At 37.5% G+C, this 144,179-nt stretch overlaps 5 protein-coding genes and 1 non-coding gene across 10 annotated transcripts in view; 4 read left to right on the top strand and 2 right to left on the bottom strand.

The window, feature by feature from the left end:
- mipol1 (mirror-image polydactyly 1) overlaps positions 1-42,084 on the top strand; it is a 90,785-nt gene extending 48,701 nt beyond the window's left edge. For 4 of the 5 annotated variants that reach the window (XM_007893357.2, XM_042338248.1, XM_007893359.2 and 1 more), the window contains 4 exons: positions 6,483-6,590; positions 20,043-20,137; positions 35,664-35,894; positions 41,301-42,084. In XM_007893357.2, the coding sequence (XP_007891548.2) occupies positions 6,483-6,590; positions 20,043-20,137; positions 35,664-35,894; positions 41,301-41,367 (501 nt within the window). In that variant the 3' untranslated portion in view covers positions 41,368-42,084. The remainder of the gene's footprint in view (positions 1-6,482; positions 6,591-20,042; positions 20,138-35,663; positions 35,895-41,300) is intronic. The other variant, XM_042338249.1, reaches the window with a different exon arrangement.
- An 11,285-nt stretch (positions 42,085-53,369) lies between these two features.
- On the bottom strand, positions 53,370-56,976 carry foxa1 (forkhead box A1). The gene is made up of 2 exons (XM_007893363.2): positions 56,766-56,976; positions 53,370-55,775 (listed from the first exon to the last, which is right to left on the bottom strand). Exons 1-2 carry the CDS (start codon positions 56,838-56,840, stop codon positions 54,423-54,425), a joined length of 1,428 nt encoding a protein of 475 aa, XP_007891554.2. The 5' UTR covers positions 56,841-56,976; the 3' UTR covers positions 53,370-54,422.
- A 15,267-nt stretch (positions 56,977-72,243) lies between these two features.
- Positions 72,244-87,040, top strand: LOC121849705. The gene is made up of 8 exons (XM_042338287.1): positions 72,244-73,078; positions 78,190-78,282; positions 79,017-79,244; positions 80,297-80,436; positions 82,519-82,722; positions 84,439-84,598; positions 85,666-85,770; positions 86,934-87,040. The coding sequence occupies exons 1-8, from the start codon at positions 72,260-72,262 to the stop codon at positions 86,961-86,963; spliced, it is 1,779 nt and encodes a 592-aa protein (XP_042194221.1). The 5' UTR covers positions 72,244-72,259; the 3' UTR covers positions 86,964-87,040.
- LOC103178545 lies at positions 86,981-117,037 on the top strand. The gene is made up of 24 exons (XM_007893366.2): positions 86,981-87,040; positions 87,369-87,464; positions 87,846-88,504; positions 89,285-89,837; positions 90,773-90,902; positions 91,194-91,366; positions 91,761-91,897; positions 92,352-92,521; positions 92,765-92,885; positions 93,594-93,744; positions 94,162-94,244; positions 96,603-96,679; positions 97,306-97,454; positions 97,924-98,058; positions 98,157-98,306; positions 98,755-98,895; positions 100,851-100,964; positions 102,446-102,565; positions 103,371-103,444; positions 104,273-104,483; positions 105,258-105,410; positions 105,781-105,951; positions 110,496-110,721; positions 116,392-117,037. Exons 2-24 carry the CDS (start codon positions 87,399-87,401, stop codon positions 116,526-116,528), a joined length of 4,101 nt encoding a protein of 1,366 aa, XP_007891557.2. The 5' UTR covers positions 86,981-87,040; positions 87,369-87,398; the 3' UTR covers positions 116,529-117,037.
- Positions 96,192-96,265, bottom strand: trnav-uac. The gene has a single exon. It is a non-coding gene; the product is annotated as a tRNA-Val (tRNA).
- A 27,044-nt stretch (positions 117,038-144,081) lies between the features above and the next one.
- Positions 144,082-144,179, top strand: part of sstr1a (somatostatin receptor 1a) — a 1,257-nt gene continuing 1,159 nt past the window's right edge. Inside the window, exon 1 of the mRNA XM_007893367.2 lies at positions 144,082-144,179. This exon is cut by the window's right edge and continues 1,159 nt beyond it. The gene's annotated coding sequence lies outside the window, so the exon portion shown is untranslated.

The raw sequence follows: 144,179 nt of genomic DNA, 5'->3' as shown, positions 1-144,179 counted from the left end.
GTTAACTGCAACCGCTGAAAAGATTTCTAGCCAGGTAACTGGATTTTAGCCAGCCAATACTATTTAAGATTCTAGCTTGAGGGTTTAATACACTTCAATATTCTATACAGCTATTGTCTGTAAATGTACAAAGACATTATGTATTGGCTTTAGGGGGTTATTAAGTCCCTGGGGTGGCTAGGTACTGATTCGAAAACTTGACTTTGTGTATCAATGGTCTAAAACTGCTTCTGCTTTCCTGCTGAGGTCATTAGCCTTGTGTTGCCAAATGTGAAAACATAAAGGCTCAGTGTTTTAACTTTGTTTAAATGTTGTAAAATGTAAACTCGGGTTGTTAAAATGACAACATGAGAATGCAGCTCATAAACGATTCAGTCTTTTCAGTGTCTTTCATGCATTTCAAATATAAGAAGAGTTCTAAGGAGAAAAATTGATAGTTTGTTTAAAAAAAGGCCTTTTTGCTAGAGACATTTTAAATTAAGTTATTTACATTTAATAATTGGTCACTTGCTGAAACCACGGTGACAGCCTTAGGATCCCTGCCTGATCTGTCTTGTCATTCACTCCAGGTCTATTTGTTGGACATTGCTGTGCACAAATTGGCTAACGAGTTCTTTTACAAAACACATGGTCACCCACTTTATAATATATTCTGTGTAGTACTTTGGGATGTCCTCCTGACATGAAAACGCTATACCAAATGTAAAAAAATTTTTTGTAAAGGTGTATTTGATAGTCATTAGAAATTGTCCAAGAATATATCTTGTGTAAGTTACTTAACGTAATAAATAAAAATGTACAGAACAATAATTTCAAATATGCTGAGGCACCAGGACAAGAATTCAAGGATGTGAAAATAATTTTGAGAATAGACATAGGGAAGTATTTATTTGCACAGAGAGTAAATAGCTCACATAAAAGGTTACCAGAAAGGGTAGTTGAAGCCAGTTCACTAGACACATTTAAGAAATTGCTTAATAATGTAATGTGAAAAAAGAGATTTTGTTATTGTGGGGGATAAGATTGAAAGAGAGAATTACTCTTAAGTCACTCATGATGGTAGTTCAAAGAGTGCCTTAAACAACATTTTCATTCCTTGTTTACTTTTTTTCAGAATTATGTATGTAGATGATGAAATACAATTGATTTGCTTTGGAACCATTCATTGTTGCTGAAGGATATCCTTTTAGGGATCCTGATTGATAATAAATTGAAGCTTTCACAACAGTGCTCAGTAGCAGTGAGTAAGGCAAACCAGATGCTGGTCTGTATTAAAAGGGCAATATTGAGCCAAGATAGTGGAGTAATCCTGTCACTTTATAAATCACTGGTTCGACCGCACATGGGATACTGTGTGCAGTTCTGGTCTCCGCAATATAAAAAGGATATTGCAACAATTGAGAGGATACAGAGGAGGACAACCAAAATGACTGAGGAGATGGAGGGACTGGACTACAAGGAGCAATTAGATAAACTGGGCATGTTCACACTGGAGAAGAGACGGTTGAGGGGCGATGTGATTACGGTCTCTAAGATTCTGAAGGGAATAGATAATGTAGATCATGTTGAGCTGTTTTATCTTCTACTGAGAAGTCTAGAAGACATGAAAAACGCTATATCAAATGCAAGGATTATTATTATTACTGAACAGTAGAATTAGAGGGCACAATTGAAGGTGGGTAAATTGAGAACAAATCTCCGGAAACACTACTTCAGTGAGTGAGTAGTAAATTTATGGAACTGGCTCCCTAGGGAGTCAGTGAAAGCAGAAAACATTGTTTTCTTCATAGATAGATTTCTGCTAGAAAGTAATATTTTGAGATACAATATATAGTTTGGGACATGACCTGTCAAGCGACTGCCAGGATGGTGGAAGGTGAACTAGGTGGTGTTGATCTTCTTTCGCCTAACAATTTCTTATTTTCTAATATGTCATTGATGTATCAAATGCTGGTCAAGTCTCAAAAATGGTCCTGTCTGATCAGAGCCAATTATTTTTGTTGCATTTTCACTGTCATCTTGAATGGCAGCACTTCATTTTTTTAAAAAAGCAAGAATTCCCAATGATACTCAAGTCAAGATTTCTGAAATCATTTGCAGAGGCAAAAGGAAAAATATATACTAATGCAGGAGTTCTAATATGCATGATATATGGGTCTGTATCCAAGCTAGGCACCAAACCTTGTTTTGAATCTTGTCTGGAAGAGATTGGTAGTGTTTGTGTCTACCCAGGAAGAGCTTGTGATGTTTCATAGAGGATGGATGTCTGTGAAATGGTACATGCTTTCCTGAATTAATCATTAGAATCTAGATTTATTTTTGGAGTTTAGAGTTGGCACAGAACATTCCATCTGAAATTTATTGTGTTAATGATACGCAAATTTCTAATTGTTTCGGTTTCTAATGATTTCCAGACCACAGGTATTGCGGTAGTATTTTTGAGGCTGAAGACGACCCCTTTGGAATGACAGTGTTTGTAGAACTGAAATTTTGACTTGTTCTTTTGGTTCTATGAGTATTAAAGAACAAGGGGAGGAGAAACAAATTGCAATGACTATACATATAGAACCATGGTGTGATCATTTCTTATTTGACAAGAAAAATGCTTAACTTTATGTAGGATTACAGATATTGTGTTTAATGATACATATTGCGACTTCAATAAATGTCATTACTGGGAGGAATTTGTTCTTAAACAATTATATTTATTAACAGTACAACAATAGGGCAGAGTTCATAACCATTTTTATGTATAATCTGCATCTCAAAGTAGAGATTTGGCAGCCTCTTTTCATCTAGTAGGATTTATCACATTCCAATGTGATTTAGTTTATTGTTTTGTGTCATAAACATTGTGAACTGAGTAGTTAATCCTTCTCTCAGTACAACTGTTAACTTGCCATATTAATGTGTTTTACAGGAGTAAGTCCAGACTTGCAAACTGCATAGGAGACTTTGTTTCCACATAAGTTTATATTTTTATCAGGTTGAAACTGTTAACCTGTTCATTCCCTAACTACCTCCTGCAAGTAATACTGCTGAGGCTATGCCAGTACTTTAAATTCCATTTGGTGAATTTTGAAGATGGTAGAAAATGTTACACTCCAAAGTCCATCAATATTTCTGGCTGGGTGATATAACTGATGTAAGAAAATTAAATTACCCTTTATGCTTCTCATAACAACAGCAAAATTACATTTGTATAGCGCCTTTCATGTCGGGAGGATGTCCCAAGGCACTGGACAGACAGAGTTTCGGACCCAAGCTGGGAGTTGGGATCAGGGAGGGGGAGAGCAGGGGGGTAACAGGGAGATCGAAAACACGATCGAAGATGAGGGTGTTGAGATGGTAAGGGAGAGGCGAGCGGAGGGACTGCGGGATGGAGTTCAAGAGGCAGAGTGGCAGAAGGCCCACTAGCTAATAGTGGGACGAGCGAGGCGGGGGACATGAAGCAGGCCTTAGCCCACTGAGCGGAGGGAGTAAGCAGGATTCGTAGGGGTTTAGGAGGTTGCAGAGGTAGGGGGAGCAAGACCATGAAGGGCTTTGAAGGTGAGGACCAAGATCTTGAACTATTGTAATAAGCTTTCCTCTATTGAAAATAAGAGATTTGAAATAAATCATCCTGTATAAACAAAACACCAATGCACAGGTTCTCCATCCACAAGAGGCAGCATATGTTACAAGTCACAAAAGCAAGAATCATTTTTGTTTTAAAATCTGTCTCTTGTACATGCTCCAAAAATTATGCCTTGTTTTTGTTTAAGGTCTTTTGCCCGTCCTTTTTCCAGTGATTCATTCTTTCACCAATTAGTGGTTAGAGTCTAAATATAATTGTTTAACCACTTGCAAGCAAGAGCACCCGGGTTCAATTCCCAGGCAGGATGAAACCTTAGGCAAGATTCCTAACTCCACACGTCGCTGTATGCCTAGCAGTAAGTAGGAACCTGGCTATTAGTTGATTGACAGATCATTTTCTGGGGGTAATAATCCCTTCAATAAATAAATAAATTCGTCACTCAATCTACCACTCTTTATGGGACACAGCTGTGCGCAATTGGTTGCCATGTTTCGCCCACAAAATATACAGTCAATTCACATTACAGTGTATTCTGTGAAATGCTTTGAGTCGTCTCACTGACGTGATAAGGCATGATATCAAATGAAAAGATTATTATTATAATTCAGGCTAAGAGACTCAACAGATGTCTCCAAAATATGCTTCTATCAGATGTGTGACAGCTGCACAAGTTAATTTATTTTTATATCCTTCACTAGGAAGTGGCTTGCTTCTGTTTGACCCCTTTTCAACAATAGTGTAGCTGAAATCATTAACCATTATGTGATGGGTTGTAGGAATGAGTCTATGCCCTACCACTCCCTGACATATCCTGTTGGAGCTTCGCCATCTTGTCCCATAAAATACAATTTTTACTTTATGAAATGGATGGCTCTGCAATTTCCATCATGAAGAGATCCAACCTCAATTTGGTTGTTGAGAGAAGTCCAAACATTTCTTCATAGTAAAACAAATCTAGTGAGATAATTATACCAGGACACTCTTATGGTTCATGATAGTAGATAGCAGTTTTATGTCTGGCACCTAAAAGTTAGGGAATTTTTTTTTCTTTAGTATTGTAGTACAGTTCCAAGATAAATCTGCAATTTGCTTTATCATTAGTTATATTTCACAACCTAAAATGGAGAATGACACTTAAAAATGGAAATGCAGTACTGTACTGCAGTATATTTATGGTAGGAACAGAGGGGCACAGAGCACAAACCGATTCTAATATCGTACAGAAGCTGTGTTTTTTGTATGGAAACCTGTCTTCAACAATCACTGGGCCAAAGTGGCTTTTATAGAAGTGTGGCCTCTGAATAAGGGTTCGTTGGTGCGCCAGTTGTTCCAGGGTGGTTGTTAACAGGCGGGTGGTTGCTGAATGGAGGTGGCTACTTGAACAGGTTTGACTGTACATCAAGATGCACTGAGATGGTATCAAATTCAGGACTGTTTATCTTTGTTTTATAAATAGCTTGATTTAAGTAATAATTGAAAGACTCTCCAGACCAAACAGGAGGCAACATGTTCTGGTATTTCAAGTTGTACGTTTTGCTTGAAACAGGCAGTATACTTTACAAGAAGGTTTGTAATCCTGTGACTCATTGTTCTGTGTAACTCAATTGGAATGCACCTGAATGTTATTAAGAGATTCCGTTGGTGACCAAACCAAGATCAAGCATTTTATGGCTGGAGACGTTGGTTTCCGTTAATCCATGAAGTGTGTTCAATTGCTCCTTCTAGGTTCCTTCACATTGTATATAATGACAATGTATTTTGTAGGCAAACATAAGTAGGTTTTAATTTCAACAATCATGACATTTCAGCCCTGTTATTAACTCAGTGGGTGAACCACATCCCAGGTAGATCTTGTTTATAAATTCTTCTTGCTGTTAAACGTAGTGATTTTGATGATGATTGATTTCATGTGGTTTTCTAAGCAAAACATCAGCATAGTTGCCTCTTTTAGCGATAGGAGCAATTTCATTCCCTTTGTCAACAAATTGTACATATTTATTAAACAAACTTCCAATGCTTTCCAATATTGGAGAATATGTAAGAATATCCAGGCCAACAATCCCCGGATAAAATTGATCACTCACTTTGTGGGGCATCGCTGTGTGCAAATTGGCAGCCATGTTTGCCAATAAATAGTCAATACACTTCACAGTAAAATCCTGTTCGGCGCTTTGAGATGCCTCCACATTGTGACAAGGATTATTATTATAATTCACAGTATCTTAAGCTACAATAGACAGTCTTACTGTTGAGTGCAACAACAAGATAACTACTGAAAGCTGTTACAAGATATAACATTCAAATTTACAATAATTTCATCACATAAGTGAGCTGCGACTCCCTGTCCACCCATGTCCTATCAGCTTGTTTGACAGACATCAAGGCCTGGATGAGCGCAAATTTCCTGCAGCTGAATGACGGAAGATGGCATGTCCCTCATGCTTTCCACTCCACCATCGGTGGATATGCCTTTAGCCACTGCACTCTGGAGCTCTCTCCCTCAATCCATCTGCCTTGCTACCTCCCTCCCCACTTTCAAATCCCACCTGAAGATCTTTCTTTTTGATTGCGCTTATGGTTACCTCCCTCTCCCCCTGGCTCTGCCATTGTCAAGCACTCCAAAACCCTACCCTGCATGAACTTGTAAATGCAAGTTGTTGTTGAGGTACAGAATTTATTATTCATGTAAAAATATAAATACATATGAAGTCTACTGAATAGGCTGTGTTAAAATTGTATGTTTGATTAGCAACAATACAGATATTTCCACAGTAAGAGAGAAACCTTCTTTGTGGTTTATCAATAGGATTTTGGTAACTGAGCTGCAGTTAATAATTAAAATATTTTAAACTCTCTGCTATTCAAAATATTGCACTACTTATTAGCTCATATTATTTGGTCGCAGTGTAAATGGCTGGAACAGGATCTTCATCATCTGAAAGAGCAGAATCAGACAATGGCAAACAACACGAGACAGCTGACTGCTGAAAACAATCAGGAACGTGCCCTGAAGGTAAATCTCATTCACTCTCTGAGTCAAATTAGGATTGTAAACCATGGATGCCATCAATGTGCAACCGATATCTGTTGTGTACATTTCAGCACCAGTATGTTATGGTATTTGCCAACAATCCCTTCTTTAAACATAGATGCAGTTCTGTTCTGATGGGGTTTTATGTATATATGCATTTCTTTTTGTTGAACATAAAGAAGGAAGGTAGGCACACTAAAAGTATATACTCACTACAGTAACTATCTTCTTACCCACTCTATATTGATTCTCGCTCCTTTCTTACCCTTCCATTACTAATTCCAATTTTTTTGTCATTATTTGAAATTAAGCTCATATCTTGATTTCAGAGAATTGACAATACATACTGTATTTGAAGTAGCTTTGGCATTTTATGTTGTGCTACAGTGGGTAAAAGGCAATTGAGGAAGACAAGTTATATTATTTAAAGTATTTTTTGTACAATAAATCTAGTTTTACAACAGGGATCGTTTGACATGGTAATGTATATTGCTGAGTAAAAATGCATGCATTTATAGTGCAAGCACAAGAGCTAAAGACTGGAGTTATTTAAGATAAAAATATGCCTCTGTCGCTACAGTTCATATTTTGGATTGAATTTAAATAATATAAGCAAATTCATGAAGTGTCCATGATATTGACTAACTGAGGACCAAGTGATTTTTGAGAGGGAATTTTGGATGAATGTTGCTAATGGGACTTAACTGCATGTTCAGAATTAGCTACCAACTAAAGGTTGTCCTTGTTCAGCATTTGGTGGCATATTATGGACTGTCATTGCAGTTCTGCCTTGTGCCACATTTAATGGCAATGAATGTATACCTGTTTCAATTGTTCTGGTATTTCATGTGAAAAGAGTTTTGGGATGACGATGATAAAACCAAATGATCTTGGTCTCTGAGATACTGAATTATGTTGAATTAGCAGCACAAGATTCCTGTAGCTCAGTGGTTAGAGCGCTCTCCTCGCAAACGAGAGACTGGGGTTCGATTCCCAGCAGGGCAAAACTTTGGGCAAGTTTCCTTACTCCACACTCCTGATAATAATCCCTCAAGAAAAAAATACAATAATAAAAACTGATCACTGCAATCTACAACTGTTTGTGGGACACTGCTGTGCACAATCGGCTGCCATGTTTCGCCCATACCTATCCAGTCAATTCACTTTACAGTATATTCTGTGAAGCACTTTGAGACATGAAAAGCCCTATATCAAATGCAAGGATTATTATTATAGGATACACAAGGAAATTCAATCTAGGTTAAGGCAAAACTACTCGGAACTTAATCCAATAAATTGGATTACTATCCTGTAAGCACTCTCACCATTCACTCCCACCATCTCCTGTTTGTACTGTTTGTTCGCTTTAACAGTGTCAATTAGGATTGCGTTAGTTCTATTGCCTATTTCCTTGGGATGTCCTTCCGACGTGAAAGGAGATATGTAAATATGTTGCTGTTGTATTTCATATTCTTAGAATTTGAAGTCCAGTTCCCAGGGAAATATTTGCCTGAATTTGAACCAAACCCCATAAAAAAATATAGTGAACCATTAAATCCAGCCAGGGTTCTCTTGATATAAGGGCACTGCATTTTGAAGACCAGTGGGACCTTAAGGAAATGGTCTCACACTGGTTGAGTTTCAAATGATTGCAGGATATCTATATGACTTCTGTATGCTGTGTAACTCATACTGTATCCTGTAGCTCAATGGTTAGAACGCTCGCCTCGCAAGCGAGAGACCCGGGTTCGATTCCCTGCAGGGTGAAATGTTGGGCAAGTTTCCTTACTTCACAACGCCTCTGTTGCTTAGCAGTAAGTAGGAACCCGGTTGTTAGTTGATTGTCGGATCACTTTTCCGGCGGTAATAATTCCTTTTTAAAAAAATAAATAATTCCTTTTACAAAAATAGAATTATTGGTCACTTCAATCCATGACTGTTTGTGGGACACTGCTGTGCGCAATTGGCTGCCCCATTTCACAGAGAAAATATACAGTCAATTCACTTCACAGTAGATTCTGAAGCACTTTGAGTTGTCTCAATGACCTGATAAGGCGCTATATCAAATGCAAGGATTATTATTTTATTACTATCAAGAAAAACTTTGAAATCCATGTCATGCTTGAGGGATTCCTATTATCAATATCCACTTTAGAGTATGGAATGTCTAGCCACTCAGAAAGGAAACAGAAATCTTTGCAAAATTTACGAATATACACAACATGTAATCCTCACTAACACAGCTAGTGTTATTACACAGTGTTCTTTATTAATAGCTTATGAATGCATTTGTTAATGAGTGGCACAACATCTTGATTCTCCATCATAGGGTGGTGGGACGTGGTTGTGTAAATACTCATACAGAAAGTTCCTGATCTTGACTATGCTATCACAGAAAGGGCCAAACCCTTCCGGACGGTAAAAATCAAAGGGTGACTCATTGCAGGCTTTTTGCACACATCTGCTAGGTGCCGGAAGCCAAGAGCACGTCACCTCTCACACAGTCAATTTGAAGGGTTCTTGTGTTTGATGGCTTAGAGAAATATTAAGGAAGGGACAACACATTAATAAAAGCAAGGAGAAAAAGAAACTTGTAAATAATTAAAGCTCCCCTCCCCTCATTATCAGAGAGACAATCTGCTACTTCAAATCACAACTGATTCTGGGCTAAATGGGTGAAACAAATTACCATCTTTTCTTGAAGTGTCAGGATTAAATTAGGAAATAGAAGCAGTAAAGAGAGAGGAGACAAGACTTTGAGATACCATAGTTTGGGGTATTTGTGGTTGTCCCTGACAGCGGCTCCAGTTCCAAAGCACCTGTGTTTGCTCTCCAGCTTTTCTCAATCTGCTTGAAAGTGGCCTGAGAATGTCACATGCCTGCATGATAGCTTGGGTGCCACTGCTATACAAAACCCAGAGCTTTTAGAGCAGTTAATAATTAATGTTACTTTTCTTTGTGACTGACTGCAAGCTATGAGAGCACTTGAATTTGTGTTACTTTTTAGATTTCATGTAAGGTTTGATCATAGCTGTGTACCAGTTGGCACTGAGGTTCATAGTTTTTTTAACTTTGTGTTGGTTAGTCTCTGCTAATGCTTTTATTAGCTTGCTTATTGAAGTTTAACCCTTTTGATGAGAGGAGCGGTCTTTCTCACATTGATTTCAACAGTATCATGCTGCTGTATATCAGTGTTGTAACAACCGGAAAATCTGCACTGTAAATAAGATTGTGGAAGTGACAACAATAACCCAAGGTGAATATACTCTGTTTCCGCTGGTACTGTGGGGTTCTGTTCTACAACATAAGCAGTTCCAAATGCACATATATATATATCAAAATAAATGGAATGCGGTTTCAAAAAATCTCAAAATGGGAGAGCATTAATAACGACTTCGTACATTTCAGCTATTCCTTTATAGTTCTCAATAGGTTGAACAGTTTTTCTGATCACAGATAATTTAAACGGTGCATTTGCTAGTTTTGTTGTATGTGCATCCTTAGTTTGATGTTCTTAAAAACAAACACGAGCAAATGCACCTTCTGTTCTGGAAATCTAGCTGAAATCCTTAATATCGCTATAATGGTGATGAGGAATTAAAAATGAACTATTTTAAATGGATGTGCACATGAAAAGATTAATGCTCTTAAGCAATAAAAATGTACTTGTTTCCTTCTATTCACAGTTCAAAGACACGCGAAGTAACGGTGTCTTGTACTTTCAAATTTGAAAGTTGTCTGTTGCTTTAAGTGTCTGGACCTAAAGGACTTGCTGTAATATATGGCCATACAACAGCCATAAGAGCTTTTCGTTTTTCATTTTTTTGCGGGGGGCTGAGGCTATTTGGTGTGTTTCTACTTTTCTGAACAGTAATATGGGAAATGTTGATTATTACAAGTGTTGAGGTATAGTGCCCTATATTAAGGTAGGTTCAATTATTTATGAATGCAAAAGCAATACAAATTATTTTACAATTAAGAACAGTAAGCAGTCCGAGATGCTATCCCAGGTGACAGGCGCTATATAATGCCAATTGTTGTAATGTTCAGAAATCTAACAAGCTAAAAATGGTTCAAATAATTCATAAATCATTTAAATTGACTAAATTACCAAGTGTATTTCAGCATTCTTAACGTCTGTTAAATCTATCAGTCTTTTATTTAGATTGATTGATTACTCTGTGTATTTTGCTTTAGGGAAGGTTTGTATCGAACTCTTTTGTCCATTTTATTTCAGTTTACCTCCCTATTCTCTTAAGTGTTTAATCATTAACACAATGACGTCTCCTGTTACTCCAGTAACTTTGTGTTGCGAGCAGCAGTTGCCAGGTGATATATTTCTATTGCAAGTTCATATGGAGCAATACCTGGAACTTTATGACATACCAAAAAGATCTCTTATCATACTGTCACCTGTGTGGCATTTTACAAGTACTTTAGTGCTTGGTCCTTGTACAGTTTTCCTCTCCTTCTGTTGTATGAAAATGCGTTTAGTACAAAACCTCACATGAAGGCACATAATCACAGATCATGATAGAGTTCTGTTTGACGTTTCAAGTAAAAAAAATTCACCACTAAACTGCGCTCAAATAATTTTGGTAGCCTAAAAAACTAGTAGGCTCAACTAGTAGGCTCCTTCACTTAAAAGGGAACAAAATATAAAATTTCAATTATTTTCATTGCATTGTCAGATCAACCAGTAGTGATGATGTGAACGATTTGATCCCCATATGCAGGGGGAGGCATTTTATGATTTTAATTTTCTTAAAATTACAGCATCTGTTCAGTATGCATAGCTTTGCCAAGCTCTGCTTGATACTCAGTTCTAAACTGCCCTCATTTTACTGTCTGAGAATCCATTTTTAGGTATATTGGCTTTAAAGAATGTTTTATAATGTTTTATTAATTGGCCACTTATGGCCCACAGTTACTTAATCAGAACATCCAAAAGTGTTTACAACTTATGACTGTAATGGATTGCTTTAGTGCATACTTATTTAAATTGAAAGCTATGGACTACTTGTAACCTGCCTCCCTTCAAATGCAACCGTCAAGCTAGTTATTACTTCAAGTGTGGAATTAAGATGGAATGATTTTGTGCTTGTTGGTATAAAATCCCCTCATTTCTTGCTACCTTAATAATAATAATAATCCTTGCATTTGATATAGCGCTTTTCACGTCGGGAGGATGTCCCAAAGCGCTTCACAGAAAACACTGTAAAGTGAATTGACTGTATATTTGTGGGCGAACGCGGCAGCCAATTGCGCACAGCAATGTCCCACAAACAGTCGTGGATTGAAAATGACCAATTTATTATTGTTTTTGGTTTTGGAGGGATTATTATTAGGTGTGTGGATAGTCGCAGGACATTTGGGGGTTTTCTGTTAAAGGAACACAGGGAAGTGACTATCTAACTCCTGTCAAATTTACCTTATTTAGATTCCAGAGAAAGCCTGATGGCAATTGTGGATGAAGCTTATAGATACATGTCTGCTTTGAGTCAGACTCTGAATATTAGTTTTCATGCAATTTTCTTACTTATGGGGAAAATCATTCAGATCAGTCGTATGAAATTTCATTGATGGACTGTATAGGTGGGCAACATAAACACATATTCCAACAGAGGTAACTGAATAATGATCAAAAGCCGGAACCCTGGCCAATTTTCACCTCTTAAGTCCCAGATAATGAGTGCAATTATTGAACCTCTACCTCTGCTCACCTAACTCAGCATACATTGAGATAGAATCTCAAACCTTCCAGTTCTAGATGGCTTACTTCAGCACTGAGCAGTGTTCTCACCAAATGAGCCATCTGGGATCCCCTATTTAGTTTTTAGAAAGAAACTTGACTGTTTCTTGATGTGACTTGTGATTTAGATATGATTGGCAAAATAGTGCATGGCATTTTCTAATGTTTAAAACAATAAAATACACAATATGCTAGTTGCAGAATTGTGCCAAGACAAAAATAGTTTGATTATAGATATGTAGAGTATTATCAGGCGTTGTTAGGTGTCTTAATACCATTACATAGAAATAACCTTTTAAGCATGTATTGTTGCTAATGAAAAGCTGCTGAAACTTGGATTGTCTGTAACGACAACATTTCTGATGGTCATAAAACTGAAGTGTTCAGATCCGGGATTGCAAATTGTTCTCTGCCAGTTCTTTACCAGTTCCAAACATAGCTCTGAATTATTTACAGGAAGTTGCAATGTGAACTTTGACTTTGATGAATCATTGTTACCCTTATCAGTTATTTTTATTATTACAATCAGTAAATTACTAGTCTTCTACTACACCCATGTGAAAAGTCACAAAATGTACTAGCAGCACTATTAAAATCATATTTAATGCATTTCATTTGATATTAATTTTAGCTGGTTTAAACAATTTACTGCATTGATAGATTAATACAAATCACACTCTTACTATCTGTCCAGTTAATTTTACAACTGAACATGGTTAGTGCAGGTTGCAACATTTGTAGAGCATTTCCTGTAATGGATAAACTGTACTTAATTATTATGTTTGTTCCTCTGTGAACACTTATATATTGAACTCACAGAAATTCATACATTTCTTCCGGTCATCTGTTTTTTGTTCCTCTGGAAGTCTTGGGAAATATTGTATTTGGTTGAACATTAATAAAGATGGATGTGATTGCTGCAGTAGTTGGCCATTTCACTCATTTTTAAATTGGTTATTGAACTTAATTGGTTCTGAACCTATTATAGGAACTAACTGATACCTGGTAATCATTGAAGTGTCAGTCTTGTTATCTAATCATTGTTAATAAAAAATACAATAGTATTTTTAATTCCAATAAAACACATACTTTAATTACAACATTTACAAAAAACATTATGTATTTATATGATTGAGTCATTTTAAACATTTTTACCTGCTTTTGACTCTTTCATAGTTATCTTTGTTTTATTAATTACCTTAAATCAGTTCTGTGCTGATCCATTATTATTACTAGATAGGTTATAACACAAATTAGTTTGATTATTAAAATATATTTAAAGAATATAACCAGCATTCTAGTGAGAGAATAGTAATAATTCAGAACAGTAATATTGTAGAATCTAAACACCATAACATGTCTCAATATGTATTTTACAATAGCTATCTAGTATTATTACAACAGAAGTCTTACAAGTGATTACAATCTAATTGAAGGAGTTTGGATGACGTTAAAACTCCAGGAATGACTGTCAAATGGTTTATTTGCATCTTCTGAACTACCAGATTAAACGCATCCATGAAATTGCTCCCTGGTGTCTTATTTTTAATATCCTATTAAAATGTTACATGGAAAGGGGTTTATGCTGCTTGGGTCCATTTTCGTGTTGAAGTGGATGTTAGCGCATTCTATGTTGCAGATACATGATGTTCACTCAGCAAATTTATCATTTCCTCACAATTTTTCAGGGGTCAACTGCAGTTGTATATTGCGAGATCAATGACTTATTATTCTGCAATATAGAACATACAACTTTTTTTTAAAATCACAAGTAAGTAAATCCTGTAAATGTTATAAACATAGACCTTCTATGTAAGTTACTGCTGAAAGTGTAAAAAAACATTACCGTAATGCTAAGTTGCTCTTCTTACACTTGTACACTACTTTATTTGATCAATGGACAAAGTTTAAAAACAGAAAAATGTAATCAATAATTGTCAGTCGAAATCTAAAAGTTTACTCTAAGTGTTTAACAGTAGCTTTCACTGAACTGAGGCTAAATTTCTTACTATTATAAATGCTTTTGTAAATGTCCAATGCAAGTCCTTTGATAATTACATTTTGCATTCTTCCTCCTTTTTTGAAGTGATGATTCATGCATAGCTAGGGTGTGGTTACTCAGGCACTGGCTGCTTTCCAGCACCTTGCTCAAATGGCTGTTGTTATTTTTAGTGGTGAGTTAAGACACTAAATGTCAACTGGCTCTTTGGGCATGGTGGTACCTCAACCAAGTGCAATCCTGTCATCTTGTGAAAAACTTGCATGCTTTCCAATCACTAAGATTTATATTTCATTTTAACATATTTATATCATTTTCATGTTGCATTGAAATGAAAAAACACAGAAAAAAGAGGGCAATGCTTGCATTTTACAACTCAGGGTCAGTTCTATACTGTTCATTTAGATATCTGAAAAATGGTGATTTAAGTGGGGTTACTGGAGTGTGGTTATCGAGCTGTACCCAGGATAAGTCAACATCTCCAAGAGAGGTGAAGAGAAAACTGCCCAGGAAAAAAATACCGTTGATGGTTACCAAGCTCTCATCAACCCTTGGAGGGGGAAACATAAATGCTATTTCCCTCTGTTACTCAAAAATGACAAATAGTTTAATAAATAAACATATGATTCTCTGGTAACAGATACTGACAAGACATTCACAGCTTCAAATGTGCCTTATGTCACGATTCATCAACTCTTTACATGTGCTTTCAGTCTTGTCCAGCCTTGCTAAGGGTGTGCTCAGAATACCTTTTGTTTGGTTTTAAGTAATCTCCTGCAATAACGTTTCATTTAGGAGCAAATGTTAATACACTGTAGTTAAACCAGTTTACACTAGCTTAATGTGACAATTTCAAATCAACCAGGATATATTTCCTGTTCTATGTTTACGCATAAAATACCAAATCAAGCTGTCTGAATATTGCAGTAAGAATCAAGAAAACCCTGATGTACAAATAATAAATGCATTGAGGGTTGACTTAACTTGCAACTTCAATGTTCTATGAGTATATGAAATGCTTTTTAAAACCTAGCTTACAATATTTTTTCATATTGTAATAATCATTCTAAATCTGCTTTATATATCTAAACTTTGATTCAGTTTTATTTAAATTCACTTTTCTTATATATTATTATTTCTGTTTGTTTGTACAGTCCGACCTTATTAAAATACCCTTTGGCGTAGTGCGGTTACACTGAGGTTCATTGGTATACTAGAAGTGTGGTACCCTTCTGGTTGCCAGTGTATAGAATGCATGTGCAGCGTGCAGAAAGTGATGTCAGCAAATACCGACAACCTGGAAGTGCTAACCGGTGGTCGTTTTAGAGTGTGCCTACTTATAACATGGACTGAGTTAATGGACCCAAATAAAACTTAAAACATGCAGTTAAAGAAATGGCTACACATAACGCCTATTGGATTTTTAAAAATTAAAAACAATGTAACTTAGCAAATAGGAACTGGAAATGTGGAAAAACAGGATTTCATATTTACATATAATAAGATATGATGACACTTCAACTGTAGTCTTTTTTTTATTTTAAAACAATATATCTTAGCGCCTTGGGACGTCCTCCTGACGTGAAAGGCGCTTTATAAATGGAATCTTGTTGTTGTTGTCTTGTTGTTAGAGGCCAATATTAGGTTACATTCCAACCTCTCTTTGTAAAATTAGAATAAGAAGAGAATATACTTTTGCTTTCTATATCTCTGCTTTTCTTCTCCCAAACACATTCTACAGTATGCACATTGGTAAGGCTGTCCTTATCCTGAGAGATGGTTTGAAGTGCTCACTGTACACAACCAGAAGCCATGAATGAACTGGGTTAAGTTGATCTGGCCATTATTCGTAAAACATGCCTTCTGTGAGATTAATTATGTGAATGTGGACTGAAACTGCCCATTTGAACTTCTATCAAACAATGCAGAGATCAAATGCTTAGAGGAGCAATTCTTATAATGTAAATTACACCACTGCATGTTAGTAATAGCTACACTAACAAAGTATAGACTCTAATCTTGGTTTCATTTTGAAAATAATACAAGTTAATGGAATTTCATTCTATCTGTGCGTGTCTTTTTTAAACAAAGCCTTCAAGAGATATTTTTCAACAAACATAATTTAAACAAACATTTATGTTAGAAATACTCATCTATTGTTCTCCTACACAGCAGTCTTGAAATGCTCATTTTGGTATGCTGAAAATCTGTAGCAAATATCTTCAAATAAAAATGAAGATATGGAAAGATTAGGAAAGAAATTAAACTATAATGTACTTTAAAACAATTCTCAGCAAAGTAGTGAATCATTTGCTGACTTTCAGAAGGTGTGATGGAAGTATATTTTAAAATCAGTTGAAACAAACTGCAGAACACTTGTTAAAAAAATGCTTCAGGTGGATACCACACCCTAAAATAAAACAGTTTCTATAAGCAGTTATTTTGTGCATACATTCTTTTCTGCCTGGGAATGGTAGAAGACAATAGCTGGGGTGTGAGGGATGAATAAACTCAAGTGACAGATTAGGGGATTTTTTTCACCAAGAAACAAGTTGCACTCCATTCCAGGACTGTTTGTTAATAACTGTCAACTGCATGAAATAGAATCTCCAGCCTATAAATGGATTGCATGTGGTTTTGGTTTAATGTCTCATCCGAAGGACTGCACCTCCAAAAATGCAATACCCCCAGCACTGCATTGAAGTGTCAGCTTAGACTATGTGATTCTAAGTCCCAACAACCTTCTAACTCCGAGGCAAGAGTGCTACTACTGAGCCAGATGGGTGAAAGTTCCTGGAATATTCTTGCCACAGAAGCTTATTTGACCTTTGCAGTTTGATCTTTCACTTTATTCGATGCAATCAAACCAGGCTTCCAAAATAAAGTGATTTTGATTTATTTTTTCTATGGTTAATTTCTAAAATTAATGATATTTCTTTGTTATTGCTGATAGTTTGGGAAACAATTGTAACAATTACAGAATTTACACTAAGAGTGAATTTACTAAAAAAAAGGGACGGCTGAGTAATGTCAGGTGTGCAACTCGAGCTTGAATTGTGAGGAAGTTCTATAGCTCCATATCTTGCTGTTATGTATAGTGTTTACCAAATGTTTAAAGCAGGTGTGTAAAACATATTGAGGGGAAAAGAGTAAGCAAATACTGCTGATAGAAAGAAGATTTAACGCAGCGGAAGACTTGAGCAGCAGTGGCGTGATGTGGTTGACCATTGCTACTTGTGGGTGTTGCTATAGTGATGGGGAGCAAGAGATTAGTGCAGTTGTGCTGGTTTTTACGTTGAGCACACATAAGTTTCAAAGGCTGTCATTGTCTGTTGATGTATGTCAGCTGACGTGTCACAGTACTTCAGAGGTCAAAAAGTAGTGCCAGTTCAACGTTTACATACATTCTGCAAATTACTGTTCACAAGCAGTTTATTTTTCAGGAAAGGATCTTTTTACAAAAAATGTAAAAAATGCATAATACTCTGGTACTGTAATTTCAATTCCAGTGAAATGTTCGGTAAATAATAAAAAGAGTCGGTACACTTTCGAAGTGTTAGATGTTTTATATCTTGGCACTGGACTGACTAATGAGAGAAATGATTGGCATATTGCAGATGGCCTAAAGAATGCAATAAGTTGTAAGATGATAGTTGATTGTTCAATTTCCTCATAAAATTATTCAATACTCGTAGTTTTATCACCCTGTAGCTTCAGTCGTTGCACAGTGTTGACCTGTCTCTTTTGCCCTCATCACTTGTGCTGTATAATGTAGGTAATTACTGCAAGGCAGCTGACTGTTGGTTCAGTGAAGCTGTTGTTCTCCCAGCCCAGCCATTGGTTAATAAGAGTAGTTAAACACATCTGTTTCAACAGCTGGCAATTAGATGGATCTCTTTTACAACCATTTTTTAAACCACCCAATCCATGAAATGTGCTGGAGGGGTGGAATTACACTGTTTACTTTTTTTTTACTTTCTGTGACTGCTTAATTGCCTTTAGATGCTGCTCCTTTTAAGCCCGTTTTTAAAATAAAGCTTTTTTTTGAACAGTTAGTTACCTTCTGAGTATAACAGTTTGCAAATACAATTGGGAATTTATATATAGGACAGTGTTTAGTAACGCACTGAATAATAATACTTACATTTAATATAGTTCACTTTCTCATTAAAGCGTGACAAAATCATTCACAGGATTTTACTGTAAAGTGTATAGGTGAAACCAGCAGCCAATTTGTGCAAACCAATGTCCCACAAACAGCCATGAAATGAATAATCAATTTAATTTGGGGGATTGTTGTCAAGACACCAGGAGAAACAAACAGCATTCTCTTTTTGATTAGTGCAATTGGATCTTTAATGTCCAACTAAACAAATTAACATCTTATCCAAAAGATGGACCTCTGACAATGCAGAACTCTCCCATTACTGTACTGGAGTGCTGACTTGGACAATGAGCTCAAAGTCCTGTCATGGGGCTTGAACCGATAACTTTCTGACTTAGAGGCAAAAGTTTTTCAGATGAATATGTAAACAGCAAGATATCATTTTATTGACATTGTCTCATCTTTTAGATGTTTTGCAGCCTTGGAAAATGTTGCAGTTGTTCATCTGTATAATGTATAAATATAATGTTTCTGACAGTAATTATTTTTCACCAGTGGAGGTCATGGCACACAGTGGAGGAAAGTAAGCTCCTTTAAGCAAATCACATGATTTGAAAGGAGTGGTACAGTAATTTGAATTATGTTACTGGCAGAGAGAAATAACTTAGTTTCTCTAATACATCTGTATATTTACAGGATTTCAGAATTATTCCTGTTTCAGGTGCTGGTGTTGAACACCCGACCACCAAAGAGGAAATCATTGAAATTATTACGATTCTGTAATGTACCTTTATAAGGAAATCACTTCTGCTATAAAAATATTCTGACTCTGAATAAAAAATTCAGATTTTGCTAAAATAAATGTTATTTTGTGTCTGTGCATTTCTGATTCCTAAAGCAGTTATATGCTGGAAGCTGTTATGATTTTCTTTTGTTTCAAATAGATAGTCACGTCATCATATTTTGCATTGTATTCTATCTTTGCTATACTGTTGGCTATTAAGTAATAATAATAAGACTTCCATTTGATACAGCGCCTTATCACGTATTCAAGGAGTCTCAAAGCGCTTCATAGAATATACTATATTATTATACTGTAAAGTGAATTAACTGTATATTTTGTGGGCAAAATGCACAGCAGTGTCCCACAAACAGTCATGGATTGAGTGACCAAATTATCTTTTTTTAATGGGTTTATTACTCCCGGAAAACCGATCCGCCAATCGACTAATAACTGGATTCCTACTTAGTGCTAGGTAAATAGAGGCGTGTAGAGTAAGGAAACCTGCCTAACGTTTTGCCCTGCCCGGGAATCAAACCCATGTCCTCTCGCTTGTGAGACGAGCGCTCTAACCACTAAGCTACAGCACTCATTACTTACTCAAGTAAGTAATGAGTAAGTAAGACCGATGTTTGAGCTAGCGAACAATGAATGCTTTCTTCAGTGTAAATTAATGCATTGGGCCGACTGTTTACAGTGCTTTTCAATGTGCAGTTCTTTGGATTTAAGAAAACAATAAATATGCAATATAAATACATATTGTAGTGAAATTAGACAAACATGTTTTTAATTTGCAGACCCAACTTCTAGCAACACAGAGAGAAAGAGATGCTGCATTGCAGCGGTGTAAGAAGCAAGAAGAAGAAATTCAAATGCTCCAGGTTTATTACAGGTAAACTGCATCTCTTCATTTTTTAAAAGAATATTGGGCACTAATGCAACCAGGTCCATATTCTGGTTTCATAGTTTCTGGAAATGTATCCATTTCATTTTGGAAGTATCTCACAAACAGTCGTTGATTGAGTGACCAAATTATTAGAATGTGATTGCTTTCTCCTCCTCTGACTTGATGGACCATATCCTCCTTCTGTGCTCCAAATTAATGAATTTTCATGGGACAATAATGAAAACGGTCAGATAATTAGCAGGTTAGGAATCATAATCCATGTTGATGTGATTTGATTGATGAGGAAAATAATTGTGATTTACTTCTCCCAATTTAGAAAAATATTTGTCCATAACATTTGTTAATCCACAAAACTTTTGATCTTAATATCCTTGAACACAAGAAAAATAAAAACATGTCACAAACATTAGAATCCAATCATTATTACAGATGTGCCTTACACCAGACAACTGGGGAAAGAAACGCCTGAGCCTATAGGAGCCCAACTGTCTCTCATAGGGATGTTTTTTCTCTCTATAAACAAAGCTTTGCTGTTGAGTTCTATTATTGTTGTGAATACAAGGACTGTTGAGTATACATAATTGTCTCATGATCCTCATGGAAATGACATTTACAAAGATTATGGTTATATATTTTGCAGAAATATGGAAAGTACACTGTGTAGACATTGTGTTTGAGGTTATCAAGGTGATTGATACCAGTATAACATATTCCCAGGCCAGGTCTAATATGAGACAGAAATACTCTACTTTGCCCCAGCAATGTGCCTTTATCCAAATTTTAGAAGACCATTTCTGTTTCTCTTGAAAGATATCCTTTTCAAACTGTCAATTAATACCAAAATACATGAGCTACCCTGTGCCTGCTAGGATTAAAACAAACCTTGCATAGATCTCAAAAATGAGAATGTTTTGATCCTTCAGTCTCTGCACGATTCTAATCTGATTCCCAAAGTTGAATAGCACCACTGCCCCAGCCAATCTCTCTGGGGGAAGAGGCTTCATTAGTGGTGAATCTGCAATCCATCATCATGCATACTTTTATTATCCTATGGCTAATGTTGCCTAGGGACAAACCTGTTGCATAACTCTTTAAGTGTAAATAGAAAATTAACAATGAAAGAAGACCAGAAAATATATTTAAAAATTCTGGGAGAACACCTGGTATCAGTTTATGGTTGAAGTGTTGGATTGTTGGTTGCTAAGAATAAAGGATTTACTTAATACACCAGTGTTTTGGATTAAGAATCATTGGAAAACGCACAAAAATGTTTGAATAAGAAATGTAGGGAAAAAAATAAAAAAGGATAGAGTGTTTCAGTAGTTCAACATGTAGATACAGACAGGGCTTTATTATTTATCATTTTCATTCCCCCCCTCCCCAAAGGCGACAAGCTACAGAATCCACAGTGTGAATGGCATTGTGAAGATTCCTGCTGATATTACAGATCACATGCTCTTATGCCAGAAAGAAGTAGACAAGCTCTGGTTAATATTTGTCAGAGCTCCATAAATATGGGAACTATACCTGAGCTCTGGAAAATAGCAAATGTGATCCATTTATTCAAAACCGGTGTGAAACCTGAATTTAGGAATTATAAACCATCTAGATTTGTGATGGAAAATGTTTAAGAGCATTATGTTTGAAGCTATCAATATTCATCTAAAGAACACAGAGGCCTTAAGCATTACTCAGCATAGATTTAGAAGCAATAGGTCATGTCTCACTAATCTGCTGGAATTCTTTGAGGAGGTAAGTAAACTGGAGGGCGTGGATGCAGACTACCCACTTTTAGAAGGCATTTAATAAAGTTCCGCATGTGAGACTTTCAACAAATTTTACAAAATCATAATATATACCATCTCTTTAAAGCCAAAGATTGAAAACTGTTGGTAATACCAAGCAGCCATAAATGCCTATAAGGAGAGTGTATATCTTATGATATTGTAAAATTTGTTGATTATACTAAATTGAGAGATAAAGTGGCAAATATAAAGGACGTACACAGCGTTCAAAAGATATGGACCTAAAGACTGGCAAATCAATTTTAATATAATTAAATTTAAAATATGAGACCAAAATGATGGAAGTTCACAGGATTGAATTTCAAAGAAAAAAATGAGTATACTTTTAGTTTGAATTACATTGAATTTTTTTATTAATTTATTTAAATAATTTGAGCCTATGCCTATTGGAACCTGAAACATAGAATCCGTGCTCCTTAACGGGGTGACCATTGGCAAAGGTAAAAATGGAAAAGAATTTGGAATTGATTATTGATTGACAATTCCCAAAATTTGATACAGAATAGACTCCCAGGAAAACCAGTTGATATACGTGTTCAATAACTTTTCCAAAATAAAGACCTGGATAAATATCTGGTTCAAAATAAATTGTATGTTTTTGTAATAGATATAGAATGGCATAATCAAATGCAACCTTGGAATTGTGGACAACTTTGAACGAAAAGTAAAATGCACATGCCTATGATGCAGATTCATATCTTTATGCACATTTTTCAAATGATAAACAGTACAACTGACCCTTAATAATCTTCATAACACAGCTTTGCTAATAATGCCTATCTGCCAATATGCAATGGACATATGAGTTTGTAGACTAAACAATTCATACCTCTAAATAGTAGAGGGATGAGGTTTGGATGTGTGTAGTTCACTCAGCAGCAGGGCTTCAAAAAGATGATGGGAAGTTAATAGTTTCTCACCAGTATCTCTCATTACTGAAACACTTCAAAGTTATAAGATCAGCATCAATTTAAATTGGCCTCCACCTCCATTTACACCTCCTAACAATGTAACACTCACACCCTTATGTGAATGGAATGTTTTATTGCAATAAAACGAGAAAGGAAAAAGAACAGTCAGAGTTAGACTTTCATTCTTAGTTAGCACGTAAACATAGTAATTAAAAGTGTTTATTCTGTGGCATGTTTAGTAATTTCATTTCCCACAGAATTAACGTATCACACGTGTGAAGTAACACTATGCTGGGATGGATCTGCCTTATTTATATTGCCATACAGATTCCACAGCAACCAGAACAGAATTGCTACTTTTGTTCTAAAGTTATTCCCTTTGACTTTATTTCTGTCACTGTACCTTACCCAGTGAACGGACAAGATTCACAAATGCCAGCAAGTTTAAAAAAAAACTTGGCGTGTGTGTGTGTGTGTGTGGGTGGCCAAAGTCCTTGCAGAGTCATTGATGAAACCATGTCTTTAGGTAGATCTCAGCCTCCACACGAAGCAGCACTATCTCATTTACAACATTGATGATATTGCTGAATTAATTTAAACGTGTTATACAAACAGGCCCAGTGCCAAAGGAGTAAACAGTATTTAACCAGTTACTAAGAGTTCCTGCCACCACTCACCACTCACGCAAAATATCTTCATAAATCTATTGACTCGACAGAGCTTGTGAATTATGGGTCTGTCACACTTGTGCACCAACTGCTAGAGCTCACATCAGTGATGAGATATCTTCCATTTGGGTTAACTCTCACTCTTCAGCTACAAGTTCACATATCCTATAATCACTATTTATGCATTATAGATGGCCTCCTCCTCGTCCCCTGAGTCCTCCACTGCCTTCAGCCACTATGCCCCGAGACTCTGGAACTGCCTTCTTCACTACCTTCGTCTCGTTCCCTCCCTTCCCATTTTCAGGTCTCTGCTGAAGACCTTTCTTTTCAACCGCGCCATCACCTTGTCCCCCCTTCCCCTGGCTCGGTCCCGGGATCCGTTACTGCAAACGCTCTGAGACGCCGTCTGGCGTGGAGGGCGCTATATAAATCCAAGTTGTTGTTGTTTTGCTCCAGTTTCAGTTTTAGTGCAGGCCATCAGATTCCTTCTACTTTTGCCAACTTTGAGGTAGTTTAACGTCAATCATGTTAGTGTAAAAGCCTAATTCCATTCGCTGCTAATACCCTGTAATTATAATGGATTTCCTCAGAGACTAATTTAATACATTTCAAAGAGGATGAAATGAGAATGAGGTATGTGACTTGAGATCTGAAAGGTTTGAATTTTTATGGTAGATATGCTCTGGAGCTTGTACTGGTTTGATGCGATTATTTTTTGTCAAACCAGTACCAGCTGTGCAGCGCATTGAGTACAGTATCATTTGGGGGTAAGTTTTGTGAGACCACCTTGAAAACATTGTCTCACACCATTTGAGCCTGGCACAGGCTACAGGTTGTGCAAAGCAAGCTTTTTAAACATACATTTTAAGTGAAACATTTTTAAGATTTCAACAATAGTAAAGTGCCTACAGGACTACTAACTCGTTAATAATTGACCAACATTCGTGTGCTGGTTTAGAGGATGTGGACACATGCGCATTGGTGTACATGTGCATAGCTCCAACTGACTTTTGCTTGCCTCAGGGAGAAAGCAATGTGGAGTTGGCAATAGAGTACCAGTCTGTCGGCTCGTTCCACTGCACTACAGACTCCATACTAGATCTGTGCTTGTAATATAAGAGAAGCATTAGTAAGGCTATAAGCACATCGGTAAAAAAAAGGATTCTATTTGGCCTAATTTCACCTGCTTATACCATAACTGCACATCTGTGTTACCTGTGAGTTTGTACCCGATTAACACCTAAATCACCTCTCTATATCAAGTTAACAAAGTTTCCTTCCTCCCTACGCTAGGCATTCAACCTTTCCACAACAATTTAATTTGCTCTCTGCCAATGAAACCTTTCCATATTTTGGAGATAATATTAAGTATGTCCATTTCATTGTTGATATAGAGTGCTGGGGAAAGATAGGTAACTGTGGGCAAAAACAGGTAGGATCTGGCAAAGAGGAGAATGTTGTGATAATGAGGTCTTTTAGCATTTTGGGGCAGGTTAGTTATGATACATTTTATGGTAAAGTAGCAGAATGGAAAGTATCTAAATAATCAATCGTTTTTCTTTTCTTCAGCACACAATTCGTTTTAAAAAGACATGGAATGCTTCAATGCCCCATAAAAACACAGTTTACTTGTTTAGATTGCAGTGGAAACTTCTAATGGGACTTAAACTGATTTTTCAAGGCACATCAGTGAAATTAATAATTCTATTCAGTACAGTTAAAAGAACAGACTACTAAGTGAAAATTCTTGCAAGTCAATGGTACTGCTTGGTTCCAGTCAGGATTTAGTTTGCCCATCATTGATAAGACTGGATTGGATTTCAGTCTGAACTAATGGACCACTTCAAATTTCCAAGCATTATTTGAATCAAGTTCAACATTATATTGTTAACAGATTGATTGAGACCTGCAGAAACATTGTGCTAAACTTGCCTGCTTTTAGTTTTGCTACAATTATTGTGAATCATGCAGGAAAAAATATAATCCTGGCAAAAGAGTCACATGGAAAGAAAAAATTAACTGAGAGGTATTTGCATATTTGAACAAAGAAAACCAGAAGCATTGTTATTTGGACAGTTGACTGTGAATGCTGTAGTGGAAAAGATTAACTCATTCACTGCATTCTCCCATTGTAATTTCACTTGGTATCCCTGTTGCTGCAATAATGATACCATCTGGTATATCCTTGACTCAAGCAAGAAGCAGATCAAATTGTGCTTTTGGTTTGTGAAAGTGGTTAATAAAGCTTTATACCTAAATAGGACATTTGCTTGCTTACTATTTTGAAATAAAAACATTAGGTATTATCAAAATTCATTTAATTTAATTCATTGTAACTAAATTAAATAAATTTAGATTGATTAAGATCGATTAGATTGATTAACCCTAACTTGAGTGTGTTCATATTTTTGTTGTTGCACAAACTTAACCTGATCCCCACCCCCGCCTATTCATTTGCAACAGCATTGTCTTTCAGTAAGGGGTTGCCTATAACTTCAATAAATCGGAAAGGTGATATACTTCAGGGATTTGAATTTATTTTTTATATTGCACCCAATGTTTCCTCTTGTTTACCAATATTTACCAGCTTCAGACAAGAGGGAAGAATTATTGGGGTATTGAGACTCTCCATAGCCAGTGTCACTCATCAGCAAGTTGATAAAAGATGTGCTTCATCACAGTTGGACTGGCCCAGATAGTTTTTCCTTGTCATTTAGTACACTACTGCTGTACAATGCTCTCATTTAACATTCAAGCTAAAACATGTCAGATTCATGAAATGAATACAATGGAGCTTGAATTTCAGTTGAAGTGAAATTGAAATTCAGATACCTAGGCTGAGGTATCTGTTGGTAAACTAGTACTGAATTCTGGACCATCATAAGTATGTTTAATTTTACAATCCCCACATATTATTCTCCACAAAATTTATGTTTAATTCATGACTTTTTTTATTTTATGTGTCCTGTTAACACTCACATCTTTGTAGAGTCATGTTTAAGTCTGGAAAGTTGCTCACCATCGTATTCACAGCCACAATTGAGGTGTGCTTCAGTTGTGATGCTGGGTAGAAGCTCAATAAAATGCTGACCTTGTCTGTGTCTCCTAATGATATATGTTCCTCAAATTAATTGATTAGAGAGACAAGTAGTAATGAATTTGAACAAATCTGGCTAGTCCACTCAGCTTGGAAGATGCAGAGAATAGAATTGGAGGGGTGGAAAAAGAATCAACAGGGCATAAGGAATTTCCATTAATGCTTACAATCTGAATTATAAAATAATTTGAATACTATAATTTAGAATGATGTGAAAGAGAGTATGTATAGCTTCTGGTGATTAGATGACCTGCTTTTGTGTAATTTAGAGAGTGTATTTTTTAATCAAATGTTATTTGTTAAATTGTTGCAACAGAAATTTAATTTGCAAATAAATATGCTGTAGAAATTTGCTCAGAGCTTGTGAAAATAGGGATTTCGTACAAATATACCTTAAAATATCAATTATCTGGTGGGGATTTTTAAACACAGCATAAATACTGCTCTTATTAAAGAGAAAAAAATGTTTGGAGCATTCAGTTCCGTACTTTGTGAGCATTCATGCAGTTATTTCCTCCACCCTGTGATCCTCACTCTCTTTTAAACAATAAAGGCACTAGAGCGCATACTGTTGGTTTTGAGATTTTATCATATCTGGTTTTAAAAAATTAAAAATCTCTTGTATCCATACTTTTTTCCAACGAGTTAATTCCATGGTATAGCTTAATATAAATTGTTTATTCTATAGAAATAGGTTATTTTAGTGAATATCACTTTTTAAAAACCCTGGGTAACTATACCAAAAATGTAATTTTGATGCGTATTGAGTGAGGTCACATAAACAACTGTAGTGAAAGTAATTGCACCACTATTTTGAAAACGTTTTCAACAATTATAGGTTCTATCATTATATACCTCACGTTAGTGCTTGTTTAAAGCTGAGATCAACATATAATTGGATTATGTTTGGATAGTTATGGAAGTGTAGAAACATATCGAGCCATTATAACAATAATGCTTTGGGGACACATTTTCAGCCATAAGATCTACAGCCAGACTATCAAAACTTTCTTCTAATCAGCGGGGGCAATGTAATATTAATTGAATGATCAAGTAGTGGAAAAAAGCACACAAAATGAAAAATATACAATTTAGGTTTAATATAATAATAAATAATAATCCTTGCATTTGATATAGTGCCTTAATCATGTCACTGAGATGGGTCAAAGCATTTCACAGAATATATTGTAAAGAGGATTGACTATATTTTGTGGAAATTAAAGGTTAAGGGTTTGATTCAATATTTTGCCTTAAGCATAGGTGCCCCTTTGCAAATAAATGTATTTCTATAATATATGTGTACTACAAGTAGAAGTGGTTCTCATTGAACTAAATTGATTGAAAATCTCAAATGTACACAATGGCCTGATAAATAGTGAAGGTTTATGATTGAAATATTTTAAAAGGACATTTGTGTTGGTTGCTAGCATATCTTTAGGTGATGTGCAAGTATGGCATTTTCAAATAGCATACAGATGTGTTGAAGTCAAATTAAGTCAGTATAGCAGCACTTGCTGTGAGTGTACCTGTAGCAATCGTCTTCAGATGAAATGACAGCAACTGGCACAAGGTAGCATTCTCGCTTCTGAGTCAGAAGGTTATGGGTTAAAGACCAATGTTGGGATTTGGAATCACATCATCTAAGAAGACTGTGTTGTCCATGATCAAAATGTAACGACAGATAGACAAGTTTTTGTAATGTTTATTAACTGCTTCATGATGATTTACAACATTAATGTTGTACTGGTGTCAGCCTGACGGCTCAGTTGGTAGCACTTTCGCCTCTGAGTCAAAACATTGTGGGTTAAAGCCCCACGTTGGGACTTTGAACTCACAATGTAGGCCGACACTCAAATGCAACACTCTCTGTATTGGAGATGCTGTCCTTTGGATGAGAAGTTAAACACATGTCTCGTCTGCCTATTTGGGTGATGTTAAAGATTCCATAGCACTATTTGAAAAGAGAAGGGAGTGTCTCCCAGTGTCCTGGCCAATAATCCCCCTGATACAATTGTTTATTCACCTTATTCCTGTTTGTGGGATATTGCTCTGTGCAAATTTGCTGCTGTTTGCCTACAAAATTCAATTTTACAGTACATCTTGTGAAGCACTTTGAAACGTTCTCCCAACATGAAAGAAGCTATATAAAATCCAATAGTTATTTTATTTTTTATTATTAGTAGTGCAGTAGACTTGTCAATTGGGAACTATTCTTGAAGGGATAGATTATTCATAGTATTGCAATTCAATATTAACAGACAACAGAGCAGGTCTGTGTTCCTCTTTTCTCAATTTAATTTCATTTTATGTTTTAAGTCGGATTAGGAAAGGTTCATTTGCATTTTATCAAACATTTAACTAGAACATGCACACAGTATAGGAACATCTACAAAAATAATTTTAACTAAATGCATGAAGTTAACTGATAAAAGTGCTGCCATTGAATATAACCAAAACCTTTTAGTTCTGAACCGTAATTTAAATATTTTTAGCCAACAAGCCATATGGCCAAGTCTAATTATAATATTGTTTTATGGAAAATTGCTATCTCTATGTTCTCCTGTTTACTCTACAGAACAGACTATATTACATACTACTGGGTTTCCAGGACACTTCTGTTGTAAACACAAAATATGAGCCCAACAGAACACTAATTGTATAGTCCTCGAGAACTATATTGCAAAACTCTGTCATTATGAATAATGGTGGTAGTCATGTATAATATAAATTGGAAGTAAAACATTTTATAGTTTACATGCATATGTGCCTTTTGACAATTTACAAAATGCCAGTCTTTTATTTTGGATGTTTAACGTACCTTCTTTTAAAACAAAAGGCATGTTTAACCTCCCTTTGATTCTTCAGTGCAAGAATGGGTCAGAAGTTCACTTGTAGGTAGGGCAGACCAAGTACGATCGCGAGCATATTTTGTAGAAACACTTGATTAATTAGACCACATGTTTTTATCGCATTTTTAACAAGAGCTTGCTTAGCAGGTTTATCCAGTCATGATTTTTTTTTAAAAACTAAAAATGATGACTGACTGTGGGACATTATTGGAATCTCATTTTATTTTAATCTATATTAATTATATTTTTAGGGTTACCCATTCATTTTTCCTGTCAATGGCTTACAGAGAAGCCACTCCTCTTCTCCACATCCCCTGCTCCGCTCCCCCCCCCCACCCCCACCATGCAGCATTGTCTGTCTCCAGTCGCTTCAGATTTCTAATCTGATTTATTTTAATTATATATTAAACCAAATTTTCCTAATTAACAGTTTATTGGAGGTTATTGACAATATTTGGTGTTAGTATATAAAAGAAACCAGTTCTTATTAAATTTGTTTAGAAAGTTTTTTTTGGCAATGACAACACTGCAGTATGATACAGTATTAATGTGATCTTTTATGTACTGTGGTGTGATTCATTTACCTTGCTTAATTCCACGTTAAATAAGGTATAAATGGGTATAGAGAAAAGTCGGGGAAATAGAATTAAAAGATCTTTTGCGATCGAATAATAAACTGGTGGAACAAGCTTGGTGGTTCAATGATCTTCTGTTCCTATTGCCCTATCCCTAACATCTTAATAGTTTACCTACACAAATTACATAACTTCAAATGATATCAACATGACAGAAACATGAAACTATCTAATATAATCAGTATCCCCTTAAAAATAAACCACAGAAATCATAATTACAATTTTTTTTCATTGTTTTACTTGATTTCAAAATAATGTATTTTAAAAAATTTAGTGCAAATTGTGTTGTTGGAAAAGACAACAATAAGATATTAAAGTGCATAATACTCGGGAACATATGCAAGACGCAGTTCAGGAAAAGGGACATTAGTGCCTGAAGACGTTAAGGCATGGAATAGGTGAACATACGGGGGATTTACCAAGAGAACATGAATAAGATTATCTATTTTTAGCTTCAGTTTGAGGATGAAACAGGTTGAAATTCAACTGATTAAAATGTAGAATACTTATTTTTGCAATTTTTTACAGAATGTCGAATTCGCAAAGTATTATTACCATTTATATGATTAGAATGTAAATCTTAAAAAGATTAAATAAATTAAATTTAACATTTTCAAACTGTGTACATTTAGAATATATGAATTAGCACATATAATTTAGCAGAAGCCGTGTATTGAAAGCATGTACTGCAAGATTTAGCAAATAATGAAACATAATAGAAATGTAATTGCAGCATTGCAGTTCCTATAGTCTGATAGAAATTATTTGATTTTAATCAATTTTTAAAATGTATTATGAGCTGAATACTGTAATACATACCAAAAGTCAATCAGAAAAAGAGATTTGATGAGGAGTAGTTGGCAAGCAACAGCTATTTATGATCACACCACTGCTTGCATCTCAAGAGTTAAAGTATGGTTTGTTATTTTTCTCTTTCAACTTTTATATTATATTAACAAAGCTTACTTACCATTTACTTTTCCCAGGACAGTTGCATGCTGGCGCCCATTTCTAATTGTTGAAAATTAAAGAATGTTGGAAATGTGTTCTTTCTGTAAGATTTGGTTGCTGTATGATAAAAATGAACCTTATTTTGTTTAACTTACTACTATTACCCAGATTTGTGTGAGCAATTTATTTTAAATGCATGAATTGTATGCTGCATTTACACTGCCCGTTTTGGCATAGAATCGTAACCGTGCAGTGCAAATCATTGCTTTCTCTGAGAGCTGGTGCAGACTCGATGGGCCGAATGGCCTCCTTCTGTGCTATAAATTGCTATGTTTTTGTGATATTCTGGAGCCCTGCTCAGTATAGGAACTGATGCAAATCAATCTTGGCATGGGACAAATTGCTTTAAATTGTAGATCAATTTTAAAGGAGTGTAAGTTTGTTAGGTTATAAATATAAGTTTCCTTCATTTAAGAAATAGTATAAAACCTGCATTTGTGTTTTACGGCATAAAATAAAACTTACATTTGTGGATTTTACTGCAGTTTATAGATGTATTTTGCTGGAAATTGGCAGCTCAACTCCAATCAACTATAGTATAAATATACCAACGTACTTAATATATTGTAGTTTATTGTTTTGATTTGTATCTAAATGTAACATTAAGTTTATGTGTACTTAATTCGCCACAATAGAATACATAATAAACAGAACAATTTAAGTCTGTTTTCTATTGGTTCCTGGACAGTTAAAAATACATCAGCGTCAGATAGCCATATGGTTGTGTTTTCCTTAGCCACTTACATATCGTTACTAAATGTCAGTATCAATTGTATTTAGAGAAAAAAGGAACAAAGTTATTTTTTAAGTGTCCTTTTACATACCATCTTGATAAAGGGTAAAAGCCCTGTGCTTCTATTAAATATTTACCAACTCATGGCTTTTAGGAGAAGGGTCAGTTCAACATGGAGTGTTGGTCTCCATGTTCTGCCATTGATTAGCTATCAGATAGAAATGTTAATCAGTAACCTCAAGTTTTACTGACCAGTTAGAATGCATTTAGCCTTTCCCATAGTTGATCTCAAGTGAGGTCATGCCTGATTCTTTGCCTTTCTGTCAGAGATTGCACAGTTTGTGCAGAAAGGAAAATCTGTTGATCCATGGTTAAGCAATTCTGTTTAAACCTTGCTGTTGTCATCATCACTGGACTCTCATACTGCACATGTTTGCATTTAATTAGGCCGAATACACAGCTTACGTCACAGCATAGTTATCAATATCAAATAAGAATTGATTTCCTCTTGGTCACAATTGCAGCCTATTTCAGCTAATTAAAAAGCCACAGAACAGAGTGACTACATGAAGGTAAACACTATTCCTTGGAAACCGAAGCTATAAATAATCTATAATACACTCAGCAAATGGTTGGAGCTTCTCAGTGTAACACTTCAGAATATAACATGCACTGTGGTACAAAATATATAGAAATTATGGCTGAATTCATGATTAAGAGAAAATGAATATATTGATTTTCAAAAATAAGGAATATATATTTCTTGGAATCTAGTTGAAATGTATTTTCAATAGCATAAGTGATTATTTGAGTAGTTTGAACACACATTTCTGTACACTGTTTTACTGCTGCAATTCTTTTTTCTGCTTTTAAAGCTTCCATTCATCCATAATGCTGCACTTGGTTGTCAATATGGATTGACATTTTCCTTTGTAAAGACAGGCATTATTCCCAAATGGCTTAATGTTGCTGGATAATGTGATGCTGAGTCTTGCTGTCCAGCAATGTGCTGGTTTGATTGCTAGTCTATATTGAGTTAGCTAAGTTGAAGCAGGGCATTGGTTGAGGCAGTACATTTGGCCTCTGTTGCCCCCCTCCCAGTTTGAGAGATGAAAAATTAGCCTGAGTTTTATACTGTACACAGGTACATATATCACTGCTAAGTATACTTGGTATGTGAATACCAGGTGAAGGCAAGATGGTGCTTGGCACCTCATCTTCCCCATGATCAAATTTTCTGATTTATCTTACAGTCTAGGCTCATGTACATAGAATTAAACATTTGAATAAGGCATTCAAGAGCTTAATATACATAATTCGTCAAGGACACAGAAATTTCATGACAGTATTAATTACTGAGAGACTTGTTGAAAAAAATGTAGAAGTAGGGTCATTTTTCAAGTTATTTTATTGACTCACCCTTTTGTTTGACTTGAGCATGTTTTGTATAAATCCACATATTTCATCATTTTGATCTTAGGGGTTCCCCTCTCCTTGAAATTAAAATAAATCTTGAACTCCACACTGTTATGTCAAGCGAGTCACAATGTATGTAAACTGCATTGGATTTAATGTATTTGCTTCAATCTGAACACCAGTTTTTCACTTTTTCATCCCCAAGCATGAATCTCCACAGTTCTCTAAGGTTTCTCTTTGAGTAACAATGGTGTTAAACGGTGCTTGGCCTTGTCATTTGTATCATTCCTAGTACCACAGGGAAATGGAAATTGTAAGTAAATCCAGTAGCACAGCTAATTGGCATTGATAGTTTCAAATTAAGAAGATGTCTAAGTTATTTCCTAGTAATCAACTATGAAACATCATTAATAGATTAATAATTGTCACAATTCATAAACCTTCAGTATAGAAATGTGACATATCAACTACTTGTAGCCTACTGGTTATATTCACCATTTCACTGCTACTGGTCAAAAGAGGTTAAAATTGAATAAAACCCTGCCATGATCTTCATTGAATACATTACATATGAACGATCAGTTCAGTGATTTCCAGTTTAGAATCGAACCTTGGGATTCTAATGACTGTTATAAACCACTTAAGCTTCCTTCTTGTGTTTATGATGTTTTATACAACATAGGTTTAGTCTACAATAACAACAACAACAAGATTCCATTTATTGTGCGCCTTTCATGTCGGGAGGACATCCCAAGACGCTGTACAGTTGGGTCAGGACCCGAGCAAGGGGGAAATGGTCAGGGTGAGGGAAGGGAGGGAGCGAGGAGGGGGTAGAGAGTCGAGAGGGGAGCTGAAGGCTCGGTCAAAGAGAAAGGTCTTGAGACTGGCCTTGAAGGAGGAAAGGGAGGAGGCAAGGCGAAGGCACTGGGGGATAGAGTTCCAGAGCCTAGGGGCTGAGAGGCTGAAGGCCCGGCCACCGATGGTAGGGCGGTTGTGGCGGGGGGTGTGGAGCAGACCGGAGCCAGAGGAACGGAGGGTACGGGCGGGTAGGTAGGGGGATAGTAGGTCGGAGAGGTAGGAGGGAGCAAGGCCGTGAATGGCCTTCTCGGTGAGGGTGAGGATCTTGAATTCGATCCTCTGGGGGATGGGGAGCCAGTGGAGGCGAGCGAGGGTGGGAGTGATGTGGTCCCGAAGCCTGGTGCGGGATAATACACGAGCTGCAGAGTTCTGAATGACCTGCAGCTTGTGGAGAGAGGTGCCGGGAAGGCCGGCGAGGAGAGAGTTCCCATAGTCCAGCCTTGAGGTGATAAAGGCGTGGACCAGAGTTTCAGCAGCGTGAGGGGTGAGGTAGTGCCGTAGTCTGGCGATATTCCGGAGGTGATGGAAGGTGGTGCCAGTTGTGGCGCGGATATGAGGGAGAAAGGACAGCTCAGGGTCGAACAGAACCCCGAGGTTCCTGACTGGCTTTGAGAGGTGGAGAGTGCAGCCTTGGATGCTGATGTTGTCAGCGCCTGAGGTGCGGAGGCGCTGACGCGAGCCAATCAGGAGGGCCTCAGTTTTGCGCACGTTGAGCTGGAGAAAGTTATCTCTCGTCCAGGACTCGATGTCGCTTTAGTCTAGTGCTTTATGTCTTCATTGGGACCACTGGTTAACTCTAAATTCCTTCTACCATTCCTATTATTTAGCATATGCAGTCTTTCTTTTACATAAATGCTGCTGTTTAAATACGTGTGTTAATCTTCTGTAAATATTTTTAACAGACACCATGAATCTAATACCTTTTTTATTTTACATTTAAAATGCAATTGGCAGATTAAAAAGGCAATTATCGAATGCTTCAGTTCAGACACAGAGTATTTTTTTCAAAGTGTGATCCAGAAAACTGAAAAAATAGTGCCAGATTGGTGTCCTCATGAAGAGGGAATGAATGCAGGCATCAGTCCAGGTAGATCTGCAAAGTGCCAATAACTCAGATCCTTAGGGACCTTGATATTTTGCAAGCCTTGCTTCCAATTTTGACTATCTACTGATTCAATGAATCAAACTCTTATTTGTTGTCACTCATTCAGTGTAAGGATCGACCTGCCAGGACATGTCATCTTATCATCAGTCGCACCCTCATAGCAACAAAATATAACTACAGCATGTGTGCCAGAAGATAGCTCAGATTTACACCAACAGAAGTCAAAGCTGACATTTACTGCATTAAGAGAACTATACTTGCTTCACAAAAACAAGTGGAAGATACTCACAGATATATGGATTATTGGCAAAATGTCACATAGTTTGAGTAATGATGTATGATAAATATGGGTAACAGTCTTTTTTCTACTTATGATACAGTTAAATTATACAAAGAAAATCTCATTCATTCCCTTTTTTTCAGTTTACACAAGTCTTTATCTCAAGAGGCAAGTCTAACAGAGCAGTTCAACTTTACTGTAAACAGTTACGAAGATGCTTTACGTGCCAGTGAGGGCATAACATCAGTTGCACATCGCCAAACTGAAGATCTGGCAGGCCAGCTGCAATTGGCCATTGCTGAACGAGCAGACTTGGAGAATAAACTACAAAAAGCCTTGGAAGCCAAAACTGAAGTCAACGAAAGAGTTCAGAAGTAAGTCAGGTGCTTTGCAGTCTTTTAACAAATGAAAGTTTGTTTCCTTTCATCCTTTACTCTCCATTCTGTTGGTTATACTGAATTCATTTGCTTTCTTTTCTCTGATAGTTACACCTGCACAATAGGACCTCAATAATAATAATCCTTGTATTTGTATTAGCGCCTTTTAACTCAAGAGGATATCAGGATTATGGTATACATTGGTTTTGCATTATTCAAAGTAAATATTTCATTTGCCATTTAATAACTGGAAGTAGAAAAATATTATTTTGTGTTGTGGTGGGGGTATAGTAAAATCTCAAGTATTTTTCTTACTTTCTTACTGCTGTGTACAGAAAGCAATGGTAGTAAAAATATTACACCAAAAGTAATGTTTCAAGTGCTTTGCACCACAAGTTGGAAAGAAAACAAGATGTGGCAAGAAGTAGTAGTACATTAGTTGGGTCAGTTTGATTGTTTCAGAGATGATATTTTACAAACAATATGGCATTGAAGAAACGGTGGGTTTTGACGCCGTGTTATTTGAAACCTTCTTTAAATTTAAAACACAAATTGAATTTCAAAAGATTTTTTCAAACACAAGTTAATTAATACATGTGATGTTTTTGAAAGTTGTAGTATTTTGAGCAACTATTTTGCTTCTCTTCATATTCTGTTTGCTCTACCTTGAGCTTTGCTCATTTACATATGATTCACTTCACAATATATTCGGTGAAGTGCTTTGAGACATCTCAACGATGTGATAAGGCGCCACATCAAATGCAAGGATTATTATTACTATTATGTTATGTAAATAAATATCGCAGTGCCCTGCCAATCCCCCAAATAAAAATTGTCCTTTCACTTTATGGCTGTTTGTGGACATTGCTGTGCGCATCCGACTGCTGCCTTTTGCCCACAAAACATCAAACCACTTTACAATATATTCTGTGAAGTGCTTTGAGATGTCTCAACGATGTGATATATCAAATGCAATAATTATTATTGTCTGACCATAAACTCTGCAAAACAATGTGAAAAGTCTGACAAGTTTCTACAGTCAGCCTGCAAACTAATGCCAGGGTTTGGAATTAGTGCTTAGTATTGATTACCCACAATCCATCACATTTCACACAAATGCTATTGGCATAAGTGCCATGGAGTCAGAAAATTTCTATTCATAATCACGTCTACAGCTTAGAGCTGGGACGACCAGTGCTGTAATCTTTTAGGGGTACCTAGGGAGATTTCCTCCGATAGTGTGCTTTTTCTTTGATGTCATGCATATGTAATCCTTTTTTTTTATTCGTGCATGTGTATGACTACGATGTGTTGTGTACTATATATATATATAATATATAATCTTTAAATGGATGATATACAGTCAGGAAACAGACTACAATAAAATAAGCTTAGAATTCTGAGAAAATTGCAATGCTGATAATGATTAAGCAGAGTCTCTGCAGTTCTCCCAGAGGTGTCAGTTGAATCTGTGAAGCGTCACATAAGGGTTCTTAGCACAGAGCAAACAGACTTTCTACAAACTCAGCTGCTTGATCTGTTTGTCGGTTGAATTATAAGGTGGGGGTGGATAGATATGGGTTCTGGGAAAAAGCAGAGACTTTTACAGTTCTTGTGTAAAACAGCAGTAAAATTATTCAGGTCAAAATTTATTTAGGTTTTATTTCTACTAATATTCACTTCAGTTTACAGTAAAATCTTAGCAACAGGATTATAGTAAAGATGCAGTGGCCAGAATGAATATGCTTTTGTGTGTCCTTTTGATTTTGGTTTCAAAAAGTCTAAACTTTTTTTAAAAAACTTATTATTAGAAAAGGTTGTATCTGGTTTAATTTTTATGCTCTTAGTCCACAATATTTCACCTGTTATATTGAAAGCATAATTCAGTCCTACTATTTTATGAATACTTGCAAATGATTTTGAATAGATTTAGAGCTCGGTTTGTTCCAAAGAAACTCATGCTAAATAGTAGGCAGCACAAAATCAGGTTATATTTTTAAGATAATAACCATAAATACTAGGTTGATCCCTGAACTTTGCAAACTTTATTAATGTATTTTGATCGGGAGCGACAACTGATCTAGTAAGAGGAAAAGGTATAGGATGTGATTCCTCTTCTGATTGCTAACCAGTGACTGCGTGAAGTGCACCGATGTGGATGCCAGGTAAGAGGACAGGGTTGGGCTTCTACGTGTATGAACAAATAAGCAGCTTACAGTCATTGTCCTGCCTCACACATAGAGAATATCTTAGTTGAGGTACTAAAGACCAACAACCGCCCATTGAATCAGTCTTCAGTCAGAGCAAAAACATGGTTTGTCCTTAGTTACCCAAAAAATGGCCAAGTCAATGACATTGTCAATAGCAACCATTTTTTTTCTTTGAAGCTATGGACAGCTTTTTAAAAAGAATTGAAGTAGTAAACAGTCCAGTTAAAGGAAACCAGACTTTTGCCACTTGGGTTCACAGAAACTGGATTGCAATCAGAAGAAATCCTGTCATATATATTATCCTTTCTTTAGCCCAGTTACAGTCCTGCCCCCCCATCAGCTCAAATAAAATTGATTTGTATCTGAGATGAATAATAATCTTGCATTTTGATATTTGAATGGCCTTCTATTGTATAACACTCATTTTGAGAAAGCTGTTTCATAAAATAATCTCCAAACTAGAGAAATATATATCAGCACAAAACAAGCATTTTGTAATGTAATGAATCCAGTTAATTATTTTATCTTTTGATACTGGACAAGGTTACTCAAACCAAACAGGATATAAGTGTTATTTGCCTACTTAAACTGGAAGAACTCTGCCTATTTTACAGTAACATTTGATTAGTGCTGGAGTTGCTCTTTTTGATATCTTTGAAACTTGACTTCAATCAAAACTGCCCAAAGTAGAATGTATAGGCAATCAGATTCACGACTCTAGTTTTGTATTATTTTAAGCTTATTCCCTTATTCCACCAATTTTTCTCACTCATCTCCTGACTCATACTAGTATACATTGACAAGGGCAATACCTTTCCATGTGTCAAGAAGCTTTTTGGATGGGAAGGGGTGTCCTCACCCAGCATCCACTCTTTCCAGTAGATTTCACTGGATATTAATTAAGAGTGGAAGACGTTGCTGAAATTGTCTTCTCCTTACCAGCATGGGGAGCAGAACTAAATTGATTGCATTTCTGTTACGCTGGCCGAGTTAACAGACTTAGCTTGATGATCAAACCTGTAACCTCCCAGGTCTGTATGTCTCAGTTTTATTCTAAGCATTGGCTTTACTAACTCAGAAGAGCTTTAATGATGAAAAAATTACAGATACGTAAAAATAATTAACTAAAATAATATTTTTAATTCTAGTTTAATGTTTTGGTTGGTCAGGCTATTCTTTTAAAGAATGAACAAATATTTTGTGATAATGTCTGAAAAGTCTAAACATTCATCATTAACTAGTGGCAGGCCTAATCCATCACAATGAAACTAAGCATGCAGCTTCAGAACACGAATGAATTTGCAATAATCACACCTCGGTGTGATCTGACGCTCAGCCTTGAAATCCATGAGAGATTATCTGGGTTGTCGGGAGAAAATTCTGGTGTTCTTTCTAGCACAGCTGTGAGAAAAATGTGGGTTGAACCAAGTGCTCCTTATGTGGTGTGGCTGGTAAAAGAAACCATAATAAGCAGAGAATTTAACACATTGGTGTAGAGGTTGTTTCATTGATGGAAGCTGATGAGAATGTAAAATGGCTGGAAGAGACAAGTTTAGCAAAGAAAATAGAGCTCCTTATATGAATTCTAATGTGAACATTGAAGCTAAAGTTACAGCTGGTCTCCCGAAGAGCTGAGTATCCAGTCTGAAGGAGTTGTGATTTTGTTTCATTTTTAAATGTGAAGAAGAAGGACATTTTAATATTGATTGACTTAACAATTAACAATTAAAAATTGTTCTGTGCAAAAAACATAAGCACTGTTCTAGTTAATTGTAGAAATTCACATCCTGGAAGTTCTGGAATGTCTGATGGTTTCTGTTGTTTGTCTTATTAAATATTGGTTGTTGCTATTCATGCATTGGTTAAATTATATCATTAATCTTTCATTGGTGGTTTTGCGATTGACCTGTTAAAAGTATTCCACAACAAGATGATGTTATGTTACTAGTACTAGACACAGCCTTTCTGGTGGAGAATGTATGCACAGTATGCAGTATTATGTTACTGATAAATCAATATAGATGTGTAATAATGTACAAACTTCCATCTTCTGTCTAAGAGTTTTAGGCAAACTGTAAATGAACACACAGGTCAGAGAATCACTATAAACGACTATGACAGCTTTAAGCAATAGCAGCCCTACAGCTAACTTTACAATATCTGCCACCACTTGCCAAAGCTTTGGACATTAGCACAAGCTGCAGCAAACAAAATTAAGGACCATAAAGATTCAATACTAGAGAATTAAACATTTTCACCTTGCTATTAAATAGTTATTCCCTATTATAATTCAATTATTAATACCTATCCTGCAATAATTTAATTACCTGTACAGTATATTTATATATGTATGTGTTCTGTATACAATATTAAACGTGTAAATCTTTGTGTAAATTTCAAAAGTAATCTACTGAGTGAAAAGTATGAAAATCAATCTGTTTAGCAGTGATTATTGATTATCATATTTAATAATAATAATCCTTGCATTTGATATAACGCTTTTCACGTCGGGAGGACGTCCCAAAGCACTTCACAGAATATACTGTAAAGTGAATTGACTGTATATTTGAGGGCGAACGCGGCAGCCAATTGCGCACAGCAATGTCCCACAAACAGTCGTAGATTGAAAATGACCAATTTATTATTGTTTTTGGTTTTGGAGGGATTATTATTAGGCGTGTGGAGTAAGGAAACTTGCCCAAGGTTTCGCCCTGCCTGGAATTGAACTCAGGTCTCTCACTTGCAAAAGGAGTGCTCTAACCACTGAGCTACAGGACTCCATTTGTAAACAGATTTAGAATTGTTTTAACATAACTAGCAAACAACTCCAATTGCTGAATGCTGATGTTTTTAACATAATTTTGGATGAAGTATTTAGATGCATTAAGTTACAATTTGTCAATTTTGAATATAATGCTGCTGTTACACAGCAATTTGATTTGAAAGTGGTCAAGCATACAATACCAAGTTATACTGCCTATTCTGACAAAGCAGTTTTGCACATCAAACTAAGTTTCTACCCTACTGTGAGAGTGCTGGGAAGCCTAGATATAAACTCAAGAGATGAATCAGCATTCTGTACCAGTGTCTGTGCTGCACAGTAGAGCTTTGTTTTCTAATGGCCACCAAGAAAGGCTTACTACAATGCAAACACAGTGCATTCCTATTATTAGCTCCTCTTTTCTTCATGCAGGTTGGAACGGCTGGTGGACGTCCTGAGGAAGAAGGTTGGAGCAGGGAACATCAGGACGGTGACCTGATTGAGCGGCAGAGTCTGGAAATGTAGTCACATCTGGTGACCAGGCCACTCTATTCATCACTGTACAAATAAAAAGCTTCATCTTAACAAATAGTTGTTGTAACCAGCACACTCAAACGACATTCCAAGGAAAAAGAAAACCAAAATGTAATTGTTTTAAGTCTGGAAACTTTAAGGTATTTTAAGTTAACAAAGTTGTAGACTTGCACACCAGACACTTTCAGATGTACAACTTTTCCAGGAATTTGTAAGATGTGTGTCTATAAGTAGTTTCATATGTTTCATGTAGTCAGTTATATGCTTGGCAAAAAATCAATAGAGCTGTTACCTTCTTTTGAAAAAGATGACTTAGCATGCCATTGAAAGGTCATAACATGTACATGCTGCACTTGCTTGCAGCTGCAAAACACAACTTGTATTCTTAGCAATTTCTACAGGTTAATGAAAATTATATTTTTACATTTTTAACCGAATTAGAAGAGTAAAGAAAATGGTTCTTAAATTTATGTTAACATTCTGTGTGATGTATTTTTATACTCTTGGCTCCTTATTTCTTGAAATGTCTTTTTGATGTTTAAATACAATATGGCAGTGGTAGCACAGTATTAGAACTAGGATATTGCACACATTTGTTATAGCCTTACACTTGTTTTGTTTTCAGTTTCTTCAGAACTTATTGTGAAAATCACTGAACTGGTTAAATAAAAAGCTGCTTGAATTTGCTGTTGTAAGTGCATTTAGATTTATTTTCAGTGTGGGAGTTAAATTATGAGTTGTTAGCACTCTTTCAGTTTCCTCTCAGCTGTCTGTGTTCTCTTTTTAATTCTGCATTGCTAGACATGAAAGATCTCTTTTACTTCTGAAACCCTATAATAATAAATAATCTTTGCATTTGATATAGCACCTTATCACATCTTCGAGACTTTATGGCCAGGAGTTTGCAGTAAATTTATTTGGAAGTGATTTTGTCCTCCAATAGATGTGCCAATGAACAGGAGTTCATCCTATTAATTTAAGTGTAAGCTGTGTTGGTATGACAGTATGTACCAATGAAGCTGAGGGTTGATTACTGGCGCTGTAGTGGCAACGTTGTTGATTTTGACAATGCTGTTCATGTTTAGGTTAGTGCCAAACTGCAGAGATTAGCTGTGCAAATGTGAAATCTCCTATTCCTGCATCTTGTAACAGTTTTAGTACTCGTATTCTACAAGAAAACTGTGAAATAAAGATCGAAGTATAACACATTTGGAACTTGCTAACTAAGCCACACATTGAAATAGTTGCATTTGATACTGAATGATGCAAGAAACTGTTTGGATTGGGCACCACTGTATTGATTCTGTTATGTGAAGATTTTAACTTACCAAATCACTAAATAGTCCTAATTAAAAAGATGAGAAAGTATTTTTAAAGTACAATTGTGTCCAATATACAACCGATAATAATAATAATCCTCGCATTTGATTTAGCACCTTATCACTTCTTTGAGACTTCCAAAGGCGCTTCACAGAATATACTGTAAAATGAATTGACTGTATATTTGTGGACAAAACACCAACAAGTTATGTTTTGAATTCGCACAAAGGTCATTGAAGAACTAATATAATGCTCCTTAATTTGTAGAAAATGAAACCATATGGACCCTCTACTAAATAAACACACGTTAAATGAAGATTTCTGTACCTTCCTGGGACTTCTGCAANTTTTTTTTACTGTAACGAGAAATTATCGCTCTAATGCACTTAAAGTGAGAAATGCTTAAATAATAATAGTCTAGGGTCAAAGGAGAAAATGAATGTCTTAATTTGCGGTTATCGGGAGCTATTTACAAATTGGATTATGCTACTGTATAAAGCTACATTCTTAAGTCGGTGTTCAACCTCAACAATTTTTATTCAGTACCATTTAGAAAATTGCACTCCATTTTTCAAAAATGTGATTATGATATTAATCAACAGCAGTATTTCCGGGGTATTCGATCATTCAATAGGCTTTTTGTTTCATAGTATGTTTCCAATCACACTTCCTTTTCTAATGATGAGTAATACTCAAAAAATGAATAATCCAAAGGTGTGTGGTGTGATGTGTCATTTTAAAAAAAAGGTTTGTATGAAAATGACTAAGATTATATCCAGGTGTGTGCTACTGTATAAAATTGGGAAACATTAAATGATTATGTGGGGGAAATTGGTTAATATAGGAAGGAGAGAATATGACAGTTACAAAGTGCATGTTTAGCTTTAATGGGTAATAAAGCAGAGTTCTCAATCTTTGTTAATTTATCTACTGCAGATTCTGCTACAGGTTTTGTGATATTGGGACACAAGGTTAGAACAAAACTTCTGAATGCATTACCAATTACACAGCTACAACTTATTGTTAATTTGACAATCAATTATTTTAATAGTAACAGTCACCTGGTAAAGAAAAGAGATACTTCTGTAAGGATAACGATGGGGAAAAAAAACGATTATCCTTCAGTTTCTGGATGAGCCAAATGCAAATGTTCTGGTCCCGAATTGTGTAAAAAGCTTATGACGAGGCTGACCTTTGGGTTACCTCAAAATATGCACTTTTTGTTATTTCTTCGCTGATCTGCGTGGTAGAAGGTGGGATGATATGGGTGAAACACGTGGGTGTGTATTGGTACAGTAGATGTGAGAAATGTCTGGGTTCATCTTTATCACCTGCTGCTACATTACTGTATTATGAATATAAACGTAACCATTCTGTCCAGCTGAAGCCCAGACACATGTATATTGGACCAACGTTTGTGTTTTTATGTTTTGGTTCTGCAGTTCTTCATTCGAACTCGACAAACTCTTACAAACTTAGAGCCTTCCCTCAAATAAGTATTACAATCAAATCGCTTGGTGTTTCTGAAATATTGCCCTGACAAACTACTGCACACAAAAACCATAATTTTATTTCACATTAACATATATTCTAAATGGACTGTTTGAATCAACTAAAACTTGGCCTCACAGTATTCAGTCTTGACCTTTTAACAATTATATTCCTATAATCATGCGTATGCCAACGCTGGAATGGCCTGGGAGCTTTTGTACAGATAGCTTTGACTTTTTTGGCGGGTTTATATTGTAACCGCATTGACTTACAAATCAGACTGTTCTTTTGTGAAGCTGAAGTGCCTACTCCTTCAATTTCATAGACATAGAGTGTTCCAGATAACTGTAAGTGGAGTCGGTGTGGCAATCAACGATGTGTGTGTGATGTGTGATGTGATGTGATGTGTGAGCCAGCGCTGGCTTTATTGGATCCCTCCCCTGAGTTGAGAGATAGTGTAAGTTGTGTTGTTTTTTTGCTGTGGCGGGGGCTGGTTGCTGAGAGTTCCTCCCCTCCAATAAAGAAGAACACCAGTAGAGTTTGTCAGAATCCACCTCCGACCGTAACCCTGGAGATGGCACAACCTGGGTGTCCTTTCTCTAAATCTGGAGTCCGACTGGATGTTTTCGAGCCTTTTCTGTTGTCGGTAATCCTTGTGCTGTCAAATAAATACATTGTCTCAGCTGTTCAGCCAACTTCAAAAGAAAAACTGACCAGCTGAAGAGTGTGGCGGGAGGACTTTTTCCCCTATAAAAGTTGCCTGTTGACTGCATGCAACGATCCTGGTTGATTATTCTGCTGGCAGCAAATTATTTCGGTGCACCGCGTTATGTGGAAAGAGATGATAAAGTGATAACGCCTCAATTGTTGGGATCGCACGAGATTATGTTACATGCTTACTTGTGCAACAAAAGAAGGTGAAGCCTGATTAACCATGTTCAAACCCCCCCAAAAGATGACGACACAAGACTACAAAACAACTTTTATACGGTTTAATTAAAAACGTGTTACGGGGACATGAAAAGATGAATGCGTTTTGAGAAAGCGTGGCTGATCCGGTTGCTATAACGACAGTAAATCTTTTACGCTTGTTCTATTAAACACACTCCCGCCAGCAGCCAACACCTGCCACTGCGCCAACCAAACTCGATGAAAAACGTTGGACACTTCAGCTCCATCGAATTAACTTATTGCTGCAGTTATATTATACAATCATGTTACCACCGCCAAAGAAATGCACGTAAAAGTTGTCACTTTGTACACAGTATTGAAGTGTGAAATTGCACCTTGCATTCCCAATCGCTGATAAAACAAAGTAAGTCATCGCATCACTGAAATTAACTTCTCTGCTGACGATGGTGAACACTTGCGCAATTGAAACATGCGGTGAATTTGGACCCACACGCATCATATTCGTGGTTATAACTGTTTGGTTCTGAAATCCATTGCAAATCAAAGTGAAAAGGGACATTTTAGGACATAAAATTGTAATTATGACCATACAATTCAGCTTTCTGTTTAGTTCATTGATTCGGTCATATATAATAGCTTAGCTCAGATATGTTTCATATTTATAACATCATATCACTTAATGTGAGCTGCTTAATGCCACTGTGAAAGATAGGTAGCTAGCTTGACAAGTGTCCTAGTAACATACTCAATAGATATAACATCTCAGTTGTTAATTCGTCCGCATTTGACAAATACACTGGTTCTGAAAATGTATATTCTATTGCTGTGATAAATTAGCGTTTAAACCAGTCTTTCCTGCAGTTTTCTCACTCTCCTGTAAAAACTTTTCTTTTAAAGAGCAGCTGCTCCCCAGGCAGATTTCGATAGAGACCTTCTCTTCTCTTTCTCCCAACCCCATTTTTCTTTTGGCTCTGAAGGGTATTTCTTTGCTCTTTTCGTTGGCCAAGCACAATTGTGTTATTGGAGATAATTAATGCAATCCCTATCAAAAGGTATTAACACGCCTTTGGGCTGTAGTGGGTTTAAAAAGAGAAGAAAGAACACAAATACTAGCCGAGCAGCCACACTGATAGCTGCTTTGAAATGAAAGAGTTGGAGTATTGTTGTCGAAATTTTTGTCCATACGGCACAAGAAAGAGCCGCGGCCTTTGATGGACATATGAGAAATGCCTCATAAGGAGAGCAACAAGTAACTCCAAAGACTTGCTTCTCCCTTCTCTCTGTGACTCTGTTCCCGGCTTTGCTGATAACATATGTCAGCTTTTAATACAGAATCTCTCTATCAAATTACTTGTGCACCCAGACTGTGCTGGCATGGGAGGAAATGCTAATTTGGAAGAAAATCGCGCAATTGCAACTCAAAATGGAAGGTAAAGCGACAGTGAAGTTAGAGCATCGACAAAAAGAGACCATTCATAGTCCCAAGTTGGACTCTCATGTTTGCTGCTATACTTCTCTACACTAATGCAACACTGATGAAGGCCTGTAGAGTCAAGAAGGATGATGTATCGTGCACCCCCCCCCCCCCCCCCCACCCCCGTGCCCCCCGACACTTGGGAGAAGGGAAAACTACCTTTCACAGGAAACTGAACAAGAGAGGCCCTTTTGTAACATGGATAACTATGGATAACTGATGCTGACGCGTTTTTGATATAGCAATGTTGAGAAAGGATGTCTGGGCACCATTCGAAATGTTCTTCGGAAAAATTAGACCCTTTTTTTAAAAAAAAATGTTGTTTCCAAATGAATGCGCGTAGTGGTTACTTTAAAGCCAAGCATTCATTATAACGCGATCAGATAATTGCGCCCGGCTTCCCTCCCGCAATGAAGTACAAGTAGCGCGCAATGTATTTAGTTTGATCAGCTATGGCCCTAAAATAGATCATGTAAGTTAATGAGGAACACAAGCTGCTCGTTCTGGATTTTAAGGGTATCCTTTGCTGTGACCTTATGATCAATGTGGAACCTTTGTTCACAAAATCTGGATATTGACATCCAGATGGACTGACCAATCCGATAGAGCTGCCCTCAGCCTGAATATCACAGAGAAGGCAATAAACCGTGAGTTCTTAACTCCATTTTCCATCTATAAATCCGCATTGCAGTTGTTCAGATCGCGCGGACAAATAGTTTTCGTTAACTTGACCAACCCTCCAAATAATACTATTCACAGATCGTTTGTTTCCCCGTCAAACGCCGGGAACCTGCTTTTGATTGGGAACGAATGAATATTTTTATTTTAACCGAAAAATGATTTTTTGGGGGGTTTAAATTGAATACATGTAATAATTACTAATAAAACGAGAGTGAGCACATCATTTACAGTGTAGAGTTTAATGTTTGTTTAAAAAACCGGATCAGTAATAATAAGCGCAGTATGAACCCGTGACGCAAATCAGTGACATTAACCAGATGATTGTACATCAGTTAAAGAAAGTTATACACAGACGTTAGGTATTTAATGATTTTTTTTTGGGGGGGGGAGGTGAATGTAACCAAAACACTGCTAATCCCCCGATTGTTCTGAATGCAGCGGGTTTTGTGTGTCTGTGTTCTGGTCACACATTATTTCCAGCATAAAAGTCTCGTTGTTTTCCTGTCCAGGATAGCCAACAGATCAACAACAACAAAAACAAGTCTTATTAACAATTACGCCACAGAAGGGAGTGCTTAATAGTTTAATTAATATCAGTAACTAACTGCTCAAACTCTGAAATGCAATGAATTCACGGCTGTGCAAATTAGAAACGGGATGGACTTTCGGTTTCACACGAGTTAACAAGGAGAGAAGGGGGAAAAAAAGAAGATTAGTAAAAAAATGTGAATTATCGGGCTTTTGCTGAAATCAGATCAACCTGTCAAACAACGTTGCGTTTTTTTTTCGTTTCTTGATATAACTGATAGTGACCTCTGCTTTCAGTTCAGTGTGTTTATGTCCACCTTTTACAGATTGGCCGGTTCGTTAACCAGGTAGTGATTGTTCAATCCTGTTCCTGCCAGAGGTCAGGAGACAGTGTTTATCTTGTCCAAAGTTCGTCGTGAAAAGCTCTTGGCCCCAGCCTGGTGAATTAGAAGTCACGAAAGAGGGGGGGTAAAGAACAAGATTGGAGCCAGCAGCTTGTAGGGTAGAACTGCATTGACACTGTCGCTGCCTCCTGTGTTACATTTTTTGATCCCACTTTATCAATCCGAAGAATTGATCTTGGAAAATACGCTACAGTTTTGTCTTCAACAAAATGATCCAACTCTTCTCGAGTTACCCAGGCCGGATTTCTTTAAGGCGTTGAAAGTGTACGTTCGAGATTATTAGCATTTTTTGAAATAATAAATAACTCGACTTTTTTCATTTCCCTTTACTGGAATGTTTCTTTGGGGTGCGTGGTGGGGGGGGGGGCTGTATTTTGATTTCAAAGTCGTTTTCAACCGGCGCAGTTACGGTATTAATATATTCTATTTTAAAGCAGAGAGATCCGCGAGTGCTGTGAGATTCAAAGGCCAGCAAAAACCAAAAGTGAACAGACTTTCTCTTCGTTACAATCATAATTAAAAGGTAATGTGAGTAACGACTTGCATTAACATCAATTTTCAGTGCATAAGAACACGATCAAATCCCTGTTGAATTATGCTACGTATCGTCATACCTTTATAACCTTTATATGCAATTAAGTGAAGTAACAGGAAAAGATAATCAACTTACTTCCTCCTTCTCCCCCCCAACACCCCCCCCCCCACTCCCCCCCGCAGACATTGCATAATTATATCTAATCCATTTTTAACCTTGTTTCCAGTAAGAAACCTATTTTAATGTGACGCTCAACAGTAATAACAATTAACACTGTTTTAATTGTGGCATGGGTTTTCCGATGGCCTTTGGTGAGAGCTCCTCAGCTGGGGGAACCCATCGCAGTCCTGAGGGTGAGTGAAAACATCAGGGCTCATTTTCACACCCTATTTCCAATCCGTTACATCTCTGTCTGACACGTTTTAGCCTCATTGTGTTGCTGCTGATCCTAATGAATCGAATGCAACCCTCCACCCTCGGCCCTCCCTCTGCTGTGTGATGATAGATCGATTTTCTGGTTTTTTTTAAAAAATTGAAAAATAAAAAGAAAATCCATCGACTGAGAAAGTGGTTTGCACAAACCTACATGGAGGCAGTGTTCAGATACATTAACCATGAGTTCAGTACCTCGTTTCACATACGTTAATATTGTGTACACACAATCAGCCGTCTTTCAACAACATCAATAACTGTTTTAAGTTATTTAATTTAAGTTATTTTTTTTAAAAAATATTACTGAAATTAGCTAAATAAAAGTTCTTTATTTTCACATTCCCAATTATACGAGTCAATTGGTAAATGTAGATAGTCGATAGGAAGACAAATCGAAGTCTAGATTTCGCTTTATCTTTTTGCCAAAACAAATGTTTAATTTTAAATCCAACCTTCCCAAGCAGACATGCTTTCTTTTGAACGATTATTGCCAATGTTTGTAATCTCATACCGTGTTAAACACAAGGCGCAAAATGAGATCAGATGTGACAGAGGGAGATTTTTTATGCAGTTTAAAATAAAGGAATCCAGTCTTCTGAATCTGTCTGCTCCCTCGAAGGAAATTATTAACTTGAAAAGCTTCTGGTCTCGAAATAATGGGTCAGAAATTACAAAGAGATTCGTGTTGGAATACTAAGTATGTGAGGCAGAACCAAGTCCTAAATGCTACTAGGCCTTTAGTAAGTACTGCAGTTACACTAATATTTATTCTGTTTAGCCATATGACTCTCAAAAGCAAAAACCTCCTCAAGAAAATACACCAATGCTTGGAAACATTGCCAAACTCCCCTTTTATTTCTAACTTTAACCGCGTGGACCTTAACATACTTTCTTGACAGTGTTCGCTGTATTAAAATCAAAAAAATTACATACATTCTCGTTCACACCATTATAAGAAAGAATATAATCCTATCTATCCGTTCGCCAGCATTTGCAGGCGCGTTGTCTGAAAATGCACCGAGACCTCTCTGGGAGTTAAACTTCGGGGAAGTTTGAGGAAAGGAACTGGAAGGAAACCAAAACATGCAGTCCTACTAACTGTTCGGTTAATAACCACATGTGAAATAAACTCTGTGCTAAATACAGACAGATAACCAACACGTCAAATCAGAAGGTGCTTCTGTCAGGTAATTGAATCGAAAGCGCTCCGATCCGTTCCACTTTTTACAGTCTTGTAAAGTTATTGCTGTTTATGCTCCCGGAGCGTGGACACTCACCTTTATCTGTGTTTAATAAAAACTGTGGATCGTTGTTGGGGGTAAGTAGCCCGGGAATCAGGCGGGGGTTCTGATGGGTTCTGCATGCTTTGCCTGCACGTTGTTCAGTTATGTTGATTTTAAGAGCAAAGGACAACAGCGGCTCCAGCTTTATATTTACCCATGAAACTGCCCTGATTCTTGTTGCACCAACTACCATCCAAAGCAAAGTAAAACGGCAGCCATTGATTGTCTCAAGAAATTGTTTTTTACTTTGTTAGGGTTTGCTGATGGTATTGGAAGGATAAATACATAAACATGGACACTTCATTAGAATGTAAAGAATTCCTTATATTTGCAATAATTTCTGTGAAATAAATGATCTGAGCCGGTATTTTCCCTACGTTTTAACGTTATTGTAAAATAAATAAAGGAACATAAAAAATAAATCAAGCACTGTAAACCTTCCCACAGTCCATGTCACATTGTACTTGAAGTGCGATGATGCACACAATTTATTTTCCAACCTTTTAGTTTGGTGTATAAATACCAGAATTCCTAAACTAATGCAATCGTTTCCTTCTTATTTACAATATCCAGTCAACGTTTATTTTTTTTTAACTCTAACAGGTTTCTATCGTGTTTGACTTAAAAAGCCACCACGTTTTCAAATACGATACATGTTTGTCGTTATAAATATTAAACGAACTAATCAAAGAAAGCGTGTTTTGTACAATTCAAGGTTCGTGAAAAGACTGGATAAGTTCTAGAAGGAAACCTTATTATATTGACCTGTTACCATAGTCACCTATCAAATTAAATATGGCGATTTAGTTGGTAAATGTTTATTATCACGCACTCATCGGACTCGATTTGAATATAAAACAGTCCACTTCAGATAGCTGATCCAATGGTAAAATTCCAGTGTGTCAGAGCGCTCTCCATTGAAATCCCCTGTACAGAATTCCTGATCCATAACCTAATCTAACAAGACTAAAATAATGACGTTTTTAAATTTTAAATAGTTCATTAAATGTCAACTCAGTCCCATGTTTCATCCCAACTAATAATATATTTTAAAGTTAGAATTTGTGTAACGTGTGTGTGTGTATATATATATAATGTGTGTGTGTGTGTTGTTTAAGGGTTATTTCCATTTTGCTGAGATATGAGATAACAAACTATGTTGCACCCATCTACAACATGGTCCATTTCTCTGCATCATTTCAAGATCCCGACTCAAGCAGTACTTTGGAACAAGCATAAAATTAGGAAAACTGCGTTATTTCCGATCTCAGCTGCAAATGCCATTATGCACAGAAATTAGATTATGAAGTAGTGATACTTCAATCTCTCCGGCTGCCAACCTCTTCAATAAAATGGTTTCGGCTCCTTTTACATCCTTGTTATTCTCCACTCAATTTCGCACTACATTTTTTTGGCCCATCAGGGGGCAATTACATGATAATTAAGAGAATTTCACGGTTCCTCTCACAGTGTGTGTGTCCCGCCAGTGATCAATGATCAAAGCGAAAGCCATTCATGTTCAAAATCCACTTGTGTGGGTTATAATTACAAACAAGTGTTTTTATATAGAGATACAAAGAATGCAATTCTGTCACGCGTTGTAGTTTGTCAATGCTCCATACACGGTACCAGTTGTGACAAAGGAAACTGGACAACAAATCTTGATTTTTTTTCCCCACTGTTTTCTGGATTTTGCCGGTTCGGGTTAGACTTTATTCGTAATTGTTCAGCTATGGACATTGTTTTCCCCTTTTTCGATACGCGCAAATCGGAATTGGTTTCTGATTAAAACACAGCCAAATGTCACTTTCAAAATCGTTACTTCGGATAATCAACAGTTAACACGGAGGGGAATTTTGCCCACTGCGGTGTGCCCGTTGTTAATTCATTTAAATGTTGCGTGAAATTATATATCATATGACACACCATCATTCTGGGTTTTGAATCGTGTACCAAGGTACAGAGGGGGGGGGGGGGGGGGGGGGGGGGGGGGAGTGAGAGTAGGTCCACCAATTTTAAAGGCGGGTTTCCAAATCAAATCTCATTGTCAGTCTCGTCAAAACATTGCAGACTGCTTGTATCATTTACTTTTAATAACCCGACCCTTGAATTCTGGACATTGTGTGTGTGTGTGTTTATGACACTGACTCCAAGTCCGCCTTAGCTGTCCATTAGTGTTCAGTTTGTGGTGGGTGGGGAGGGGGGGGGAAGAGATTTCCGAAAGATTTAACTCGTTCAAAATACAAGGTCTGGAAATTATTCTGTTTTAATTTAATTAATCAAATTAATTAACTGAAACAAAACAATTGGATTGATTCTGAAGTGGGGTGGGGGGGGGGGGGGGGGGGGGGAGTGTAAGTGTTAGAAAAATTCCAAGGCATGAACAAATACAGACGCCTTTTCCAGCCGCAAACACATGGTTCCGCTTTTGCGCGGAAGAGACACCGCAACGCGTTTAAAACCATCACAATACAACCCATCAGTTGGATGTTTGAAGCTTCTTGTCCTTATATACCACAACACAAAAGAGTTGCAATGTTGTAGCATTGCATATGACATATTTAATATGTAGATGGTAACGGTTAATTCCAGAACCGGTTACTTTATTCTGGGATTTGTTTTGCTATAAATGTTTGTTGGAATATTAACATCTGGTCAGTGAAACCATTGCAATTGTTAATTTGACGCTGATTTTATTTTATGAACGCCCTCAATCCAAAAAGCACTACAGTATTATAAATGAGTACCGAAACAGCTTCTTCTTTCCCGCCTGCATTCTTTCTTTTACACTGGAAAATAACAATAATAATTTTGAATCGTTTCGTTCTGCGGCCGAGCCAGAAGAGAGAGAAAGAGAGAGTAAGGACGATAAAAACCACCAGGTGAATTAGCATTTTTTTATTATTTTTCTCATCAAATCAAAATAATTTTATTCATTTCATAGAATTACAATTACAAAAATTAACAACTTCTTAAAATTCCATTAATTTGCATTATTATGTTTTTTTAAAACAACTTAAAAACTAAAAAAGGGACCTAAACCATGCAATAAATTAGGCACATTGAGAAAGCCACGAGAACCCGTCTGGCTATGCTAACACCAACCAACATCTCTAGATAAGCTAAAAACATGTGAAAAGTGCATTAACACTGAATGGAAATAGAGCTAAAAAGGCGTTGTGGAACCACAAAAGAGTAGCTTCTCGAGTTTCCTGATGCAGGTAACAAACACATGGTTCATTTTGACAATAAACCCACTTTTGTTTTTTTTTAAAAATTGCAACTGTGCTGTTGAAGAAATAAGCATGCAAAAAATGTCCAGATATATTCTTTCCTGCTTCACTCACCGAAACGGCACAGCGTCCAATACAGAGAGTTTTTTTTTAAATAGAAGTTTCATAAAATTAACATTAAAAAGTCCCCATTACGCACCCCGCTTTTACTCCCTCTCCTCATATGTACTAGTCTGTACAGTTTATTTTTGTATTGCCACAACTTGTAAACAGCCGTTGGAAATGTCGATTGGACACGACGGAGAAATACAGTATAGCACAACTTATTCCTAAAAATTTGACAACACGCTTCCCCCCCCCAATTTTTTTTAAATACGGCCTGCAAAACGTTTGCGATATATATATATATCTATATATATTTCCCGCGGAATATACAATCGTGATTGATCGCCAAACTTTTGCAGATAACTTTACACTCCCACAATTATTTTTTGTTTTCTTTATACATAAAATGTTAGAAAGTAACAGTCTTTTTTTGTGCACCGCCGGAGGTGTGCACAGTGAAGGGGTTGTGTGTGTGTGTGTGTGCGTGGTTGGGTGTGTGAGTGGGTGGGTGGGTGGTGGGGGGTGTTGGACAGACAACTGAGCAAAAGTTTACCTGCAATGAATTTAGTTGGTGTGTGGTATGTGTGTGTGTGTGTGTGTGTGTTGGTTGATGGGTGCAAGACTAGGATGTGTTGAGCAGAGGTCTGGAATACACACCTTGGTAATAGGAAGCTTCGCTGACCAGGGCCGGGGGGTCGATGCCACTCTTGCCCATGGAGCTGAGAGGCAGACTGCCTGCCATGCCTCCCCCGTAGCTGGAGTAGTGCATCGCCTGCTCGTAAGCCTTCAAGTCCATCTTGTGATGCTGCTGCTCCGATGACATGAGGTTGTTGATCGAAAAGGGGTGGTTGAAAGAGTAGTGCGGGTCTCCCTTCAGGTGGTGATGGACCTGCTGCGAGTCGCCGGCACCCATGGACAGCCCTGGGTGAAGGTGCGGGTGGGAGTGAGGGTGGGAGTGAGGGTGAGGGTGAGGGTGTGGGTGGGAGTGAGGGTGAGGGTGTGGGTGAGGAGTCAGAGGGACCCCCAGCACAGAGGCCGAGCTCACAGAGGGAGCCTGGGTCTTGATGTCGGTGTGAGGCGCTCTGTCCGGGCTGGAGTCAGGGTTGGAATCGCTCTCGCCCTGGGCTCTGCCTCCGTTATTAGTATTATTATTATTATTATTGCTGCTGCTGTTGTTGTTACTGTTACCCGCGCCGTTGCTGTTGCTGTTGCCAGCGGGGGAAGAGCCGGTGTCTTTCCTGCCTCCCTCGGCTTTGGGCGAACATTTCTTGTCGCACTTGAAGCGCTTCTGGCGGCGCAGGTAGCAGCCGTTCTCGAACATGTTGCCCGAGTCCGGGTGCAGCGTCCAGTAGGATCCTTTGCCCGGTTTGTCGGGGGAGCGGGCAACTTTGATGAAGCAGTCGTTGAAGGAGAGCGAGTGTCTGATGGAGTTCTGCCAACGCTGCTGGTTCTGCCGGTAATAAGGGAAAAGGTCCATGATCCACTGGTAGATCTCGCTCAGGGTCAGCATCTTGCTGGGGGCCTGTTGGATGGCCATGGTGATGAGCGAGATGTAGGAGTAAGGCGGCTTGGCGTGCGGGTAACTGCGTCTGAAGTTCTTGGTGTCTCTGGGCCGGTTCAGGTTGCTTTGAGTGTAAGCCATCGGGCTCATGGCGGGGTTCATGCTCGAGTAAGGCGTCAAAGCGTTCATGGATGCCTGCTGGGCGCTCATGGCGCTCATGTTGGGGCTGAGAGCCGTCCCCATGGCAGGCACCCCCGATCCCATGCCGTTCATGCCACCGGGGCCGCTGGCAGCCATGCCCGCCATGGTGGGGCTGAGCCCAGCGCCGATCCCGGGGTTTCCGTAGGACATGTTAAAGGAGCCCGGGGTCATGTTGCCGCTGGAGCTCATGGGGTTCATGCTCATGTAGGTGTTCATACCGTTCATGCCGCCCAGTCCCGAGCTCATGCTGCCGACTGGTGCCGCTGAATAGGCCTTCACAACAGAAAGGGCAATGTTAATCCCACCTGTTCAGAACTCCGGCGATGCCTTTTCTTTGATAAACAACCAACGATAATCCCTCCCAAAAAATATTGGGTCACTAGATTACAACTGTCTGTCGGACGGTGCTGTGCGTAATTGGCTGCTGGCGTTTCACGCACAAAATACACAGTAAATTCACGTTACAATATATTTTGTGAAGCGCTTTGAGGCGTTTGAACAACGTGATAAGACTCTATAACGAATGCAAGTGTTGTTATGATTATAACTCTAAATTGCGGTCATCCTACGGTATTGTTTGATGGGACACTTGGCAGGTGGCGGTTTTAGTTGTGTCCCCCCCCCCCCCCCCACGCACGCAAAAAAAATAGAACAAAACCGCATTTCATCTCGAATCAAACGAAGGTGTGAGGAAGCCACGCCTTTTTGATCATAAATTTTTTTTTACAGGTGCATCCTCAAACAGTGGAACACTATCAGGTACAATGGTGCTGCTGATTATTCTTTATGACTTCTTACCCATTTCCCTGTGTTAAAAAAAAAGGCAGCGCTAAACTTAAGTCCATTGGGAGCCCAACGCAAAGCAACAGCAAAGCGCACTGGAGGTGGGACTCGAACCTCCTCTCTGGTGCCACCGCGTGGACCATCACTTTGGAGTCTTGCTCTAACCCTTCTCTGCCGCGCACACAACCCCCCCCTACACACACACACACACACAAAAAAAAACCCCATCACAGGTTTTGTATCGCTATCTCTTTCTGTTTCAAGAGGCCTTTCTTTTTTAATTGCCGTCCGGGGACCCATCTCGCCACAGACGCTGATCAACGTGGAAAGGAGTGAACTCAACTACACGTAGTTCCATGGGAATTCGAGCTGTTAAAATAATCAGCTCGGAAATAATGCGAATTAAAAAAAAACACCTTCCAAAGGAAAATATATCGACTTGCTAAACAGGAAGGTCCGAATGGGTCACTCTAGACTCACCTCCTGGGGTTCACCGTAATAACTACTCCACTCGGAAGCCTCGTGTCCTTCCATCTTCACCGCACCTAACATCATGGAGGCAGAACGCAATATACCAACATCAAAGCTGCCCCCAAAATAAAATCCCACCGCGGATGCACTCCAAACTGCAGCGCAGCCAGAAAGATAGCGAAGCAGACTGTGGGTGTTGTGGGGAAGTGTTGTGAGGCGAACACTGAGTGAGAAGCGCTGGGGACTTGCGTAGTGATTTAACTGCCCACAGAGCCTGCCTCCTATCCCGATTTGTCCAGATCTTTTCTCTATTTGAATAATCAGCTCTCACCTCGGCGTTTGGATACGTCTTGTTGTTCCTATGGCACACCTGCCCTTAACTCCGAGCAGAATTCACATGCCAACTCGCTGCCACTCACTCACTCAGTCACTCACTCAGTCACTCACTCACTCACTCACCCAGTGGGGCCAGACAGACTTGAGGCATTGAAAAATAGTTCCTATCGGATTTGTAAAGAGACTAATTGGTTTAACTCGGAAACAATAGGAAAGACAAACTTTAGCAGTAGGATGAGAAACGACCAAATAATCCGCCGGCAAAAACCCAAATCACAGAGGCACGTTATTCAAGCGATTAAACGCTGGCGCTAACGATGGTTTTTTTTTTCTCTCTTCCTTTTATACCTTTTAAATACATCTGATTTTTGTAATTACACGTAACCTTTTTGGTATCAATTTACCAGATGTTGTATTAATTGGAAACATCTAATTATTCCCCCCCCACCCCAACAAGATTGCAGTTCAACTAAAATGCGATTTCAGGGAACTAAACGTGATCTTAATAGTTTATTAGCCCCACGAATGAGTTTATTTTTGTAGAGAGAGAGAGAGAGGAGAGGGTATTTGGAGATTGGAATACACGTATTTGCGATTATGTGATTTGTTTGGCCTTTTAACAGTTTGAACCCTCACGCTTAAAGTTTACAAGACTGGTACAGTTAACACATTTCAACCCAATGTCAACACTGGGGATTAATTTAATAAACACTTCGTTCAGATTCATTCATGTATTCATTCGCACTTCGGGGGAAATCCATCGTGAAGGTTAAAAGGGATTGTGTAAAAATGCGTTAAGTTAGTAAATCAGTAAACTGTGTACCAGATCGTTGCTCTTTCAGGCAGTCCAGCGATAGCACCGTTAGCAAACCTTTGGACTAGTAAATATCTTATCTCAATCAATAACGGTAGCGTTTCCAAAAAAAACACACATTATTTTTGGGAAAAAACACTGCCCTGATCCCTGGCAATTCATTAAATTACACGCTCTGTGAGCCGCAATCCGAGTTTCACATGTTTAGTGGACAGATTACAAAGGGCGATGGACCTTTATGTCTGTTGTTCATTTAGAAATCTAAACAAATGTCTGTTTAATAAGGCATTAGAGGGAGCCACATTCCTACCCAGAAAGAGACGGATCGGACTGAAAGTGGTAGATGTAATTAGCCCCAAGGTAGAATTTACTCTGTAGTGTGTGTGACGTCTTTGAGGAATGGTGTAAATAAACGCATTCTTCGACCTTCTTTCGTCGCCACAGGTCGTAAAAATGCAGAAAGGGAGAATAGTTTGCATTCAAGATCACGTACCTCGGGTTACCCTCTTTAGGATTTTGCAGCCAGTAACAGCCCTCGCCCCCAAGTCATCAATAAATGAAGCCCCTTGCCTGTCCATTGGCTTTATTTAGCACCTAGCAACGCCACAGCTTGGGGATCAGGGATGTTAACCCGAACAAAATGAACAGTTCTGGATTTTTTTTTGGAAAAAAAATCTGTCTCTCGGTCTGCCCTATCTATGGAAGGCTGTTTGTTGCTCCCGCCGTGAGATGGGTCTCAAATACAAGAAAGACAGCCAGAGAGAAGGGTCTGGGGGTAACCAACCAACAGGCAACATCAAACCTAAAACACCACATCAGCTATATATAGGGAAATCCAAACAGAGCTAAACACAGTCTGCACTTTTTGTATTTTTTCAAATTGTGTTTGTTTATTTATGAGTTACCTCTGCTGAGGAACGTTTATTTTTAGTTTAATTCTGCACGGTATATTTTCAGAAGATGTTGCCAGACAAAGTAATAATGTCTCTCGGAGCAGACGCTCTGTGAGTGTGTAAAAAAGCAGCCTGTTTTTAGCTTTCTTGGAGTCCCTCCAAGTACTATATTTAGAAATAAAAATACAGAAATCAGCCTGGCAAGTTCTCCCCACGCCACATAACCAGCTTACAATATTGACTTTGTCAGAAACCGGCGGCGTTCAGAGAAGTTTGGAATAAAGATAAATAAAATTCGATTTTACATATATTACATGGTAACATTAGTTGAAAGAGTCAAACAAACGCGCAGCAGCATGTTCATTTCTCGCCCAGAGTGTTTGTCTTTTCATTTTCATTAAAAACAATACTTTAAACGCACATTTTATTTCCCTTTGTGGGTGGAACTGTCCAAACTCGAGAGATTATAACAGGACAAGTTAAACAACTGTGTCCGTGCGTAGCCCAGCAAACTCATGTTTGTCAATTAATCAATTCATAAAAGAACATCTCTACTCGATCTGGACCGGTGTTGCGAGGAGCAGATCGATTCTTGCACAGCAAGCCAGTGAGTGTGATTGTGTCACCACATCTCACAGCCTCCCCCTCCCCTGGGAGATCAGATCACTGNTTTTTTTAATGTGATATAACCGATTCTTATTTCTAATCGGTTCTTGGAAATCGCCGTATTCAAGTTTTCTACTTTGCAAGCGGCAACGTTATCTTTATGTCAAACAAATTATCAGTGTGCAGAATACACAATGTCGATACTCTATAGCATATCTCTGGTGAAGTGTAAGTTATACGTATATTAAAAATCACAGTTGGTCTTTGCAAAAGCGCCAATGTGATCTGCTACAGTCAGTACGTGTATGACCGCACAACTTCAAAATACTTGACATGCTTTAAAGTCCAAGGGTTTTTTCGGCCCCTGTGTATAAGTGATCTTATAGACTGTGTATGTATTTGACCCTCTCTGGAGCGATGCTCGCAAGGTGTGTGAAAGGTTCCAACATCTGGCCAGCAGACGCCAGCCCCATTTCCTAGCAAATTACATAGAGCCGTGTCCTCCAGTTCAGTGTTTACCATGCTATAGCTTAGAAGAGTCCAAGGGTTGTTTGTCAGAAATATTTATTTGCGTTTCATCTGCAATGCGATTAATCCCCAGAATTGTTCGGGAAGACCATGCTTTGGTGATTTTGGACACTGGTGAAGTTTAGATCATTAATGGAGAGAATCTCACAAAACATGTTTCTGTGTTTCTTCCCTATTTTATATGCGGTGGGCAATATAATCTTTCTTTTGAAATGTAATTTCAGTGACAGTTCTTTTTGAATTTAGACAGTGGAATAGCAAGGACTACCTTTCAGTCTACATCTTTGGATGGCAGGTTAAGAAAATAAAGGGGAAAGCACGCACCTTCCTCCTCTGTGTAAAAGGGACTATTCCAATGATTGCATATAAACACAATGTACACTCTCCGTTTATTTCATGACTACGGATTACCAAAAACACACATTCTTGTGATCAGGGAAAGAGCGAGGGAAAGAACCAGGCGAGAATAGAATATCAACGCATCTCCTCGAACAGAAACGACCCATCTGGAGGCACTGACTCCAGGGAACGCTGGCGGCCTCAGAAAGCTCTCTTGAGCATCTAAAGAGCAATATAAACTCGGGCTTTTTACCATATCTACATATATATATATAAAAGTACCGCGTAATTAATCGGTATATACTTATTCAAGTGAATTTACCCAAGTGTGAAAGATTTGACCTTCTGTATAATTAAAGAGTATGAGTTTGTCTTTTGCGACACCACGTTAGTGCTTCCAGAGCCTTTTGTGCAAAAAAAACCCTATTTAAATTTCTACATTATTATACTGACGTCCACTTGACATTCTTAAGCAAAGAATAAGCACCTCGAGCTGTCTTTGGGCCTTTACAATGTTCAGCGCCGGTCGGTCCTTCGACATAAAAAAAATAACATTAAACACTAATCGTGATTATTAATTATTTTTTTGTGTGAAACAGTTAAAGGAGCGCGGTCGGTTTGGGTTTCCTAAAGTTCAACATATCGAAATGTATTTAAGTAAAGGCTCAACAGCGGAGCAGGGAGTGTGTGAGTGCGTTTTAATGTATCCATGGGAATGTTCTGTCACATTTCAAACGAGTAATTCGTGAGCAAATGAAGGATTCCAGATTGGTTTATGAGGGTTAGTGTAGTGGCTAAAGATGCACCTCGGATTGCTTAGGAGGGTAAAGAAAAAAGGTTTCATTAAATCAAGAGTAAATTCCCATGATTTTCTTCGGGGCAAAAGTTCATGACCGTTTCTTGACCGGGTGGCAGGTGATAAGATGGGGATTTACTTTCCACTCTTTCAGGATCGACTTACCTGTGTAGACAAGGTGTAACATGACGAATCTTCCCGAGAATAACACTTGGCATCAGAAGCCTGCTCTGGTATTTAACTACTATTATTTTCTTAGATTTGGGGTGGGAAATTACATTTTCCCAGTCAACCCCTTCCAAAAGCATAAAGTGCAATCGTCAGAAATAAAAGATGTTTCCAGGTGTTTTGTTATTTAAGACCAGTTTGGAATGTATTTGTTGGTTAACACAATAGGTTGGTTGACCATAGGCGTCCGAGATGCTACATCTCGTCTTTCTCGTGGGATCTCTCTACTCATGGGCAAGCGATCATATCCAGTGGATTGGGATTTCAAATGCAGATTATTTATTTCTTATCGCCCTGTGATGATCATACAGCACTGTCAGCGTTGAGTATACATTACAAACAAAACCAAAAGGTCCTGATCGACCCCCAATATATATGAGTATTTCTGTCATTTTATCTTCTAACCAAGGTACATAACACACACACACACAAAGAAATAAGACACAGTTAGTTGCTCACGGCTGACAAGCAATTTTATCTTCCTTTCCTCACTCACACAGCTGTCAGTTGGAGGAACTATGGGGCAAGACAGGGAAACGTTTTATTGTATTTCTGGTCCTGGTGCTTTCTTGAGAATTGTGTAACTCGTGCAGTCCAATAAAACGATGCTCGTGGTAGACCAATCTTTAAAATATCATTCTAAGAATAACTAGCTCCTGGATTGGCTTTTGGATCACGCTAGCTGCTATGACCACAGGCCTAGTTTGGGTGACTTTAAAGGTTGATAATACGGGACGTCAACTTTCTATTTTCCATTGGATGGAAAACCAGAGTTGTCTGTTTTCTCAGCGATAGGGAGGCAGAAAATTAAGCCTTGCATATGTATATGAGTGAACCTCTGACATCCTCTCCAACACCATCCTGGGCAGTGTAACGGTGTGCTCCCCTTGTTGCACAACTGCTCAAATAATGGCAGCGCTCTGTTGGCAGCACCGGTATCATGGAATCACAGCTCACTCTCTGCTTATACTGTACTCCGTGAACTGTTCCTATGATACAATACAACCATTAAAGACTGCTTCTGAATATGGACGAAACCAAATACAAGAACCCAAAGTGAGGTCCCGGATTCCGGTCCGTGTATCTGTTTGTGCATTGTGGATCTTTTCAGGGAAATATAAATGAATGACTATTTAATATAATAATAAATAATGATAATCCCCGCATTTTGTATAGCGCCATATATAATATACTCCATACGTATATATTATTTATATATGATGTACATACGTAGATTAAATTGAATCAAATCTTTTTTTAAAATTACGAATATTACATTAGTTTGTGGAATATACTGCGTCCTAATACTTCAGGTGCAAACTCTTAGGGTGGATTGTTTCAAAAAGGAAAGGGATCGATTTCTATGGCAGGGGCATGGGAATAGCAGGGAAATGGCCTGAATGTATTACTCTTTCAAATAGACAGCACAGACACGATGGCCTTCTGTGCTGTGAATTTCTATGGTTTTGCAGTACGTGAAGAATATTGGGAAATATGATTAAGGTTACGTTAACTTGGTATTAAATATCAGGCATCAGTATGCAATGAGGTGAACACCATTTACTCAGATTATTTTTGCCCTAAAAGATTGATTAAATTGACAACAGTGTTTTTCTGGTGTGGTTTTTGTTCCCATTTTCCATCTTTAAAAACCCTCTAATCAGCTGGTGCAAAATTAAATAATTCACATCAGAAGGTTTCATTAGAATGCGATATTGAATGAATTTAAATCAATTAAAATAACCAAACAGTTGAATTAGTGAAATGTCACATTTATGGCAAAGAAATAATCAGTTATTTCCCAAATTTGAGCAGCAATTCACTGTTATGTAACATATTTTACATTGGCTTTGTAAGGCTTTCTGCACTGTTTGTTGTACGTGGTACAACGGAAGGAATCCATCTAGAGGTGGCATTTAGTACTTCTACATTTTTCTGAGTGTCTGACATTCAGAAGAACATTGGAAAATCTTCTTAACATCCAAAAGGCTTTAGAGGAAATTCCTGTATAAGTCCCCGCTGAGTGCTTCGAAAAAATTTGTTTTCTTTCATGTTGGCTAAAATACAGAAAAAATAAAATAGCCAGTGTTTAATAAAACCAGCGCATGTGTTAGGTTAGATTATTTGAGAAAGTGCCCCGTTTATTTGTATTTATATAATGCACATAGTGTATGTATTATGTATATTACCTATAATATGGAAACATTCCGTTATTATATGTAATACCATTACAAACAAAATACAGAAAGAGAGAGAGAGAGAGAGAGAGAGAGAGAAAGAGAATTATAGGCACCAGCTTTGCTTATCAGTATTCGCAGACTTACAAGTCAAATCCTAAAAATGTGCTCAAGATATGTGTGAAATGTATCCTTTGATCAATGAGTGTGTGTGCTTTGGATAATGTATAGTTGGTGCCGTTTTACTTGGTTTCTATTATTGAAAAGTATTTTTTATTACATCAAAATGAATATCAGTTATGAAGAATACTGGAGAAAGTAACTGGATTGTGTGGACATCTGGAGTGGGGGTTGATGAAAAGAAAAATGACTAGCCATTGATCCGATGGTTAAGAAGTTGCAATGCCATTATTTTGTCTATTTTGCTTGAAACCATTAAACGTGCACATAAACGATCGTACGCATTAATGTATACGGAACGTAACTTCTTTCAAGATCTTCCTTTACATTTTTCATTTGCATTACGTCATTTTAACTGGCCCAGAATAGCTTTCATAATGAAAAGTAATCGTTGGTAAAATATCTATGATTATTTGCTCTTTCCAGATTAATTGTCCTGAGACCAAGAAACCCATAGATTATTATTGGTATAGCCTTTGTTCAGCCTTTAATATATATATATATATAGAGAGAGAGAGATGCTAGATTTTAGTGCAATAACAAACTGTGCCAAAATATATTATGGAAGAGATTAATTACGATCGAGACAAGCCATGCTACTATCTTACTTGTTTCCCCATAAGACAGAAGCAATTGGTTGCAAGACTTGACATTGGAAGGACCATCCAAAGATTGGTCATAACTTAAGCTAATTGGTACATTCTTTACTTCACCATTTGTTCATTCTATAAAACTACAATCTTAAATCTCTGCCATCAGGGATGCAAACGCGGGACTTTATAATGCCCTCTCCACAATACCCAACCTTGTCTTATCACCCCACCCACCACCCGAAACATCAAAAGATGGAACGAATATAGACCGTGTTCGCTAGAAATCATAGTTTTCGGTGAAATGGAAATCTCGAGCACAGAGAGAAGTCACCCACCCCCACCCCCGCCCCATCGACTGCAGTTTTATCCACCAAGTTTCAACCCTGCACTTCTCATCTTGATGAGCAAAAGCTTGGATTTTAGTCGCAAATTAAATGTCGGTCGGGAAGAAAACTAGGTTTCCGCAATCGTATGAAAGTAAAATGAAATTATTAACAGTATTTCAACAAAATAGTAGAAACTTTCTTCAACTATTCATTTGGTACCCACTGCTTCACTCGTGTTTTCTCTTTGTAGTTGCTTCCATGATAATTGTTTTTCTTGCACATCAATAAATCTCTATGGGAAAGCATCTGCTCTTCACAAGCGTTTATGTTTTTAACTTTGTTTTCGGTTTTCATTCATCACCTGAAATCGTATAGAATTGCTGCATTACATTTAAATAAAACGTGTCAGGGTAGGTTTCCCCCGATGGCCCAGAGAGCTTATGCAAAGTGTAGCTCAGCCAGGCCTGGTCCCCAGTCTGCCCTGAGTTAGCTGATCTCAGTCGGGGTGGCAGTAAACAGTAAACACTACAATTTGGTCTCAGTCAGCACTGGAACCAAAACTCATCGAGGATTCCCACACCTAATTGCTATCTAACGTCCCCTACTGGCCATGTGTGAGAAAACATTGTGGATTTGCTGGATCAGGTAGTTTTGCTGGTGGTGGCTCTGCTGTTATGTCTCAGGCAGGAAGAATGGCCACTTAAGGCAGGGATACAGGAGACCCGCTGTCTGTGGGGCCACCCTCCCAGTTGGCAAAATAAGTCAATCACCTTTCGAAGAAAAGGTGAAAGAGAGCAAATTGGCAATCAAAACATTATTTATTTAGAATAAATAAACTTCAATAAATACATTGTAAATCTGTCCACAGTCATTCAAACTTAAATGCTTAAATCAGGCTTAAATGCATACATATGCTTTTTTTTAAGTGATTGATTAAAGAGGAATAGCAAGTCACGGCCTTAAAAATTGACTTTTATCCTTAGCTAATCGGTATCAAATTGTTTGGATTAGTATTGTTAAAAAAAAATGAGATGCCTATGCGGGATGCAGAGAATTTTCAATTTCATGACTGAGAAGGAGAGCATGGGATCCATTGGGTGCTTGAGTTCTCAAGTTATACTGTACGTTAAACACTGCCACTCACCGTCTTAGTTATGAAAGCGTGTGGAGTCCTGTAGCTCAGTGGTTAGAGCACTCGCTTTGCAAGTGAGAGACCTGAGTTCAATTCCAGGCAGGTCAGGGCGAAACCTTGGGCAAGTTTCCTTACTCCAAACACCTAATAATAATCCCTCCAAAACCAAAAACAATAATAAATTGGTCATTTTCAATCTACGACTGTTTGTGGGACATTGCTGTGTGCAATTGGCTGCCGCGTTCGCCCACAAATATACAGTCAATTCACTTTACAGTGTGTTCTGTGAAGCGCTTTGGGACGTCCTCCCGACGTGAAAAGCGCTATATCAAATGCAAGGATTATTATTATTATTGTATGCATTATTTGCTTTTATCTATTTTTCATAGAGTTTTCTATGCAGTCAGAACTCAACGTTTTATGTTCTAGTCCATTTTATGCTAAATCCAAACTAATTTGTTGATAAATCATGCTTACATATCTGCACAGAATGTTTATCCACTTCCAGATTCATTACTAATGATTAACAGACTCATTATTCTGAAGGACAAAATTAAAGGCTATGGGGAGCCATGGCGAAAGGGCTTGACATTGCGATTAAAAGACCTCACAAGTTCCAATAAACTGGTGGAACGGGCTTGCTGGGCTGAATGACCTCCTCTTGTTTCTGTTTTCATAGGTCCCATCTGAGGAGAATGATGACAAGGACAAATGAAGAAGTGGTCAGACTGGTAACGAAAGTATAAAACAATATCCAGAGGGTATAGGACAATGCAACCCCCCCCCCCCCATACCTTTTCGACAATTTACTTTGCAAAATGCCCTCCATCACTACCCTTCAAAGGTTGAGGGTATCCTTTGCTATATTTGCAAACCGTGGACTGGGATATGAGATATTTATGGGATCGTGATTTACTTCTCAGAGCCTAACCCACCAATCCACACATTCAGCAGAAGACTGGGCATTCTGCTAAAGTTCAGAGTACAAATGCTTTTGATGTGATGCAGACTATTTGCCTAACAGTGACATTGTGTCCTTACTTCAGGCATTTGGGCTGGTCAGCGTTAACCAATCAAACAGCCTTTACCTCATCAATCTGCTGAGGGCACAACTCTGCCAATTGCCACGTCCTCGGGGATATTCTGAGTCAATCGCTGAGTCCAATCTCTGAGTTCCTTGATCACTGGCATTGGTGAACTGTTGTGGGGGCATATCGAGTGGTAGCATCTCTTGTCAATGATCCAGCGAAACATCCTTATACTTATGCATCCTCACAAAGTGTTACTGTCAATTCTCCAAGAGTAATATTAAAGTGCCAACTGTTGTCAGCTACAGCATCAGGACATGGTAAATATTAGTTTGGCAGATTGCCAGTTTATTTTTGAAAAACAAAATCTGGTTATGTTAGTTATACTGTAGGTAATGTAGAACGCCAGTTATTGGAAGCGTCGAATTACAGATAACAGCATTATAATGTGCGTCTATGTCATATTTATACAGTATTTTAATTATACTGCTTGAAAGGAAAATGTCTTCATGAAGTTTTTTTTGGTTTGGGGAATGAGATGAATTGGTAAATCTAGAAAACCCTTATAGAAGAGTTTTAATACGATCTCTCCTCTTATGATCCACTTCTGTAGCTCTGGGCTTTTTGGGTTCCACCCCTCCCAAGTCTTCACTGTATGTCCTCTAATTGCTCGATTTCCTCATGTGTAGGTTGGATGCATGGAATCCCCAGCTTGGATTGGATACACCAGTCTGACTCTCCCCCCCCAAAAAAACCCTCCCCAGGCAGTTTGAATCCATCTCCTCTCCTGGACTGAAGGACTTCAGTGCGGACCACACTGTTTGCCAGGTGACCTCCTTGGTGCACCAGCCCCTCCTGAGCTCAAGCTCTTCCTGGCAGAGGCCCAGCCTCTGACCCCCGAGGCTCCTCTTCCTTTTGATACAACCCCTCCTTGATTGCATCCAACTCCTACGTCACTGAGTTAAGGCCCCTCCTCCAAGAGCTCAGGCCCCTCCTCCTTGAGCTCAGACTCCTCCCCTGGGGCTCAGACCCCTCCCCCTGAGCTCAGACTTCTCCCCCTGGGGCTCGGACCCCTCCCCCTGAGCTCAGACTCCTCCCCCTGGGGCTCAGACCCCTCCCCCTGAGCTCAGACTCCTCCCCCTGGGGCTTGGACCCCTCCCCTTGAGCTCAGAGTCCTCCCACTGGGGCTCAGGCCCCTCCTCCCGGAACTCAGAACCCCTCCTCCTGGGGCTCAGGCCCCTCCTCCCCTTGAGCTCAGACTCCTCCCCTGGGGATCAGGCCCCTCCTCCCCTTCAGCTCAGACTCCTCCCCCTGGGACTCAGGCCCCTCCTCCCGGAACTCAGACCCCCCCCCCTTCCCCCTGGGGCTCAGACCCCTCTTCCCGGAACTCAGACACCCTCCTCCTGGGGCTCAGGCCCCTCCTCCCCCTGAACTCAGACTCCTCCCCCTGGGGCTCGGACCCCTCCCCCTGAGCTCAGACTCCTCCCCCTGGGGCTCAGGCCCCTCCTCCCGGACCTCAGACCCCTCCCCCCTGGGGCTCAGGCCCCTCCTCCCTGGGGGAATTCCACGTGACCTCGCCCCACCAACGGCTTCTCCGTTACTTAGCAACGGCGTTAACAACAGGCCCAGCGGAGGGAGGCCTGGGCCCGAGAGAGAGAGAGAGAGAGAGGGAGCGCGGCTCCTTCCCTCCCTCCCTCCCTCGGCCCCGAGAGGAAAATGGAGCCCTAAGTCTGCGCTGAGGCGGAAGCGGAGGGGGACCGTGAGCTGCGCTGAGCCGTTCTCCCCGTGTGAAGGTGAGAAGCTCCGGGGGCGTTTGCTGCTGGAGGTTGTGACCCGCTGCTGCCCCCCCCCCTCCCCTCCCCGAGAGCAGCTCCCGAGGCTGATTGACTGCGTAAGGTACAAAGTATCCAACATTTCAAAATAATGCAGGACATTGAACCCCCCCCTCCCTCCCCGCCCCCCACCCCCCCCTCGGCTCGTTGCTTTCTGTGACATTTCCTCACCGTTGTTCACTGTAAATAAAATAATAATAACAACAACAAATAATAATGATCATGGTATTTTATATTACACCTTCTGGTGTCATTGAAGTGCCTCAAAGTGTTCTATCTTCCTTACCCGGGGTTGGGGTGGGGTTGGGGTGGGGTGGGGTTGGGGTGGGGGTGGGGGGGGAGGAAGGTAAATATCGGGGTCTCATTGGCGCTGCACTGGCGTCCAGGTGACATGTTTGGCAACGGAATATCGGAGTGGAGTCGGCCCTCTGTGGCGGTTTCGCTCGTCCGGCTCCTGAGCCAGGCGGGTCCACGGTATTCCAGGGCACTGATGATGGCAGCACAGCCAGTCTGGCTCATTGGCAAGACTTGGGAGGGCAGACCAGTCACTGGGAGGCAGGGAATCCATCCCACTCAGCTCCCGTTCCGATCGTGCTTTCGATCTCCCTGCTTCCCCCCCACAACCGTCCGTCCGTTCTCCCCCCTCCCCCCACCCCCACCCCACCCCACCCCCCCAGCTCGGGTCCGTAACTTTGCCTGTCCAGCGCCTTGGGACGTCCTCCCGACGTGAAAGGTGCTCTACAAGTGTAATTTCGTTGTTGTTGTTGTTAACCCTGCAAGCCAAAGCACGAACCGGCAGGGTGGTCCGAGCTGTTGAAGCAGCAGCGGGAAAGCTTGCCAGACAGAAAGTGCTACACAGTATATTTACTGTCAATATGTGCCTATGTTGTGACTGTGTATTGGTAGGAGAAGGAGGAGCTCACTCATAATCATGGCCAATATTTTACCCTCCCTACAAATTCTTGGAAAACATTGAATATGGTCATTCACCAGATTGCTATTTGTGGGATGTTATTGGCACTTTAGAAAGAATAGTCACCACACTTCAAAAATTTTGTTTTGTGCTGCGCTTTGTCATACTTCATCTTGGTAAGGCACCACAGCAAAGATTTTTTAAATCCCAAAGTATTAATTTATCACCAAATTAAGACACACTTCTAGATCTAGATGATGTCCAGTCTATGGAAGCTCTAGGCATTACAATTATGCCATCCAGATGTACTCAGTATGTAGGCTGAGCAAAATGAGGCTTTTGAAAATTATGGATGCATTACAGTATAAAACAGTGAGCTGATTAAAAAGCCACACCCAGTAGTGAAAGCAANTTTTTGTTTAAACTCCCTCAGCTGCTCTGTCTTCCAGTGTCTATTGGATAAACCCATTTTGAAAACTAGTGAGTAAGTCCCAGGAATCAGCAATTTGCAGAAGTAGTTTGAGTGCTTTATTGTGACACTTCAGATTTGTATTACCCTCACAGAATTATGTTGAGTGATTGTTGAATTAATCTTCTTGGTACGGGTTTTATTTTTCAATGTCGGTATGATGTAAAATTCCTGGTCATCCAAGATCTTCCTATGAGCTAAAGGAAGCACATTGCAATTCCCATAACAGACCTACTATCCTTATGTTCTGCTGACTATCCATGACCATATGCTTCTTCATAGGGTTGGAGGGAAAATAATAATAGTAATAATGAGCATTTCAAAGGAGATTTATCTTGAACTTTATCATATTTGGCTGACATTTGGGACATTTCACAGGGAGTCTTAAAGTGACCGAGGGAGAAAGCGTCACCTAAATTAACATCTTCTCATGAATAGTGTTTATGTGAATCACCTATTGCTTCCACATGAAGCAGATAGTTGTAAATTGATGAAGTTAATTAAGAACAAAACATTTATTTTTTGAGGTTCACTAAAGTTTCATCCAATAAAAATATACAGTATTTCTGTAACATGTTTCCCTTTTAATCTAGAAAACCTTCTTTGAGGGTTAGTTAGTCCGAGTAGACATCAAGGTACTATCAAGGTACTAGTAATTGGATCCAGTTGATGAGCTAGCATCAGATTAGTCTCACAGGAACAAATGGCTCTCTATGCTGTATTCTATGATTCTTAAGAAATGGGAAAATGTGCAATCTGAAGGGAATTATGGAATTATGAGCAGATGATGAATGGGGGTTAACTGGAATTTTCAAGTGTGATTCCATTAAGAAATATCACAAATAACTTGAGTTACAATAGTGTATTGTAGTGTACAATATCTCATTCGGAATTCTGCTGCCCGAATACTGACCCAGATCAATCTCCGTACCCACATCTCACCAGTTCTGGCGAGGTTCCACTGCCTCCCCATCACTGAACGGATCGACTTCAAGATCCTCACTATCATGTTCAAATGCATTCATTCCCTGGCACCTCCTGACCTCTTCACTCCTCAATCCACCACCCAACACCTCCGCTCGACTGGTCCCAGCTTCCTGTTCGCCCCTTGTGCCCTCCGCCCCACCATTGGGGGTCGCGCTTTCAGACACTATGCCCCAAAACTTTGGAACACTCACCCTCAATCCCTCCACCTGGCCCCTTCTCTCCCCCTTTTTTAAGTCCCCGTCTTCCTGTCTGCAGTTTGGGCACACACCCCTTCCCATTGAGTGATGGTTCCACCAATTGGAGATGCAGAGTTCTCTGCAGGCCAATCAAGGTGGATTCCGGCGCTGGATCTACGAACGCGTGGTCACAAACTCGGACTCCAGGTAACACCTTCCAGGTGCTGTTGCACCAAGCCTCAGAGATTCCTCATCAGCTATCTGGCGGGTGTCTGCCTTCCTTGTAGTGGGCGGATCTTTACAGGATAATTTGTGATGTACTAGCCACCTATGGGCAAAATCACCAGTGAATTGATCTGTTTAGAACCATGGAGGTCACCATGTATTGGGTCATAACTTTCAAGGTGGATATCAGGAGTTTGCAATTGACAAATTACAAAGACCTTCAGGGACATGAACATAAAGGATTATAAAGTCACTGGCTGTAAAATCTGGTTCTGCCATTGTGGAGCAGAGTTTCAAAAATATTAAAGTTCCTGCAGAACCAACATTATTTGAGACTTACCTTAGTGGTCTCACAATGTTTCTCCAAATCAGGTTTATATTACAACTATAATTTTTATACAAAGCTTGTGTTGATTGGATGTGAAAATAGTATTCAATTGGGAAAAACTATATGTTTAGTATAATTAGACCGTTAAGATACAGGAATTACTTTTTTTCTATTAGTTTGCTAAGATTATTCGTGTAGGGGGACTCTCACCGTCCGTATAGGTACTGCTGCTGATAGCAGGTGTCTCTGAATCACTATGAAATATTCTGATGTTGTAACAAATGCAAGGATCATTAGTATTATTTTGCAAAATGAGGAATGTTACAGTTAAAGCGAATGACAAAATAATCAGTGTTTGTATCTTGCTCATGTTTAAAGATGCTGTAATATGATTATTTCAATACTATATCTTACAGAGTGCATATGTGAACTTCTGAAATGTCTGAGGAACAGAAGGATTTAGTTTCTCCTGACTCTGAGAAAGTACAAGAGCTGGATACTTCACATCAAGATTCACAATCAGACTCTGCTCTTTACAGACAGTTATTTGTTACTGTGACATCAGTAGCAGAAAGTCCAGAAGAACCAATTGATCAGATGAATGACAATGCTCTTCCAATATCTCACGACTCTCAAATGAGCCATAAAGGCAATTATAATTCAGAGAATGCTGATATTGCCTTGACTGAAAAAGCAAATGCAATTCCTTTACAATTGTTTAAGAAGAGACTAAAAACTAGTGCAGCAGAAGACACACAAGGTGTTATCGTAGATCCTGATAAAGCTAATAAGGGCTTAGGTGCCAACTGGGATAAGAATATTATTTCGAAAAATCTTTTAGAAGGTTCAACTGAATCCAAGACTGACTTAAAGCCAGCAATAGCAGCAGTGGCTGGTACTATTTCAGGTGTAACTATGTCAAAGAGGCCAAAACCACCACACAAACCTAAATCTGGTAAATTGAAATCTGGATCATATCGTCCTCATGTTATTTCTCATGCAAAGAAGAGTAAAGGTCATGACAAAATGGAAAAAATTAAGTCAGCAGGTAGCGATAAAAAAAGATCCCTGGTTATTGATAAAAGCAAGCAGCACTTGAAAACATTGTCGTCAAAAGCCACAAAGAGAAGGCTTAAAAAAGATGCTCTGACTCTGTCAAAAACCTTCAAAGATGATTCGCAAAAAGTGCTGGATGAGAATAAATACACATTACTGCCAGATGGAACAAAAATATATGACAAAAATATATCAGTGTTTGGAAGTCAGCAATCAGTACAAGCTAGTGCAAAATCTGTTGATGAAATCATTGCTTCACTGCGGGCTGCAAGCCATACCACCACCCAGTCTGTTTCAGAACAGAAGATCAAAGGAGTCATGGTGAAAGTGTTTGGTTACAGTTTCAGCAGTAAAACTGAGGTAGGTGAACCAGAACAAGTGATATTTTCTACTTATTGAACGTGGAATGTAACGAAAGATGTAGTTTTCCAAAATTACAGCAGTTTGTTATTATAAACTACCAGACAAAGCAAACAAGAACACGTTTGAGTTTAATGGCTTTGAAACACTGAAGTGAACCTGCAATTCCTTTTTACTGTATGTGGTCCATTAAACTTGTTATGTGGTCACATTATATTCTATATTACTGAATGCACAAATATAAAACAACATTAACATTTAAGGAAGAGTATAATTGCTTTCTGAAATAATGACATACATTGTTGTAGAGCTATTTTGTTACCACACAAAATCAAATGAAAACTGTTGAAGGATATACAGTCATATATACCTTAAATTCAGTAACATTTCTAGATTAAAACAAATATATGATTTTGCATGATATGAATTATAATGTGAACATGCATGGGAATTTCTGCTTCAATTTTCTATTTAAATCCACTGCTAGCTTTTGCACGGCTATACCTTTTGTGTGATATTTAAGTCCAGGCAGGATGATTTAATCTATACCCTTGATTTAGGTCTATCTCTATAAATATTTGCTAATGCCGTAAGTTCAATGTGGCTGGATGGAGAATCAAGGTTATAAGTTTAACGTCAGGGAAACGATAGGAAATCGACTCCCTATTGTTAGTACTAGTGAACAGATAGATGATGCTATTTTACAAAGGTTAAAACTGTTACAGTAGTAATGACAGATAGACCAAACAGCAGTTTATATGTAAAGTATATAATTGTACCTAATTATAATATTTGTGTACATCCATGTAAAATTCGCACTACTCATGAGTGACAAGTTGCAAATGCTTCCCAGCCACTGAAGCACGAGAAGCAAATGAAATCACTAACGTGTCATTTCAACTACAATTATAACTTGCACTTGTATATCATTTCTCACATAATTAAACATCTCAAAGTGAGTATTTTTTGAGTATATTTCAGGCAAGACAGACTACTTGGCCAAATATGCTGAAGTTATTTTTTGTCAGAAAAAAGGAATTAAACATGTGAGGGTTTTGGCTTATTAATTTTATTATTAAGTCCTAATTACTTAAACTTGAGAAATTGTTCAAGAAAAATGTGAGGAATGATATTTTGGTATCACAAATCACAGTCACTCTGCTTTATCCTATGAAACGCTTTGGGACATCTTCCTGACGTGAAATACCTTTTACTAAATGTAAGTATTATTTGTTATTACTGGTTTAACTATCAAACAATAATAGGAGTCCTGTAGCTCAGTGATGAGAACACTCGCCTTGCAAGTGAAAGACATGGGTTCAATTCCTGGCAGGTTTCCTTACTCCACATGCCTGATAATAATTCCTCAAGAAGAATAAATAATTTGGTCACTGAATCCACAATTGTTTGTGGGACACTACTCTGCGCAATTGTCTGCCGCGTTTCATCCACAAATATACAGTAAATTCACTTTACATTATATTCTGTGAAGCGCTTTGAGAAGTCTAGAAGACGTGAAAAGCGCTATATCAAATGCAAGGATTATTATTATCAAAATAATTACTGAAATGGGTTTTGAGTTAAAAAGAAAAATATATCAGGATAAGGTGAAGACAAGGGTTAAAATCCATCACATATTTGTTTTACACACCGTGGCACTGTGCTCATATCAGTAACCGTGAATTTTGAAGTTCTAAAAAAGATTTAATTTTTAGATAGTGGAAATGAGGAGAAGAACAAAGTGGTAGTTCATGCGTTTATGCAACCAAAAGTATTCCTATCGCCCTGATTTACATTCATGGTCTTTGCTCAGGTTGGGTTCAGATGTCAATTATGCTTAAGGCAAATGGGTTGATAAAATAATCAGGCACAATTCTTGGAAAGCTCTTGGACAAAAAATCAATTTTCTCCAAAACAAAAATGAGTGTGTATAGAATATGTTTTGCACAAACGTTGCAGTGTGGTGGCTTGTTTTTTATTTAACTGTGTACACTTGGAAACATTTTCAAGTGAAAGGCATGGAGTTACTCCAATAAGTAGTGGTAATGATGGAACTTTGATTCTTGCTGCTTTAATGCCTAAATACTGTGTAAGTAAGTTACAGCCTGCTTTTACTTGTAGAGCTACTTTTCAAGTTCTCGAATGATCCTATATAAGTTTACTGACACACCCTACAAACCCACGTGGAAGAGGAGCCCATTTGTTTGGCAAGGTCATTGAAAGTTAAGTGAATTATGTTATCAGCCACATACCAGATTTCTCGCTCTCCTCCCCTCTAGACTGTAGGCTGGAGAAATCAGAATTCCTCACAGTGTTTTATTGTACACATCTTACCCATGATTACTGTTATGTTACTTCCTTATGCAAGATTTTGGTGCATTATTTTTAACATCTTTTTATGTAAAATGTGTTGTTTTCTATTCCTTAGAAAATAAGTATCCAAGTGTGTATGTGTTACAAGTTAACAGGATTGTACTGCCATCCTTTGGTTGAGAGAGGCATTGTGATTTAATATTCTTGAATTTCCCCCCCAAAAGTGCAGTAATTACAGTATATAACTGTTGTCCAAGTCACTGTTATTCAGTGTGGAAGTCCAAAACACTAAGCTATAAATTGGGCTCAAGCTTTCTTCTTTATTTTTCTGAGAACTGCTACTGAAACAGAAGCCACTTCCAGATTACTAGACTTTCATGCACTGATCCCACACTTCACTTTATTTTTACTTGAATATTGGTAGTACGGCAGCCACAACAATTGTAGATGATGTCATCAACTACTTCAATTGTTTTAGTTGTTATATTTCATTACCTGTTCAATTTACACAAGCCAAAATTATACACAATTACGTCTGAACACAATTGAAGCCTGAATCATTGTCATAGATGAACATGTGCAATATATGTGATTTAATTTGCTTAAGAAAATTTTTATGGCACAATTTTGTTCAGTGCAAACAAAATCAGACACAAAGTAAATAGTAATTCTAGATTACAAACTGCTTAGGCTTTGTTATCATTGTGAATTGCAATATATATGCTTCAATGTCTGTATATTATCCACGAGCCTTACAAATATGTGTTAGAACTTCTCTAAGACTGTTCAGTGAATTGATAACATTCAAATGAAATGTGTAAAAGTGGTGGCATTTCCAAAGATTGTTGAAATCATCCACCACATTGGTCATACAACAGCTTTAATTTATCAGAAGAGTGTTATCACATTTAATGTAAAATTGTGCATTTAATATTGTGCAAGTTTGAATTTTGTCATTTGTATTTTATACAGATAATGCACAGTTAAGAGATTCCATCATCATTGTTGTAAAACAACCCTGTTTAGAAGCTATTTTTTGCATACAGGGGGCAGCAAACAGATCATCAAGTTACCTGTGGTGAATTAATTTGTACATTAAGTTTGCAAAGGATTATTCTTTTTTTAAACATATGGCAAGAATTTGATTGCCTGATAGAATTAGTGCATATTCTGGGAATTTACTGCAGAAAGCAGGTAAACTTCTTATTGATAACAATGAGTTAATTATTTAATTATTTTTAAGTGTAGTGGAAAAAAAACTATTCCAGTTACAGAACTCTTATCACTTGTCCAAGGGTCATCTTGCATAGAGCTGGAATCTAATGATAAAAGGAAATGTGTCAAGGTCATACCTAACCCTTTTATTGTCTCTTCAGTAGCAACACAACTTTTATTATACATCAGCATTTTCATATTTGGCAAAGGTTGAAAGACATACAGAAGTGAGAGTGCTACCACCGAGCCAGGCTGACACAATAGGCAACACTCTACAAATCTACTATAATTCAGAAGATATTTGATAAAGTTCCTTTTATCAGAAGATATTTGATAAAGTTCCTTTTATCAGAAGATATTTGATAAGTTGTAAGACTTTTACAGAATATATTAAAGCTCATACATTTATGACATAGCAAGCTTGACAACAGGAAGCAGTAGATGATAAGTTTGAAGTTCTGTGTGTATCTGAATTCCTGTAGTTAGCAGAGATGATGCAAACAGACTGTTTGACTTAGATCAAAAGCACATAGCTACAGAACATAGATTTACAATTAACAGGCCTCAAACAGGTCACGAGATTAGAAGGAATTTGTTCCCTCACAGAGGAGCAGATATCTTTCAAAAAACACAACTGATGCAATGTTGATTAATGCAATACAGTATATATGTACATATATTTATTAAAAAAACTACAAACATATTTAGTTGAAAATAGGATTGGATATTATACATGAAGGTTAAGAGTGAGATGAACAAATATTGTTTCCGTGTTGCCAGGGCCTTGGAGCAGGACAGTATTCAGTAATAGAAATGTGGAGATAAATGACTGTTCTGGGGTTTTGCTTGATTTCCTTTGGGAGCAGAGCAGACTGTATCTATGCCAGAGTACAGCTTCCATATCATGGTGGTGGGGAGAACAAAAGTCAGCAGTTAGACTGTTGAAGAAGAATAATAAAATAACTGAGAACCTCATAATAATCAAAACCATCTTGAGCCTCTCTCTTTACAGAAATGTGTCTAGTTTTAAGCTATTTTATCTTTGGTGCAGTTTTGTTTTACATTGTTGTGCAAACCAAGTTAATATTGAATGAACATTTTTCAATAAACCTACAAGCAGAAGAAAAAGCAGAAACTCTGCTATGCTACTGATAATTTTCTTTGGTCTTATACTCAGAGATTTGTATAAAGTACAGTATTCTTTCAAATTGGTAGGATGGCGCAAGGCTTTACATGTGAAAGGCGCTATACAAATGTCATTTGTTGTTGTTGTTGTATACTGTAAGATATAATAACTGTGTAAGTTTGTAGTCGGACACATTGAACTATCTCTGATAGGTGATGTCTGTTACTTTATTTTAGTATGACCTTTCATCACAGACATGAGATTTCAGTTTTAAAAACAAACATTGGTATTCATTGATTTCAAAAGCAGCAGTGCATTTATTATAGAATTTTTGGAATTGTTCATAGGAACACTTCTGTGCTCTAATGTTCAACAGTTCCAGGCTACAATTGCAGTAGATGTATACATATTGAATTCACGTTAAAATAATAGGCAATAATTTTTGCATATTTTGAAGGAGGAAGGTTCAAAATTCCAAACTATACCAGAAGTGGAGGCTGGTCCATCCCTCCAAGCCACAAAGCAAATGTTGCCGCAGGATACTCAGCAGGTAATTACACAGCAGATTTTTAATAAAATTACAGTTTTAGTGCCTTTGTACAGAACTAACACAGTTTTGAATAGCTAGGATCCATTTAAAGTTAACATTGTTATTCAACTGCAACTCTCTTGATGGTACAGTGGGGAAACATACTAATGCGGTATTAAGCCAAGCAATACAAGAAGATCCCCAATCATCAAATTAACTGTCAACATTGACTGTGGTTCTGATATTTGAACTCCAGGTTTCATACGCCAATAATTATATTCAAAAGGGGGCAATTGTACAACAATTGATGCATAATGATGCACGTCCATGTAATTATTGAAAAAGTGATTCCCTGTGATTCCTCATGTAATAGTTTACAGTCTCAGTCATACTGAGAGGCGCTGAGGAGAAGTATAGTCACTTTCCTAGAGGAAAGGAAGGATAATAAAAGTATTATGTGGAATATTTTGATCGTAAGAAAGTAAAGAGCACAAATGGAAACGTTTGCTGGTACTTAATTCCTGTCCTGAATTTGGAAAAGCCTGTCACAGAAGGACTAAAAAAAAGACAATAGTTTGGACGCAAGGTGGGAAAATCAATAATTATTGCACCAGATACAATTAAATCATAGATCCCTAAAAGAGAGTACTTGGTTTAAAATGGGACACATGATTGTTTAAATCCTTGTCATAAAGGATTATACTGGATATTAAGATAATAATTCAAAATGAATAATTGTTTTGATCTGTCCAAAGTCTGTCACAGAAACTGCCCCCTCAAAGATAGAGAAGGAAGAGACCACAGAAGACTTGGGGATGGAAACAGGTTTCGTCCCTCTCGAGCCCCTATTAAAGGTTCCATCAGTACCTGCAGCTCCTGTGTCGATGGCATTCTTTAAACAAGATATTTCTAAGGTCACAGATGATTTGGAACCTATTATGGACAAAGAAGAAATACAAAGGATTCTTAAATTACCTAAAAAGGTAGGTTTATAAACCTTTCACAGCATTCCATAAATCATTTGGTCTGTTTTTTTTATTCAGTGCTGTCTTCTGGATTAAATGTTATTTTTACATTATTTTTGTACTCATTAAAAAATCTTTTTCTAAGTGTATTTAACATGGTAAATGATTTGTAAGTTGATTCTTAACCCATTCTTATATATATGGAATTGAAACTAGTTTTTTATATTATCTGCATATTATCCTATTTCTAGATAACTAATAGGTTAGACATTTTGACAACTGTTCAGTTTTGCATTGGTTGAAAGACCTGGCAAGATTGAATTTTTCACTAAACACACTATACACACCTTCCATCAAGGATCTCTGGATAATTTGTTATATTACGGGCATTGGTAATAACTATGTTCTTTTCAGGCTGGAAATCACTTCCATGACCTTTCTGTTCAAGATTAATGATGCTGAAAAAGTACAATGGAATCTTGATTATCTGCACTAACAGAGGGGAACTTATGATAATTGAAAATGGCAGATAATCAAGATTTCACTGTTGTCTGCTAAGAGCTTTTTCTTGGAATAAAAGCCTTAAAATCATTTGATGATCAGGATTTGCAGCAAGATAACTAAGAGGGTTGGTTATCTGATTTCAGGGTAATTGTGATATTTAAAACGTTTCCAGGTGTTTATACTTTAATGTTTTAAAAAAGGCTCACAGGACAGGTCATTTTTAACCACACAAGGAGATTTCTGCTTAATTCTGGTTACAGAAGGGACCGTACTAATAATAAATAATAATCCTTGCATTTGATATAGAGTCTTACCACGTCTTTGAGATGTCTCAAAGTGTACCGCTCAGTTTTGTCTATTTGTATAGCTTTCAGGGCAGGTAAAGATCTCATATGGTTCCTACAGTATAACTGCACTAAGAAATTGTACATCCACAGGTCAGTATTGTTCATTAGTGACTAAGGTTAACCTAATTGTGCTTTCTTACTTGTATAAGACAATAGACGTATCAAAGAACTGTTGTAATTGATTATCATTATTGGTATGTACATCTTGTTTATTTCTAGGTTACTTATTCTGACATAATTCATGTGAAAGGAGTTGGAGTACGAACACATAAGAGGGTTGAAGAAGACTGGGAAAAGCAACCTGAAATTGATAAATATCCTCAGGAACAAGCTTCTACTCTGGCCATATGGACCCCAAAGTAAAATGACTTGTGCAGTTTTTATTTGTTGTGCTTCACGTATTCTGACATATAATAATAATCCTTGCATTTGATATAGTGCCTCATCATGTCTTCGAGACATCTCAAAGCGCTTCACAGGATATTCAGCAGTGTCCCACATACAGTCATGGATTGAGTTTGTAAATGGCCTGTGAAGCTTATGAAAAAAAATGTTTAGGCTGTTGGACCCCTTGTGAGTGTTATGCTATGCCAGTCATGAAAAGCTTTTAGTTTTGTGTAGCTTAGTATTTCTTTCCAGTGTGTACACTTGAAGGAAATCCATTTCATTGCAATTACTAATGACTTTTGTCATTATAACTCACAAGGTTTCCTCTTGTGTGCCTCAGTGTACTGATGCAAACTGTCATAATTACTCAGCCAGGTACTATTTAGGCTCCAATTGGTCTGGTGCCAGCCACTGTGGTTTAAGTGAAGTTTACCTGTTTTTACTTGTCCTCTTCAATAGTGCTTTTACAACCAGTAACAAGCTGCAATGACACACCTAGCCGCTTCCCTCCATCCTTTATTGAGCTTATAAACGCTTTAGTTATTAGCTTTCGTAACTGCCGAAGTCTCTGAAAGGTTTGCAGGACACGGAAGACAGCCTTTACATGGGATCACCTAATGGCTGGCACTCTCAATTAAGTAACTCAGGATTAACTGAATGGGAAGAATGTTATAAGTTTATCAATTGGCACTTCAACACATAACTTGCCCACTAACAGGATTTAAATTTAGAATGTATTAGAACAAATTAATAACAAGATGAATTGTTTAAACACTGCAAATTGTGAACATTGTGACCTAAAAGTTGCTGGTTATCATTAGGCTATCACTGCTGAATCTTCACATAGATTCAGACTGTTTTTACAGGCATTGTCGAACTATGGTCAAACTGGCCACACACATAGCGTTGCTTTTCTTTGTCTACAATATAAATGAATGATGAGTTGTCAGAGGTAAAAAGGTTTGCACTTGCCTGATCTAAATCGTCTTGTGCTAAAATGTCAAGTCTTTGTGGATTTACTTTGTGAAAGGACAATCGTAAAGAAAATGTGGGTTTGGTTTTAAAAAAATACTAGAATATTATTCTAGGATGTTGCATTACCCAAAGACCACCAAGACATGGGATAGCACTTATGAGTTAATGCATTTATCAAGAGCTACGTCTATCATCTGATAGGTGACCCCAGAAATAAAATATTCAACAGAAAATAATTTCTTCGTTTCATAAGCATTCCACTTAATCATTTGACTAACAATGTATGTGGAGTCCTGATGCCTATTGGTTAGAGCACTTGTTCCTACATGAAGTAGGAATCCGCTTTCCGGGGGTAATAATCCCATAAAATTAATAACAATTTGGTCACTCAATCCACGACTGTTTGTGAGAAACTGCTGTACGCAATTGGCTGCGGCATTTCGCCCCAAATATATATGGTCAATACGTTTTACAGTATATTCTGTAAAGTGTTTTAAGACGTTTCAACGATGTGTTAAGGCGCTATATCAAATGCAAGGATTATTATGGATTATTATTCAGTGCCTTGGGATGTCCTCCTGATGTGAAAGGTGCTATACAAATGTAATTGTTGTTGTTATTATCATATAACTAGAAAAGTTTTGATTGAGAGGGTTTTCAAGCAGCTGCATTATGTTTTACATTGATTGGATTGCGAATACCCATTGAAATAATAATAATAATCCTTGCATTTGATATAGCGCTTTTCACGTCTTCTAGACGTCTCAAAGCGCTTAACAGAATATGCTGTAAAGTGAATTGACTATATATTTGTGGGCGAAACGCAGCAGCCAATTGCGCACAGCAGTTGTTAAACTTTATGAATATTTTTACACGGGGTGAAATTTAGTTAAAATAAAATTACACAAAAGAAGGCAGCAGATATACTTATTTCTGCATTAAACATTTTAAATATCTGTTCTTCTCCCAATATCTTGAACCCATTCTAAGGATTAAAAAAGTTATGTTGTGAAATGTGTAACCATTTCTTTCTAATGAATATGCATTTCTTTCTAATTAATATGCATTTTTTTCCCCAGAGCTCAAGGATTAAAGACGATCCACCACCTGTGCACTGCTGTGCCCAGTCATGTATTGCCCATTGATTTGCAGCTGGCTTCAAGGCTATACCACACTCCAAACAGAGTAGGACATGGGAGCAGTAAACTTCCAGCGTCATTGCTAACAGAGAGCTGTTCAGAGGATGATGAGTTTTTTTCTGAGGAACAAAAGGAGAGAGCAAAGTAACCAGCAATTAATAATATCTCATTAAATATTATACCTTTTTGTGCAATTATTATTTTGTAACATTCATATCTACCTGGTCAATATCCAACTAATGTTTTAAATTATGTACTGTTGTTACATTTTACATTTTAATAGTTATAGGAACAAAATATCAGCAACATTAACCTTTAAAGTGTTATTGCACCAAAAAAAATTGCAGATTCCCTGGTTTGGCCATTTTTAAAAGTTTTACCATGCATCCTGTGTCTCTTAAACAGACCTCAGTGGTTATTGAAATGCAAGAGGAGCTTTGTTTTCTTTTATTGGAATTTCCCCTAGAGTGGTAAAATGAATACTTAAAAATGACCATTTTACCTCTTCTTCACTAACAATGGTAAAATGTAGCAAACTGTAATTTTTTGTTGTAAATTATGTAGCATTGTTATGTTTTAAATTTTAACAGTCATCTGTACAATTAATAGTTGTTATGGAATAGCAGGTTAGAAGTTGCTGATGTGGTGTCGCTGTGTAGGAATGTCTTTAATCCCAAGGTGAATTACCATATCAATGTTTAATTATCTACTCTTGTGGGTAGATATTATTAACGCAAATATAATTCGTATTAATGTACCATGGGTGTTTAATCAAGCTTTATTATTATAGTTAGTTGATTACTTCTTGTTTGAACACTGGCTAATATGATTATCTCAATTAATCCATTGACAACAAAGCACAATAGGCTAAATATTCCATCTGGGTCTAGACTGACACTATTTTATTAGCATTTTATAATTTGACCCATATATAGATGAGTATTATTGCAACCTGGGAAAAAGACTTGGTTGCAATTATAGATAATTGAACGCACCCTTCCTGGGCTCGCCCTCAGATTCACCAAACCAGTGCGCAATCTGGGCAATCAGTTCGACCCCCAGCTGTCCTTCCTTCCCCACATCCAGTCCCTGCCTAGGTGGACGCCTTCATCCACCCCTGCCAGATTGCCCGATTCCGATTGTACCTTACCCCAAATGCATACGTTTTCACCTCCAGCCTGGATTACTCAAACGCACTCCTAGCGGGTCTCCCTCGCTCCACTATTCAAAAAATCCAGCTTATTCAGAACTCTATTGCCCACATACTTACCTGGACCAAACTCCGTATCCCCATCTCACCAGTTCTTGCCAGGCTCCGCTGGCTCCCCATCACCGAATGGATCGACTTCAAGATCCTCACACTCATATTCAAATCCCTTCATTCCCTGGCACCTCTCTACCTCTCTGACCTCCTCGCTCCACAATCCACCACCTGGCGCCTCCGCTTGCCTGGCACCAGCCTCCTGCTTGTCGCTTGGGCCCTCCGCTCCACTATTGGAGGTCGCGCATTCAACAACTGGTCCCTGCCCACCACCCCCCACCTGCTCGGAGTCAGGCTGCACCACTGTTAAGTACTCCAAGACACTACCGTGCTTGGAGGTCGCTAGTTAAGTGCAAGTTGTTGTTGTTATATGCACTATGAACAATATTGAACTACATAGGAACATATGAGCTGTTACAGGACTGGAAGAAAACTTTGCATTCAATCTGACCAGTGCAACAAATCCACGCTATGTCTCTCATTTCTATATGTTTGCATTGGTAAAATAGAAACATTTGACTCCTTTTGTATTTTAGCTAAGCAGTTTTTTTTTCATGTTGCAGTTACAAGATTGTAATTGCTGATTTTCTAAATTCCAGACTTATTTACGAAGGAATTCCTTTATCAGAAATAATTGAGAAAAATGTAACCGATGGTATTAAATGTGCACCACCAACTTCACCAGAAAAATTGCTTAATTGGCAAAGAATGGCAGAATATTATGTGGAGAAACCAAAGATAATACTCTCTGGAAAGCAAGTAAGATGCAGAAGTTGAATTACTTTCTTAAGGAATATGGGGTAAAAATGTTATTCCAATAAATGCTGTTCTGACTTTGGCTGTTGCCAGAATTGGTGGGCAAGTTATAGAATTTTGTTGATAAACTTGCGGATGATCTATATGTTAAAAGGAATGAATAATTTATGATTCATTAAATATGGTATGTCATAAAAAAATTGCAAAATATAGGGGGAGAGGATTCTGATCTCGCATTGAGATTCATCTATGTTAAAAAGGATCTTGCAGTCCTTAGAATATCTGAATCGAATGAGATGTTTTAGTGCCTGATACACTCTATTAATCAGGGGAAGAACCTCAAATGCATTTTAAAATTATATGAGTAAGGCCTATGGAGTAAAATATGTAGGAGGAATATTTGTTTGAGAGGCTAAAGGAAATACAAATGCAAAACTTTACAAAAGATGGGTGGAAGGAATTTAATTATTGGAACAAAAACCTGGGCCTGTTTGCCTGTTCAGGTGGATGTTTAGGAACCCAGGACACTATTTGGNAAAAAAAGTTTCTCCCAGTGTCTGACCCAACAGTCCTCCAAATAAATTGGACATGGCTGTATTCACCTGCCTATAATCTACACAATCACTAATTTAATTTAATAGCAATTTCCTGTGAAGTACTTTGAAACCTTTTGATGTTACAGGTACCATACTAAATCCAAGTATACTGATATTAATTTATCCTTTTTTATTTACTTGGCACTCTACCTTTTTACTTGATTGAAGTGTTAAATTATTGGCTGTGTAGTCCCGATTGTTGCACACTTGAAAACGTAATGTTTTTTCTCTCAATTGGGGGTAAGATTTTGTAGTTTTAGAAAGATTACTAGATGCATTCAGTACTCCTAACCTTATAAAATTACCATTTTGCTTTTAATGAATGTTAGCAGTCTGCTTAAATGTAATTAAGCTATTTAGACTAAAGGAAGGATGAAATCGCCAACACTTTTGATAGCTGCTATACTGTTATCAGTTTTGTGTGAAAGCTGTTTTTCTGGATGAAGTATTGCATGATTTTTTTTGTTTCGACAGGCACACATCCACAAAGATGCAACAAAAATGTTTTGGACACCAGCATTTCCTAAATTTGCAGTGCCTCTTTCAAGCATTCAGGAGCTTCTATTCCCAAGCATAAAAGTAAGTTGGCGATTAAAAATAAAATTTGAAGTTTGGCTGAACCCTTTCAGTTATAATCTTTATACATGCCTGATTTACAAAAAAAAATTGGTGTCATGGGTGTTGGTTGAACTCTTGCCTCTGGATCAGAAAATCTTGTTTCAAGAAAAATTGTAGCTCCTAATCTGGGCTGAAACTTGAGTGTATTTTCAGAGGTTTTGAATGAGACTGACGTCCCAATCTGCCTGGTAAAATGAGATGGTTAAAAATGCCATGAAACAAACTGGAGAAAGGGAGGGTTTCCAGGTCAGCATTCCTCCACATTAGTCATTTACGTTTGTGGCACCAATGGCTGCCACATTTGCCTACAGAAACAGTAGTAAACCTGACAGTAATTTTCTATAAAGTACTGAGATGTTATGAAATGGTCAAATTCAAATTTTTTTCTTAAGAAAGATCAATAAAAAAGGGAAACTACAACACAAAACAATCATTTTCATTTTCGAACAGAGGGTTTTTATAGTTCATTCATAAGTGAGGTATAGAATCAAAAAGTCTCATGACCCATTTGGCCTCTTTCCAGAATTTTCCTGTTATAGCATCAAGCTCTTTCTTAAATGAATTCAGCATCGTGGTCTCTACTACAAATCCTAGTAATCCATTCCATTTATTGATTTTCTTCCATGTAAAGAAATATTTCCCCTGATGTCTGTCCTAAAATTATCTTTTGTAACCTGTGAGCTCTGTGAGTCTGCTTGCCCAGCAAGGACCACCCTAATTATATAGACTTTGGCTTGCAGAGTTAACAGGAGCTGAGTGATCGATCTGCTCCTCCAGCTCCTGTCGATGAGCCAGGCTGTCTGGTCTGTCATCAACATTGTCTTGGACTACTGCTTACATACAAGTGAGGTATGGATCAAAAAGTCTCTTGACTCATTTGTCCTCTTTCCAGAATTTTCCCATTATGGCATCAGGAACCAGACTACCAAAACTGCACAGAGGATTGCACCCCATTCTCCCCCCCTCCACCACCCACCCACTCAGGAGGATAGTCACCCGTGCTTATTACTAATTAACATTACTATTGAAATAAGAAATGTTGATCATCATTCATGTATTTTGACACTGGTAAATGTACCTCTGACTTGTAACAGAACTTTGGTTAGTAATCTTTTCACCAACAGTTTCAGAGTCACATGAATGTGTGTGAGTAACTGGAGATCTGGAGGAAGAGAATGAGGAGGAACTAGAAAGAAAGAAACAGGAAAATTTAGAGAAACTACTTTTCCTGGTATGTATGCTTGACTATTTCATGTTTGGCATCAATAATCAAAACATCTAATTGAGTCCAACTCTAAGTCTAATTCAGTTCACAGGTGGCCTCACAGATTGGCAATTGACAAACTCATTCACTTGCGGAACGTTGGAATGTGAATATGATCTAATTCAAAATATAAAATTCCACTGTGGTTCATTTTCTGTTTGCTTCAGTATCTGAATTCAATGAGATTTGAGCCTCTGAGTCATGATGTGATCTTATTAAGGTGAAAAATGCAATATTTAGAGTGGTAATTATTGGAATTTAGTTTCAGGTAAATTCTATTTCTCCTTTGTTTTAGAAAAAGATACTATTAAGGAAGTACACATCAATGCCAAACCTTGTTTCAAATAAGCCAACCCCCTTTGACTGGCCATCTGGAAAGATTAACGCAAAGGTACCCATTGCCTTTTGACCATAATGAGTAGAATTTAATTTAGCTTGAAAAGGTTTTGTTTCAAAACTCATTCGTAGCATTGTGTGCATTTTCTTGCTGTGTTCTTTATTTAAAGCTTTGAAAAGAAAACACTAGATATAATCATGTACCTTGTAACCATTGCGCCATTCTGACCTATTTCATAATATTAGCAATTTTTAAATCTGTTATTTTTAAAAGGACTTTTTAAGATTATATTAAAAAAACTAACTTTATCCCTTCTGTTTTGCACTTTTTTAAAAACCTATAGTTATCTTTATATTTACAAATGGTTTCTGGTGCAATCAGATGAATTCAAGCTCATGAACAAAAATCTAATACCATATTTTCTTTCCAATTCAGAAAACAACCTCTGGAATTCAAATGTCCCCACAGATCACACAATTGAAACCCCTAGAGAAGATAACAAAAGTTTCCAAACTGTTACAACAAGCTGAAACATCACAAATTAGCATTGAATTGAAACACGAGGATCACATCCCAACAACTGCTGAAACATTAGAACAAGGAGCTGGAACACAACACACAATGACTGAATTCACACCCGTCGATGACTTCCCATGTGCTGATCCTTATATCCGCAAGTGTAAATCTTTACCAAACCTCCATTTTCTTAGTTATGATACACTGAAGGTAGATGAAAATTTTCAATCGATCATGAAAGAGATAGAAGTGCAGAGACAGCATCTGATACTGACTTCAGTTTATTCAGCTAGGGGTTATCCAAGTGTCAAGAGATCTCTATCAGAACAGAAAGTGCAGGTTTCTGAGAATCTAGATTCAGCTCCAACAAACCAACTAATTATTGAAGCAACAAAAATTGAAGCTCAAGAAACTGAAGCCAAGAGTCCATTGCCACCAACATTTGCCAAAAAGACAAGTGGTCAAAAACATGCCAGTTTTCAGAAGAGAAAAAAAAGTCTGCGAAAAAAATCATTGGGTGCATCAAAGCTTGCTTTTGTTCAAGCAAAAATGAACTTACCACCAAGAATTCTTACCAGGTTTTGTTTTTTATTCTTACACTAATAATGATAGTTGATTGAAACTAAATTTGTTCAGCTGGTTGTCTAATGATTCTTAAGAGTATTGAAACCAGACTGAGAGTTCCACATATGTATGCCAACTCGTGTGGAAATTTCCCTTTGTCTGGAATTGAATGTGCATTTTCTTCCTGAAGGCATGTACCCTCTTACCTAGTTTTGGAGAGTATTAGGCAGAAGATGGCAAGAACCACACCTTCTTTGACTCCAGAATGTGTGTTGGAACACTGCTTGAGTTACCTAGCTTACCGCACATATCTTGCCATTGCGAACATTACTTGGCAAGTTTCCCACTGCTTGTCCAGATAGGCCACTACCCATTAGAGCTTTGGCTTGTATAGTTAACTAGATTTGAGTGGGTAGAACCTCTGCTCCCTGTGAAAGACCAGTTCTGCCCCTCCAAGTTCTGTTGATGAACCTGGTTGACTGGTGTGTCATCGACCGTGCTCTGTAGTACTGCAGACCTGTCTGGCTCAGGACCCAGACCACCAAGATCTTTACAGAAGATCAACTCAATTCCAACATTCTATACATTATATTAGAATACATTAGAATGTAGAGCACAGAAACAGGCCTTTCAGCCCAACTGGTCTATGCTCGTGTTTATGCTCCACATGAGCCTCCTCCTGTCCTTCCTTAACTAAGCCTTCAAGCTGTTAATATTCTGTTAATACTATAATTTGTATTGCGACTAAATTGTATTGCATCTAATTATAATTTACTTTTTTTCTCTTAAAACAGACATGAGTCCCTCCCAATATTACCTAGACCAATTGAGCCAAGATTGAGGGTCCCTAAATGGATGCGACACCAACGAAGTTCTAGCCTGCCTTTTACACTTGGGTTTGAAGCATTTGTAAAGGCTGAAGGAGGGATTGGTCAGAATGTAGTTGAAAGAGAGTGGGTTAGAGCTATCTGGGACAAGTGGTTTGATGAAGTTTTCCCTGCTACTGAAGGCCCCAGTGACTTAACTGATGATAAAAAAGTTGAGTCTCAAGCAACTAAGGAAAAAGAGCTAATGGCTAATCGTGAAAGCATGTTGAAGGAGATAGAACTACAGAATTTGGTTTCATTAAGGGAACGAGCAAAACTGGGAGTTCAAGCTGCTGAAACTTGGCATCCTTTGTTAAATGTTGATTTGGGGGTCACCGAGAATGACCTACAGTTTGAAACCAACAAACTAACACAGATCATTGAAAAGCCAAATGCAGGTACAGCATTTGATTACTGCAGACGAGGAGCTTTATATAGAAAATTAGGAGAACTAAAGCTAGCCATGGATGATTTAAACAAAGTAAGTGCATATAGAAATGAAAACGCCTTTCATAGTATTTCAAACTATTTTGTTGCTGTATATTCAACAAAATCTTTTTTCTAATTTATTTGTTTCCAATTTATTGTTCTCACTTCTCTCCCACTGAAATATTGGTCAACAGCTATCCTCGTAAGGATTTTTTCTTTTGAGATTACGTTTATATATTTAAAATAAGATCTTGCTTTATATGCAACATGCTTGAATGTTGCATGAACTAATTTTAGGATCTGGCTTCTGATTAAATATTTAGAGACTACTGCGATTTGTATGGATTTGTGGTTTACAATCTGTTCAGCGCTTTGGGATGTCCTCCTGACATGAAAGGCGCTTTACAAATGTAATTTTGTATTTTTGTATTGTAAAAAGGAAGCCATTCAGCTCATTGTACCAATGCTAGTGCTGGTTTCTCCACTGTATTCCAGCTTCAAGATCCTTGTGAATCTCAATGGGAGGCTCACTCTAATTCTTTTCTCATTTTTCTTCAGCCAACATATTGGTCAATAGCTATCTTATTGTTATTTTTACAAGAAATGATGATGGGGCTCTTTTCTGCTGAGGCAAGGTGTGAGATTCCTCAGTCAGATCTTTTTCACTGGCAGTCCAGAAAATCTATTTAGAGAATACTGCTCTCCCCTCCATTTAATTGAAGTTTAATCAGAATTCTGGTAAAGGACTATAGTTCCAACTTACAGTTCCAATTAAGCATTGCACTCTTCAAGATTTTACATACTGAGATAGTGATATTATGTATTTAATATAAAATCATTGTTTATTAATTGATTGATTGTATTTCCGATTTGCAAATTTATATACAATTTGTTTGGTATTCTTATGATATTTTGATTTATATATTGTTCAATAAATTCCTACTTATTAGCAAAAAACATTAACTAAACTAAAATTACGTCTATTAGGCAATTGAAATGGAACCAAAGCTGCTTGATGCTTATTGGCACAGACATCTGATTTTTGTTCTGCAACTTAAAGTACCAAATGCATTGGAGGATCTGAATTATGTGCTTAAAAATAATAAAATCCATGCAGGTAAAATAAATATTTATTTACCTTACAAATGTTATTTATGTTCTTGCACGAACGTTGCACAGGCTAATAAATACATTAATTAATATGATGATTTATGAAACAAAAGGTCAACAGTATGAATAATCTATTTTTGAAGCAGTTTCAGTGTAATGTGATCTCTCATAAGGAATTTTCCTTTTAATATTACATTTATATATTTAAAATAAGATCTTGCTATATATGATCGTGCTTGAATGTTGCATCAACTTTTCATAAAGTAGTTGTAGTTTATTGTCTCGTTATTGGTGTTAGATGCTTACAGATCAAAAGCAGAAATATATAGAAGTAGAGGAGAGATTACAATGGCAATTATAAATTACACCCAGGCACTGAAGTGTAAGCCTGATGATGAAACCTACTTCCGAAGAGGTGAGATGCACGAACATAGAAATGAAGTGAGGCTGGCCATGGAGGATTATAGTTTGGTAAGTTAGCTTGTTTGGAACGCTGTATTCTAAAGACTATTTTTCAGATGCATAGATGCGATCAAATATTGATTCACTGATCTATAACTAACATCTAAATTTCTCCCAGATACCTTTCTTTTGTCATTCCAGGGTAGTCTCTTGACTACTCAGTAGATGAACAGTTATTTCCTGTGACATTATCACCAATGATTGCAATGGAATTAGAATTAGTTGCCTCTTTTTGAACATCTATGTGCATCTTTTTCATGAGAATAAATGCTTTTGGTTGCAACTGATTTTACAGTAAAATGTATCCTGAAATGATCAAAAACATGGACAATATTATTCACAAATCTGATATTGTGAACTATTTGGAATTTAATGATGTGGTATGTTCTGAATTTCATTTTAGGCTATTTCCATGAATCCAAAAAGGTTGGATGCTTTGATGAAACGTGCTAAGTATTATTTTAACATTTCCAACTGGAATGTAGCAATTCAGGATTATACATCAATAATACAGTATGACCCCACCTTTGCCAAGGCAAGGTAATGAAAAAATATTGTTAAATGATTCTTAACTGTATGAGGTTCTATTTGGCGTTAAAACTGCTCTGAATAAGCATCCAATGTATAATCTTTGTACACAAATGCTTCTATCAGTAACTTAGGAAGGCAATACCAAAATAGTTAATTGTAACCAAAATAAACCTTATGAGGAACTGCACTTGTCTTCTGTTTTTCACTTCATAAATTCTATTGAATGCTATTTCTGACCCTAAAAAACTGAATACCTCCACTATTTTTGTCTTTCAGCAAAACTCTCTGATAATTCTTTTTTGTGACAAATGTTAATTACAGCTATAGAAAGAAGAGATTCTAAGCAATGAAACAATGTGGCTATGTGTGTATGAGAACTGCAATATTTATTTTTCAAGGAAAGTTACAATTTCACACATCTGTAAATTGTCTGATGCAATCTTTCTATAATTTGCTGTGTAAGGAATTTACGTGGGCAGGCGTATGCCAAGCAAGGACTGTACCAAAAGGCAATATTAGATCTATCAGCAGCCATTCATTTGGATCCTAATGACTGGGAGGCTTTTTACCACAGAGGCTGCCTGCTACGAAAGGTTGAACCACATAAAGCTATACAGGACTTCAGTGTTTCAGGTACCATGTGCTTTATGTTTAGAAAATAATAAATTAAGATACTATAAAATGTAAACCTGAAATCCAAATATCATAACTGAAGATTTGGGAATTTTTCAATTGGCCACTTCGGAGTCTGAGACATGCAAAAATACACCTAAATACATAAAACCTGAAAATAGAATGTTTTTTAATGTTGCATAAAAATGTTCAGGATAATAAATAGTTAATTTTGTGTAAAAGTATAACTACTTTCCTCTGCAGTGCTTATTAACAACGAAATTGAGAATTTGGATACCTTTCTTTTCCGGGGAATTCTGTACACCCAACTCAACCTCTGGCCAGAAGCAATATTTGACTTTGAAACTGTGCTCAGGCTTGACAGGTACTAGATCTCAGAAACCTCTTTGGAATGGTATTCAATAAGCTAACAGCAGCAGAAAGTTTAAGAATATATTTTCTTTATAGAATAGTAAAATACAAACTGTTGTTCCCAGCCGACTACAGGTTTATATATGCAACGGATTACACATATAATTTATGTAAACAGTTTGAAGCTGAATGGTATTTAGGGGCTAGAATAAGTGTGCATTATGTAACTGTTTCTATTGTTACAAAATATTATTCCTGGGTTAAAAAAGCCACATTAATTTGAAAACTATTCCAATTCAGAAGCTAAGAATATGTCACTTTTGTTCAATGTTTAATATTGCTATTTGAGGTATTCTCTCTTTGGTATTTTGTCTTGCTTTAGGTAATAGACAAAGGTGGTCCTCATTTAAGCTTCAGATGTATTTGATTTCATTCTTTTAGAACACCCACTTCTCACCATCCTCTCAATGAACATTGTTGTTTCTTAAATGAATTCAGTGTCCTGATCTGAGTCGTCTTTCCTGATAATCATTGCGTCTGTTTATCGCCCCTCTGTGGAAACACACTTTACATCATGTCTGCATTTAAGGAATACTACACGAACACCCTGGAACTTGCTATAAAGTGTACTACGTATTGAGTAAAACGTTTTCATTATTGAATGTCATTAACTTTCATGAAGAATTACAAACCATTAATATGCCTTGTGTTTTATTCTCAGCGCTATTAGTGTAGCTCATGTAAATTTGGGGCTTATTTTCCTTTTAAAAATGAATCAGTATTTTGAAGCAATTCGAAGATTCACAAATGCCATAAAGGTTGATCCAACTTATGCAAGAGCATATGTGTGTCGGGCAGAAGCACATCATAAGGTATGCAACTTAGATGAAATAAGTTAAAGATAAAAGCTGTAAAGCTCTATATTTTTGGCCCTTTGTCTGTACTTATGTAAATTCATATTGATAGTTTACTTTTATAAAATACTTAACCTGCATTTCAGTGGTTTAAATTATGTAAACTATAATATATATTCAACGAAAACAATTGTCATTGTGACAATGACCCTTATATGAATTATTAACAAAGCATTCAAAATACTTCTGCAGTATTTTCAAACTACCTAAACCAATTAATGAACATGTTCCTTTTTTTAAGCCTAGATTCCTGTAGATTTTAGTCTTTTGCAAAAGCATTCTGAGGAAAATTCTTTGATTCAGCTATAATTGCCCTGGGCAATATATTTTTACGCATGGTTATAAATTATATATTTTGGCTTCTTTTTGTGATAGATCCATGATTTGAGAAATTCGTTGAGGGATCTAACCAATGCCATTCACCTCCAACCTGATGTACAGTACTTCTACTTGTTGAGGTGAGAGAAAATAATATTTCCTTCATCCTCAAAATACTCATAATATTATTGTATGAAATAACATAGTTTGTATAGTGGCATTAATGTACATCATGTAAACTATTATTGTGGAGTTCAATGATTTTACATTATATCTGTCATTAACATGCAGGTTACAATGCAAAATACAGACATAAAACAGCTCAAAGTCCCAAATCACATAACAGTGTTTCAACAGACTTGTGGGTATTTTCCATAGTAGGATTTCCAGTAATTTTCCTAAGTTGTAAAAAAAATCTCTGCCCCTTTTACATAATTTTGATACTAATCACAATTGCCCAACTGAGAAGGTATTCTGCTCCCTAATATAGCTGTCAGAGGCTCCTCCCCCATCTTTCACAATATTCACATTGCACCAGTCTCAACTTTGCATGTTTCAGTTATGACAGTTCATACAATTAAGATAACGTTTTATACAATTAAAATATTAATTTGCTGGTTAACCTTCTACAATAACCTTCTAGTATTTCTCTTTCAGTATTCCAATTACATTCAGTTTTGGTTACTCAATCCCCAACTGTTTCTGGGACTGTCTATATACTCATAGAGTAGCAGTCATAAGAAGTGCGCAATTGTCTGCTGCGTTTTGCCAACAGAATATACAGTCAATTCACTTTAACAATATATTCTGTGAAGCGTTTTGAGATATCTCGAAGATGTGTTAAGGGGCTTTATTCAAAAGCAAGGATTATTATTAGCATTATAAATAAAATGCTGAATTCTCAGTAGTAATATTCCTTACGAAAGGAATTTTACATTCAAAAGACTGCTGATTAACAATAGTGACAACTGAGCAACACAAGGAAACTATTTGATCAGACCTTATAAAACAGGTGGACTTGAAGCTGTAATGTTGAGTAATCTAAGGTATTACTGATTGTACCTTCAAATTGAGCCGCAACTCCAGCAATGATATGTAAAAATAATTTAACAACTGAGTTTATCTCAGAGGAACTGATTGTCTGATCAGTCAAATCAAGCCTGAACACAATTGTTTCTGCTCCCTATGCCAGTTTAATATTTTGGCACAAGATTATCAGCAATTCACCTCACAATTGGGTTGTTGAGATAATCTCAGAAAACTAGAGAAATCATTATTTAATTGCATCTGTGGTTTTGCTTTTTAGCAGAAGTTACTTTTGGCCATTGCTTCTGAAATCTTTGATCAGTGCTTGGGCTGATTCTACACTTACCTTTGACAAGATCTCCCTTTTCTTTAAGGATATCAATTGTTATGGGTTTCTTGTGAATCACTTTGAAAAAGATTAGATTAATTAATCAGAGTGCTTAATTCCAAATATAACCAATAAAATCCTGCACTTGAATTGAAATTCAAAAGCAAGTTTATCTGTATATCCATATAGTAGCAGTCGTAAGCAAACAGCTTGCACTAATTACATAGTGTACAGTAATTTCTACAAATATGTTTACTGCTTTCAGACTATCCTCTGCAGTTTGTTTTTTCACCACATGATGGAGACTGCAGCAAATAGATCTGTCATTTGCTTTAAAAAGATATTTCATGTTACATTAAGCACTTTTTTTTTACAATTTAGAGTTTACAATACAATTAAACACAGTCTTTGAGAGTACTAATGTATATTGTAGTGATGATGCAAGCTTCAGTGGTCACAGAAGATAATTTTTATAATAATCGTGCATTTGACATAACGCCTTATCACATCGCAGAATTCATTTAAAGTGGATTGACTGTATTTTGTGGACAAAACGTGATAGCCAATTGTGCACAGCAGTGTCCTACAAACAGTCGTGGATTGAGTGACCAAATGTTTTTTTGTGGAGGGATTATTACCCCTGTAAAGCAATCTGCCAATCGACTAACAAACGGTTTGCTTCTTACTGCTAGGTAAATAGAGGTGTGTCGAGTAAGAAAACTTACCTAACGTTTCACCCTGTCCGGGAATCGAACCCGGGTCCTCTCGCTTGTAAGGCGAGTGTGCTATCCATTACACTACAGGGCTCTTTTTTTCCCCATGCATGTTGTTCATTTCGGACGGTGATCAAATATATTACAACTCAGTTTATTTTAGTGTTTATAACCATCAGATGAACAGGTTTTATATTGTACTACAATTTTGATATTAGTACTTTAGAAAGTTGGTTCTCATTAAGATGAGGGTTGTCAGTGTTGAGGAATGGAACACATTTTCTTTCTGTGCACCTAGTTCCAGAATCAAATCCAAAATGCGAAGCTGTTTTTCTCATTCAGATACTGGTTGATGTGTGCATTTCCAGCTTTTGTTTTTATTACTGGTTAGCTACATAGTCCATTGTTTCATTTTGTTGCTTTACTAACAGGGGACAGTATCTGTATGAAATGAAACGCTATGAGCTTGCTAGGTTTTGCATCGTCCATGCTGCTGAAATAAATCAAGGTAAATGTAGAACAACTTTATCTAATGATTCTGTATACTGCTTGGAAGATTGGTAAAAAGAGACTCATTGAATCCATTGATTTTACTTTGTGTAAAACAAATTATTGGGACAGAAAAGTTCAATGAACAATTGTTCAAAGTAACTCATTCAATTAATTTAGTTTAGTGCTTAGAATCTGAGAATCATCCTAAAAAATGCCAACCAGATTTATTTTCTATTTGTACTTTCACATAATTTGCATCAAAATTGAAGCGTTTTACAGTTCAAAAAGAATAGATAGATGAGACATCACCATGTTTAGCTTTTTGCATTTGTAAACCTTGGCTGTAGTTAGTCAGATTCCTTTGTACTTGAAAATGCTGCTCAATTTATGAACAAGATAAAACAATTGTTTAAGTTTTGGTTGTGAAAACATAGCTTCATTTTCTAAAGAGTTTTGTCAGATAAGAAGCTCAGTTAGTTGAACAGCCTCATATGAATCAGGCATTAACAATGAGGCAAACAAAATAAGTAGAAAACCCAATGTCCAAAGAAAAGCTGCAGGAAATGAACGTTGAAAAACATCAGGCTTGTCTTTTACAATATTTTAATTGTCCCCAATTTTATCTATTACTCACGCAAACAGCTCTGGGCTCATCGCGTGTTCAGCAGGCTGCAATACAGACTTTTTTAAAACATTATGACAGAGCGATAGACTGCTTGGCTGCAGTTGATCCTTCTCCAGTCTTGTGTATTTTGCTTGGAAAAACACAAATGAAAGCCAAAAAATTTGAGGTAATGTACATATTTGAATCTAAATATGACATTGTTAAATATGTGAAGGTCGATGATGGAAATTAGTAGTAAATTAGTACCTACAATGTTGTATTTTGTATTTTTCAGAGCTAGTTTTTTTTAATAAAATAATGACAAAGGCATGTCACAGTTACTAAAAGCTAATTTTTTTAACAGACAGATGTGTCACGAATAGGCGAAGCTTTCAACAGCCTATATTTTTTAACGCATGTTAAATTGTCAAAGAATACGAAGGGGACTTTCTCCTCTGCTGCATAATTGCTTGTAAAACACAAAAACTGCATATAACATTTTGGTTACAGTGCACCAGAACTCAAATTTTATCAGAGGCAAGAGTAATATTTGAAATAACAAATCTAGGCTTGTAATGCAAAAAACAGTTGTTCATCATCAGTGCTTGTAAAATCAATTCCAGTTCCTTTTCCAAATCTTTTGTTTTGAAATGTAGGATGCACTGGTGACCTTTAAAAAAGGGTTGCAGCTTTTACCTCCACAGTCTAAACCTTTGGACACGTTAACAGAAACTGCAGAAATACACTACCTCATGGGACTTGCCTACAGTCAAAATGGTAATTTGATTGAGGTGAGAATGTTATTTCTTCTTTGGAAATATTACGTGTAGGCTGACTCACTAATCTTTTTTGCCTGACTTAAAATGTTGTTTTTGATTGATATTTTCAGGCATTCGAATCATTTAACAAGGCACTGAAGCTATTCCCATTGTATGCTTTAGCATATTACCAACGAGGACTGTGCAGAATGGGACTTCAGGAGACAAATTATATCCAAGACTTTCATAGAGCACTTGATATCAATCCAAATCTGTTTGAGGTATTGAAAATTGCACTGTTGAAATAAATTTACATTGTGCTTGTAAGACTGTCCCACACCTCCCACCCACTTTGGAATTCAGCTCATAGTCCAGGCTGTGCTCTTTCCAAAAGTCCCTTCACCTTGGCCATCTTTCGTTGTCTTGACAACCCTTCTTAAAGACTCTTTCTTTGGGTATGCTTTTGGTCAACATCCTCATAATCCTTTCCTCACTTAGTGATCCACACCATCTCCATAAAGCATTTTGGTGATGTCAATCCCGACGTGAAAGGCGCTATACAAATGTAATCTTGTTGTTGTTATTCTACATGAATGACAGGTGCAAGTTGTGGGTGTTGTTTATGAATATATTTCAGAAAAATGTTTAACCTGAGATATTTATTGATATATGGTAACATAAAAGTTCCAAAGGAATGCTTGCTAAAAGAAAATGTCATTGTTTCTGCAGGTCTTCATAAGTCGAGCTATTTTCTATGGACTGCAAGGCCGCTATTTTAAGGCTCTTCTGAGCTGCAACAAAGCACTAATGATTCAGCCCAAGAGTGTGAGAGTCTTTATTTATAGAGGAACATTGAAATTCTTCATTAAGGTATGGTTTCGTACCATTCTTATTGACAATTCATTTAATTTGGTGATTGATGTATAGTGATAGTACTTTTGAATCAACTGTAAGTGAAAAGGATGTTTGCAGTTTTTTAACCTGAGTTGAGCAAAAGACTTGAGAGTTTAGAAGTAAGCGATTGTATCTTTAAAGGTTTTCTGTCTGTCACAATTATCTGACTCCAGCTACACAACAACAACAACAACAACAAGATTCCATTTATAAAGCGCCTTTCACGTCAGGAGGACGTCCCAAGGCGCTGCACAGTTGGGTCATGACCCGAGCAGGGGGGAAATGGTCAGGGTGAGGGGAGGGAAGGGAGGGAGCGAGGAGGGGGGAAATGGTCAGGGTGAGGGGAGGGAAGGGAGGGAGCGAGGAGGAGGAAGAGAGTCGAGAGGGGAGCTGAAGGCACGGTCAAAGAGAAAGGTTTTGAGAAGGAGGAAAGGGAGGAAGCAAGGCGAAGGCACTGGGGGATGGAGTTCCAGAGCCTCGGGGCTGAGAGGCTGAAGGCCCGACCACCGATGGTAGGGCGGTTGGGGCGGGGGACGTGGAGCAGACCGGAGCCAGAGGAACGGAGGGTACGGGCAGGTAGGTAGGGGGATAGTAGGTTGGAGAGGTAGGAGGGAGCAAGGCCGTGAATGGCCTTGTAGGTGAGGATGAGGATGGTTTTATGCTTCTGCCATATACAATTGTCCCATTCATACTTAAATAAAGCCATGTCATGAATTCCAATGTTATAATAACTTAATCTAAATGTGCAAGTATGGGGAAAGAATTGACGCCATCATAGCTTCTTGCACAGATGCCTCCATTATTCAGACAAATAAGTACCTTGAAATTTAGGTACTGTATCTACAGTTTTGACAGTTATCGGTGACTTGCTAAAGAAGCAAATAGGTAGATGGAATGTTGCACACAATGTCAATCACGTATATTAAATGTGGCAAGAGGCTTCCCTCTAATGAATCCATTTCTGTCTTTGAATGGTTGGTAGAATTTGAAAATAGTTATACACTGTGCGGTAAATAAATAATAATAAAATTGATCACTTTCGATCCACTCCTGTTTGTGGGACATTGATGTGCGCGATTCGCTGCTGGGTTTTGTCCACAAAATATACTTTGAAGTCAAGCGCTTTGAGACGCCCAGAAGACGTGAAGAGTGCTATGTCAAATGCAAGGATTATTATTATCATTCACTATACAGAATATTCTTTGAAGCACTTTGAGACATCTCGAAGACATGATAAGGCGCTATAACAAATTCAAGAAATATTATTATTACAAATTGTATTTGGAAATCACCTTGGAAAGTGTTTAATAGACTCCATGTCGGATTCAATACACATTGGGTCTACATGAATTTACCTGTATGATTATTGTCAATTGTTATACAATAAATATTGCACTATACAAATTGTATATTTTAAACAATAAGCAGTAAATGTTGCACGGTAGGAAATTGTACCTTGGTGACTTACATTCTTCAGGGTATTGTCAGTGTGATCTCCTTGGGCTCAGCTTGCTCCAAAGTAACTTGCGTGGTAATGAAACGTCAGAATCGAGTCGACCTTCTCTGAGGGTCTGGGTAGCCCGCTTCTTAAGCCAGGTGAGTCTGCAGTACTGCAAGGCACTGCCGTTAACAAGCGTACCCTGCCTGCCACTGAGGCACTCTATTCCATACACTGGGAAATTTTCATGTGTAGGTGGTATACATATGTGAAACACTCTGTCTGGTTTGGTTACTGTTAATCATGGCAATGGATTTTTGTTTGTGTCAGACATCTGGCTGACAAAAAAAGTCTTTGTGAAAACCTGGAGATTCTCTGGGCTCGTTATTGAATGCCTTGTTCCTGAATAGCAACAGTTTTAATAAATGTGTGACATTTCAAGTTCTGCTTTGACTTAAGATTTCACCTATTTACAAATATCAATCTATTACAGGCATATAAAACAGCAATTGCCGACTTGAATTCAGCAATAGCCATTGACAATGTCTGCAGCCTGGCATTCTTTAACAGAGCTGTCTGTTATCACCAGATAAACGAATATGATAAGGTACATGGAGAAAAGCCTAACTCTGTTATCTGTGTTTTATTAGCTGCCCACATCACTGTAAGCAGAGGTACTGAATACAGATACTTGTCATTGATTAATATCCCTCCAAAAACCGAAACAATAATAAATTGGTCATTTTCAATCTACGACTGTTTGTGGGACATTGCTGTGCGCAATTGACTGCCGCGGTCGCCCACAAATATACAGTCAATTCACTTTACAGTGTGTTCTGTGAAGCGCTTTGGGACGTCCTCCCGACGTGAAAAGCGCCATATCAAATGCAAGGATTATTATTATTATTATTAATATATTAATATCATTCTGAAATTCTCACTAGTGTGAACATCACTGTTTTCTGGTGTTTCATGAGTGCTTATCTAATAGTGAATAATATGATGCATATTTATCATGTGATTTAGAATTACCAAAGCCTGCTGAATTTAAATTAAAAATAATCGTTATGCGTTAAAACCGAGTTAAAGTTATGCCTGTATGTTCAGTGTTGTTGGGTTATCGGTGTACATATTTTGATACTAAAATCCTTTTATTTGCCCCCAGTCCGTTTTTTGTGAACAGAGGCATGTGGAGTAAGGAAATTTGCCTTACTAAGTAAGGAATGAAATTTCCCCAGGTCCTCTCGCTTACAAGACGAGTGCTTTAACCAATGGTTGTTGTAAATAAGTGAGCCCAGAGAGTGAATTCAAGAAGATTTGATCAGAAAGAGTCACAGCTGGGCTGATTCAGTGGTGTTTTCATCATCCTCATATTCAGTTTCCAGCTGTGGTCACTGGATATACCACAAAATATACTTTTAAGGATTTAAATTTAAGATTTAGAGCAATGATGCGGATTATAGAACTAACTGCCATCCGTGTGCCATCGGAGATAATTCAGTCTATTTTAAAATTAAAAACGGAGTGATAATTGAAGGCATGTGGAGGGACTGTTGAGGTGTGAATTAACATTCACAGCTGTAACTGAAGAATCCCAGGTTTATAGTTATAAATCTGCTATACAGCTCCTCCACAATTGAACTCAAGACAGTGCCCTTCACAATGTCCTCAATAATGTTCTCATTATTGTGCAGATGTCATGGTGACTTGGTTGGGGCTGAGTCCAGGGGTGGGGCGGGGTGTGGAAAGCTGGCGAGTGACTTCCAGGCCGTGTTCTCTTTCCGCTGATGATCTAGGTCGGGTGAACCAACTTAGTTTAACACCCAATTGTGACAGAATGAATCCAGGAATGATTAGGGCAGATCATGTGCAACTCTTTCAGATCAATTTGCAATAATCAGCAACAGCATACATCAGTGTGCAGCAGAGTAACAATTTTAATAGATTTTTTTCCTTTTCTAAGTTTAAAGGGTAGTCGTGGCAAATAAAAATTTAATTGACAGTGTTGGATAACATCAACCAGGAGGGCCATGCTGTGTATTTGCAAATAGATTTGGACTTAAGTTAACATTTTCGAATATATTTTAGGCTTTGAAAGACTACGGGATAGTGATGCTTCTTGGTGGGCTAAAGGAAGTTGATTTTAAGCTACTAATTAACCGTGGTTTGCTGTATTTTAAGATGGAAGATTACTACAGTGCAATACAGGTCAGTGCCAGAAAGGTTAGAGAAAAGAATACAAAATGAGAGAGCACTTTGACAGACATGTTCTCCCAATGTGAGAGGTGCAATATCAATTACAACAACTATTATTTTTCAGTGAAACATTATTAACTACTTGCAGCTAATGTTTAGCTATTTAAACATTATCTTTCAAAACTTTGGCAAAATGTGTATCATTTATTTCTGGCAAGATAATTATAATCTATGTTTCAGTGACCTTTTTTGATGACTGAAGGTATGAAAGATTTTCAAATACATCATTATCTATACCCTTTCCATAAATATTAACATAGTAACATCTTTTGCCACCTTGCCAGTCTAATCTTATTCTGTTATTAAAGTTGTTCCTGATTTTTTTCGAAAACAAACCAAAAGCATTCAGAAGGAATCAAGAATCTAAATGTAATCAGGTTATAGCTTGTTACAATCTCTTAAAATACATTCAACGTTCTTGCTTTTTGTGTAGAACACCTTATTTATTCTGTTTTTCTAGCCTAATTTGTAAAAGTTGATCTTACAAAAATGAAGCATTATTTGTTAAAACCTAATGATGGAGGTAAGAAATTTAAATTCTGTTGTATTTATTCAACTAGATACAAACTTTTGCTGACAGATTTTAATGAAAAAAATATATCTAAAATCTCTTATAAACCACACCTCTTATAAATACCAGTCACAGATTAATACAATATCTGATTAATTGTTTTTATAATGTAATCTTATTCTGTGCTTCTCGGTAATATTTAATTTATCTCAATGTGATGTGATTTTGCTTTTTTCTACATCACAGGATTTTAAAGCAGCAAGCGTATTGCAGCCTACAAATGACAAGATCTGTCATGCATTGGGATTCTGCAAACATAAGTAAGTAATGATAGATATAGTAGATAAATAAATAGAAAGTAAGAAATGTAAAAAGTCTGGAGGGGTAGATGTTCAGCAAGTCTAGTTCTGGAAGAACTACTGCATTTCATGTTGCACAAATATTCTCGCTATCAAGATCCGCATCCTCACCTACAAGGCCATTCACGGCCTTGCTCCCTCCTACCTCTCTGACCTACTATCCCCCTACCTACCTGCCCGTACCCTCCGTTCCTCTGGCTCCGGTCTGCTCCACATCCCCCGCCCCAACCGCCCTACCATCGGTGGCCGGGTCTTTAGCCTCTCAGCCCCTAGGCTCTGGAACTCTATCCCCCAGTGCCTTCGCCTTGCCTCCTCCCTTTCCTCCTTCAAGGCCGGTCTCAAGACCTTTCTCTTTGACCGTGCCTTCAGCTCCCCTCTCGACTCTCTACCCCCTCCTCGCTCCCTCCCTTCCCACACCCTGACCATTTCTCCCATCCTCGCTCCCTCCCTTCACTCCCCTCACCCTGACCATTTCCCCCCTGCTCGGGTCCTGACCCAACTGTACAGCGCCTTGGGACGTCCTCCCGACGTGAAAGGCGCCCTATAAATGGAATCTTGTTGTTGTTGTTGTTGGTACTGGTCACCATTCTGGTGCTTAAAATACCTCTGTGGTTCAAAAATATAATTGATAAATGATTATGTTGCATAAAGCATTTTGGTGTTTATATTGAAGTGAGTTAATTTAATTTTTGTGGAATTAGCGCAAGTTTTCAAAATTCTATTTCACTTTTATGCAGGTAGCTTTAAAGGCGAGACATTACCTTTCTAATCCTTGTTCTTCATTCTCAGAATTGGGCAGTTGACCAAAGCTGTGAACGTTTTCACAAAAGCAGTAAAACTGAACCCATTTTTTGTGGATGCATACTTCGGACGTGGAAACGTCTACATGGATTATCGTACTGCAGCTGGAACAAAGGAGGCACAAAAAGATTTCCTTCGAGCGCTTCATTTGGACCCACTGTGTGAGAAAGCCAGAATCAGTCTGGCATACAACTTTCAGGTGACAATAATTTATTACATTTATAATATTTGGGATTTTGATTCTCATCTCGCTTTAGCTACATTTGTCAAAAGTTACAACACAAAGAAAATGGCTCTTAATTCATTTTTGTTATGAAAAACTTCTAAGTGCATACATACTTAAAGTTATTTATAAATTATTAATCTAGAGGCAAATTAAACTTCTGGTTGTCATGTTGTTTTCTGGATTGTAATACTTAAAATAATAGAACATTGTTACAGGGGACAAACTGTTAGCTCATACACTGCCTTTTGAACTCCGTGTTTTGAAATTAGACAACAGATGAGATGAAACTTTCCACTCTGTAGATGATCAATGAAATTAAATCTCAACAAGTCACAACTCAGTTCGAATTAGGTAGAAATTCCCAACAATAAATACCCAGATACAGCACAAATTTTGCAATTCATTATTATTCTAACTCAGCAAACCCAAAAGTTTGGCTGCCCTGGACAATTGACCCATTATGTTTTAGTAAATAAGAGTGAATAATCTCAATTACTGCATCTGTGAATGCTCATTTTAATATCAGTCAATGGCTTAAATCCACCCCTGAGCTGGTATTTGAAGAATTTCACAATTTAGGATTTGGTCTGTTAGCAGTGATATTCACAGATGCACTTCTAAAATTATAGAAACTGCACAAGCACCAGACATTGAGCAATAAGGAATAAGATAATAGGATTAAGACAAACATTTAAATAATTATTTTATTAATATTTAGTTTATAATTACATTATTTTCCCTTATTAGGTATTGGGGAGGTATCAGAAAGCGTGGAATCATTTTACAATTGCAATTGATAATAACCCCAACTTTCAAGACGCGTATGAAGGGCGGGCAGTGATCAATCTTCAAATGAATGACACCTTTGCAGCATTTCAGGATATCAATGCTGCATTAAAGGTATGCTTAATAAGTTTAAAAGGAAATAAATTGATACCAGATTCAGGCTGACATTCCAGTCCTGCTGGTGCAGCAGTGCATTGTGAGACGAGATGTTAAACCAAGGCTCCATCTACCTGTTCAGGTGGATTTTAAAGATCATATTACACTTCGAAAGGAGAAGTCAATTCTTCTAGCCTTTTATAATTGCTTATGTTGTTAAATATTGTTGTTAGATATGAAAGAATTTAATAGATTTACATTAAGTAAATTTATATCGGTCCAATTCCTTGACTGTCCAGTATGTTTGACCGTCTTCCCGACATGAAAGGCGCTATACAAATATAATTTGTTGTTGTAACCTAATAACAGTATATTATTTTCCTTGCAGATCAGTAAGTCTGCAAAGCTGTTAACGAACCGTGGTGTGATTAACCAGTTCATGGGACATCTACCTAGTGCAATGGCTGACTATAAAATGGCTATCACTCTTGATCCCAAATTTTCTCTTGCATATTTTAATGCAGCCAACCTTTACTTCCATAACAAGCAATTTAAACAGGTATTGTTCTTTGAAAAACATATTTAAAAAAAAACTTACAGCAGTAAGTGTATAGTTTGCTTATTTCCACAGTTTTACATATAAAGTACTGTAATCAAAAGGTTCATTTTCATTACCATTTATTAATGGTGGTTAATCCGTTGCTATTGCTCTATAAGAGACGTAATAATGAAATAAACTGTATTTTTATAAAGTATTTTCCAAAGCATAAAATAGGGAGGGAGGGAATAAAGAGGGGGAAATATTTCAGGATAAAACAGGCTAGGAAAGAGTGGAACAGGTGACCATATTTTGTTACAAGTGAAATTCAGAAGTGAATGCCACATATTAATTTTGCAAACAATGAACTTCTGAAATCAACCCTTCAATTCACATAACTAGAAGCCATGGAACCATGTAGCTTTGTAAAACAAATGCTTGACTCACTTAGTTAACAAGTTAACATGACTTCTATTGAAATATTAAGCTTCTATTGAAATAATTAACATTCCTACTTGTACCCTAACTTTCTGCATACCTGCTAATGGCAGCATAGAATTTTAAAATATATGCAAGGCACCATTCAATAATGCAGCTCAAGTTTATCTCTCGCTGGAATTGATGCAATCGATACCATAAGATAAGCTTGCAAATTGAACCATATCCTGTCTAAATAATGCACTTTACTTTTGTATGCATCATACAACTGTACAGCGTTAATCTTTTTATTTGTCTCCAGTATTTTTTTTATATAAGAACTTTTATACCACTTCTCATCACAGTATTGGGTCTTCTATATTTTTAGATGCTGGACTTTTAAATTATAGATCAATTTTACAGGATTTTCATGAATGTATTCCACATGCAAAATTTGATTTGAAATTATGTGTTTTATTCAGTATATTAGCAAAAATGTAGGCATGTGTCCAGGATTCACATTTGTATCCCATTCATGCATTTTGGAATCTTTCTTTCATTCTGCTTCTATCACTAATTCATGATTTTTGGCTTCTTCAATGTTGGTTAACTGACGAATTGTCCATTGTCGTATCCGAATTTCCTGTAGAAAGATTAAAAATTGTGATTTAAATCATGAAATTTAAAAATACCTCCGCAATATAACTAAAATCAGTTTCAAATATTTTTATTCCTCAACTTGAATACTTCCTTGAATAGTATTTTGTCAGTCATACAATAATAAGTGCCTTCACTAGTTAAGCAATATAGGTAACAAATGTAGTCAGAACCAAAATTACATTTACTCACTAAAGTTCAGGATTTTATTTATGAACACATACACAAAAAGGGTAAAACTGATTACTAAGAACATTGTAAAGTATACCTGTTCAACTGGCATTACTCTTTTCTTTTGTCGTTTTTTCTTGCTAATCGATATCCCAGGGAGATCCAGTTTAACACTGGCGAGTGCTTTCCAAGAAAGATATCTTCTACCTTTGATGGTTTCCTGAGCACTTTTCTTATTTGTCTGTTTTTGAGATTTTGGAAAGGCCGAAAGATTCTTGAGAGAATTTTCTTTCAGATGAATGAAATCTTTTTCATTACTGAACATATTAATCTGCTCGTCAGACTCAGCCAAATTCAGATCTGAAAAAGGACTTTCTTCATGCACTGTTGATAGTATTGGTCCTCTAAAGGAAATAGATTTGCTTGAAATTCCCGTGCTCCATTGTTTAGCCATATTTGTATGACTGGTGACATCCTGGATGCCAGACAGTGTGTTGTTCAGAGTTGGAGACATTTCCTTGGAACTTTCACAATCGTTGATTTCCAAGAAGCTTTTTGCAGCCTTAGGTACAGGAGAGATGCTGGGTGAAAGTGAATCAGTAAACAGCTTCTCCGGTTCAAAGTGGATGGGAACAATTCTAGACAGCTGCACATTCTGATTTGAGGACTCTTTGTTTTCAATAGGACACTGTATGGGGGTGCTAGATTTCACAGTGAGTTTATGAGAAGCTCTTAATCGTTTTACATTGATGAAGGACACTTTTTCCTCAGATGACATATTCAATTACAATAGATTGCTGTAAATCTGATTTAAAAGAAAACAGTGTGAAATTAGTTAATATTCTAGGTCAAATTCTAAAAATAAAATGCACAAAGGATTGCAATTAATCTTTATATTTTCAATTGGTGGTTTAAAATGTTACATCATCAATTTTCTTGATACTATAACATTTTAACAGAAAAAATTCCAGAGAAGTTTGACTAGCGGAAACATTCAATAAAAATGTACAGAATTGTTTGGCCACCATCATGGTGGGATGGTATGTTGCAGTTCTTGGATGTTAACTTCCTCAGTCCACTAGCTGAATAACAAACAGACATTTCAACCTACCAAATAGAATATTGAAACAGGGAAAATTTCATTTTCACATAGCTTACCCATTCCAACTTTCTAAAGATTTCTACAAATTATTCATCACATCAACTAATAACCATGAATCCTTTATATTTTCAGGAACTTGTGATTTTGTATAAAACTCTTTAAACTTTCTTATTCTACTACTTGTAGTTGGTTCCCCCTTTTACAAATTGTTCTACATTACTTCTATTTTTTAATGAACCTATGAACCTATAATTTTGTTTCTGAATCTAGACAATACTGGAAGAGTACTGCAAAATATTATCCCTACTATTGATGCAGTCATTTAAAGCATTTTCAAAACATTTCTTTTGTTAAGGTGAAATCTTACCTGTCCAGCTCACAAATGACCACTGCCTACACAGCTAGTAGCTTTTCTAAACGAGTTATCCCAGAATTCTGCCTGTAGAAATGAGTTGAAGTTCAACTGCAAAGGACTCTGTCCAATTAAAGGTTAATAGTCTCTTAACGAATTTAACTCAGTGAAAGGTTAAATAATTCTGACTTATGCAAAATAGGATATCTATATCACTATCTGCTGTTCATTTAGAGAAATAATGATTGCATGATTTGTATTATCAAATATTGCAATTAAGTTTATCTATTATAATTTATTTCCATGTTTTAACTGCCCATTATATATAGGCCTGTAAATGTTTAATTTGAACTCTATTATTGCGAGTCATGACATGTCAACTTTAATGAAACCCAAATCAGCTGTTCCCAACTGTGAAAAAGTTTGGTCATTTTAATTAAACAAGTTGTTTTCTAATTCACAGGTTTCCCTCATGGGAATTTGCAGGCTAGTTTAATAGGGTGGACATAGTTAGATTGCATTGCTGCTTATTAAGAAACGTAAGGTAGTTGTTTTAAAAATTAATAGTTGCAGGTGTCTCATATAGAATAAGATACATACAATGGGGATACTTAACAGTTAAACAATTGTAATAAATAAATCACAATTACTAGGAAAAGTAATTTGCTAAAGCAGAACTCCTCTTTTACAGAATAGACAGTTCTATCCCAAGCTTCCTTAGTATTTATTGGTTACAAAAACACATACAAGACTATTTTTGGCAACCTTAAATTGAATAATCTCATCTTCTCATAGCTTTCTCACCTTTGGAGCCCAAAGACTATGTATGAGAGGATCCATTACAGCAAATGGGCTTATGGAGTAGATAAAAAGATTTATTTTAGTTCAAGATGTGGAGCAGATGGGGCATTGTTGGAAGAGGAAACTCGGTTCACTGTATCACACAACATAATGTAAAATAGTATGAAATTCCTACACTAGCATAAATGGGGATGGAATAAATTAAAATATGACCTAGTCTTTGTTCCAATGATCCTATATAGTGGCATCACAAAGTTAAAAGTGGAAGAATTAGAATTTCTACACTACCTACCAGGAAAAATCTGAATATTTGATGAAACAAATTATTACTTTATGTGCTTGCAAAATGTGTCCTCTGTTGTCGAATAAAGTTCCAGTTATGATTTATATAGAACTTTTAAATGGGTACCCTTAAGTAATGCAGTTTTCTGCCCATTATTCCTTCTCTCACTTTGTTCATGTGCTACAAGTACGAATTGGGTAATTCATAGAATTATACAGCACAGAAGGAGGCCATTTGGCCATTTGGCCCATCGCGCCTGTGAAGGCTCTTTGAAAAGAGCTACCCAAATCAATCCCATTCCCCCGCTCCCTCCCCATAGCCCTGCAAACTTGTTTTGCCTGTTGTGGAGTCCTGTAGCTCAGTGGTTAGAGCACTCGCTTTGCAAGCGAGAGACCTGAGTTCAATTCCAGGCAGGTCAGGGCGAAACCTTGGGCAAGTTTCCTTACTCCACACGCCTAATAATAATCCCCCCAAAACCAAAAACAATAATAAATTGGTCATTTTCAATCTACGACTTTGTGGGACATTACTGTGCGCAATTGGCTGCCGCGTTCGCCCACAAATATACAGTCAATTCACTTTACAGTGTGTTCTGTGAAGCGCTTTGGGACGTCCTCCCGACGTGAAAAGCGCTATATCAAATGCAAGGATTATTATTATTATAAAAGTTGTTAGCTGGTTGCCTTCAGTTATATAAAATAAAATAGTTTAGAGATGCCTAGTTCATTTAAAGATTCCACATAAGTACATCATAAATGAGCTTGATAATAATTATTTGACAGGCCGATGATTACTACACCAAGGCAATTGATCTGGATCCGGGAGATGAATCTGCAGTATTGAATCGAGCCATATCTCGTGTACTACTTCAGAATGTCCAAGGTGCACTGGAAGATTTTGAACAAGCAATTGCACTGAGCCCTTTTACAGCTCATATATATTTCAACAGAGCAAACCTCTACTTCACTCTAAAGCAGTACAGTGATGCTGAGAGGGATTTTTCCAGAGGTAAGATATAAACTTGCATAGTTTTTTTTTAAAAATCAACAAACATCTCTGAAATTTGAGATTAGGATTTTTTTTATTGACTGAATCGAGAATGACCTAAAAGCACATCAATTCATATTTTGCACAAAAGTTAATTTTATACATACGGGGTGTTTTTTGATTGAGACATTAATCTAGGTTCTATCTGTCTTGTGTATTTTAGGTGGAAGGATTCCTCTTCCTCCCCCCAGATGATTATTAAAATGAATGTGTATTGGTGCTTGTTATTCTGATTTATATTCCTTCTCATCCATATTCTAGTTAATTAGCTGCTCATTTCATTTGTATGCAGATGTTGCTGGGATAAATTAGCTGCCACAGTTGCCTACCTAATATTGAATTATATCTAATTAATATCTCTACATGGAAGAAGTTATATAAATGTAAATTGTGTATTCTTAATATTTTAGATGGAAGCATTGAGTTTTCTCTAATAAATTTAACCGCCTGGGTAGACTGAAAAATTGACCACAACAGAAGCCATAGGAGGAGCAATGGAGAAAGAGAAACCATTTTCTTTTTGTTTTTCAATTCTGTGAAGTGCCTTGAGATGTCCTCCTGAGGTGAAAGGTGCTATAAAAATTGTTGTTGAAAAAATAAGTTGGCCAAGTGAGCCAAATTACAAGAAAGATTTTTATTTTCAGGTCCATTATCTTTTATGCACATTTCAAATCTTTTCAAGAGCTGGTTCAACCTTAGATACAGAAATCTATTCTTCAAGGGTATGTGGCAACATTCAATGTTATTTAAAAAAGTATCTTGAGTGTTTCCATTCTTTGAAAAATGGGACATTGTTGCATATTTTCACCCATTGATGTGACCAAGCATTCCAATGTATAGTACAGGTTGAATGCATAAAAAAGCTTCCCTGTGCTGTCTTAATATTGTATCTGAACTCTCAATAACCTCTCATGCACTTGCAGCAGAACACCTGTATGTATTGATAGCAGGGATTGTTTAACAATCTGGAGCAGTGTTGTCCCAATTATTTTTGTGTATTTTAGAATTCTGATTATTAAAACCTGTCATAAATACTAAATAGCCATAGGAAGAAACATAGTATCATACACTAGACATTCATTATTAAGGGCAGTCAAGAGTCAAGCCTCTTCCCCTTAATTCAATAGTGAGTTTGTGATTTTTGTCACCATCATTTTCAAATAAAAATAGAATGTGGAAAAGGTAGCCTATACAGTGAATTGGCCTCAAGGTGAGGTTCTGTTTAATCAGAAGCCAATTCAAGGATGTTGAAGTAAAAGTAATAAAAAATGTTAGTCTGAGAAATAAATGCCAATCTATTCAGCTAAACCTAATTGCTAGAAAATAATAATTCAGAATGATAGATAATTATGCTGGAATACCTTGTTCATTAATATCTACCAGTCATTACTTTGATCCTTTGCCTGTATTCACCGCTAATGTTTCAGTAACTTATTCAGTTTGTTGTAAGTTGACACTGAAAGCTGTAGAGAGAATTACAGAAGTTCAAAAAGCAAATTAACTCAGCGAGAACAGTTGTTTGAGATTAACTATATGTAATTGGTAGAAGATTACAGAGAATGTTATGATTTTTGTAATACAACTGAGCCCCGTTATAAAAAGAGAGCTTGGGTCCATATAATGGGCTGAGTTATTCTGCGGCTGAGGATTGTAATTAAAGAGCTAAGAGGAGGTGAAAAGACTTTTCATACAGAACCCTATTAGAACTAATATCATAGTAATAATAATCTGCATTTTATATAGATTCTTATTAAAGTTTCAAAGTGCTTTGCAGGATTTACTGTAAAATGTAGTGATTGTATATTTTGTAGGCAAACAGGCAGTCAATTTGTGCATAGCAATGTCTCACAAACAGATATTAGGTCAATGCTTAATTTTAGGGATTACTGGGCAGTACACTAGGAAAAACTCTTTTCTTTGTGAACAGTGCAGTGGGATCTTTAAATCATTTTGGGATCCCGTTATTAACTACCATGTAATGACCCCCATTGCAAAGAAGTGTATGTCAATTAAAGGTGTGATTGGGCCATGATGTACATGTATTTGTCACCCCCTGTGTCGGCCCACCCCCTAGCTTAGAAGCTTCCTGATGCTCACTGTCTCGTCTCACCTATGTAGAATGGACACTAGAGCCATGGACTGAGGGTCAGCTAGTACCTGTCAGCATTACCAAATGATAGCCTTCACGGAAAGAGGAAGAGAGAAAATTGAGCATCAGAGTAAATATATAACTTCAATTTGGCTCAGTTCAGCCTCAGTCTATTTCATCTTGTTCTTCTCCAAAGAGTTAAAAGTTCATTTTGACTAATTCATTGGTTTCAGAAAATAATTCTGAGAATTTTGAAATGTCATCAGTACTCGGTGGCTATATTTGATTTTCTTATCTATACCACTCTAATTTCAGGCTGATTTAGCTTGAGGTTAATGAAAATGTTAGTGTTATTGTGATGAATTGGCAACAAGAATTAATAAAATAGAAAATCACAAGTATAATATCTAAAGCTTGCCCTTTAATGAAAATACATTCATTAAACATAAATGAATTGGCCTCTTGAATCTTGCGCTAGATAGAGCCAGTATAACAGAATAGTATTAAGGTTAATAAAAATGTTTTAAATGACATTTCTTTCAAACTGCTTTGAATTATTTGATTATAATAATACATAAAATCACTGAAGCTTGCTTGACAGTCAATTGATACACTATTATTATATCACAGCCTGACACAGTGAGGCTATACAGAATTTGGTCATTATAAATGATATTCAATACAATTGGTTGTAAATTAGAATCAGGAATACAGTGCCTCCAAGCATTATGCATTTCTGACAAATGGATTTTGTGCCTCTAGGGAAGAGTACTGAATTTGAAGAGGAAATAAAAAATGGTCCAGATTACATTGATTCTAAGCAATCCAGTCTGTCCCAGGCTAGTCTGGATGAGTAAGACATTTCCAGTATCTTCTAAGGGTTGGTGAGGATGATGGGGTTCACGTGAAAATTTACGTACCTAAGGAGAGAGGGTTGGGGGGTTGTGCAGCATGTCCTGATGGGTCAGACCAGGTCTGGTCTGGTTGGAGTCAGTCAGATCAACTGAGTGGGATAGCAATCTTACTGTGTCAGATTGGGACTGCAAGGCAGAGGGAAATCCCATGTCTCAGGCTGGATTCTCAGTTTAGAATGTATTTTCTGCTCTTGTATTTTTTCTCAATCCAAATCTGGCATGAAATACACTGTCATATCACCATTCGTTGTAGATTATGTGCTGGAGAGGGGCACACAAACCTGCCTTAAGCAGGCATTGATTACAAGCTGATATTTTACCTTTAGCCAAGATATAACCAGGCCAAATATCTTATTACTGTCCCCCCTTAGATCAGTGAAGTCAACAAAGACAGTAACCAAACTGTTGGGAGTAGCACATAATGTTTCTTTCGTCACCACCCACTGAATATATCCAACAATTGCAATATTTAGAAGAAGGGAAGAATGGGAGATGGAAAATGGTGTCGACAGCACAATCATTTTACATTTTCATCAAAGATCTTAAACTGCAGCTCTCCTTATGAAACTTGGATATTATGACTTATAAATAGGTCTAACAAACCAATTGTGCTTCCTGTGATAATTAGATTAGTTACAAAGCAGACATTCCTCATAGCATGGGAAACTTTTGTCCTAGCGATTGGAATGCTGTGATAATGTGATCAATGGCAATTTTACGGAAGAATGTACTATACAAAATAAAAGCCTACATAAAGCCTGATTAAATATATCTTTCATACGTCACCCTGTCAAACAAGAAAAAAAAGTTTACATTCCTATTACTTACACAGAGGATTGCTAGGTTATTATTTAGGTACAAAAGGGTTCCTGCACTTCTCAAAGAATTAGCACTGACAGTGGTGTTGACTTACCCATGAGGTTTGAAATAATGAATTAAACATAGAATTTTTTTTCGAACAGTGCTTTAAATCCATCCCTTTGACATTATCTGTCTCTCAGTGTATGTCTGTTGTGCAGTCATTAGTGTGGATTCATGGGTGTCAAACTTGAGCAGGAACCTTGACAGCATGTTAGAACATATAAATGTCTCAGCTTGCTCTTTGGTTTCTTATTACTCTAGATCTTCACTTTATTTCCTTTACTATCTTACTTACTAAAAGTCTAATCTGTGTCACTATAGAGGAGCAAAGAATAAAAGACTTAGAATAGATCGATGGCAAGTAATCAATCTACCGCCACTGCCACATTGCCAGCCTCGACTGTACCTTAACCCAAATGCAGCCAAAACCCTCGTGCATGCGTTTGTCACCTCCAGCCTGGATTATTCAAACGCGTTTCTCGCGGGTCTCCCCAACTCTACTATTCAAAAAATCCAGCTCATTCTGAACTCTGCTGCCCGCATACTTACCTGGACAAAACACTGTATCCCCATCTCACCAGTTCTGGCCAGGCTCCACTGGTTCCCCATTACCGAATGGATCAACTTCAAGATCCTCATACTCATGTTCAAATCCCTTCACTCCCTGGCACCTCCCTACCTCCTCAATCCCCAATCCACCACCCGGCGCCTCCGCTTGACTGGCACTAGCCTCCTGCTTGTCCTTCGCACACTCAACTCCACCATTGGAGGTCGCGCTTTCAACGACTACGCCCTGAAACTTTGCAACACTCTCCCTCAATACCTTCACCTTGCCCCCTCTCTTCCTTTTATCAAGTCCAACCTTAAGACTTTCTTTTTTGACTGTGTTTACGGTCACTTCCCCATCACACTCCCTGGGCTCAGAGTCAGGCTCCACCATTATTAAGTGCTTTGAAACGCTGTCCTGCATGAAAGGTGCTATATAATTGCAAGTTGTTGTAATCAATAAAGTTAATTAAGTTTCTACCCAGATATCTTAATGTACTGTGCTTATGAGGAAATTATAAAGGCTGATTTTGTTAGAATTTCTCATTCATCTGAAGTAGTCATCTGCAACTAGTCATGTTTTGCATATTCTAGTTAATCTCATGAGCTCACTTCATTTTGCTTGACACCTTTTTCTCTTCAGTCCGGTCTTTCTCCTCAGTCCGCCTACTCTTGTGATTAATGTTTTGTAAGTCAGTAATAATGCTTCTTGCAGGAAGTAAGTCAGTAATAATATTCCTCGGATGTAGAGACTGTCATATAAAGGTTTCAAATCACTTCATTTGTAATTACTGTCAAATATAGTGATTCTATATTTAGGTAAATATAACAGCCATTTTGCAAAACATCAATTAAGTAAATAATCAGGATTGTTGCACAGGACACCAGATGAAAGTACCTTCGGTTTCAAATAATAGCATGGCAATCTTTAACATTTAGGTAATTAGTATCTTGTCTCATTAGAAGAATGTCATCTCTGTCAATTCAGCTCTCCCCCAGGACTGCAATGGATTCAATGACAACAGAAATGATACAATTTAAAAAATATATGTTAAAGGCAAATTTCTGTTGTTCTAATTGAATATAATATTGTGAATTTGTGACGCGCTTTGGGATGCCCAAATGATATGCAAGGTGTTATATAAGTGTGTATTATATTGTAAAGTGAAATTTCAAAATTGTTCTAATCATTAACTTGCTTTTACTGTGTTGTCCTTTCAGCATTGGAGCTGAAGCCAGATGATGCTCTGATATATAAACTCCGTGCAGATGTCCGTGGGAAACTGGGTCGGAATGAAGACGCTATATCAGATTACAAAAAGGCAATAGATGTCCAAAATGCTATTAGAAACAGATGATTGCATTTTCCTGGAAGAATCAGCAATTACATAAAAACAAAAAAATTAATTTAACAGAAAGCTGAAAAAGAATGACCATGAAAACTACTTGTAAATAGGAACCTCATATATCTACATGAAAGCTTTATAACTGATTAAATCCACTTGTGATTCAATCTTTTAAAAGTAGGATTTAATATAGCACATAGACGGAAGCTATCACACAACTTCTATTTTATAATCACACCTAACAAGATAAATGCAGATTGTGTGTCAGTTGAAGCACTTTGATATAAGGTGTCTACAAAAATATTTTTTTCTCTGTGACCAGGAATATTTTCTATTGATCAGAAAAAGATTCCGTCTAGTTTAGGAAGCTCATTATCCTAATAAACTTGTTTTATTTTACATTTGACTTTCGAAATAACTTTAATTTTCAACACTGGTGGGGTAGCCTGAGAAAAGGTTGCAAAAATGTTGTTTAACAATGATCCAATTTTGAAATAAAAGATTTGAATTCTTTAACACAAGTTAATCAGGCTTTGTTGAATATATTTCTAACAATGTAACTTCTATTTCATATTTCTATTCTATACTTCTACAAAAACACATAGTCACTACACTTTACAGTGAATCCTATGAAGCGCTTTGAGATGACCTCCCAATGTGAAAGGTGCTGTATCGGTATAAAGATAATCAATATTATGAACAAAATCTTTTTTGCAATGAACCTGAGATATCTTCCTTATTGTAATGGCAAACCTGATCTTCCCATTATTATTATTAACAACAGAAATCTGGTTTACCAATCCCCAACCATTGTTGTCCTGACTAAAGAATCACATACTTGATTTCCTCAGCAGTATGCTTGTTGCTGAGTACATCAGGTTTGTCAACAAGTAATGTTACTGAAATATTTTCATGAATAATTAGATTAAAATTAGACACGCCTACAGATGTTTCTTTTCTTATATCTCCTGTTCAGGCTTCCATTGCATTGTCATTATTAAGAAGCTTGAATACTGTGCAGCATAAACTATAAAACAAAGCTAACAAGCAAGCGCAACAGCTGAAGGAAGCAACAATGGAAAATAAACATTAGAGCAAGAAAGTGATGTCAAAACTTAAAAGATTAAATGTATCTGTTGAAAAAAAAATCCAAGGAACAAAAGGCACCTTGAGATAAAGATGGATCTGCAAAAGTATTTCCTTGATTTAATATCAGTGATCGAGGTTTGATAATGTCCCGTCACTCTTTTTCAACAATGAAAACAATTAAATTCTAAAATAATTGAACATTGCAGCTGACTGTGCTCTTTACTTACCCCCTGATCTGTGGCCCTGTTGCTGTCTGGCAAGATTTTATTTGTAAATGAAGATGCTGCCAAGGTTGTCTTCCAAAAGTCAGAAATTTAATGAAGCATCAATTAAATTACAAAATAGAGGACATCTCATTATATTGCATTGTTAAGTATGGTAGTTTGATACAGACTTTGGTTTCTTTGGTTCACCTGAACCTTTTCAGAATAGTTTCTATTTCTGCCCAGATCTGCACTGACCCCTTTAACCTCACTATAATTCACACTCACAATTCTTGGCTAGTTTCCAGGATTCCCTGTCAAGGCAGAAAGGAAAACCAAATCTTTCAAGTCTATGGCAGACACTTTCTCAGCACTTCCGAACAAAAGACAAGCAACTGACTTGTGCTGAATTAGTAGACATCATCCTCAAAGATTACATTCATCCATTTTATTAAAAGGGTATACGAGCTTTCGAATTATTGTTTCTCCACATTTATCATTCACTTTACAGTACATTTTGTGAAGCGCTTTGAGACGTCTGGAAGATATCATGAGTTAGAATTTTCCGTTAATTTTCCGCATCAGGTTTTAAGATTGTCACCCTGATCGTAAGAAAGAGACACAGATAGCCAGTCTTTGTGATCTAAATCTGGCCGTATGCGGGGAATGTAGAGGGATTCAGCAATGTAAAAGGTTCTCATTGAGTCCTAGTTCTAAGTAGTTCTCAATTTGAATTCATGTTCTCTTTTATCTATTGTGATAATCAGTTTAATAATAATATAATATTAATTCGAAAATGAACAGAATTGGTATTTAGCATTCACGTCTTGTTTGAAAAGTGTTGGATTTGCTCTTCATGACTAGACTATTCACATTAAATAACCTTTCAAGTAAAATAGTGCTTTTCTTTCAAATAATATAGTTTAATTCCTTTAAGTTTGTAGATTTCAATGTCGCAAGCCATTTATTTAGGTGAATTAGAGAAAAGCAAATAACAATGATATTTAACTTGTCTCATTCACAGGTTAAAGTGGAAATAGTAATAAAATGAAAAAGACCACTTCAATTCATGGTTCTGAAAGTTACAACATTCCTAATCTTAAATCTCATTCAGATGTTTGTTTTATTAACCAAGCTACAGAGATAGCATCAAATAAATGTTAATTTTCACCAAAACATCTTGCCTAATTGAAGAATTGATACAGTGCATGCTTAATGATACTGCTTTGCAAGGTCCATTGATTGTATGTCACAGTTTCATTTAGTTATATGCAGCTTCTCCCCTAGTGTCCACTGAGAAATAATAGGTTCTGCTCACTTCCAGAACATGACGTCCATTCTGTCATTCTTGAAATCACTTGACAGAGAGATTAACATAATATCATATCCCTTACTAACAGGAGAATATTACATTACTAGCTATCTCGGACACAAGGCAAAAATCAATTTTATCAAAAAGGAAGGTGTTTTTTTGCCTACAACTTTTTTTAAGTTGAAAGCACAGGATTCCAAATTTTGCACTGCTTCTGTCCTCTGTTACATTACACAAATTAGTTACTCTATACTCTTGATACTTCAATTTCAATTGATTACCACCATTTACACTGTAAGCTTCAACCACACTGCACCTGAGAATGATTCACTCAGTTCAGAAAAGAAATGAGGAAACAGAAAACAGCTCATCGCAGAACTAAGCTTGGGAGCCTATCATTTCTGTATTATTGTGGGTTGCTGTTGCTGTAGCTTTCTGCAGTATTACACATATATAACTATAGAAGAACAGTATTCTACTGAATTGACCTGTCCAAAACAGCATAAAGGGAAAATATGAAGCTATTCATAGTGGCAGAGATTAGCTGAATCATGCATTCATTTACTTGCCATTTGCTACTGTAGCTGGCCTACTGGACTATCCCACTGGGTAATCTTGCACCTGTAGCAATTGCTCCTGGTTTATCTCAGTTTATGGTTTGAAACTGCTCGGTAGAAGCAACATCACTGTCTTCTATTGCAGCTATATCATGTAGGGGATGCCTGTTTGAGGATTCAGAAAAAGTGTGTGCACAAGTCACTTACTGCCTATTCAGACTGCAGGCACTCAATTACCTGTGTCTTTAATGCTGGGCCTTAGCAAGTCCCTTCATCTCACTGGAGAACAGCACTAAATCAAAAAGTGAGGAAGTTTCATCTAGTCAGCATAGGGACTGCCATGGATTTAGGCCACAGCTGCCTTTGCTTTCTTCGTCCTCTTTATTTACAGTCGAATGGAAACAAAATTCAACCTGGCTGGAAAAGATTATCCAAGAAAATATCCAAATTAAATGTGTTTTGATTTCAAGCTGTGGAGGGGGAAAAAAAACTGTTACAACCAGTAGTTTAATGCCCTTGATACCAGAAAGAAAATTAGTATTTTTTTTAAAAAATCATAAGTTTGAAAACTCAGAACGAAGTATTTCAGGAACCACTGTTCACTGTCATGCAATATTTATCCGTTCTGTGCTAGGCTGGTGAGTGAGCGACTGAAATTATCACAGTACATCAATTCTGTGGTTGCTAAGGTTCTGTACTTCTGAGAAGAAATGATAGGTTACATGAATAGGTAGTATTTCTACCTTATTATGTTGCTTTGTCAATCAATATTTTCAACTCTTTATCCAGAAAAAGGCAGCTGATAAATCTTTTACATACAAAAATGAAACTAAATGGCTTTTCATTTGAATCTATGCTCTGGCTTTTCTACAGTTTTCTATAGAAAGCTGAAACAGGAAACATTTTATAGACAATTTGGAACCTGTTGTACACACATTATGCCATCAGAACTGCACAGATGCATAATTTGCCAGAGAATGTCAGCACTTTTTTTACATTTAAATGTTTTAATATTTAATATTAAATGTTTTCTGCATTTGTTGCAAACGCCAAGAATTGAGATCTGAAAGAATAAACTTTGAAATGAATGTCAATGTCAATAGGGTGTCGTTGGATGATTTTGAATGACACTATCAGTAATTAGTTTACTGTTGTAGATTGCATGTTAATGAATTAGGCAAGTGCAAGATGGATGAATTTGATGGGCTTTGGCTCTAATTGAACGGAGCGCAGTGTCAAAAAAAGTCTCATAGTTGCACTAAGTACACAGTGTGCTGAACACTCAAGGCTACGTCCCAATGAAGGTCAATAACAGAATTGAGATGCTTTGTTGAACAATGACTTTCACCTTTTCCTGCTTGTGCTTCTGACAGTGAAACACAAGGCAAATTGACAGTCTGATGCTTCTTGCAATTAAACTTACACAGAGAGATTGCCTTGAGTTTGAATGCAATAAGGCTGTGTTTATATTCTCACCCTCAAACTGTTTCACCTCTCTGAATAGCATCAAATTGCCAGGACAACAAAGATATCCTGCATATATTATTTTCTTCTTTGTGATCAAATTCAAATAAGATTTTTTGGTAAGATTATAAGGAAAGGTCATTTTAAATTGCCATAAAGAACTTGGAATTCTGACTCAAAGTTAAATGGCTATACTGTATAAACTGGGAATTTTAAAGAAAGCTGATATACATTTGGAACAAATTGTGATTTTGCAGATGAATGGCAAGTGCATGCCTGGAGTGTCCACCTTGGGAAGGAATCAGGTTGGCAACCTGACCAGTGTCAGAATCAATAGGGACGCTTAAATCTAGGCTACTGAGGCCTGGCTGAGCCAATAGATGGGATGAATTTGTTTCTGTAGGAGAAAGAAACAAAATTAACATGGAGAACCCAGTCCTCCCACAAGCATGCCACTTGTTGGTTACTAAATACTGTCTATACCTCAACATCTGGAGAAGTTTGCAGTTTGCTTGCATTATTGCAAGGAGCATGTGGAAAAACATTGGAGAAAATATAACCGTTGACTAAACGTAAACCACAAGCAATGCATCACTTCTAAATGAAAACTATTTGTGACATTGACAAACCTTCTCTCCTTTGTTTATCAGCTCCTGATGTTAGAATACACTCAGGTGAAAAAGCAACTTTGCACACTGTGTTGCAGAAATGAAAATAATGATTAGCTTGTTTGTCTCCCAATGATACACTGTAGTGCAGCAATTTCACTCAGGAAATAATTTAAGCGTCTTTTGATGGAGGGCAGGCAATTAAAATAACATTGCAACTACTTCGGAAAAATAATAGCATAAATATTAAGTCGGTACATAAAACCTTTCTTAATCCAGTTATTGCTTTTAAAATATATAGAATGAATTGTTCCTTAAGGAAAACTTCATTTTCTTCAAGCAAATATTGACAGACAAACTATAATTTTAGCAAACCCAAGTTCTTGTAAATCAATTATTCCAAATTATTTCTAATTTTCTAAAGGTCATGCATGTCTTTCTGTAATTGAAATGAGATTTGAGCTTATTAAAGAAAGCATCTCACTGACAGGGAATTGTAAATGGGCTCTAGTATTTGCTATTTAGATTTTATTAGCTTTTATAAAACACTCATAAACAATCTAGTTCAGTCTTCAAGCTCTCTGATACTGGGAGGTAAATGTCAGTCTCACAGAAACATAGAAACATACCCTGACCTAATATGTTTATCCACCTCAGTCTTGAAAATGTGAATGGATCCACAGCCTTTTGGGGGATAGAGCTCTATACTTCCACTAACCTTGGATGAAAAACTGCCTCCCAATTTCACTCATAAATGGCTTAGCTCCAATTTTAAGATTATGCCCTGTTGTTCTGGATTCTCCCACCAGAGGAAATAGTTTCTCTGTAGCTACTCTATTGAATCCCTTTATTGTTTTAAAAACCTCAGTTAGATCACCCCTCAAATGCCTAAACTCAAGGGAAAAGAGACTAAGCTTATGCAACCTGGACTCATAATTTAACCCTTTAAGCCCTGGTATCATTCTGGGAACCTGCACTGCACCCCCTCCAGAGACAATATATCCTTCCTGAGGTGTGGTGCTCAAAACTGAACACAGTGTCCAGAAGGAGTCTGACCAAGGCTCTATAAAATTGAAGCATCATTTGCTCTTCTTTATATTCCAGCCCACTTGACATAAAGGCCAACATCCCATTAGCTTTTTTGATAACGTTTTGTACCTGTGAGCTTGTTTTTAGTGATTTGTGTATGTGGACACCCAAATCCCTTTGCTCCTCCATAGTTCTTACTTTCTCACCATTTAGAAAATATTCTGTTTTGCTATTTTTGAATCCATAGTGGGTGACCTCACACTTCCCCACATTGAATTCCGTCTCATAAATTAATAATTAAAATATTGTTCACATTGCCCATCATCAAATTTTCAGAAGAAGCTAACCACAGGAAATGATCCAATTTAACACCATAACTATAGCAACAGTGTTCACAAGGATCCGGTACTTGTATTTTTTAAACATTGCAAATAAGCCTGGATATTGCAATCACGTAAAGAGAGTGAAGGATGCTTTGCATGAAGCACATTGCTTGTGTTTTTACATAGGATAATAAAAGGTCATTTTTCATGGATCAAATATTCAAAGTTCGTCATTAAACTGGCTTGAGAACAGTTCGTATTGATTAGCAAACATACGGGAAGAGTTCTTTATTTCACATGATTTTAAGAAGAAAATGAAAAGAAAGCAAATAAATTCTAAAGTGGTACATTAAAATATCAAAGCATCAAATGCATAAAATTTAAATGCTCTCCAGTGAAAACACTTTCTTCTTTCCCATAGTATTTTCCTCTAGTCTGGGTACATATCTATTGTACAATCTTCCTGATCTTTTTAGGTCAATTAGGCCTATTACAGTGTGAGGTCATTTACTGCTGCACATTGTGTTTTCCTAATTAATTTTTCAATTGTATGGACCATGGAAGCAAACGGCTGTTCATCAGATACAGTGATTCCCATTGATCCTGACATAAAAGCAGATTTACCACATGATTTCCTTCTCAATGTTCCTAACAGTCAGCATGAAAAAAATTACCCCAACTAAGAAACAGATATATTAAATAATTAGGAACAGAGTTGATTGTTAAGTATTATAGTTTTGCAGCTACTTTCAGCTCTGTTCAGTTTTTTAATGCATTCATGATTCTGGAAAGGTGTGTTGAAGGTATCAATCTGGTTAATTTCATGGCACTCTCACCGCCGAGTCAAATATTTGTGCATTTAAGCCTCACATCAGGACTTTTCTAGGAGAAAGGGTGCATTGTCAGAGATACCAAGGTCCCATCTATTCGATATTTCTATTCGAAAAGATAAGGGAGTTTCTCCCAAACGTCTGGACAAGACTGGTCCAGATTTAAAACAGTGGACATTCAGTTCATAGCTTTTATAAGAGCAGACTTGTTCATAAACCATGTAAATTAATAGTAACAATAATAGTGATAATCCTTGATTTGATATAACACCTCATTGGGTCATTGAGACATCTTAAAGCGCTTCACATAATATATTGTAAAGTAGATTGACTGTATTTTGTGGGTGAAACAAAAATTATGGTGCTATTAGTTCAGGTTCCTATACTAATTGTTGCAATCTGCTCTACACAAATGTCAATGTGTTATTATCTAAGCATCATGTCCTGCTGAAGAATTGATTAACTAATCATAATTGGAAATTTCTTTTCAAGTTGACATATCTGTCCTTTTACATAAGCTTGTATCCATTGCTTACAGATTAACTAAAAGCTTCTCGCGAAAGGCATTGGCAGAGGTTTGGGAGCAAGTTTACTTTATCAACCATTCATTCATTCTTTGCAAGCGAGAGACCTGAGTTCAATTCCCGTCAGGGCAAAACCTTGGGCAAGTTTCCTTACTCCACACAGAGCCTAATAATAATCCCTCCAAAACCAAAAACAATAATAAATTGGTCATTTTCAATCTACGACTGTTTGTGGGACATTGCTGTGCGCAATTGGCTGCCGCGTTCGCCCATAAAAAAATATACAGTCAATTCACTTTACAGTGTGTTCTGTGAAGCGCTTTGGGATGTCCTCCCGACGTGAAAAGCGCTATATCAAATGCAAGGATTATTATTATTATTATTATTATTCATTGTGTGCGGTGTGGAAAGCACAAGCAAAGTAAAGGAGTAAAATGAAAACAAAGCATAAAGTGAATTTTAACTAAGTATTTAATCTTTAATGAATGTTTGAGATTATATAGATTCCACCCTCCGCCATCCACTAACCGCAATACACTTGCTTATCTTTCCTACTCTGCACCTGATAGATCAGAAGATTGGAGTGTGGAGACTCCACATAAGGATTTTGACAGTTGTGCTGGTTGAAATTATTAAATGCAATTGCCATTCCCCTGTAATTTAAAGCTTCTGAAAACAATCACCTACCTCCACCTGATCTACAGTACAAAGTTAATGAGTGGTGCCTAACACTGCTTGTACTTAATTTCATGCTTCCCTGGTTCACTTGTCTTCATACAGTAATATATTTTCACATAATATTTCAGTGAAATGTTCCTAGTCTTATTCTTAGCCTGAGGGGCATTCTGTAATTTCAATCAAGTTTTACTAACTTATTAACATGGACAATATCATTATAATTAATTTTACATTTTTATAGCTTACAAATTTTATAACTCTTTTCTCAGATTGCAATATCCTTTGTTAATTATTGTGCCTATAAGGTCACTAACATACATTTTTGCCAGTCAGTGTTACTGTGAGGAATCTTCAGAGGTTTACTTATCATTCAGTGCTTCTATTTGTTATTCCCACCCTACATAATAATAATAATCCTTGCATTTGATATAGCGCCTTATTGTTGTTGAGACATCTCAAAGTGCTTCACAGAATATACTGAATTGACTGTATATTTTGAGGGTGAAATACAGAAAGCAATGGCGCATAGCAGTGTCCCATAAACAATCGTGGATTGAGTTATCAAATTTCTTTTTTGATTTGAAGGGACTATTACTCCCGGAAAGCGATCTGCCAACCTATTACTGCTAGGCAAAGAAAGGTTTGTAGAGTAAGGAAACTTGCCTAAGGTTTTGTCCTGCCCAGGAATTGAATCCAGGTCCTCTCGCTTGCGAGGTGCGTACTCTAACCAATATAAGTTACAGGACTTCATTTGGAGTCATTTGGAGCTTACAGAAATTCAGATCCATCCTGATATTTGGAATAGTTTAGAATGTACTGAAGTTAACCATGTCAAGTAGTTATAATATAATGAGGAACCGGAGTGATTAAAAATAACTAAAATTATGACAATTTGAATTACAACTTTGTGCTTTATCAACAAGAAATGTGATTGCTTTGGACCTGTGGAGTGAGAGACATGACAGTTTTCTCACTTCAAACTTATTCACTTGCAGATGTGTTGCTTTTATGTTTTGCACAGTTCTTGTAGCTCTATTAAACTCTAACTACTGCAGTTACTGGAATTTCTTACTAAGCAACATTAATTGCAGACATCAAAGCACGCAGACTTCAATTCAAAGCCAGGAGAGCTCCACTTTTTATGTGTTGCCTGGAGCACAAATAAGCAACAACAATACAATAGTTGACTGAAAACATAGCATTCTATCGATTGATATTTGGATCAATACATTTTCAAATATTTTCTTTTGATTATAAAGTACTTTTGAAGTCGACAATTTTTGAGGGTTTGTGAAGAACATTTTAATGTAAATTTAATGATCTTCAAAAATGCTTAAATACTCACATCTTATACATAGTTCCAAGCTATAAATAAACTTTTTAGCAATGTTGTACAGTCCTAATTATTGCCGTGCCAGGACATTATTTCCATTTCCCAAGCTGTTTGTCACGATGGCTACTTTAAGTTATGTTAACACTTTAGCACCACTTTTGAGAACTTTCTTTTTGTAGTTTGAAAATGTGTGCACTAGGAATTAATGCTTCAGCAACCTCAATTCACTCAACAGCCAGCAGTAAGAAGCTAAACTGTGACCTGGATACCAAGATAAAAGGATAGTGGTCTGACCCACCATGTTCATAACTTCTCTGCTAGGTATTCTCAGTTGGTTCTTAGTTTCCTGGACGATTATTCACTAGTTGCTAATATGTGTCACAGTGGACTGACTGATTGGATGCAAAATCCACCACTGGTAATTCAAGCACTCTGGGACTCTACCCGGTGTGAGGGGTGATATATAAATGCAAGTTGGTTTGGAATGTAATATTCTGCAAGTGTCAAAATGGATTGGCTTTACGTGTGCTCTGTAAGTCCTCAGATGAATAACGTCAATACTGGGGTTATATCAATTGAATCGGAATACCCATTATTTCAAATGGAATGGTTGTCAAATCATTGCCTGAGCCAAATGTACCCTTTAAAATAACGATGACATTTATAGAGCTGAGCAATTTAAAATGACACTACCACACTACTGTTTAATGTACTTAAATATGCATAAGGGTGGTTACTGACTGCTTTCAACAGTTTGGTTACTGAACAGGTCTCATTTGTACAATTTGTTCAGTTCGGAATGAATAATTTCCTACTGAACTCAATTCCAAAATGCTTCAAGATAGTGTTCTGGACAAAGTACATTTTAATAACTTATCTTAGTGCATGTCTGTCTGAATCTCTGACTCATTGATATTATAGATATAAAAGCAATGGGCTGTTTAGAGGTGGGATTGTGCACCTCTTACTCGTGTTAGCAATAGGTTTGGGCTCCATTTTCACAAAAATATATATTCTTCTAATATGTAAAGTGGTATAACATCAGGGAGGTGGAAGCTCAAACTGGTTTCATGAAGTTATTAAAAATAGGATTGTTTCCCTGTCTATAATTTTAACGTTCAGTGTAATTTCAAGATGGGAAATTAAATCTTCAAGCAAGAGATGACAGCTGTTTCTTGTAAAGATCTGGGAAGGTCTTAAACCACCCACTGGCTTTACAACAGCAACACTAAAATAAAATTACCACATGCAGTATATACCGGACAAGTGTGATATTAACAGAATACTTAAATACTTGATGGCAAGCTGCTGAATGTGAAACTGATCATGTTTATGACATGGTGTTCATGAATTATTCAATCCCCTCATATCTAGAGCAAGTTTTGTTCTCATTAGAAATTACATTTATAATCCTCTGCCCTGCACAAGCAATGGATGTTTTGATGTCGCCTTTGTGCTGGCTCTGAACAGAAACAGCAGTTATTAATAAAATAACATAATTACACAAGTACAGAAATTTTCAAGAAGTTATAGGATGAAACTGTGCCTGATGTCACAGGCTATGAATTAATAAATCTATCTGGTAAGGAGCTCCAGTGATCCAATATATTATTTTAATTTGAGTACAATTTGAGCACACTCAGACAAAAAGTGAAGTTAAAATGCATTGTTTTAAAACAATAGCACAGCTAAATCTACTGTTATATACGTAGAATGTACCACACATCTTCTGAATGAGTTTTACAATGTGACAATACAGAACAACATAACAAAATGGTAAATGCGAGTCTGGGGAAGCTGTTGCTANTTTTTTTGCAGGCATTGTTAGCACTACAGATCTCNTTTTTTAATAAAATAAAGGTTAAACATGTTATATATTAAACATGCAATTTATTAAACATGCAATATATTTGTGTGTCAGGCAAAAAATTCCAAAGCATAAATGGGAACAGGAAAGTGAGTTGAATTTCCCTTGGGTCATTCTCCCGACTTGAAAGGTGCTTTATATATGTTACTGTTCCTGAAGCTTCCACATCTTTCCTAATTATAGGGTTTTAAGGGGAGGAACACATTTGCTTTTTCACATTTGGTTGGTTCTAATTGGTGACTAGAACATGGCCTCTTTTCTGATTATATTTAATGGCATTTTGCCTGGTTTCGTGTAAGTCTAACTTACTGCACTGTATGAAGATGTTTGTGTGCAAACATGTATTCTTGTGGGAAATATAACTTGTTCAAAACGGGATAAAGAAACCAACGCAGCTTGAATTTCAGCTACATGATGTTAATCTGAGACCTTCACAGAGCATGTCATCAAGAAGTGACAAAATTGTAACTATACCAGGCAAGAGAGAACACTGTATTTTGGCAGCTATAATCTCAAGATGAATGAGCTCCCGCTGCTCACTGTTGGAAAGTGTGTGTGGCGGCATGAATGAAAGTAAATCACGGGGGGATTCTGTTTGGAATTTTAAAATTTGCAATGCATCAAACTAAAATGTTAAGTCGAGGCATCTTTTTCTCATTAATTCACATGGAAATGAGGTGCAGTAACCTGAGTATTGAAGCTCAGCACTGAAGGCTGCATTAAACAGGAAGTACAGTGGCACAGTACTGATGATCCACAGAGATCAGATGGGGATTCATACCTGTGGGCTGCTGTCCCACTACGCTGCTGCTGATATTTGTGTTGCTATGGAGAGGCACGGAACAAACCCAAATATCATGTTCCAAATCTACGACACTGTTCCAGAGTTGATCCAACGAAGGGACTACCAGAATTTGGCCTTATTAATAATAATAATAATAATCCTTATTATCTACTGTGTAAACCTACAAGTTTGTAAGTGATGGACAACTGGAAGAAATTGTGCTGGGTACAATATGTACCATTGTTCACTCTATCCAACATGCCCATCACATCACATCACATTGGTTAGATGTTTTTGATAAGGCGTCACCTCTAACCACTAATTTTCAGTCTACCTCAACCAACAAAGGAAATACACATGCTTGATTAGCATTCTAGGCTTCTGGGTATCAAGAGATGAGAATTTAGGATTAAACATGAAAATAAGAATAAGAAAATAACAATACTTACATTTGAGACAGCACCTTTCACATCAGGAGGACATTTCACAGAGCTTTGCAGGATTCATTGTAAAGTATAGTTACTGTGTAGGAGTAACGAAAAGTCCCATGAAAAAGCCATGAAGCAAAGTAATCAAGAAAACATTTAATAGAAAGGAACAAGTTTTATTGATCTACTCAATTAGATTCATAAGGTAAGAGTCAATAAAGTCACTCCCTAAAGCTCAATGCTGTTAGCTTTTCCAATGCAGAGCAGAAAATGGGATTGAGCAGATCAACAGTTTGGTTAAAGCTCCTTTTTATTGGTCCAAAAGCAGAGAGTGAACACAAATATGAGTAGACACACAGATCAAACTTGAAATGGTTTCATAGGAAAAGTGTTACTAAAGTTCTGTGTGGCACAGGTTAAATTGCTACCAGATGATATGTTCCAGATTAATAATGGTTGGCTGGCTATGTTGAGTTGAAATTATCATTGCTGGGATAAAGGAGAGTTGTTGTGGGTCTGAGAGGATGTTAAGCTTGATTACTGTTGGTAGGTGAAGTATTGTACATCAATTTTAAAAAAATGTTTTCACTCGATATAATACCTTATCACATTTAAATTTACCTTAAAACATCTGAAAGTGTTTTACAGGATTTTACTGTGTATTTGTAGGTGAACACAGAAGCCAATCTGTGAACAGCAATGTCTCACAAAGAGCCATGAAGCTGTGCATCAGTTGTAAACGATTGCAGGGGATGTTGGAAGGGAGCAAGAACAACTTACACCACCAACACCTCTAATGTCATCATCTGTCCTCCATCTAAAAATATTTCACTGTGTCTTTCTTTCCTCGCCCCTTCTCTGCTTGTCCTTATAATCTGTTCCCTTCCAACATCCCCTAGTTCTGACGAAAGGTCATGGACCTGAAACATTAACTAATTTTCCTCTCTCCATGGATGCTGCCTGACCTGCTCCATGTTCCCAGTGACATCTGTTTATAATAATCCTTGCATTTGATATAGCACCTTATCACGTCATTGAGACATCTCAAAGCACTTCACAGAATATACTGTAAAGCGAATTGACTGTATTTTGTGGGCAAAATACAGCAGGCAATTGCACATAGCATTGTCCCACAAGCATTGAATGTTCATTTTTTTTGGTTTAAGTCTTACAAGTAAAAAACTAACATTGCTTCCTCTATTTTAATTGTTTCATTATTCATCATTTCCAAATGATAAAAGTCCTTTAACATTTCATGAATCCAGCAATAAACTTAAATTAGTATTGTGAAATGAGAATAGATTGTTTCCGGCTCACTCCATTACCCAGTTACTGCTTTAAGATCCTTTCTGACTATTTTATGTTTTACAACCTCTACCCTTCAATCCATCAGGAGTTGATTAAAATGCTCTTTGAGTGTTTCTCAGCTGGAATCAATATTTATTGCACATTACTCTATTCCATGCATTGATAACTATGCATTAAGTGATAACCATCTCAGTTAATTATCATTTCATTCTGCTGCCCTAGTTGATGACAGACCAGCCAGCCTGCTTCATCAGCAGCATGTGGAGGAGCAGACCCACCACTGGAGGCAGGGATTCTTGATGCTCAGCTCCTGTTAACCCTGTAAGCCAAAGCACTAAGTAGATAGAATGGTCCTAGCTGGAAAATTTTGACAGGCCTCTCATGGAAAGCTACATGCTTTTAGGTAAACTTCAGAAGTACTCCAATGCACTTTCTGAGGTCCCCAACCTTTGGCTCTTGCACCCTGCACTCAAACTTTCTGGAATTACGTGAGCAAGGTGTGTCCCTCCAGGGAGAAATGCTTATTCTGCTTCAAAGACAGGAACCATCCTGTGTGTAAGTGGTATATCAATATGGATTTCTTATTCTGCTTCAGATACTCCTAAGCATGGTGATGGATTTCAATATGTGACAGACACCTAGCCGTCCGAATAAAAAGCATTATTTTAAGACCTTAAATGATGAGAGAGCCATCTTTGGGTAGCCATTCTATTCACTTGCAACTCACATTGAGAGATGTTTTCACAGAAACCACCCTGGTCAAGGTCACTAATGACATCTTGACCATCTGCGACCAGGGCTCCCTCTGCCTCCTCATCCTCCTCGACCTATCGGCCGCATTCGATACGGTCAACCACGCTATTCTCCTCCACCGCTTGTCCTCAACCTTCAAGGCCCTGTCCTTGAGTAGTTTGGTCTTATCTCTCCCACCGTCTTCAGTTTCCACAAACGGCTTTTCCTCCAGCCCCCGCACTGTCTTGTGCGGTGTCCCTCAGAGCTCTATCCTCGGTCCCCTCCTCTTCACCCTCTATATGCTCCCCCTTGGTGACATCATCCGCAGACATGGGGTTAACTTCCACATGTATGCAGATGACATCCAACTCTACCTTTCCTCCTCTACCCTCAACTCCACGACCACCGATGTCCTAACAGCCTGCCTGTCTGACATCGAGTCTTGGACGAGAGACAACTTTCTTCAGCTTAACGTGCGCAAAACTGAGGCCCTCCTGATTGGCTCACTCCAGCGCCTCCGCACCATAGTCGCTGACAGCATCAGCATCCAAGGCTGCACTCTCCACCTCTCAAAGCCAGTCAGGAACCTTGGGATTCTGTTCGACCCTGAGCTGTCCTTTCTTCCTCATATCTGCGCCACAACTGGCACCATCTTCCATCACCTCCGGAATATCGCCAGACTACGGCACTACCTCACCCCTCACGCTGCTGAAACACTGGTCCACGCCTTTATCACCTCAAGGCTGGACTATGGGAACTCTCTCCTCGCCGGCCTTCCCGGCACCTCCCTCCACAAGCTGCAGGTCATTCAGAACTCTGCAGCTCGTGTACTGTCCCACACCAGGCTTCGGGACCACATCACTCCCACCCTCGCTCGCCTCCACTGGCTCCCCATCCCCCAGAGGATCGAATTCAAGATCCTCATCCTCACCTACAAGGCCATTCACAGCCTTGCTCCCTCTTACCTCTCCGACCTACTATCCCCCTACTTACCTGCCTGTACCTCCGTTCCTCTGACTCCGGTCTGCTCCACATCCCCCGCCCTACCATCAGTGGCTGGGCCATCAGTCTCTCAGCCCCTAGGCTCTGGAACTCCATCCCCCAGTGCCTTCGCCTTGCCTCCTCCCTTTCCTCCTTCAAGGCCGGTCTCAAGACCTTTCTCTTCAACCGTGCCTTCACCTCCCCTCTTGACTCTCTACACCCCCCTCGCTCCCTTCCTTCCCTCACCCTGACCATTTCCCCCCTTGCTCGGGTCCCGACCCAACTGTCCAGCGCTTGGGACGTCCTCCCGACGTGAAAGGCGCTCTACAAATGAAATCTTGTTGTTGTTGTTTTGCATCTGTAACTTATATGTTCCCTCATTTTAAATTCTTTCTACTCTGTTGAAGTGCAGGACACATTTTAATGCAGCTGGCTTTCGGCACACATGAAGCATGACTCACCTCATCCTTTCACTAGTCCATTTCCCACCCGAGACTGAGCTCTGTGCATTTGGAACACAGTTTTTATGTTGGTGTTGTCACTGCTGTCCCATCACACCACTGAGCCGGTATTTGCATTCACAACCGTGCTGTTTGTAAACCCTGACATGACATTGTTGGTGTGCATTTAATCTCTATGGCATCAAGTGACCACAGGGGTTTGGCCTGATCTATTTATTTCAAGGGTTTCACATCTTCAGAAAGCTGCTGCCGTATAATTACATTTCTCATTTTGTCCTCAGAGGCTCTCATTTCCAGACTCCAATTTAAATGTGTAGCAGCCAGGTCAGTTCACAATGAGCTGCTTGATGGTTCAAAGCCAATTATTTTCAAGCTGTCAATGTTGTCCTGTAGACTGTTAGAAGGACGTAAAAGTGTCCTTTGCAGAGTTTGAACAAAGACAGCAAGGAGAACAGCAAAAATGCAGACAGATAAGGGACCCAAATCATTTTGACTTCACAATTATAGAATTGTGTGAGATGTAAATTCACAAAATGTTCATCTCAAAACAGCTAAAAGAGTTTTTTTCCCTCCAAAAAACACAGTTTGGGATAAATTTGAATTTCAAGGCCATCTGCGATTTCAAATGCAAATTGATGTGTAGAATCAATTGTGGCATCAATTCTCTCTAGATTTTTTTTCAGTGAGTAGATATATTCTTCAAATTAACACAAATCAGGTTCGGTAAATGGCACCCCTTTCAAACAAAAAGGTCACGTTATTCAATAGATAGCACTGTAAGGATTTGACAAGTGGACGACAAAAATGAATAGGGATTTCAAAACAAAGGAAATTTTGGAAATCAGTAAGTCTGAGCGTTAATGGTTTGACACATAAAAATAATTGTGTCAAAGCATTAGATACATAAGTACTTGTGCAATCACAAAGTAAAGTTGCAATCAGTTCCACCCCAAATATAGATGAACAATTTCTATCATAGATTCAGCAGCAGTTTCCACTGCACAACGCAAGAGGTCTGCATAGAAGCATTGACATTGAGCACCGGCCTCCAACTTAAAAACTGGAAAGGAGCAGTCAACAAATTTAAAAGGTGCAATTCGAGTTATATCACTTAGGCATCCCATCTTCATGGATGTCCAGTCTAAGTCAGTGAATAGTCAATGTAAGCGAGAATCTCTCCCCACCCCCAGTCCAGAGAAACACTACTTATAAGGAAGGAAGTTCACATTGGTTGCAATCTCTGATATTTGATGTCATGGTTGACAACTGGAATTTTTTTTTAAAAATCACTTTACCTTCAAATTCAGGAATGTGTTAATTTTTCTATTTCAATATCACAGAAACCACAGAAACAAAATGATCTACTTTAGGTGCAGTTACATATTTAATGAGTGCTCTTACTGTCAACGAAAGAAACTGCAGGGTTATGCAGCTTGAACCAGGGGCTAATGGAGCCAGCAGATAATAGCTTTGGTTTGACAACATTTTCTCACATTACAGGAGTGAAAATCACCTCTGAAGTACCATGTGAAATTAACTGTCAGCGGTTGACTGACTTCAGTGGATAAGATTGTTCTTTGTGGTAAATGAACCAGGATTCAACGTGAAGACAACTGATCAGCTCAACATCGCCTCCAGTTGTGCAACTTACAATGCAACCAGTGGGGTACACGATTAGATATACTAAGACAATTTTGAGTTTAAACATCACATAAAATTTACAACAAATGTCAAAGAAGAGCAAATGATACAGTAAACAGTCAGCTTGCCAATTGCATAACAAACCACAATTGTAGTTACATCACAAGTAAAATTTTAGTGAGCAGAATGAAATTGAAATTGCCCTAAATCCAGCTTCCCCTTTGCAAACTCCCTAACACATGTCTGAGGCTAACTGCAAGTCCACCATTCACCTGCAGCTAGTCAGAGATCCAGTCTGCAACTTACCTTCTTAGTATATTGCATTACTAAACTTTGACTGTGTCCCAAGTCATTAGATTCTATGCATGACTAAAGCAGAGCTCATTTGTCAAACAGTTCTCTTATATTTGGTTAACTCCATTCTTAACCTACATCCCAACAGGCAGTCTTCAATCATGAATCTTTAATCCAATTCAGTAGTATCCTGAACACACATTCTGGGGTCCCCAAGCCTTGGCTAGTGACAACTACACCTATTACTTTCCGGGATTGGGTAAGAAGCATGCATCTCCTGAGAGAGAGAGCGATAGAAATACAGAGAGAGTATGCACTCTATTTCTGACTCTGTATCTTGTGGCAAAGCCCCCTCCCTTCCTTTCAACCCAGAAAGCATTCCCTGTTGGGAAGCTAACACACAAAAAAGTAATTAGATAAACTACAGGAGCAAATGATAGATGACACAACTCCATCTCCCCAATTCTCTAATGGGTCATTCTAGGGAGGCAGTCCCATCTAGAGTGACATATCACAATCCCCAACATTAGATTCTTGTCATCTGAACCATTATTTTCTAAACCATTTGTGTCACAATGCAGAATCCTCATCAGAAATGGCCAAATCCTTTTAGAAATCCTGGCAACCCATGTGGACAAATTATTCACCTACAAAATCTTTTCCTTATGCTGCTCGTATCGAATTTTTGATAGTGGATAATATTTTAGCATTCAAGGAGTCTGGAGATTGTTCTTTTTTTCTGGCAGTGTTGCAATCCTGAGAGATTCCTTTTGACCTTCGTCAGAAATCCAGTTTTTCAAATAAACACGTCAGGGAGTGAATAAAGTGATTTTGCTGCAAACTAGCTGAAGGCAATTGTTGATGCCAAACTGTCAGCGTACTGCATCTTACAGCACATCATTTCCCATTCAATTTAACCAAAATGACAAGAATATGAGTTTTTGAGGTAATTGCTATCAATTGCTTAAACTTTAATTTAGATGATAGCACATTAATGTACATGTAATAGGCACAGTATTGATTGTTCCTATTGAAACTGCTTAGCTGCACACTCACTGCCTTACTCCTTATAGCCTGTTGGTGGCATATTGACATTGTAAGAAATAACACAATTTTACTAACAAATGAAGGCTCTATTATTTCATGTCAGTATTTAAAAGGCAACAGAAGTATAAGTATAAGCGACAGTTTGGAAATAAATAATTTGGTATGAGATGAGTAGTTAAATTCATGTACTCAATTCTGTGAAGGGCTTTGGTGAGAGAGAAAGAGAGAGAGAACACACACACAGTCTCCCTTAGGGAACTCCACAGACATTAGCGCATACTAAAGTGCTTCAGTGCACAAAATTTACAAGGGATGAGCATTCGGGTTCAATTTGGGCTTCAGATTCCCTTTCAATGAATTGGGATGGCCAAATTCCAGGGACATCTGCCATCCAAATTGCCAAAACCAGACCATTGAGTGTATGCTTTTACTGTATGCTGCCTTCTTTCCTGATTGACGACAGTAGGTCATGACAAACCAGGAATCCTCAGAAAGCTTTTAATTGTCAAAATAATTCAAGTCGAATTATCTACAATTGAAACTCTTTTAATGCTGCAGGACTGTCCAACTGTTCCCATGTTACCACCATGTTTATGGCTTAGCTAGGTTATGTTTCATTTCCTCATTTAAAGGTTTGCAAGTGATTATAAAGTCCACTCAATAGTTTACCATGTAACCATCACACAGTCCTGTAGTTTAGTGGTTAGTGCACGCGCCTCGCAGATGAAAGGACCTGGATTCGATTATATGAGTACATACTCACTTCAGCGGAGGTGCAATCAAGATCTGGGGAAATTACAAAATAAAAGGGTTCATGCACTCAAATAAAGACATCAGTCTGAGCTCATACCATGTTGATATTCTCTTTGTTTGGACAGAATTCTTAACATAATAATAATAATAATCCTTGCATTTGATATAGCGTTTTTCACTTTTCATACTACAGCTTGTACATATAAGTTTTCCCCAGTGTTTTGTAAGACAGTTTATGAAAATGAATTGTCTCTTTTCACCATTATTGATATGTAACATATTGAATAATTGATTTCAATCATGGATTCATGGAGGAAGAACCAAAAATAAAGGCTTCTATTTTAATTTTCTCTAAACCTAAATATAATGTTGTTCTTGGCAAATCTTCACCTTATGAATAGCATTCACGGTGTGAAGCAGTGAAAATCTAAATTTATTCCACAAGTGAGAAAGACTTCATTCATAACTGTTGCAGATCAGCCTCAGTGAAGAAATATGCTACATTTTCTGGAATCCATCAGTTATGCCCCTGAAATACACATAAACAAAGATAAAGCAGTTTCATGTTCTAATATGTTCAATGCATTCTGTTCTCAGCTGTATAACTTGTGCATTAAGTCCTCAAATCTCATCTAAATACCTATCTCTTCAAACTGGTCACCTCTTGCTCCACCATCTCCCCTGCTTGACATCTGATTCCATCTTTGCGTAGCATTCCAAGACCTTATCCTACATGAAAGCTGTTATCTAAATGCAAGTTGTTGTTGTTTTGGCTGGTGTTAACATATGTCTGTTGGTCTAATGCACTTCCATATCCTTGTGAATATTTGTATTTTCTTGTAGTTTGTTCTGATGCAACAAACAAAATCAGTGAAGTATCTGAATCGTAGAACATTAAAAAAATGCCCTTCTACAGTTCTGTATGTCGCCCACTCATACCAATATTGTCTCAATATATTGTCTTCTTGTTATCACTAAGAGCTATGTGCCTTTCAGATATCATTTATACTGTGCTTTTTTAAATATTTCAAAAAAATTTTTTACCATAAAATATATTGATAATTATTATATATTACCGATAATCTGTAACAATAATACAGTAATGCTTCATGACTATTACTTTCAAATATTTCATTTTAAATATTGTTGTAAAAATAATTGACAGTTTACAATATTACAGCACTGTCCTTTATCCTGTACAATTCAAGAAGTATTCAACCTACAGTACAAGCCTTTAATGTTCAGGGCTACAAATAAACTAATTTAATTTTAGAATGAAAGCAAACAATGTAAAAATATATTAAAATGTCCCTGCATATCTTCTTAATATGTGTTTCAATGCTTTTAATCCCTTAATATGTCCTTATTTCTTCTATTTTCCTGCAATTACAGGGTTTTCCTTAACCAGGAAGACAGATTCTATGAATGACTACAGCAAAGCTTCTGTGGTAAGAGTTTCTTTTACATTTGGTTTTCCTGAGACCGCATTAACATTGCTGCATATTACCCAGTGGGATGGTGAAGGAAGTCCCACATCATGGTTGTTTGTGGGACTTTGCTGAGTATAAATTGGCTGCAGTGTTCACCTACAGAATATATTGTTGTTGCAATTCACAGTAAAATCCCATGAAGTGCTTTGAGACATCCTCCCAACATGAAAGGTACTACATCTATACTAATAAAGACAAAATGTCTGTGTGTGTGTCTGTGGTCTGTGTGTCCGCCAATAATGCAATAACCAATTGACTTAGAGATCATCAGGAAGGTCTTGCATGGAGGAGTGTCATGGGCATTTTTTTTTCGTTGATGAGCTATATTTACAAAATTGCTTTAATTAAGCCCAAAATATGAGGTTTGCATGGTATTCTGCAATAAAGTAGTGAAGGAGGAAATTATACACCAAAATTATTGAGGGAATGGAAAGACTAGACTATGAGGAGTGAATAAGTAAATTGGGCATGTTCACGCTGGAAAAAAGAAGTTTGAGAGGCGACATGATTCTAAAGGGGCTGGTCAATGTAAATCATGACAGGCTGTTTCAACTTGTCCAGAATAGTAGAACCAGAGGACCTGGCCTGCGATTGAAGGGGGGTACATTCAGAACAAATCTATGCAAATACTATTTCAGTGACTGTGGAACAGGCTCCCTAGGGAGACATTGAAGCAGGGATGTTGATTATTTGAAACACAGATTAGATAGTTTACTTTTAGGAAATAACATTATGGGTACATAGATAGTTTGGGACATATGTGCATACGACCGCCAGGTGGGTGGAAGGCAAACTAGATGAACCTTGGACTTTTTTCATCTAGCATTTCTTATGTTCTTATGTTACACCCTTCTAGAGGATACATCTATACTAATATATTCTGCAACAAACTAGCGCAGAGAAAAGCTATGATCTAAACAAGCTCATCACACATATAGGCACTCCAACAAGGAGACCTCCCAATAAGTGTCCTCGCAACAAGGAGTCCTCTCTACAGGAGTCGTCACAACAAGGAGTCCTCCCTACAGGAGTCTTCCCTACAGGAGTCCTCACAACCAGAAGTTCTCCCACAGAAGTCCTACCAATAGGAGTCCTCCCACTGAGGCCTCCTTCTGAGTCTTCCTAACAGGCCTCAGTGAACGCTCACTGAATGCTCCCAACAGGTGACCTCCTAAACGGAGCCCTCCCAAAAGGAGTCCTTCCACAGGAGTCCTCCCAGCTGAGTATAGACAAAGACAAAATTTCTGTCTGTGTGTCTGTCTGTGTGCCAATCTACATTCCATACAGGATGCTTTGGTTGCAAGCGAAGCTGCAATGGGTACGTACAGCTAGTTGAATACAAGTATTATTAGTTTAATGTACAGGTAAAAGAGACTGTGGCCAGATTCAGTTCAGAAGTTTGTAGTCTGGTCACTAGGAAAGAACATTTAAAATAATATATTGTAATAATCCTTGAATTTAATATGGCATTTTTCACTTTGGGAGAATGGCTCAAAGCCATGAAGCGAAGAATCAATTTACTTAGGGAATTGCTTCCCAGGTTACTGGGAGAAAATCATTTCTTGTTATGAATGCGGTCATGGGATCTTTAACTTCCACCTGAACAGACAGCTCTGTTTAAATTCTCACATGAAAGATAGCAATGATGGTAGTGCAGCGTTGCACAGGACAGCATTCTAGCCGCAACTTAGGCTTGGAGCTCAAATCCAAACATGGGCTTGAACCCACAACCTTCTTACCCAAAAGTGAGAATGCTCCCAACTAAGCCAAGCTGACACCTGAGATGACAGCTCTCTGACCACAGATGTAGGAAACAGGAGAAATGTCCTGCATAAGAAAAGTTGTACTGAAAAGTGCAAATGTTTAAAGCATGCAAAGCACCCAGTGCAGAGAGAGGGACCAGCTGTTATACAGGACCATGGACAGCTGCAAAGGACAGCGAGCAGAAAAAGACCAGTTAATGCAACGACAACAACAACAACTTGCATTCATAAAGCCCCCCACACAGGGAACTACCTGCACAGTCTGAAACAAGGAGGGACTGGTAGCTGAACAGCTGTTCAGACATGGGTTGCCAAATTACTCCTCAGGATATGATATGAAAGAGACAGATACTCAACAAGGGAAAGACTAAGGATGTAGTGCAAATCTACTTATGACTCACTCACCTGTTGATAAATGACTGCTCATTGTGCAGGATAATCTGTTTTTCTTTACCTATTATTTATGGAATGATGGATTTAGTGTCAAGTTTTATGCTGGTAAGTACAGCTGAAGTGGTTCAATAATCACTTAATAAGGCAAGCACTTAGGTATTCACTGCTATTGCAATAATATTCCATATAAATAATCTTTGCATTTTGCATTTGATGTAGCACCAATAATGTTGAAATCTCACAAGAATTCCTGTGTTTTTGTTGGAGAACACGGCAGACTATTTGCACAGAGCAAATCCCACAAACAGCTGATCAGCTATATCAGGAAGATTGATCTGGACACTGGGAGAAACTCATTTTTCTTTTCCAATAGTGTCATGGGATCTTTAACATTCACCTGAACAGACAGGCCAGATATAGTAGGTTTAATGTTTCAGGTGAAAGATGGCATCTCTGAAAATTAGTGCTCCCCCAGCACAGCACTGAAGTGTCATTCCAGACTATAAATTCACAATCAAGATGTAAGACTTGAACCCGCAACTTTCTGACCCAGAAGCAACAGTGCTACCAATGGTAAAAGTTCAAACTAGTGTGCCCTACATGACTCACCCCAGCTAGTGATGAAATGAGCTCCAATATTGTTTCACTATTAGGAATATGAAAACTAAGTGGTGTAGACATAGTGGATGGACAGTTACATACCAATGTCACATTGCCACAGTGATACCTGACACTCGTCAGCTTTTGGTGTAGTTCAGTTGTGTTCAGCATGAACACAACTAAATCACATCAAATCTAATGCACTAATCCTGACATGATAATATTATACTTGTTTGAAATTTATGGCTGGAGGGCAAAGTATAATGTGAGGGATTGATTGCCATTCACACTCCAGAATGAATCAATACCAGATAGATCCAGCAAAAAATCTTACATGCCTCGATTTTGCTTAGCTTTCTTTTTTGCACATGATAAAAAGTACTGAAGAGAAGAAAAAAAGATAGATTGTGGAGAACTCTTTCTGCTCAAAAATAATTAACCAATAGCTACACAAACAGGAATGGCTGAAGTCCCCGCACTATCTGAGAAAATAGACAGAATCTCATGAATACCTACAGCTTCTGATGTTTGCCATCTTTGTCAACAGTGTGATTAGAATCCTGTATGGTGGTTTCATATAGCACTAAGACTATCGATATTTGCTGAATTATTGTTTTGCTTTGAATCTTTGCAATGTACAATAATGTTGTTAGAAAATGTATATTCTAACAATGTGCTACTGGCATTGATGCCAACAGTTGGTGGTGGGTGATCAAATTGATAAATATCCACAGTTGTTTTGTATCCTTTGGCAGTACCCTGTGAGGGTACTGACTGGTTATTTCAAAACAGTGGGAAGATTGGATTATTTTATTTTTACTTTCATTCAGTGAGTTTGGTGTCAAGGAGAAAGGAATCTATTCATTTAGTCTTTTTAATTTGTGACGAAACAGGACAGTGGGAGTGAGTCACTATGGTTACCTACCACACACTGCAAATGAAAGTGACCACACAAATATTTTCCCATTGCTTGTGTGCAAGTTTTTCCAGATCTGTCCTGTTTGATGAACCTTGTGCTAGAAAAATCCCACATACATGTGTGAACTAGGTCACGTGGTGTCATTCGCCACATTTGCGTTTTATGAACGAAATAACCATACTTATATTACATAGGAAAATAGTCACTTTTATTAGCCAATCTACAAATGGAAAGAAATCAAATGTAAATAAATTGACCTAGTCTAAATTTGAAAAGAGCATAGCTGATTGTAGATAAAACCTCAGTATGGCTCAGGTGGTAGCACTCCCATAGGATCAGAAGGTCCAAGTTCTGCTCGTGGTCGAGGCCAGTGGTGGCTAACCTGTGGCTTGCTGGCCATCAAGAAGCAGCACCCCAAGATTTGCACTAGTCTAGGTAGGTCTGTGTTCGAGCGGTGGTGTGTTTTCAGATTTTTCCTGATTGAATATTTCTTGATCTATTCCACAAATCATCAAATATTCAATCAAGAAAATTGATTTTGTTGGCTGACTGAAAAGACTGCCCCACCACTGGTCTAGAATAACACTCTCATGGAGAGCTGGGGAAGTGCTGTATTGTCGGAGGTATTGTCCTTCAGATGAGATGTTAACCCTAAGGTTAAGCGCTTTGAGATGTCTCGAAGACTTGATAAGGTGCTATATAAAATACCAGGATTATTATTATTATATAATTGCCAATCAGTGCAAAAACATCAACAATGAAAATCATGAGAAATTCAAGCATTTGAAAAGGTAACTGTTTCAATCAACTTGGTATGATATTCCCAAATGAACTCCACAGAGACACGAAACAATGTGGTCAGATAGCAGCTTTCTGTAACCACTGGTGAACCAACTCCTATTTTGAGACCAAAGGGGATATTAAGTGGGAATATTTTCTTAAAGTTCAGTATATTTCCGACTGGGCGAAAATAAATCAGCTACAGAGCATTTATAGAGCTTTTCATGTCACAATAAAAACTAAACCACTGCAGAGACCTGGTTGGATTAAAAATATATTGCTTTGCTTGGCTGCTACTTTTTGCCCACAAAATACACACACAGTCAGTCCACTTTACAGTATATTCTGTGAAGTGCTTTGAGACGTCTCACCGACGTGATAAGGCATCATATCAAATGCAAGGATTATTATTGTTTGTTTCTTGACAAGCCCAAGAGTCACTTCCGGATTCTGTTGAAGAGCAAAACCTATTGTGAAATAACAAATTCACTTAGACCCTGATATCATAGTTTAGAAATAAAAATATTAAAATTCAGATAATCGCATGGCTTTCAGCGCACCACACAGCCCTTGGAAGTGGACCATTCATTCCCTGGGCGTGAAAAAGTTGTCCCAGGCGCAGTTTACTCATATGACCTGTTTCAGTCGTGTATTTATTTATTTATTTTACTTCGAATTGATTTGTCGAGGAAGTATTGATTGATTTTTTTTTTTGCAGGTACAATTGATGGGAGACGTGAGCTTTCACCGTGGCCAGCGAGGATAACGACAAACAATGCGAGTGATTGATTGAAATCTGCACGAAAAAATATATACCTGCGGGAGGGGAGGGAAAGTATCCTTTGCGATCGATTTAATCATCAGCCTTTTGCAGCATTAAGAGGTGGTGATGGTAAGCACTCTTGTAATTTCGGAGGGAGGAGATCACGATAAAGTGCTTCGGGAGTTGGATGATGGCTGAGGCTGACCTCTCTCTTGGTGTCTCTGACTGACAGCAATGCAAACCACAGTTGCTTTGGTTCCTTGTACACGTAACGTCAGCAGCTGCTGACGTTCAGCTATTCATCATTCAACCCACTGAAGGACAGCGTTTAATCCGTCTGTGGACAGGACTTGCACGGTTTCCCCGCGCACAGTTCCACCTGCTCGCTCGCCAGTTGTTTCTCTCTAACAAACACACACACTCACATCACCAGTTCTCTCTCTCTCTCTCTCTAACACACACTCACATCATCAGTTCTCTCTCTCTCTTTCTCTAACACACACTCACATCATCAGTTCTCTATCTCTCTAATACACACTCACATCACCAGTTCTCTCTCTCTCTCTCTAACACATACTCACATCACCAGTTGTCGCTCTCTCTCTCTCTCTCTCTCTAACACACACACATATATATATATACTCAGGGCAGTGAGAATGCACAAAAAGGAGAAACATAGCTTCGGAGAAACGCCGTTCAGACTGTGAGC

Source organism: Callorhinchus milii, unplaced genomic scaffold (assembly GCF_018977255.1).
Source record: "Callorhinchus milii isolate IMCB2004 unplaced genomic scaffold, IMCB_Cmil_1.0 Scaffold9, whole genome shotgun sequence".
In the NCBI taxonomy this organism is placed as follows: domain Eukaryota; kingdom Metazoa; phylum Chordata; class Chondrichthyes; order Chimaeriformes; family Callorhinchidae; genus Callorhinchus; species Callorhinchus milii.
Note: the sequence above shows the minus strand (reverse complement) of the source record. Positions and strands in the feature narration are given on the sequence as shown.

Coding starts and splice junctions, on each gene's coding strand:
- foxa1 (XM_007893363.2), bottom strand. CDS start 56,840: ATGATGTTAGGTGCGGTGAAGATGGAAGGACACGAGGCTTCCGAGTGG. Junction 55,776..56,765: donor ATTACGGTGAACCCCAGGAG/GTGAGTCTAGAG, acceptor TCTGTTGTGAAG/GCCTATTCAGCGGCACCAGT.
- LOC121849705 (XM_042338287.1), top strand. CDS start 72,260: ATGAATGACAATGCTCTTCCAATATCTCACGACTCTCAAATGAGCCAT. Junction 84,599..85,665: donor TAATACTCTCTGGAAAGCAA/GTAAGATGCAGA, acceptor TTGTTTCGACAG/GCACACATCCACAAAGATGC. Junction 85,771..86,933: donor TTCTATTCCCAAGCATAAAA/GTAAGTTGGCGA, acceptor TTTCACCAACAG/TTTCAGAGTCACATGAATGT.
- LOC103178545 (XM_007893366.2), top strand. CDS start 87,399: ATGCCAAACCTTGTTTCAAATAAGCCAACCCCCTTTGACTGGCCATCT. Junction 88,505..89,284: donor CCACCAAGAATTCTTACCAG/GTTTTGTTTTTT, acceptor CTCTTAAAACAG/ACATGAGTCCCTCCCAATAT. Junction 105,411..105,780: donor ATATCAATGCTGCATTAAAG/GTATGCTTAATA, acceptor TTTTCCTTGCAG/ATCAGTAAGTCTGCAAAGCT.